This window comes from Myxine glutinosa, chromosome 6 (genome assembly GCF_964187855.1).
Source record: "Myxine glutinosa chromosome 6, kmMyxGlut1.1, whole genome shotgun sequence".
Classification (NCBI taxonomy): domain Eukaryota; kingdom Metazoa; phylum Chordata; class Myxini; order Myxiniformes; family Myxinidae; genus Myxine; species Myxine glutinosa.
Genome location: NC_136266.1, coordinates 77227293 through 77371471, shown reverse-complemented (window position 1 = coordinate 77371471; position 144179 = coordinate 77227293). Strand labels below are relative to the sequence as shown.

The 144179-nt window shown below is 44.2% G+C and overlaps 2 protein-coding genes across 2 annotated transcripts in view; both read left to right on the top strand.

The window, feature by feature from the left end:
• Positions 1–23132: 23132 nt before the first annotated feature.
• LOC137413303 (kinesin heavy chain) lies at positions 23133–111445 on the top strand. The gene is made up of 27 exons (XM_068098695.2): positions 23133–23506; positions 26854–26941; positions 27195–27268; positions 27374–27478; positions 28813–28861; positions 37664–37719; positions 38103–38190; positions 39632–39756; positions 45039–45143; positions 45547–45695; positions 45817–45965; positions 77355–77563; positions 77742–77810; positions 77947–78153; positions 78358–78501; positions 78655–78843; positions 79015–79132; positions 80383–80459; positions 84067–84176; positions 84516–84617; positions 90072–90132; positions 90878–90949; positions 100771–100875; positions 101078–101294; positions 101611–101740; positions 101861–101906; positions 110475–111445. The coding sequence occupies exons 1-27, from the start codon at positions 23381–23383 to the stop codon at positions 110490–110492; spliced, it is 2988 nt and encodes a 995-aa protein (XP_067954796.1). The 5' UTR covers positions 23133–23380; the 3' UTR covers positions 110493–111445.
• A 13165-nt stretch (positions 111446–124610) lies between these two features.
• Positions 124611–144179, top strand: part of LOC137413302 (synaptic vesicle membrane protein VAT-1 homolog) — a 52957-nt gene continuing 33388 nt past the window's right edge. Inside the window, exons 1-2 of the mRNA XM_068098694.2 lie at positions 124611–125341; positions 126128–126332. Of these exons, the coding sequence (XP_067954795.2) occupies positions 124694–125341; positions 126128–126332 (853 nt within the window). The 5' untranslated portion in view covers positions 124611–124693. The remainder of the gene's footprint in view (positions 125342–126127; positions 126333–144179) is intronic.

Below are 144179 nucleotides of genomic sequence, written 5' to 3'. Positions count from 1 at the left end.
CTTTTGGACCCTTCCTTTTCGTGTACCTCTCCACGCAGCTCAGCTCAGCCTTTCCCTCACTTCTCTCCAGCTCATCTGCTTGTCTCCTCCCTTGGACTCATCTCCTGTGGGGGCGTCTCTCATGGGTTATATATAGCCCCACCTTTGAACCTTTGCGAACCTCCCCGATCGCTCTTCCTCCGCCCTCTCAAACCAAACCCCTCGTGCTTGGTTGGTTGTTCGGGGCCAGGCCACTCCTCCCCTCTCTGACGAGGTGGGGACCCGCCTTTCTTCCCCAACCCTGCCTCGTGGCCAATGGTGGTTGAAGAAAACCGCCCAAAATGCAGTTGGCCATTGAAATGAAAAGAAAGGGGATCTACTCTTATTTCACTTGGTGCAATGGAGTATTTAAATTAATGGGAGACACAGCCTTACCCTAAGACACATAATAAGATATAAGCTACTGAACAAGGGTTTTATCGTGTCCTGCAATGTGGTATTTATGGAATAACTACCGAGACGCCCTTTGACCTTCACACTACGGAGGTATTTACAAGGAATCATTACATTTTACAGAGGGTGATATTTATAACAATTTACTATACAATACAACACAATTTAAAAAAACAATCCTCATATCCGCAACACTGCACCCTCCTCCTCTTAGGCACGGCCCGGGCCTACAACTTTAATTTAGTGTGACACGTAGGTGTAGTTCCCTCTACTTTTAACCTGACCCTGAGTGCGACAGTTTTAAAACATAAATAAATGTGTCCCGCTGCTCCATTGCACCCTGCCTAACAGACTCACGCCCACAGTTAACCGAATTGCGGAATTGGTCTTCAAACTATACACTGACGGTGGGGAGCATTATTTACAATTGACGCTATTTTATTTACAAAACTCAACCCAGGACCTGTGATTGTTCTTTCTGGGGGGGAGACAGTCTGCTCTGCATCGACGCACCATGAAAGCACCTATAACGCACCAACACACCCTCAAGCACCAATCGGTGCAGTCACCACAGTTCAACAATGTTCAATAAAAATAAAATCAACAACCCCTAACCGTGCAGGTGGTCTCTTGCTCTTCGGCTCCCTCTGCTGGCTATTATTATTTTCTTCCAGATGTTGTCTTTTTCCTTTGCTGGTGGCCTATTTGCAAAAAAGTAAAATGCACCCAACGTGTCCCTTTTATTTTCTTTATTTATGGCCCACAGGGCCGACTAGTGTGGTTCACCTGTGGGGCATCGGTGCCCTGTGGCCAAGGTCCGCCAGCAAGATTTCGGGCCCTCATGGGCGGTTCCAGCAGAGGGGCCATGGCCCATCCCATGGGGTCCATAAGTGGTGCTCGGCCACTGACGTGGTCCATAATGTGGTGCATCGATGCAGACAGCTGGTTCTGAGAGTTCCGGGCGCACAATGGCCGACTCACGCACGCTCCCCTCGGCGCCCAATGGCGCACAGGTCATGTGGGAGACAAAAGGGGAAAGACAAATGAGCGAGGGGTAAGGTCACAAGGGTACACATCAATAAGGCAATGCAAGGCGAAATGCGTACGGAGAGCGAAATGAGAAAGCTCGTCCCTACCGTACGTCACCCCCCCTGTCACCTACACTACCCTTGCCCTTACCCCATATGTACAACAATCTACACATTTACAAATCCGTCGCTACTGTCACGTCTTCCCCTTATTTCCCTTATACCAAATTCGTCACCACAATCCCTCTAACCAAAATTTGCCATCATCAATTCATCATCAATCCTCATAAGGAGGGAGAGATGGAACATCAAGCACAATGTCACACCCACGTCATGATGCGTCTCACAATCCAAACATCTGCACAATAAAAAATAATCAAACCATGGCATGGTGTGGAGGTACGTCATCTCAGGTGAGTGCATGTAGATGGTGCGAGGAGATTTTCATCCTAACTACTTTCTAAATGACATTAATACACGTTACACTACCCGGGGTCTTTCCCTGCCAATCCATTGGCCATCTTACACTATGGGTTCTAAAAACCAATTCCCATTGACCAAACTGTGGTGCTTCTCAATTTGGGGTCTCACTCCCCCGATTCATCTCCCGGTGCCCTTGCACAATTTCTGGGCTGGGTCGTGTAGCTCTCCCAGCAGGTCTACCCACCTGCACACCTCCACCACTGTAGTTGCCACCCGAGCTTACCTAGCTCCTCACCCTAACCTAACTAACTGGGGAAGGCCCCTCCTGGCTCTGTCACCCCACTCGGTGCCCTCTGGCACTGGGCTACCCGGGTCCGTCCTCCGGATCCTCGGGCCCCATCCACAACTACCGGCTCCCAGAGCCCACCTGCGGCCTCACCTGGCCGACATCCTCACAGTGGTGGAGTGCCCAAACCAACTACACACACTAACAGGCTACACGCCCAGCCATTTCCACAACACTAATGCACCCATCCAAACATCATTCTTCCACCTGCACCACAGATGCCAATATCCAACCACAATTTACCTATACCCTCTACCTAACACTTACACTACCCGCCCCGGGTATCCGTGATGGGGGTCCACTCTTCCCCCATTCACACCTTCGCACCATCCACTCCACTCCACAATTTCCACCATACTCACTCCACGACCATCCATTCCAATACTCCATATATTCCACACTACCATTTATTCCATACACCTGTTGGTGCACACCTGTGCACTCACACCTGGTGCCACCTGCACCCTCCTCCTCTTCCTGGACCAGTTGGTCAACACAACACAAATCACCATCACCATCACCATCACTCAAACACTGCTCCATACACCTGTTCAGTTGCACACCTGTGCAATCACACCTGTTCAATCACACCTGTTCAATCCTCACACACTGCTCAATACACTTGAATACACCTCCAACACTCACACGGCATCATCTGAACTACCTGTTGCCCTGCTAACTTAGTGCTCCCCGTCTTCCCTTTAAACTAAGCACATACCACGTCATTATCATCCACACTAATCTACCTGCGTCCCCACTACAGGTATCATCGTCACTAACTAACCTTAACATTACCTAATGTCATCTTCGCTAGATCCCTACACACGATATATCCTAACCCTCCCGGGCTAGTTTTCACTGCCATCAACCCCATAATCTAGTGCTTCTTTGCCCCCCGCTGTGCGGGATGACAGAGTTGCCATCCCACCACATCGGGGACGTTCCACTACCAATTTTGCACATCAAATTTCAACAAATCAAAAATTTGCCAATCACTACCCATCATCTGCCAATCATTACTGCCAATCCTTTGCCAATCATCAAATTTTGCCTTTTTCTAATTTTGGGTCCAAAACACTAACCTCATCACTCGTCTACTTACTAGATCCTCTCGGTGCGCCAATTCACTTCCACAGCCTGGCTTCGTAAGGCCGAGCAATGAATGCGGGTTGTTTGGTGCCGGCGGCTCGATGCGTCCGACATTCGGTGCAGGGAAGGAGGTTTACCCGGGCCGAGATCCCACGCACCATCTCGGCATGGAGCCATCCCATGGCCCGATCTCGACCTGCCGGAATGCCTCAACAAAAGGGGGTCGCCATGACGACCCTTCCTATCGGGCTGCCCGCTCCGCTTAGTGGAGCACGGATGCGGCCGTTCAAAGCGATGCCCAGCGTGGCTCGCGTACGGCGGTCCTTTCGAACCCGCCGTGGTTCGGATCCCCGCTGGTCCTCGCGGCACGCGAAACCCGGCACGCACCGAGGGCCCGATTCGGCTATAAGTCGCTCTAACCGCTAACCCGGTTACCGTCGATGCCTCACCTGCATGCTTACACCCAGCAGCCCGTTCCTTGCTCATACATCCAGCTGTTCCCATGCTCCTCGTCATTGCACCTTCTCTTCCACACCCAGGTACACTCAGTCCGCTCACAGACTTGGTCACACACCTGACCACCGAACACCTTGGCACACATTCGTCATTCGCACACCTCACCAACACACCTCTTCGCGCCCCCTTCTCGGTCACCTCCTCTGTGACAATCACAGGTGTGCTCTCACTCGCACACCCAACCACGTGCCTCACTACTAATTCCAGCGTGCATTCCCATACACGCTCTAGCATTCCAGGTGTGCTTCCTTCCATTCCAGGTGTACATCCTCTCTCACCTGTCACAACCAACTCACGCTCCGTGTCACTCTCACTACTTTCACCACCACTCTTGACAGCGCACTCACCCTTACTCTCGACAGCGCACTCTTTCCTCATGCACCTGTCCGTTACACACCTTTCTAGCGCACTCGCTTGCGCACAGTCTCCCGTTACACCCTCTGTAACACTCACCACAGGTGTACACTCTTCCGTTACATCCTCTGTAACACTCCTCACTACGCGCTTCCATGTGCGCTCTCGCACACGCGCTACGACCGACTCACTCTCGACAGCACACTCACTCCTCGTTGCGCACTTTTTCCTCACACACCCCAGAGTCGGACATTCTCGCACACCTCCTCTTTCGCACACCGTACCTGTCGCACACTTCGCCAACGGCCTCTCACGAACATCCGGGTCCAAAGCAACCCCCAAGCTGACTGAAGCTCCCCTCACATCATCTACATTTCCACGTATATCGCCACTCACCTTGGCACCTCGTCTCCTCACCTCCTTCACCACCTGCAAACTCTTTATTTGGTTAGTGAGCACACCATTATGAGTTGAGCACCGACCTTGTACATATTCCATCACCTCCTCCTGTATTTCTCTCTTAGTTTCTGTCCGTCCCTTCTTAATTTCACTCACCTCTTCTTCCACTTCCTCTAATTTTTGCTTCACCTCTTTTATTTCCCGGTGCGTCTCCTCAAGTTCGTCCTCTAAGGCTACCTTGACCGTCTCTATGTGCGTCCTCACCTGCCGGTCCTTCGTCTCCATTACCTCTGTCACCTCGTCCAACCTCGTTGTCAGTCCCTCACGTACCATCTGACATTGCCTCTGTGTCGCTATTAAGTCATTTTTTATGTCGTTTTGTGTCACATTTAACCCTCCTAATACCGCAGTGTTCCTCTGAACCTGCTCCGTTAACCCCGTCTGTCCCACCGTCAGCTGTTCCACCTCCTCCGTCAGGTCCTCTATGCCCCCTTGTAACTTTGCCGTCCCATTTCTCACCTCTTTCTCTATACGCTTTTCACCTCGCTTTACCTCCTCGCGTACCCCCGAGACCTCCTCACTTACACCTCATCGTATCTCCTCTTTCATCTCCTCCCTCTCTCTTGTAGATGCCACCCTCATCTGTCCCAATTCATCCCTCTGAGCATCCAATTTACTTTCTAACCCGATTTTCACCTCCTCTATCTGGTTCCCCATCTGTTCGATTTCCCGGGCGGATTGCTCCCCTATTTCCCGCAATTTGTCTTCCATCCTATTTTCTAACCCCATTAACCCATTTTTCACCCCCTTTATCTGATTCTCCTGGGCAGCCATTCTATTTTCCACCCCCGTTAACCCATTCTTTACCTCTTTTATCCCGTTGTCTAACCCCTCAAATTTAGCTTCTAGCCATTCCCCCATTTCTCCCATTTTGCCCCCCATTTCGCCCCCCAATCGCTCACTATCAGCCCTCGCTTCGTCCCTCATTGCCCCCATTTGCTCACTCTGAGCATCCATCCGGTTCCCCATTTGTCCCATTTGGCCCTCCAATCGCTCACTATCAGCCCTCACTTCGTCCCTCATTCGCTCACTATCAGCCCTTGCTTCGTCCCTCATTACCCCCATACTGTTTTTCAAACCTCCAATTTGGTCTCCCATTTTGGCTTCTAGCCTGTCCATAAGGGCCCCCATTTGTAACATAAAAAGGACTGAATCCCCCAGCGGCGCTGCTACGGTCACAGGCGCGGCTAGATTTGGTGCCGCTGTAACCGCGTGCGCAAAGGCGCCATTTTGTGTGCCTGAAACCTCGTGCGCGAGAGCGCCATTTTGTGCACCTGATACCCCCTCAACCACATCCTCCATATACATTTCCCCGAGGTCCTGGATCGATTCCACCCCGTCTATCTCTCCCACCGGCATCCCGTCGCCTTGACCAGCCATGGCGCAATTTCAAAATTCGGGTTTTGCTTTAAAACACAAATTTTCAGCAGCTCGTAATTTTGAGCGCGTTAAGCGCGCTTCGGGCCTCGTATCTCACTCCCCGACACCAATTTGTTACGGTCCGCGGATTAGATGTTATTTTACCGAGCGGAGGTATAACCGCGGCCGAACAGTTGTTCCCCAACTAAACCCGATTCACCCAGACGTTGGCCGTATCGCCCCACCGCTATTCAATCGGGAAAAGACTAAGACGACACGGATGTGAAGAAAAGGAAGACGAAGGCAAAGAAAGGTTTGAAATACGATTACTATTTATTACTATTTACAGGCTCAAAGTAACCAAGGAGAAGGAAAGATACGAAAATAATATACAGAAGCTTTTAGAGACACAGGGAAAATACTAGCTTATACAGACTTAGTTACTACCCAGGACAGAACAAACAAAACAAACTCACGTAGGCAAAATGGGGAACTTGCAGGCAGGAATGGCTGGAAAGGATGAGCAGGTGGGATCACAGGGCACAGCGAGCGGGTCCACTCCGGGCGGGAAGCGGGGAGCCGGTGGCTCCTTGTAAACCGCTTTACAGCGCACACCGTCAGGGCTTCACGCGGCTGGTTGAAACGGGGCTGCACTCCTCTGCTGTATCTCTCGTGTAGCTTGCTTCGTAAAAGCTCCTCGGCTTTCTTTTGGACCCTTCCTTTTCGTGTACCTCTCCACGAAGCTCAGCTCAGCCTTTCTCTCACTTCTCTCCAGCTCATCTGCTTGTCTCCTCCCTTGGACTCATCTCCTGTTATGCGTCTCTCATCTCATCTCAACTCATCTCCTGTTATGCGTTATGCGTCTCTCATGGGTTATATATAGCCCCACCCTTGAACCTTTGCGAACCTCCCCGATCGCTCTTCCTCCGCCCTCTCAAACCAAACCCCTCATGCTTGGTTGGTTGTTCGGGGCCGGGCCACTCCTCCTCTCTCTGACGAGGTTGGGACCCGCCTTTCTTCCCCAACCCTGCCTCGTGGCCAATGGTGGTTGAAGAAAACCGCCCAAAATGCAGTTGGCCATTGAAATGAAATGAAAGGGGATCTACTCTTATTTCACTTGGTGCAATGGAGTATTTAAATTAATGGGAGACACAGCCTTACCCTAAGACACATAATAAGATATAAGCTACTGAACAAGGGTTTTATCGTGTCCTGCAATGTGGTGTTTATGGAATAACTACCGAGACGCCCTTTGACCTTCACACTACGGAGGTATTTACAAGGAATCATTACATTTTACAGAGGGTGATATTTACAACAATTTACTATACAATACATCACAATAAAAAAAAACAATCCTCATATCCGCAACAATATATATACAGTCACGTCAAAAAGTAAGGACACCCCATGTAAAGTTTTGACTTTTTCAACATATTTCAACATACAGCTATTTGATGTTCATTTCAACAATATTGACAGATAAATGTGATATTGAAGTGCGGTGCTATGCGCGCTTACTTGTACAATAAGAAGGAAGCGGACAACGCGGTAAGTTTAAGTTTCTTTATTAAAAGAGTTCACTGTAGCACTGGCGCGCTCCGGGCTGCGCGCCCGGTGTAAATCCCACGGCCTCGCCTACCCCTCGGGCATGGCCGCCGCCCACTTGGTGCGTGGAAAGATGCCCTCATGCCAGTGAGCTTTCGTGTCCGCCACAATATAATATAACAAATATCATGAAAAATTTACATTTTGTAGTCCATTGTATAATTTAAATAAACATAAATGCAAATTTCGCATGTGGAAAAAGTAAATACACCCTGACATTTATCACTACATCAAATACATAAAATTAGAATCAGGTGCACCAGCTCAGGTGCAAATGATGAGAACATCATTAGAGAGGATCTTGGAGGAACCTGTCTTATTTAAACCTCAGACATTTAGTTTGGTTTGCTCTTTGTTGTTGAAGTGTGCGGCGTCACCATGCCTAGATCAAAATAGCTCTCTGAGGCCTTCAGCAAGAAGGTTATAGATGCCTACGAGTCTGAGAAGGGATTTAAAAAGATCTCCAAACAATTTGAAATCAACCATTCTACTGTCCGGAAGACAATCTACAAGTGGAGAAGATTCCAAACAACTGCCAACTTGTTCAAGCCAGGCCGCTCCAGCAAGTTCAGCCTGAGAACAGACCGCAAGATGCTGAAAGAAGTTTCTAAGAACCCCAGAATGTCATCATGGGACCTACAGGTAGCTCTTGCCACTGCTGATGTCAAAGTGCACGGGTCTACCATTAAAAAGAGGCTGCACAAATTTGATCGACACAGGAGGTGTGTCAGGAGGGAAACCTTTGCTGTCCAGAAAGAACATCAGGGCAAGACTAAAGTTTGCCAATGAACACCTTGGCAAAGACCAGCACTTCTGGAACAATGTGCTCTCGACAGATGAGTCAAAGGTAGAGCTATTTGGCCACAGTACCAGAAGACATGTTTGGCGAAAACCAAAGACAGCATTTGACCACAAGAACCTGATACCAACTGTAAAGCATGGTGGTGGAAATATTATGGTTTGGGGCAGCTTTACTTTATATAATATAACAAATACAATGAAACATTTACATTTTGTAGTCCATTGTATAATTTAAATAAACATAAATGCAAATTTCGCATGTGGAAAAAGTAAGTACACCCTTCGCTCGAATAGGTGGTATTGCCCCCTTTGGGAGAAACAACCTCAAGTAGGCGTTTCTTATAACTGTCTACCAGTCTCTGACATCGACTGAGAAATGTTTGCCCACTCCTCCATGCAGAATTCTTTCAGCTGTGCGATGTTTGAGGGGTTTCTTGCATGCACAGCTCGTTTCAAATCCCCCCACAACATCTCGATGGGATTTAGATCCGGGCTTTGACTTGGCCATTCCAGAACCCTCCATTTCTTTCTTTTCAGCCATTCCTTGGTGGATTTACTGGTATGTTTAGGGTCATTGTCATGTTGCAAGGTCCACCTTCGATTGAGCTTCAACTTCTCCGACAGATGGCCTCACATTATCCTCAAGCACCCTCTGGTACAATGAAGAATTCATAGTGGATTATATGATGGTGAGCTGCCCAGGCTTCCTGATCCTCCAGACAGAGGCCTCCAGACATGCTCACGCCCATCAGGACTGTCCACACAGAACCTTGACTCATCACTGAAAGCGACCTCGTTCCACTGTGCCAAGGTCCACCGCTGATGCTGCTGGCACCATCTCTGTCGGTTGCGGTGATGGGCAGCCGTCATCACAGGGCCTCTGTATGGTCTTCTGGCAGTCAGACCATAGTCATGCAGTCGTCTTCGTGCAGTATCATTGGAGATCCGTGGGTTTGCACGCCCCGGAGTTTCTGCTGCAGTGCGGGATGCTGGACCGAATCGATCCCGCAGGTGACTTCGGACCATCTGCCTGTCCTGCCTTGCAGTGGTGACTCTTGGCCTCCCTGATCGAGGTCTGTCATCTGCAGAGTTGTGGAGGGTGTCTCTGTCCACCAGGGCCGATATCGACTGGTGTGAACAGCCAAGGCGACGTGCCACCTCACGGTAGCTCAGTCCGCCTTGCAGCATGCCCAGGGCACGCTGCCGTTGATCCTTTGACAATCGTGGCATGTTGATTATAATATAATCACTGACAGTCAAAACGGCTGTTCAACAGCTGTGCTATGAAGTGACCATTGAAGGTTCAAGTGACCATCCGTGACCGTTTTGTCTGACAGGAAGGACACTATTGTCCACAAATAAGTTCACACATTTACTACACGCAGTGTTATTGTTGATATTTAAAGGTTTCAAAGGTGGTAAGTTTCTTTTGCTTTTCAGTATATATATATATATATATATATATATATATATATATATATATATATATATATATATATATACACATATATATATATATATATATATATATATATATATATTGTTGCAGACGCGGTTTTAGATGTTATATTGACCGAGCGGTGGTGTATTTAACCGCGTCCGAACAGTTACTCCCCGATTAGAACCCGATTCCACCCGACGTTGAACAGATCGCCCCACAGATATTCAATCGGGAAACCTCTAAAGCGACCGAAAGAGAAGGAAAAGAGAAAAAGACAGAGTACGGAGGAAGAACAGATTTATTATACACACACAAGCAAAAAGAAAGAGCGACCAAAATTATTTACAGCAATGGATGGAAGAAGCAGTCACACAGTGCATTGTTAGCTTAAACTATTCAATTTACTTAATCCCAAGACAACGAGCAGGACAGGACGTTCACACTTACACAGGGGATATTGCAGGCAGGTAGGGCTTGAGGTGGATTGCTTGAGAGGGAGGCAAAGTCGGAGGCAGCAGCTCTCAATTCCTCGCGGTTTTGGCGGGAAAACCCTCCGTCGCGTATCCGCCGCTGTAGACGTCACGCGCTGGCTCGGCACACCTGCTCCTCTTCTTGTGGTGGAGCCGTCTCCCTCCTTTCAGCGCGTCTCTCCAAAGCTGGTTTCCTCTCCGAGTACCTCTCCTCTTTGGCTTGGAGCGTTTCGCATCTCACCACTCTTCTTGGTGCCGCCTCTTCGCTCCTCCCAGGTCATCTCCTAAAGCAGTCCCTTACAGTCGCTTTTATCACCTCGGGCGGAATTAAGCCGCCGGATCCGAGGGCACGCCTACCGGGTCGCTCACCGCGGTGCTGATTGGCTGTTAGGGCTGGCTCACTCCTCCCCTCTTATGACGAGGTGGAGACACGCCTTTCTTCTCCGAGATTAGCACATGGGCAATGGCGGCCTGCGGGATTGAAAACAACTCCCACCCTTTTGAAAGGAACTTTGGAGAGCGGAGATGTTTGGGGAAATTGGAAGGGCCTACGCTTATTTTGTTTGATACAATGCAAAGTCAATCTAGTGGGAAACACATATTTAGCCTACATGGAATAAGGAAATACACTATTTAAAAGATATATCGTGACCTGCGTGTAAGTTTCATGGAATTAACTAGGAGGACGGCTGCGACCATTATTTACATTAACAGGGTGTTACCATACTTTTGTAACGTTCACATTGTAACGTTTCCACATTCGTTACACTGCACCCTCCTTTCTTCAGGCCCGTGCTCGGGCCTACTAAACTTTAACTTAGTGTGACACGTAGGTGTAATTCCCTCTACAATTAAGCTGACCCTGAGTGTGACAATCTTAAAACACAAATAAGTATGTCCCCCTATTGCATTGCACCCTGTCTAACAGACTCAAGCCCACAGCTAACCGAATTACGGAATTATTCTCAAACTATACATTTACGGTGGGGAGCATTATTTACAATGACGTGATTTCTTATTTACAACGCAACCCAGGACCTGTGTTTTTTCTTTTTTCTTTTTAGGGAACAAGAAAAAAAGAAATTCCTGTTGGGAGGGAGGAGACAGCACGCATTGCATCGATGCACCAGTACCAATACCACCAAAGCACCCAAAAGCACCAAAAACACCACAAGCACCACAAAGCACCAAAAACACCACTCGGTGCGCAGTCACCATGGTTCTTAATAAACACAACAAAACAACTGGTGGTGGTCTTCACTTTCTCTGCTGGGCCGATGTTCTTCCCGACGTCTTCTGGCTTCATGCGGCCTATTTGGACATAATAAAAAGCACAACTTGTGTTCGTTTTTATTTAGGGCCTCAGGGGCCAACTAAGGGTGGTCCACCTGTTTGGCATAGGTGCCACCTTACCGAGGTCCGCAAGCAAGATTCCCTGGCCACTATGGCCGGTCTCCAACAGAGGTGCCCTGCCCCAGAACCTGGGGTCCATCAAGTGGTACTTGGCCGCAGAACAGCGGTCCATCAAGTGGTACATCAACGCAATGCATGCTGGTTCTGGGAATCTCGGGCGCACAATGGCCACCTCACGCACACTCCCCTCGGCACCGAATGGCGCACAGGTCATGTGGGAGACAAAAGAAAGACAATTGAGCGAGGGGTAAGGTCACAAGGGTACACATCAATAAGGCAATGCAAGGCGAAATGCGTACGGAGGGCGAAGTGAGAAAGCTCGTCCCTACCGTACGTCACCCCCCTGTCACCTACCCTACCCTTGCCCTTACCCCATATGTACAAAAATCTACCCATTTACAAATTCGTCACTACTGTCACGTCTTCCCCATATTTCCCCTATACCAAATTCGTCTCCACAATCCCTCTACTTCAAAATTTGCCATCACCAATTCATCATCAATCCTCATAAGGAGGGAGAGATGGAATTACGCACAATGTCACACCCACGTCATGATGCGTCTCACAATCCAAACATTTGCATCATAAAAATAATCAAAACATGGCATGGTGTGGAGTACCTGTCACCTCAGGTGAGTGGATGCAGATGGTGCGAGGGGATCCTTCATCCTAACTATCCTCTAAATGACTTTAACACACTTTACACTACCCGGGGTCTCTCCCTGCCAATCCATTGGCCAACTTACACTATGGGTTCTAAAAACCAATTCCCATTGACCAAACTGTGGTGCTTCTCAATTTGGGGTCTCACTCCCCCGATTCATCTCCCGGTGCCCTCGCACAATTTCTGGGCTGCGACGTGTAACTCTCCCAGCAGGTCTACCCACCTGCACACCTCCACCACTGTAGTTGCCACCCGAGCTTACCTAGCTCCTCACCCTAACCTATCTAACTGGGGCAGGCCCCTCCTGGCTCTGTCACCCCACTCGGTGCCCTCTGGCACTGGGCTACCCGGGTCCGTCCTCCGGATCCTCGGGCCCCATCCACAACAACTACTACCGGCTCCCAGAGCCCACCTGCGGCCTCACCTGGCCGACATCCTTACAGTGGTGGAGCGCCCAACCAACTACACACACTAACAGGCTACACGCCCAGCCATTTCCACAACACTAATGCACCCATCCAAAGACCATTCTTTCACCCGCACCACAGATGCCAATATCCAACCACAATTTACCTGTACCCTCTACCTAACACTTACTCTACCCGCCCCGGGTATCCATGATGGGGGTCCACTCTTCCCCCATTCACACCTTCGCACCATCCACTCCACTCCACAATTTCCACCATACTCACTCCACGACCATCCATTCCAATACTCCATTTATTCCACACTACCATTTATTCCACACAGCCACATACACCTGTTGTTGCACACCTGTGCCCTCACACCTGGTGCCACCTGCACCCTCCTTTCTTCCTGGACCATTTGGTCATCACCATACACAATCACTCACTCATACACTGCTCCATCCACCTGTTCAGTTGCACACCTGTGCAATCACACCTGTTCAATCACACCTGTTCAATCCTCACACACACGGCATCATCTCAGCTAACTACTCCCCTCTGAAACTTGCGCTTCCCAGTCGTCCCTTTAAACTATTGCGCTCCCACGTCATTATCATCCACACTAATCTACCTGCGTCCCCACTACAGGTATCAGTCACTAACTAATCTTAACGTTACCTAATGTCACCTTCGCTAGATCCCTACAATTATCCAAGCCCTCCCTGGCTCGGTTGTCATAGCCACCCCATAAACTATTGCGCATTTGCCCCCCACTTCTGTGAGGGATGGTGGATTTGCCATCCCACCACATCGGGGGTCTCTCACTATCAATTTTGTTCGTCCAGATTCCAACCAATTCAAAAAATTTTCATTTACTGCCAATTCTACCCACTATTATAAATTTCGTATCAAATCACGATCACTATCACTATCACCCGTCTACTTATTACATCCTCTCGGTGCGCCAATTCACATCTACAGCCCGGCTTCGTACGGCCGAGCAATGAACGCGGGTCGTTTTGTGCCAGCGGCTGGATGCGTCCCGCATTCGGGGCAGGGACGGGGGCTTACCCGAGCCGAGATCCCACGCACCACCTCGGCGTGGAACCATCCAATGTCCCGATCTCGACCTGCTGGCACGTCTCAATAGAAAGTGGTCGCCATGACGACCCTTCCTATCGAGCTGCCCGCTCCGCCTAGTGGAGCCCGGACGCGGCCGTTCCACGCGAGGCCCAGCGTGGATCGCGCACGGCGGTCCTTTCGAACCCGCCGTGGCTCGGATCCCCGCTGGTTCTCGCGGCACGCGAAGCCCGGCACGCACCGAGGGCCCGATTCGGCTATAAGTCGCTCTAACCGCTAAACCGGTTACCGTCGATGCTTCACCTGGATTCTTACAAGCATACGCTACCCCTTTCTTGCTCATACATGCAGCTGTTCCCATTCTCCTCGTACCTTTCCTTACACACCTCGGTACACTCATTCCGCTCACAGCCTTGGTCACACACCTGACCACCGAACACCTTGGCACACATTCGTCGCTCGCACACCTCACCAACACACCTCTTTGCGCCCCTTTCTCGGTCACCTCCTTTGTGACAATCACAGGTGTGCTCTCACCCGCACACCCCACCACGTGCCTCACGACCAATTCCAGCGTGCATTCCCACTCACGCTCTACCATTCCAGGTGTGCATCCTTCCATTCCAGGTGTACATCCTCGCTCACCTGTCACAACCAACTCACGCTCCTTGGCACTCTCACTACTCTCACCACCACTCTTGACAATGCACTCACCCTTACTCTCGACAGCGCACTCTTTCCTCATGCACCTGTCCGTTACACACCTTTCTCGCGCACACTCTTCCACACATTGTCCCGTTACACCCTCTGTAACACTCACCACAGGCATGCATTCTCCCTTACTCTTGACAGCATGCGCTTTCCCCATGCACCCGTCCGTTACACACCTTTCTCGCGCATCCTCTTGCGCACACTTTTTCGTTACTTCCTCTGTAACACTCACCACACCGCGCTTCCATGTACCCCCTCGCACACGCGCTTCGACCAACTCACTCTTGACGGCACACTCACTCCTCGGCGTGCACTTTTTCCTCACACACCCCATGGTCGGACATTCTCGCACACCTCTTTTTTCGCACACCAGACCTGTCGCACACTTCACCAACGGCCTCTCACGAACACCCGGATCCAAACCAATCCCCAAGCCGACTGAAGCTTTCCTCACATCATATACATTGCCACTCACCTCCGTACCTCGTCTCCGCACCTCCTTTGCCACCTGCAAACTCTTTATTTGGTTAGTGAGCATCACATTATGAGTTGAGCACCGACCTTGCACATATTCCATCACCTCCTCCTGGATTTCTCTCTTAGTTTCTGTCCGTCTCTTCTTAATTTCACTCACCTCTTCTTCCACTTCCTCTAATTTTTGTTTAACCTCTTTTATTTCTCGGTGCGTCTCCTCAAGTTCGTCCTCTAAGGCTACCGTGACCGTCTCTATGTGCATCCTCACCTGCCGGTCCTTTGTCTCCATTATCTCTGTCACCTCGTCCACCCTCATTGTCAGTTCCTCACGTACCATCTGACATTGCCTCTGTGTCGCTATCAAGTCATTTTTAATTTCTTTTTGTGTCGCCTTTAACCCTACGAGTACTGCAGTGTTCCTTTGAACCTGCTCCACTAACTTCGTTTGTCCCTCTTTCAGCTGTTCCACCTCCTCCGTCAGATCTTCTATTCCCCCTTGTAACTTAGCCGTATTATTTCTCACCTCTTTCTCCATACGCTTCTCACCTCGCTTTACCTCCTCGCGTAGCCCCGAAACCTCCTCACTTACCCCTCGTCGTATTTCCTCCATCTCTTTTGTAGATGCCACCCTCATCTGTCCCAATTCATCCCTCTGAGCATCCAGTTTGGTTTCTACCCCGATTTTCAACTCCTTTATCTGCTCTCCCATTTGTCCCTGGCAGATTGTTCACCTATTTCCCGCAATTTGTCCTCCATCCTATTTTCTAACCCCATTAACCCATTTTTCACCCCCTCTAACTGATTCTCCTCGGCAGCCATTCTGTTTTCCACCCCCGTTAACCCATTCTTTACCTCTTTTATCCCGTTGTCTAACCCCTCAAATTTTTTGTCTAACTTCTCACCGGTACCCCTCGCTTCGTCCCTCATTACCCCCATTTGCTCACCTAGTCGCTCAATTTGGCTCCCCATACTCATCTGTACAGCTGCCTGTAGCTGCGCAATGAGGGCCTGCATGTCAATCCCTCCCACTTGTGCAGCGGGCGCGGCCGCCATAGCCATGTGTGAGGCGCCATTTTGTGCGTCTGATACCCCCTCAACCGCCTCCTCATTGCTCTCCTCCTCCCTTTCTTTCCCTAAGTCCTGGGTTACCCCTAACCCGTCTATTTCCCCCACCGACATCCAATCGCCTTGATTGTCCATGGCGCGATCTCAAAATTCGGGTTTTATAAAACAAAATAAATTTCGGCAGCTTGTAATTTTGAGCGCGTTAAGCGCGCTTCGGGTCCGATTTCGGGTCCGATCTCCCTCCTCGACACCAATTGTTACTCTAATAGTACAATTGGTGTTCCAAAATTTGGGCCTAACAAATTTAGTCCCAGGTCCGAATCCCACTCCTGACACCAATTGTTGCAGACGCGGTTTTAGATGTTATATTGACCGAGCGGTGGTGTATTTAACCGCGTCCGAACAGTTACTCCCCGATTAGAACCCGATTCCACCCGACGTTGAACAGATCGCCCCACAGATATTCAATCGGGAAACCTCTAAAGCGACCGAAAGAGAAGGAAAAGAGAAAAAGACAGAGTACGGAGGAAGAACAGATTTATTATACACACACAAGCAAAAAGAAAGAGCGACCAAAATTATTTACAGCAATGGATGGAAGAAGCAGTCACACAGTGCATTGTTAGCTTAAACTATTCAATTTACTTAATCCCAAGACAACGAGCAGGACAGGACGTTCACATTTACACAGGGGATATTGCAGGCAGGTAGGGCTTGAGGTGGATTGCTTGAGAGGGAGGCAAAGTCGGAGGCAGCAGCTCTCAATTCCTCGCGGTTTTGGCGGGAAAACCCTCCGTCGCGTATCCGCCGCTGTAGACGTCACGCGCTGGCTCGGCACACCTGCTCCTCTTCTTGTGGTGGAGCCGTCTCCCTCCTTTCAGCGCGTCTCTCCAAAGCTGGTTTCCTCTCCGAGTACCTCTCCTCTTTGGCTTGGAGCGTTTCGCATCTCACCGCTCTTCTTGGTGCCGCCTCTTCGCTCCTCCCAGGTCATCTCCTAAAGCAGTCCCTTACAGTCGCTTTTATCACCTCGGGCGGAATTAAGCCGCCGGATCCGAGGGCACGCCTACCGGGTCGCTCACCGCGGTGCTGATTGGCTGTTAGGGCTGGCTCACTCCTCCCCTCTTATGACGAGGTGGAGACACGCCTTTCTTCTCCGAGATTAGCACATGGGCAATGGCGGCCTGCGGGATTGAAAACAACTCCCACCCTTTTGAAAGGAACTTTGGAGAGCGGAGATGTTTGGGGAAATTGGAAGGGCCTACGCTTATTTTGTTTGATACAATGCAAAGTCAATCTAGTGGGAAACACATATTTAGCCTACATGGAATAAGGAAATACACTATTTAAAAGATATATCGTGACCTGCGTGTAAGTTTCATGGAATTAACTAGGAGGACGGCTGCGACCATTATTTACATTAACAGGGTGTTACCATACTTTTGTAACGTTCACATTGTAACGTTTCCACATTCGTTACAATATATATATATATATATATGTATATGTATGTATGTATGTATATATATATATATATATATATATATATATATATATATATATATATATATATATATATATATATATATATATAAGTTCAAAACACACATAGTCACTAGTGTGCCGCACTGACCGGGTCCTTAGTCGAGGTCCTCAGCATTATCCCGTTTCGGCCCTTCAACCTCGATACGGTCAGCTCAGGTGGGCCAGCAGGGGCACATACGCATCCACATGCAGCAACTGCACCTGGATGCGTACATACCCCCACCCCCAGCCAGTGCGAACAACAACAACACCTCCACATCCAGAATCCACAGCCTCAAACAAGCATGGTGGAACACTCAAACACCCACCTTTATACCCTTCACCACTCACCAACAAAACACACCAGATCATTCATACACACACATACACACCCATACACACACATACACACACATACGTCATACACACACAACACCAACCAACCAAGCACCTACCCTTACATCAAACACCACTCAACACACAAAAACACACTCATGCAAAAATTAATTCATGCACAAACACACACCCTCACCCACTCACTCATATACACAAAATAAGAAATAATAATGGTAACAAAAAAACAACAAAAAAAAAACACAAAAAAAACAGACAACCAACCTACACCGTTCGACGTGCCTCCATAAACTTCCCTCCATATCCAAAATGAGCCTTTCAAGGCAACCTGGGCCACCTTGTCACACATCCTCCTTCTTTCTGTCCCACACACTCCCAGCCTAGCAAGAAATGCAGAAAAGGAATTGCCAATATACCCTCGACACCCCACCTCAAATGGCTGAGACGAAACTCGCCAACCCTTCTCCCGGCACTCTGCCTCCAGCTCACTGTACTTTCCTCTTCCTCTCGTGCACCTCCTCCATGTTCTCTTCCCAAGGTACCAACAACTCCCCTAAAATGACCTGTCTTGTTGCACTTGACCAAATGACAATGTCAGGCTGCAACCTTGTCACACCGATCTCCTCTGGGAATACCAATTGTGGCTTTAGGTCTGCCACCACCTGCCAATCACAAGCATCTGACAGCCCTCTTGCTTTCCACCTCCTCCTCTTTCCACCTCTTACCACTTGGCCCTCTTTGACAAACCACACCTCTCCCCCATCAGTCTCCTTCTCCACTCTTCTCTCTCTCGATCTCAGCACCTCTTGTTGCACCTGTATACACTTACATACATACATACATACATGCATATTGCTACGGTTTTGAGATTGGCACATTGAAGTCATTAAAGGGTAAAGGGTTGCCCCCCATAGTTAGTCACACGAACAACATAAAGGCCCATTTGTAGTATAGTTATGTCTTAGTGACTTAGTATGTGTAAGAATAGGCCATTTCCCCTCTTAGTGCCTGCGTTGTGTAAAGACAGGAAAATAGGCTTTACTTGCCACCGATTTCCCAGCCACCCTAGCCTTGATCCAGTTTGTTAAGCATTGGCTGCCCACTAGTCGAGTAACACGAGGTAGGCCTGAGAAGGAGGGGCATGGGGTCAGGGTGGGGGCGGCGTTGAGATCGGAGCGGCAGAGGCGATGACGGTAAGAGCCACCAGCCAATCAGGGCTCTAGCGGCATGGCGTGAGAGGGCGTGGTGAGGCGCGTCTGGTGAGTTCGAGAAGGTTCGCGGGGCGTGCCTATATAACGCGCTTTGCAAAGCCCTCGAGAGGACTTGAGGGGGTTTGCTCGTTGTGAAAGGACTTACGAGCAGGACTTGAACGGCGGTGGCGAAAGGATTCGGACTCGCAAGATATGCGCGTTGTTTGAGAACTTGCGCAGAGAGAGAGAAGAAGAGGCGTTGAACTGTACCAAGTACGCGGGCGCAGCGAGGCGCGCCGGTAACGCATATTGTGCTTTTCACCCACGCGAGTACCGTATTTTCCGGTGTATCAACCGCACCCCCGATTTTCGACTTTAAAAATAAATAAATAAAAAATCAGATTTTCTAGGGAAAATTTGTTTTTTGTCCAGAAGTTGTTGTTGTCTTTGTCCAACAACCGTTGTTGTCCAGAAGGAACATCAGGGCAAGACAAAAGTTTGCCAATGAACACCTAGGCAAAGACCAGCACTTCTGGAAGCAATGTGCTCTGGACAGTTGAGTCAAAGGTAGAGCTATTTGGCCACAGTACCAGAAGACATGTTTGGCGAAAACCAAAGACAGCATTTGACCACAATAACCTGATACCAACTGTAAAGCATGGTGGTGGAAATATTATGGTTTGGGGCAGCTTTGGTGCATCAGGGCCTGGGCAGCTCACCATCATATAATCCACTATGAATTCTTCATTGTACCAGAGGGTGCTTGAGGATAATGTGAGGCCATCTGTCAGAAAGTTGAGCTCAACCGAAGGTGGACCTTGCAACATGACAATGACCCTAAACATACCAGTAAATCCACCAAGGAATGGCTGAAAAGAAAGAAATGGAGGGTTCTGGAATGGCCAAGTCAAAGCCCGGATCTAAATCCCATTGAGATGTTGTGGGGGGATTTGAAACGAGCTGTGCATGCAAGAAACCCCTCAAACATCGCACAGCTGAAAGAATTCTGCATGGAGGAGTGGGCAAAAATTTCTCCCAGTCGATGTCAGAAACTGGTAGATAGTTATAAGAAATGCCTACTTGAGGTTGTTTCTGCCAAAGGGGGCAATACCACCTATTAGAGCCAAGGGTGTACTTACTTTTTCCACATGTGAAATTTGCATTTATGTTTATTTAAATTATACAATGGACTACAAAATGTAAATGTTTCATGATATTTGTTATATTATATCACCTTTATCAATCAATATTGTTGAAATGAAGATCAAATAGCTGTATGGTGAAATATGTTGAAGAAGTCAAAACTTTACATGGGGTGTACTTACTTTTTCACGTGACTGTATGGGGTGAAAGACTGGGACAAAAAAAGAGAACTAAAGTAATTGCAGCACAATCGACGGACCGCTGAGAGAAAAACAAAGCCTCAAGGTCAGACACGGTAGCCTACTGGGCCTCAAAATACGTGACACGAATTGACCAACGATTTTGTATACATGTATGAAAAATTAACACCGATAATCTTACTAAAGACGCACTATAGGTACACACACCGAAAGATAGATACAGTTTCGACAAAAACACAATTGTGAAAAATTACTTAACTTCGAAAGCGTGAGCGCATGGACAGCTTTGAAAAGACGTGACCTCCAATCTTGCGGATGCGCAAAGCCGAGATCACAAACACACAAATACATTTGTGCAAAGTAATTGTTTGTATTATGATTGGTGTAAATCATGACAACACAGCAACTCAGGTGCAGTCATTAGCCTCAGCTAAAATAAGCCCGTTCCTCAGTGACGACGCGTGAGCCGAGCCAAGCTAGTATATATATATATATGAAAGCTGCATAAAATATTGCTCCAGAAAACAAAGGAATAGACATCTAATTTATTCTTTTGTGTCAATTAAAACCACAGATACACCAATGTTTGTCTTGGTGGCCAACTTTTAGCCCAGGAGCATTAGCCAAAAATGAAGGGGAAGCCTAGAAGAAATTAGTAGAAAGCTGATTTTTTGCACAGAGCTCCAGAATGTCATGTGGATACCCACAGTATAAAGTCCCACGAGTCCCACCTTGTGGCATTTTCAAAATTCAAGATGTCCGCCGGTTAGACGGAAAAACACCGATATCTCATGTACTTCCGATCAATCCATAGAACATCTTTGACGTCATCTGGTTTCAAGCTGGAATCACTCCCACCTACTTCGGCAGCTACCAAATTCCACAGCTACAGAGCATACCATGCTGTTCAGCAGTGGCAGGGGAATGAACTGCTGCCAACTGAGTGGGGGTGGCAGAACAGAGAGGGACTACTTGTTCCAATCGAGACTGATAGGCCTGTCGTCCCTGAGAAAGTGCTGAAAATGATATCTTGTGGATGCAAGGCGGGGTGTGGAAAACGATGCACTTGCTACAAGTCTGGTCTGGAGTGTACCCTCTTGTGTACTGTTTGTAATGGCCATAATTGCAAAAACTCTCGGGACATTGATTTAGAGGGTGATAACAGTGTTTAAGTCAGGAATAAGAAAAGTGACATTCAGTTAACACGGTACTGTCCAAAACACTAGAATCAGGTTGGGATGACTGGGATCAAAGAGTCGGTCTGCTTTTGTGTCGTATTGTAATTAAATGTCAAATCCCCATGTGTTGTTTACCTCTTGCAGGCTTTGTGGTCACAATGTGAAACATTTTGCATTAAATAAAAAAGTAGCAAATTAAACTTATCATGATTTTGATTTTTTTTTGCATTACAGCAGCGGCAATTTTGTCAGCCATCTTGGATTATATCTACATATCATTATGTGAGGTCACTGAAATATATTCTATTAAAATCCTAGTGTGCTAAAACATATATTTAGCCACGAAAAGTACACTTTTATGAGGTTCTAGGCTGAAGTTATCCATATTTATGTATTTTCCATCCAACCGGCGGCCATCTTGAATTTTGAAAATGCCACAAGGTGGGACTCGTGGGACTTTATATTGTGGGCATCCACATGGTATTCTGAAGCTCTGTGCAAAAAATCAGCTTTCTGTTAATTTCTTCTAGGTCCGAACCTAATGCTCCTGGGCTATTGGACGCCATTCTCATTCAGAGAAGAAATTGCAAACATTCCTAATTCTCATATAAAAATGCAAGTGTGCAAATTTTAACATGCCGTGCACACGGGAGGACATAATCGTATGCACTATGTGGTTATGGTGAGTGTATAACATATAACATATAACAAATGGTCTGAATTGAGAAGTCCCCCGGCCGCAGAAAACTGTTTGAACGTGTCTTATATTTCATCAAGCAAACAATAAAGCAAGGGCTCAGACCTCGCCCTGAAGCATCAGAATAAACAGCTGCAGGAGCTTCCTTTCATCGCAACCAATGGTGCATAGTAACAGCTGCAGTCACGCGACACCATTTAATGCCATCGCAATTACGGTCGAGCTTGGCTCAGTGTCCTCGACTTGCAGGTCTGGCTTCCACATAGTACATGGCCTATGTACCGTACGTTAAAGATCCGACGGTGTTCTTCGCGAAGAGTTGGCGAGCTATCTCCGGCACCCTGAACAAATGATAAATTCCTGCTGGGAAGGCAATGGCAAACCACCCAGGAATAACTCTTGCCAAGACAATGCTTCGGCAGCACCCTGTATTACAAAGTGCGTTACATCAGTTTCAGCCGGTAAAGGAGTTCCGGTACTTTTGGCCCACGAAAGGATGACAATTTGTTTTTATTTTGGAAGTTAATAAAAAAATATCGTCCTCTGTATCTTGGTGTATCTAAATGAATGGTAAGTTCGGATGGTCATTTCCAGTTGTGCTTGCATTCCAAGAAGCTCATTCTTAATGTCAGTCGAATAATAATGTGATATTGAGCTGAGGGAGTCATTTAAATACATTTAGCAATGACGTATGGTCGGACCACGCGTCACTTCCGGTGAGCTGCTTCCGTTTTCCTCCCTGTGGAGAGGTTACCAAGGCGGTATTGGGGCGTTACATGTCTAATCTTTGGTCGTCGTTGCCTTTTCACGAGAACGGCTACCGTGTATTGTTAGGAATGCCATTCGACGGACTTTGTGTTTGAAGAGGGGAGTTGAGAAAGAGAGGAGAGACGAGAGACACGGAGTGCTGAGGTTGGAGTGCGAAGTTCGGCCCGGCAACTCGGGCAAGGCCTGGCCATGGCTGACCCTTCAGAGTGTAACATTAAGGTGATGTGCAGATTTCGACCATTCAACGACTCCGAGGTAGTCAGAGGGGACAAGTGTATTCCCAAGTTTCAGGGAGAAGACACTGTGCTCGTGGGGGTAAGTCAGCACCAGCAGCCCGCACCCCTTACTCTTTACACCCCTCCCAAGAAAATGACGCATTTGTACCCTAGGGCCAGAGGTATCTTTAGACTAGTATGGATGCACACCTTGTTGCAATCAAGTACACGGCGTACTATCGAGTGGAGATGAAACTGACTGTAATGTCTCACCACAGTCCACAGTACACCTGTAATGTCTCACCACAGTACACCTGTAATGTCTCACCACAGTACACCTGTAATGTCTCACCACAGTACACCTGTAACGTGTGTCACCACAGTGCACCTGTATTGTTTGTGGCTGCAGTGCACCTGCAATATGTCTCACCACAGTACACCTGTAACGTGTGTCACCACAGTGCACCTGTAATGTTTGTGGCTGCAGTGCACCTGCAATATGTCTCACCACAGTGCACCTGCAATGTCTCACCACAGTACACCTGTAATGTCTCACCACAGTACACCTGTAATGTCTCACCACAGTGCACCTGTAATGTCTCACCACAGTACACCTGTAATGTCTCACCACAGTACACCTGTAATGTCTCACCACAGTACACCTGTAATGTCTCACCACAGTACACCTGTAATGTTTGTGGCTGCAGTGCACCTGCAATGTGTCTCACCACAGTACACCTGTAATGTCTCACCACAGTGCACCTGTAATGTGTCTAACCACAGTGCACCTGTATTGTTTGTGGCTGCAGTGCACCTGCAATGTGTCTCACCACAGTACACCTGTAACGTGTGTCACCACAGTGCACCTGTAATGTTTGTGGCTGCAGTGCACCTGCAATGTGTCTCACCACAGTACACCTGTAATGTCTCACCACAGTGCACCTGTAATGTGTCTCACCACAGTGCACCTGTATTGTTTGTGGCTGCAGTGCACCTGCAATGCATGTCACCACATTCACTTGTCATGTTCAACTTGAAAGCTTATCATCAGATCCCCTCATTGATCTCCTCATTGATCCCCTCATTGATCCCCTCATTCATCCCCTCATTGATTCTCCTCATTGATTCCCCTCATTGATCCCCTCATTGATCCCCTCATTGATCCCCTCATTGATCCCCTCATTGATCCCCTCATTGATTCCCTCATTGATTCCCCTCATTGATTTCTTCATTCATTCCCTCATTGATTCCCTCATTGATTCCCTCATTGATTCCGTCATTGATTCCGTCATTGATTCCCTGCTTGATTCGCTCTGCGATCCCCTGATTGATCCCCTGATTGATCCCCTGGTTGATCCCCTGATTGATCCCCTGATTGATCCCCTGGTTGATCCCCTGATTGATCCCCTCATTGATATCCTCATTGATCCCCTCATTGATCCCCTCATTGATCCCCTCATTGATCCCCTCATTGATCCCCTCATTGATTCCCTCATTGATTCCCCTCATTGATCCCCTCATTGATCCCCTCATTGATTCCCTCATTGATCCCCTCATTGATCCCCTCATTGATCCCCTGATTGATCTTCTCATTGATCCCCTGATTGATCCCCTGATTGATCCCCTGATTGATCCCCTGATTGATCTCCTCATTGATCCCCTCATTGATCCCCTGATTGATCCCCTGATTGATCTCCTCATTGATCCCCTCATTGATCCTCTCATTGATCCCCTCATTGGTCCCCTCATTGATCCCCTCATTGATCCCCTCATTGATCCCCTCATTGATCCCCTCATTGATCCCCTCATTGATCCCCTCATTGATCCCCTCATTGATTCCCTCATTGATTCCCCTCATTGATTCCTCATTGATTCCCTCATTGATTCCCTCATTGATTCCCTGCTTGATTCGCTCTTCGATCCCCTAATTGATCCCCTGATTGATCCCCTGAGTGATCCCATGAGTGATCCCCTGAGTGATCCCCTGATTGATCCCCTGATTGATCCCTTGTTTGATCCCCTGATTGATCCCCTGATTGATCCCCCGATTCATTCCCTGATTCATTCCCCGATTCATTTCCTGATCCCAAAGCTGAAGATGTGAATTGTCCTCTGAGTGATTGCTTTGTTATGCTTTTGTCACGGGTTTGAATCCCAAGTCTTGTTGCTTTGTACATGTCCCAATGCCCCTGTTTTCGTACAGGACATTGATAGAATGTCCAATTTGATATTTAAAAGTTCAAGCACCATCACGAGCTTTAGACACGTTCACGAACCCATTTAAATGCCAGTTGATCGGCAGTGAGCGACGTTGTTGTGTTTTGTCCTCCAGTGAATCGTGCATTGTGAACTTTATCCCGTGAAATTTTGGCCAACTATTTGTTGTAATCTCTTCTGCAAACCTGAATCTGCGCCTGGGTAAAAGTGAATGCGCCGAGTACTAGTTAGTGCGTGTTCACCCCGGGTTGACTCCCAAATTGGTTGCTGAGTTTGGGTTTCATCTCTGGTCGGCTCCACTTGAGATTTGCCATTTTCACTTTTGCCGCACACCATTGATGAGACGACCGCTCTCGGACTCTTCAGCTTGATGTTGATGAGCGATATTTTCGATTTGTTTATATCGGTTTTAGATGATTTTAAATTTTGTGCCAGGCTGCTTTCAGCTTGAACCTTTTTTCTCTCTCTCTCTCTGCTCTCTCTTCTCTCTCTTCTTCTCTCTTCTTCTCTCTTCCTCTCTCTTCCTCTCTCCTCCTCTCTCTTCCTCTCTCCTCCTCTCTCTTCCTCTCTCTTCCTCTCTCTTCCTCTCTCTTCCTCTCTCTTCCTCTCTCTTCCTCTCTCTTCCTCTCTCTTCCTCTCTCTTCCTCTCTCTTCCTCTCTCTTCCTCTCTCTTCCTCTCTCTTCCTCTCTCTCTCTCATCCTTGCCAGTCTTCTGTGCAAACAGTCCGCTCACAGAGATCAAACCCCATGGGTGAACCTTGGAATCACGTGCATAAACACTTGTGTTGTGGCGAAAAAAACCCGGACTCCTCCCTTTGTGAGAGAAGTGTGAGCTATTCGTGTTCTAACAGCAGCGCGAAGGGCGTGTTCCGAGTTAAAATCATTTTTTGTGGTTCGTTCAAACTTCTGTGAGTGTCTCAAAGGAAACAACCAATTTTGACAGTCAAAAAGCAAAGTTTCATGCATTGCTGTGCATTGTGTCCAGTTAAGGGTGTGCAAGCGTAAGAGGTGTGTGTGTGTGTGTGCTCATGATAAACTTTCAATGATTGATTAGATGTGGTATTTTTTCCAAAATAATCATAATGGTGCCATCCTCTTCATATTTTTAGCGATATCATTTAGTTAGTATTTACTCGGACATTCGGCTCTTGTCACTTGGTCGTCTTCTCATGCATGGATTGTTATTTGAGTTGTACTGTCAGAGTTCTGATCCAATTAACCCTTCCACAGGCCAAGCCCTACGCTTTTGACCGGGTGTTTGGACAGAACACAACACAGGAACAAGTGTACAACGCGTGTGCAAGGCAAATTGTGAAAGGTGAGGTGGACATTTGCACGGCTCTCCATTAACTCGTTGCCTACTGTTTGCTGGGTGACCTTCTGGTATCCACCGAATGGCCTTTTGTGTGGAGATCCAGAGTGGCAAACGTGCTCACAAACCGGTCAGGCGGTCGAGCATATGATTGGGCATTTGCACTAAAGGAATGTGGCGCATGGCTCAACGTTCCTCAGATCCAATGCTTTGTCTAACTTGATGTTCCTCAGATCCCCCTTTATTCTTGCTTTTGTAGATGTTTTGGAGGGATACAATGGCACTATTTTTGCGTATGGTCAAACGGCTTCAGGCAAGACCCACACGATGGAGGTAACCTGAAGATTGGGTAATGTGTGTTTGTGTGTTTCTTGTCACTCTGCACCTCCTTTCAATAACGTCCTAGAGCCCAGCTTGTATTTCGTGTGTGTTTTACAGGGAAACCTGCACGATATAGAAATCATGGGGATAATTCCACGAATCGTGCAGGATATCTTCACATATATATATTCTATGAATGAGAATCTGGAATTCCACATAAAGGTCTGTGAGTACCGCTGGGCTGGAATTAGGGTGTGGGAGTTGACATATTTACACACGTGCCACAGGGTTTCCCAATATCAAAGGGAGCTTGCAGTTGAAGCAGGCACAGACAGTTGTCCCTCTTTTATCATCTGTCACTTTCATGGTAGACAGGCTACAGGAACATTCCCAAGAAAACCAAACAATTCTGTTTCCGGTGTCTTTGGACCGATGAACCCTTTTGTGTTCAATGAAATGACCTTTCCAAAGAGATTTTCTTTATGCTTTGTGTGCATCCCTTTTTACTCGGGAAGGATCTCTCTTATAATATTTGTTGAAACTATTCGAACGCGCACATGCCATCTTGAAACGTCGACGCACAGGTGTTTACTCAAAATAGCTCGAAAGTGGCTTATCCACTCGGAATTCCACTTTGCATTTTGCTCGGAGTGAACGCCAGTTGTAAGTTTCTTGACACTCCTCGTTTATGGCTCGGTCACGCTCTAATTATTTTCTGATTCTTGTGCACCATCACTGGTATATTTGGACCAAGAACGTTGTACTCAAACAGGAAGCATTCCTTAGCCCACCCCTTTCCATCAGCAAGCTCCTCGTTGACCAAAGAACAGTCCATCTGTTACTGTCAGCTCTGTGCATGCGTCTCCTCTTTTAAATCGCAAAGCTGGTTGGGTGGCGTGCACCACACTTGTGCTGAGCCTGTCATACAGGCTTTCGCTAGTTTAATTGCTCCTGGCTGTCTGTTTGTCCAAGCTAATTTGCCATCCCTGCAGACGGCTGTGGCATCATCACTCAAAATGCTTCGCACTTGCTCCCAAGTCACGTTGAATTGCCGGCACTATTCTTGGCGTTTTTGTTTTGACATTTCCTTTTTAACGAGTGCAAGGTCGTCTCTACAGTCTACACGTGGTGTATCTGCTTCTCCACACTCACTCAACTCCTCCTCCATCCTTTGCTTTCAGCAGTTGTTTGTTGCTGATCCCAGAGCATTGCATACTCTCAACCTCATCTTGAATTTTTTTTCTTTTACCTCCTTCAATTAAATCGTTATTCTTTATTCTGTACAGTCTTTTTGGGGTGGGGATTTTGAAGCCAGTCAAACTGCTCAATTGCTTGCAATGAGTGTGTAATTAAAAGATGCAAAGCCCGTATGAACGGCATAAAGAAACAAGTGTTAAAACACCGGTCTTTCATGTTTTGTAAGGATTGTACAAGAATGAAGCAAACGCCTATCTGCAGTAAAACAAACGCCACCAGCAACTGGTTCATGTGATATTGCTGATTCTAACCATAAGTTACTTGCTGCAATGATGTTTCTTTCTTGCTTTTATTTGTAGATTTCCTATTTTGAAATCTACTTGGACAAAATTCGGGATCTGTTGGACGGTGTGTATTCCAAAGCCTCCACTCACTGTTTGCTGCACTTTATGTGGCACCCGCTGTTTATGATGATTGGTGTTTTTGCAATTAAAGTTGTTTGCTTGGCATTGTTTTTATGATTTGATTTTGTTGATGCTTGTTAATGTTCTTAATTGGGGAGATTGTTTAAAATGCCAGGGTGTGTTTGCTTTGTGTTGTTTTTGTTTTAGCTTGCTCCCTTGCTGATTTCTTCACGTGCATGCTTGGCGTAGCATTTTATTAGTATCCTCAAATCATTTTATTGGTACTATTTTTATTTTACCCGAACCCACGATATCCCGATTTTCATAAAATTGCACTGAATTAGTACACTTCGTTACATGCACAAGGTTTACACGACAATATTTACATGGTGCTCACTTAATTTGAATACTATAAAAGTTTAATCTTTCAGAGAAATCTAAAGAATATTGATGTGTATCCCTCACTACAATGTATATCCCACACCACTACATTATTTTTTAGCTCACCTGGAACGAAGTTCAGGGGGGGAACTTATGCGATGGCGCGTTGTCCGTCTGTCTGTAAACACTTGCAACTTCTCTGAAACCGCTGAAGGGATTGTGACCAAATTTGGCACAAATTATATTTGTTATGTTGTGACTAAAGTTCGTTCACTGCATTAAAAAATTCGGGGTCTAAGGGGGTTTACCGGGGGTCAAAGTGGATCCGGGTTTGACACCCCAAAATAGGAATTTGCTTTTCCCTCTGAAACTACACACACTATTTCGATGAAACTTGACCACAACCTTCATCACCCGTGATGTACCAAGGTTTGTTCACGGCACGAAAAAAAATTGAAGTCTAAGTTGGTCTACGGGGAGGTCAAAGTGGATCCAGGTTTGACCCCCCAAAATAGGTATTTGCTTTCTTCTCAGAAACTACACACTCTATTTCGATGAAACTGCACCACAACCTTCATCACCTGTGATGTACCAATGTTTGTTCAAGGCATTAGAAAAACTAGCAACGATACCCGCCTTACAGGCGGGGCTTCAATTGGGAGGCCCAAATGAAAAGGCTAAATATCAGAAATTGAAGGCTTCTTTTCATTTAAACGATTTATATAAACATCCTTTAAATCTCGATCGGTGCAGCCGTTTGTGCGGCACCCGGGAATAAAACGTCATGCGGGAGCAAGTATCAGCAGGATGTGGCAGTGTGGGAGTCAACGTTTCTGATCCTCCTTCATGCCGAAGTAGCCCACCACTTCTCCAAGCATTCCGCTCTTCAGATCCGCCATGAGAGATTTAAGCTTGATACTGAAGACGCATGCAGTTAGTACTCCCGATGTCGTATGTACTCTCGATACGTGTTTCCTTCATTGTAAAAACTACCAAATCAATAGTTAAAAGGATTTTGAGCCGATAGGTGTTACAGCCTTGGCAAGATCGATGGAGACAGCGATCTGTTAGCGTATAAATAAAATAAAAAAACACCTTTAGAGGCCATTTTTCCCCGCAAGCGGGGGTTGGCCTTTTTCGGGAACCGTGGTAGTTGTTGTTTTTCGGTCCCCTTTTTGAAGCAATGTTTTACGGCCGGATGCCCTTCCTGACGCCAACCCTTTTTGCCGCCTTTAACGACAACCAGGGAATTACCAGTGAACTGGTACTCAATTAGCCGACCTCGGAAGGATGACAGGCTGAGTCAACCCCCCTGGCGTTAATTCAGCGATCGACCGGGTTTCGAACCCAGGATCCTAGGATTTTTTAACGTATATTTTAACTTTTATCCTAGGATATTTTAGCGTATACACCGCCCAAATAGCTATGTGGAATTCTCTCATGTAGAGATTAAACGTCGTTTCAACTTTGGCCGAGGTCATTATTTACTTTTAATGATGTTTAAATACGAATGATGTTTAATGATGTTTATATTGGTTTTGGGTCGTCCTTTCCGCATATCTCGTGGGATTGTGAGTTGGAGAGACGGCCATGATGGCGGTGACGGGGATGGAATTCTCTCAAGCAGGGATTCAACCCGTGTCCTTATAAAAGGTCTTTGTCCGAGGTCACCGAGTCCGATTGGTGCAGCTGTGCAGCGATCGGTGCAGCCGTTTGTGTGGAACCCAGGAAAACAACGTCACAATGAAAACATCGTCACAATGAACGTTATGCGAACATGAATGTTATGTGGGAGTCCAAACCTGAGAATGCTGAAGATTAAAGCTGAAATTGGGAAAACTAAATAGCCTATTTTACTCCTGGAGATACCAGGATTACCCACCCAAAATAGCGTTGCGATCGGTTCAGCAGTTTTTACGGTACCTTCGAACGGACAGACAGATAGACAGATGGACGGACATTTGGTGAATTATAGTAAGATTGGGGTCTGAAGAGACGGGGATGGGGGAGGAGGAGGGTTGACCCCCAAAATAAGTATTGTTTTGTTTTTTTGTTTAAAGTCTTTGATTATGTTAGTATGAATCTACATGCTGCCTTGTCTTCTAGCAACCATTGAAATTGGTTTAAAATAACCATTAGTCAGTGCAGTATACTGTTTATTCTACCAGGTGAGCTTGTGGAGTATTGCCCCTATGTTTATTTCCTCCATTTAGATTGGCCAGTTTAGTCACGCGGTCTCCACCCGATAGAACAGAATTATTGTCCAGTTCACTCACTTCCTCATTACGCAATTACGCAAATTTTTAAGTGATTCTTCACCATTGAGAGGAAGGGCCAAAAATGATAAATAGCACAATATCTCAAACTGTTATGGACACATTCGGACGATACTTGGTGGACCGGTTGGGTGTGTGACAAGAACAAGCTGATAAGATTTTGGATCAGCTCCGGATGCAGATCCAGGCTATCAGTATGACATAAAAAGTAAACTGTTCATCCTGGTGGAGGTATGCACGGTACCAAGTGCTGTTCTAGTTTTTCTAAGGCTAAGTGATTCTTTTCTCTTAATAAAGCGAAAAACTATATATAGCAGGATAATCCAAAAAGTTGTGGATGGATTTGGACGAAATTTGGTGGACAGGGTGGGTGTGTGATAAGGACAAATTGATTCAAATTTGGTGAATATCCGGATACGTGAATTCAAATTTAAAAAATTTTTTTTTTGATTCTTTCACCGTTGAGAGATTGCGCCAAAAATATATATACCATGATCTTTCAAAAGGTTGTGTACGGATTATGACAAAACTAGGTTTGTTGTACACCGTTCCTTTCCTATGCCATCTACAGGCGCTGCATAACGTCATTGCCGGTCACCGAAGGGGGCTCGGCAATGACGCACGCTGAAAGGGAGTACTCAGTTTTCACTCTGGTTGTTTTCTTTCTTGTTTGTTTGTTTGTTTGTTTGTTTGTCCGGGCGATATCTCAGCCATCCTTCGAGCAAGGAAGCTGAAATTTCGGCACAATAGTGAGCAAGTACTTTGTCAAAAACTGTATTTTTGGTTTTTTGATTAATCAATTAATTGATGAGTTATTTAATTATTAGCGATTAATTAAGAACTTATACATTTCCTTTCTCTTCTGACCATTATCTCAGGCACCTTTTGAGTTAGGAAGCTGATATTTGGACACATGCCAATGACCAAGTGATTTGGCTGTAAAGGCTATTTTTGATTTATCGATTAATCAATTAATCAATTAATTATTTAATTATTCGATTAATGACGATTTGTTTTTTTTTTAACGTACAGATTCCGATGAAATGGTGGTGGTTTATGTGTTCTAATAGCCAATTGATTAATTTTTATTCATTTATGATTATTATTTATTTATTTTCATTATTAAACATTTATTTATTTTCTTTCTCATCTGGGCAGCCTGGTGTTGGCTTAGTGTTTAGGGTGCCGGCTTGGGATCCTAGAGATCCTGGGTTCCAATCCCGGTCGATCGCTGAATTAATGCCAGGGGGGTTGACTCAGCCCGTCATCCTTCCGAGGTCGGCAAATTGAGTACCAGTTCACTGGTAATTCCCTGTGTGTCGCAAGAGGCGACAAACAGGGTTGGTGGCAGGAAGGACATCCGGCCATAAAGCATTGCTTCAAAAAGGGGACCACGGTACCCTAAAAGGCCAACCCCTGCTCTGTGGAGAAAATGGCCTCTAAAGGTGGTTCTTTCTCATCTGGGCAATATCTCAGACACCTTTTGAGCAAGGAAGCTGATATTTGGATATGACGGTGACCAAGTGATTTGGCTGTGAGGGCTATTTTTGGTTTATTGATTCATCAATTAATCGATTAATTATTTAATTATTCGATTAATGACTTGACAAATTCATTTTTTTTAAGTTACAGATTCGGTTGAAATGGTGGTGGTTTCTGTATTATATTAGCCAATTGATTAATTATTTAAAATTTTTATGATTATTATTTGTTTATTTTCATTATTAGTCATTTATTTATTTTCTTTCTCATCTGGGCAATATCTCAGGCACCATTTGAGCAAGGAAGCTGATATTTGGACACGACGGTGACCAAGTGATGCGGCTATAAAGGATATTTTTGATTTATTGATGAATCAATTAATCGATTAATTATTTATTGATTAATAAATAAATTCTTTAATTTTTCCGATGAATGACTTCTTTAATTAAACTAGCAACAGTACCTGCCCTACGGGCGGGGCTTCAATTGGGAGGCCCAAATGAAAAGGTAAAATATCAGAAATTGAAGGCTTTTTAAAATTTTAAACGATTCATATAAAAATCCGGTAACTCATATCACACGCAAATCATCAAAATCTAAACAGTATCTTACTATAATTCACCAAATGTCCCACAGTGATCGATACACTATGATCGTGATGATCGTGATCGTGAATCGTGATCGATAATCGTGTTCACAATCGCTATGTCGTATGTACTCCCGATACGTGTTTCCTTCAGTTGAAATCGGTTGGAATTCTCTTAAGCAGGGATTCAACCCGTGTCCTTATAAAACGTCTTTGTCTGAGGTCACTGAGTTCGATCGGTGCAGCCGTTTGTGCGGCACCCGGGAAAACAACATCGTCACAATGAAAACATCGTCACAATGAACGTTATGCGAACGCGAATGTTATGCGGGAGTCCAAACCTGAGAATGCTGGAGACCAAAGCTGAAATATTCACCAAATGTCCCACAGTGATCGATACACTATGATCGTGATGATCGTAAATCGTGATCGATAATCGTGTTCACAATCGCTATGTCGTATGTACTCCCAATACATGTTTCCTTCAGTTGAAATGGGTTAGAATTATCTCAAGCAGGGATTCAACCCGTGTCCTTATAAAAGGTCTTTGTCTGAGGTCACCGAGTCCGATCGGTGCAGCCGTGCAGCGATCGGTGCAGCCATTTATGCGGCACCCGGGAAAACAACATCGTCACAAATAGAACAATGAACGTTATGCGAACGCGAATGTTATGCGTGAGTCCAAACCTGAGAATGCTGGAGACTAAAGCTGAAATTGGGAAAACTAAATAGCCTATTTTACTCCTGGAGATCCCAGGATTATTCACCCAAAATATCATTGAGATCGGTTTCGCAGTTTCTAAAAGTAAAAGCAGATCTAAAAGTTACATCTTCGGAAGAAGCACTGGTGTTTTAGTTATGCTATTAGCCAGTTGATTGAGAAAATATTTTATGATAATCTTTTATTGATTTTAATTATGCAATTAATCAATTATTGTACACCTCTCCCTCCCAATACATTCTCTATGAGCCGCACTGGAGGATATTTAATTATTTGGCATGAGGGTGGTGTACTTTGAATGTATCTGTACTTGTTTGCTTTCTTGTTTGTTTGTTTGTCCGGGCAATATCTCAGCCATCTAGGAAGCTGAAATTTGGGCACAATAGTGAGAAAGTACTTTGTCAAAAACGGTATTTTTTGTTGTGTGATGAATCAATTAATTGATTAGTTACTTAATTATTATCGATTAATTAAGTACTTATATATTTCCTTTCTCTTCTGGGCATTATCTCAGGCACCTTTTGAGTTTGGAAGCTGATATTTGGACATGCCAATGACCAAGTGATTTAGCTGTAAAGGGTATTTTTGATTTATTGATTAATAAATTAATTATTTAATTTTTTTATTAATGACATTTCATTAAATTTCTAAAAATTACATCTTCGGATGAAGCACTAGTGGTTTCATTATGCTATTAGCCAATTGATTAAGGAAATATTTTATGACAATCTTTTATTGATTTTAATTATGCAATTTATCAATCAATTATTGTGCACCTCTCCCTCCAAATACAGTCTCGATGAGCTGCACGGCGGTATTGCCGGGCGCCAGAGGTGCCCCGGCAATGCCGCGCTGGAGGATATTTAATTATTTGGCATGGGGGCGGTGTACTTTGAATGTATCTGTACTTGTTATTTCATTATTTTATGATTATTATTTATTTATTTTTAAATATGATCTTAAAATGATCTTAAAACGATCATTCATTCATTCATATTCATATTATTTATTTATTTTCACTGTTAATCAATTATTATTTATTTTCTTTCTCATCTGGGCAATATCTCAGGTACCTTTTGAGCTAGGAAGCTGATATTTGAACACGACAGTGACCAAGTGATGTGGCTCTAAAGGATATTTTTGATTTATTGATTAATAAATTAATCGATCAATTATGTATTGATGAATCAATAAATAATAAAAAATTCGATTAATGGCTTATCTAATGAATTTTTCAAGAAGTTACAGCTTTGGATGAAGCACTGGTGGTTTGGGTATGCTATTAGCCAATTGATTAAGAAAATATTTTATGATGGTTATTTATTGATTTTAATTATGCAATTAATCAATCAATTATTGTGCACCTCTCCCACCCAATACAGTCTCTATGAGCTGCATGGCGGTATTGCCGGGTGCCTGAGGGACCCCGGCAATGCCGCGCTGGAGGATATTTAATTATTTGGCATGGGGGTGGTGTACTTTGAATGTATGTGTACTTGTTTTCTTTCTTGTTTGTTTGTCCGGGCAATATCTCAGCCATCCTTTGAGCTAGGAAGCTGAAATTTCGGCACAATAGTGAGCAATTGCTTTGGTAAAAAGGGTATTTTTTGTTTTTTAATTAATTAATTAGTTATTTAATTATTATCGATTAATGAAGTACCTATATATTTCCTTACTCCTCTGGGCATTCTCTGTCACCTTTTGGGCTAGGAAGCTGATATTTGGTGATGACAATGACCAAGTGATTTGGCTGTAAAGGCCCTTTTTGATTTATTGATTAATCAATTAATTGATTCGTTATTTAATTATTATCAATAAATGTAGTACTTGTTTATTTCCTTTCTCATCTGGGCAATATCTCAGGCACATTTTGAGCTAGGAAGCTGATATTTGGACATGACAATGACCAAGTGATTTGGCTGTAAAGGCTAATTTTGATTTATTGATTCATCAATTAATCGATTAATTATTTAATTATTCGATTAATGACAATTAATTAATTATTTTGTAAGTTACCGATTTGGAATAAACGGTGGTGGTTCAGGTATTTTATTAGCCTTATGATTATTATTTATTTATTTTCTTTCTCATCTGGGCAATATCTCAGGCACCTTTTGAGCTAGGAAGCTAATATTTGGACACAATAGTGACCAAGTGATTTGGCTATAAAGGTTATTTTTGATTTATTTATTAGTCAATTAATCGATTAATTAATTATTTATTGATTAATAAATTAATTATTTAATTTTTCCGATTAATGACTTATTTAATTAATTTTCTAAAAGTTACAGTTTCGGATGAAGCACTGGTGGTTTAGGTATGCTATTAGTCGATTGATTAATTGTTTTATTATTTTATGATTATTATTTATTTATTTCCTTTCTAATCTGGGCAATATCTCAGGCACATTTTGAGCTAGGATGCTGATATTCGGACATGCAATGACAAGTATTTTTCCATGCTCTTCAACAAGATGTGATATTTGTATTAAAATAATAAATTAAACTAATCTGACATCTCATTCTGACAGTTATGAGTCATCTAGAGGGCCATTACAGTAGTTAGAGGCTGAAGTGTTTGCCACTTTTTTTTTTGTATACATAATCGAGGCTCGTGAAAGAGCTAACATTTATCACACAAACAAATCAAACAGACACAGAACCAAAGTATATAAAAAGGGGAGTGGTAGACAAGATGGGGAGAGAAGGGGAAGCACATAAACACAACATTTGTGAGAGACATCGGGAATGTGTGGGAGGGAGAGGGCTTGGGGGGAGGCGGCATGGGAAGGGGGGGGGGGGTGGGATGGGAGAAGTATAAACACAAGGACACCAAGGACTTCCAGGAAATAAGTTGGTATTTCAAAAAAGAGGATTTGGGGTGAAATTAGCGGGGGTAGAAAAGATCAAGGTTTTGGATGGGGAAAGATAAGAGATGGTGGTGAACAGCTGTTTTAAAGATCTGGAGGGAGGAGTGAGATTGAAGGGAGTGGGGGAGTTTGTTCCAGAGGTGGGAGAAAAGAGGAATGAAAGAGTGAAGGTGAGCAGAGAGTCTTGATTTTGGCAGTTTAACCATAAGAGGGTTGCAGGCAGATCTTGTGCGACCTTTAGGAATATTTGGGGGACAGAGCCCAGAGAGAGCTGGAGGAGCAAGGCCCGAGAGGAGTCGGTAGAAGACAGAAAGACCCTTGATCTTGGTGGATCACTACACGTTTAACCGATGCTGTGATTTTAAATTTTCTTTGGGTACCAATCCAAAAGCCGACTGTTTACATAATATATCATGGGCTCTGAAGATTTGTTTCTGCAATTAATTTGCATTCCTCAAGTTTAAAATATTGATTGTTTGTATCATTTGCAGTGTCAAAGACAAATCTCTCTGTGCATGAGGATAAAAACAGAGTTCCTTATGTGAAGGTAAGCTAGGCAGTCTCGTCTGTGTGGTTTTGATTTATTGCAATTGTACATGAATCATCCAATTTTGTCATTCAATGTCCCGCAACTCTGAATTCAATTTTGCCATTAATATTCCCAACACCTCCCCCCGCAACGCACACATTAATGTACGGAATGCCATGTTAATTATGGAGCAGGTTTTGCATTCACAGATGCACCATGACTTTCTCATCATTTTCCACTTTTCAGTTGATTACCAGGACACGAGTATTCTGATTTTAAGGGACCTTTGTGGAGGTGTTGACTGATTTTCCTGTGGACACCACCTCCAGCCTATTTATCAGTAGTTTGCACTGGTGACAACTCCTGCAGGTCTTCGCTTATATCTCAGCAATGTGTTACAGGGATGCACCGAACGTTTTGTGTCAAGTCCAGAGGAGGTGATGGATGTTATTGACGAGGGGAAACTAAACCGCCATGTTGCTGTCACAAGTAAGTTATTCTAAAGATGGTGGCAAGTTTAATTTTTTTTAAATTTATTTAATGTTTATTATTTTCCAGAAAGAAGGCCCTGTCTTTGGGCTGACATAATGGGAGGGGGGGGGGCGTGAGGTGTGTACAGAGTTGGGGGGTGGGGGGGAGTATGTGAGGTGGGTACAGATTGGGGCAGGGGGGTGTGTGAGGCCATGTGGAAAAAATATCATTTTTCATGTCAAATTCAGCTTATATATTCAAAAACTGATATATTAAGCTAGATATTTATACGAACACCAACCTTCTCCGCCTTACAATACCCCCACGACCTTCAAACATTGTGCCAGTACCGTGTGTGCTTCTGCCTGTGAATAACACAACACCACAACTCATGGATTTGTTGCCACACAGGCCGAGAGGCCACAAAGTAGGTAGCTCCTTAATTTGAGGTTATTGTTACTTTTTTATTCCGTTTTTTGCATGTTATACCTGACAAATATATTTGCTGTTATATTATTTAGTATCTGATATACTAGAAGTGTTGTGTAGTCGAAGATTGGTTTTCCCTTCTTCAATCATCTCTGTAGTAGTGTCGTATCAACAGTGGGCAGTGGCTATGGTGGCGTCGTGTCCGACTGAAGTGGCGCAGTGCCATGGTGGCATAATTAAAGCATCGTGTTTTTTACATATATACATTTGGAAATTTTCAATAAAATAACATTCAAGTTTTTATGTGTATATTTCAATCTTCCCCATATGCACCAGCAGATCCATGTATAAAATAATTGAGTTCGTTGATCATGAACAATAATATATATACGAGTTCAAAGAGTAAAATTGATTTCAATAAAAATGGGCGAGGGTTTGGTTTAAAACCAAAGGGGGGTGGGGGGGGGGGCTAATGCCAAAAAGGTTTCGCTTGCTTTTGTTTTCGCCGCAATGCCGCGCTGGAGGATATTTAACCGTTTTCACATGGTTCTTCTCATGCAGCTCATAGAGCTCATAGAGAAAAATGTTTCACACTCTCCTCTAAGCCGACTCGCCTGGGTTTTAACCTCGACTAGGTTTCACGGGCAGAGTTATTCATCAATGTGTGTGCTGTCCCTATGATGGACGTTAAACTGTGCATCCCCATCTGCTGACATTAGTTGGTGGATGTTAAAAATCCCATGGTGTCCTTTGTGAAGAATAAGCAAGCTATTGCTGGCACCATGAACAAATTACAAATTCCTGCACTGACCTACAGGGGGCATTGTATCAGCGGCACAGCCACGCTCCCGAGGCAATGATGCAAGCCAGTAGCTTGTGCTGCATACAAATGAAGAAGCTTTGTCTTTTTTTTTTTAGCACTTACACTCTAAGTTAAAGCAGAGTGCATGTCCGTAGTGACAGATTGAGCTCTACTGATTGCTTTCTGCGCAAAAGACTTGGCCTTGAGAGGTGCGCTACGTGTCCGCAGACATGAATGAGCACAGCTCCCGCAGCCACTCCATCTTCCTCATCAACGTGAAGCAGGAGAATGTGGAGACGGAGCAGAAACTGAGTGGAAAATTGTATCTTGTGGATTTGGCCGGCAGTGAGAAGGTGATGCTTGTTCTTTCCCTGCTCGTGTGATAATTGATGTTTCTCTTTGTTTTAAAATCATAAATGATCTTTAACATTCTCAAGTTTTTTTTTTGTTATCATGGGTTGAACCACTGCTCTTCTCATTGCGTGTGCCTGGTAAGGGTCAGCGGTTCAAAACCCAATTTACACTATGCTTATCGATGCGCTTATTACAAAACTTGTAATTTTGATGTCCCTGTGCTCTTCCATTGTCACTTTGAATGTTTTTGTTTTTTTTGTTTTTTTCCCCCTCTTAATTAGATGTGTAGTTATGGGTTCAAAATTACACATCTAATTGAGGGGAAAACCCTATGTATTAAAAACTTAATTAAGCTAACTGCATGTGCCTGAAGCCTTCTGGTCAAAGCCCATTAGCTGGACAGCTGGCCTGACCCAGTAGCAAGGCATGCCAGTAGCAAAGCTGCATGGCTGCAAAGAACGGATGCATGAATTAAATGCTCTGCTTTATGGTTGAAATTCCACTTGTATGAGCTTCGCGCAAATTTGCAAGTACAGTACGGCGGCATTGACGAGCACGGAAATAAATCTGCCAAATGGCTTCTACAAGTGGGGTGTTCCATTAGCAAGCAGCTTTCTTTTGCATGCCAAGTGGCTTGCTTGATTCAAAGATCTCAAGCAAGCACTCCAACGGAACAGAGGGCTCGGCACCACTTAACAACATAGTGGTCTCCATGTAAGCAATATTATAGTACTCAAGCAAATGCTGTCTGGGTCATTGTCAATTTTACTCGATAATCTTCTGACAACTTCCCCAAACTAATTTATTGTATTGACAGCATGAAGAATAGGGAAAGAAAGATAAAGAAATGGGGAGTCAGAAGGAGGAGCCGCATACCAAGGTTGTCTATGGACTATGCATTTTGGGGAAGGGTTTTGCATGTTTGCAGATCTTGAACAATTAGGTTGAAAACAAAAGTAAAAAAATTAAAGTATGAAATGTACGTTTCAATAATATTATGAGTGTAACAGTGGCATGCCTTGAACATTTAATTGGCTGTAGTATCATTTTGAATCCGACTACGGTGGTCATTTTTGCTAACATATTGAAGCACAGCTCTTCATTGTTTGCTTCACTTGCCAAGCGACTTGCAAAGCAGTTTATATGAAACAACTGGCTTGAAAATGGATATCAAGCTGCTTGTTAACGGAGCACACTCCTAGGCAATGGTGACCTCACGAATGTCGATGATGTTGTAGATTTGCCGCCTGAAATGTTCATGGCCTTGGATCGTTCTGCCCTCATTCATTGGACATTCCCCAACCTCGCTAACAATTGGAGCAATCCACATTGGATGGCCGAGTGAGAAATTCTGACACCACACAATGCAAAGACCAACGAGATCAACAACCAAGTTGCCGCATAGTTTCCAGGTGAAAAGTGGCATTGTTCGAGTGCTGATACTGCTACGAATGCTGAAAATGTTGTATCGATTGCAGTCGAGTACCTCAATTCACTCGTTGTGAATTAGGCCTACCTCCTCAATCTTAGGACTACATCCTCACATACTACTTGAAGCTGGCTGCTTGAATGCCCGGAATGCTCATTGTGCTGTTGCATAATCTGGTGCCAAATTATGGTCTTTGTAGTGGCACTGGACTTTTGGTTCAACGAGTAATCAACGGCTGCCTATTCCAAGCAACAATTTCAGGCATAAATAAGATTGTGCTGATCCTGTGCATTGCAATGAAGCCCGCTGATGATACATCTCCATTCCAGTGGCCGCGTCGACAGCTTCCGGTTCGCTTATCCTTCAGTATGACCATCAACAAGCCTCAGGGCCAAACACTACAGTGCGTTGGAATGTATTTGCATGAGCCTGTAGTTACACGTGGTCAGTTCTATGTTGCCACCTCCCACGTCTGTCATCCACACGACATTCGTTTTGCAGGTGCAGATGAATGTGTGAACCAAGCAAAAAACGTGGGTTGCAAAGAAAAGTTGTAAATTACTTCGCATTCTGTTCAAATTGACACAGGTCCCCTTCATGCCCATGCCAATAATATCTAGACACAAAAAGGCTACCAAAAGCTGCAACCAATGGTGCAGTCAAATTTGACCGTTGGCTTAGCGGTTAGGGTGCCGGCTTGGGATCCTAGGATCCTGGGTTCGAATCCCGGTCGATCGCTGAATTAACGCCAGGGGGGTTGACTCAGCCTGTCATCCTTCCGAGGTCGGCAAATTGAGTACCAGCTTGCTGGGATGAATGATCACGGTGTGTACCCCGATTTAGAATAGGTACACTGTATCCCTGCGCATCGAAGAGCGTGACCAAAGGTTGGCGCCAGGAAGGGCATCCGGCCATAAAAACAAAACAAAAACAAAAAACAAAAACAAAACATTGCCTCAAACAGGGAACCATGATTGTCATGGGGCCCGCAAGGCTAACCCCCGCTCTAGCGGGGGGAAATGGCCTTAAAACGATCATTCTATTCATTCTATTTTCATAACCTTCAAAGAAATGCTAAAATGAGCAGTTTGTAATACATCACTGATGGCATACGCATAAATAAATGACTTAACTTGGCAAGCAACGCTGAGTTATTGAGGCTGAATAGTGTGAAAATAAAGAAGGGTCGCCCTTCATCATCAACAAATGATTACTGCAGGCAACAAGTGCAGGAGCACACAAAATGGTGCTAATTCCGCCAATGCAATACAGCCCACTGAGGAGTCCTTCCCATTTGTTTGGCAACTGTCAGTTCCAAATACAGCTCACATTTGGCATGACTATGAATAATGCTGGAGATCAAACTTTGCAAAGAGTTGGAGTGTACCTGCGCGATCCAGCTTTCACGCATGGCTAACTACATTTTGTTGCTACCCGCACAACCCAATGAAATGTCACCAGCACAACGCAGGCGTATATTACGTGTGCAACAACAAAGATGTCGGTGGCAATATTCAACAAAACGAACAACCTTGTATATAAAGAAGTACTTAAAATCTTCTGTTGTAGTAAAATATTTAAACTTTTAAAACTCAACTGGACTATGTCCAGCTGAGTTTTTGTCGACACCCAGTGTCCATCGTCCGTCGTCCGTCTGTCATCTGTCTGTCTCTCTGTCTGTCGTCTGTAAACAATTCGACGTCTATGCTCTAAAAGTCACAAATATTGATTAAATTTGATGAAACCTGTTGTGCAGCATCTTTAAGACATAAACTAGTTTGGGATTGCATTTGGGCGTTGCACGCCCAAAAATGGGCGCGGCAGGGCAGCCATATTGAAAAATCAATTTTTGTCATATATTTTTAGCACATATAAACTATATAGTTTGTGGTTCTATTATGCATATTCTAACCATATTGATATAGACCAGTTGAGTTCAGGTTCCCTGGAACCTCTCTAGTTTGGCAAGTCATGCTGCAACAGGCAGGCTAGTAATTTAATATCCCTACACCTTTTGAAAATGTGTATTGTAATCGGTTCCATCTGTCTGTCTGTCTGTCTGTTCGTCCATCCTACTATCTCCTAAATGGTTGGGCAGAAATTTAACAAACTTGGTAGTCATGATCACCACATGGCAAAAAGGTGTGAGAGCAGTATCAATTTGGTCCCATTCTCTGGGGTGAGGTCAAAGTGTCAAATACTAAAAAATGCAATTACGAGTACATTTGAAAATGCTTTTTAATGAAACTTTCTACATGCAATTAACACTGGAGGACGCATTAAATATGGAATGATTTTTTTTTAGATTTGACCCTAGAGGGTGGGACTTGGGGTCACCGGTGTCAAAACGGGGAAAAGATTGTTTGAACTCATAATTTCATGTTGGATCATTCCTGGTGTAATGTTTTGCCATCTTTCAACTTGCTTTAGGTTTGAAGCATGGGGATTTGTGATGGCGTGCAATCAACTTCGCTCTAGTTATTATATTTATTGTTATTGTTATTATTATTATTATTGTAAAATACAGTGCATTCAGAATGTATTCAGACCCCTTCATTTTTTTCATATTTTGTTATGTTGCAGCCTTTTGCTGAAATCGTTGAAATTGATTTTTTTTCTCATCAATCTACACTCGATACCCCATAATGACAAAGAGAAAACAGGATTTTAGAAAGTTTTGCAAATTTATTTAAAATAAAAAACTGAAATATCACATTGACATAAGTATTCATACCCTTTGCTATGACACTTGAAATTTAGCTCATGTGCCTCCCATTTCTGTTGATAAATAATCTTTGAGATGTTTCTACACCTTGATTGGAGTCCACCTGTGGTAAATTCAATTGATTGGACATGATTTGGAAAGGCACACACCTGTCTATATAAGGTCTTACAGCTGACAATGCATATCAGAGCAAAAACCAAGCCACGAGGTCGAAGGAACTGCCTGCAGAGCTCAGAGACAGGATTGTGTCTTGGCACAGATCTGGGAAAGCCTACAAAAAATCTCTGCTGCATTAAAGGTTCCCAAGAGCACAGAGGCCTCCATAATTCTTAAATGGAAGACGTTTGGAACAACCAGGACTCTTCCTAGAGCTGGCCACCCGGCCAAACTGAGCAATCGGGGTGGAAGGGCCTTGGTAAGAGAGGTGACCAACAACCCGATGGTCACTCTGGCTGAGCTCCAGAGATCCTGTGTGGAGATGGGAGAAACTTCCAGAAGGACAACCATCACTGCAACACTCCACCGATCTGGGCTTTATGGCAGAGTGGCCAGACGGAAGCCTCTCCTCAGCGAAAGACACATGAAAGCCCGCCTGGAGTTTGCAAAAAAGCACCTAAAGGGCTCTCAGACTGAGTAACAAGATTCTGTGGTCTGATGAAATCAAGATTAAACTGTTTGGCTTCCATCTTGCCAAGGTCTGCCTCTAGCATAGAAGGCCTTGATTCCTGGATTTCTGACTTTCTCCACTTTAATGTGTTGTCATCAATGGGACCCTCTTCTCTCCTCTCATAGGTTCAAGTACATAGGAAGAGTCTTACTTGTCGAGTCTGACTGACGCTTTCCTATTTATTTATTTTTGTGCCCTGCCTGTGCATTTCTCTGTCCATCATCATATAATATAGCTATGGTGTTGCACCTTTTTGGTTTGCATGTAATGCTTTGCCTCCAATAAATGGTCCAAGTTTTTAACGTGATAGGCTACGGCATTTGCAAACTTGCTCATCTTCTCTTGCTTATGCATTATTCATTGTTCTCTGAATTTCTTCGTTTTTTTTAAAGCCCATTGACCTTGCCTATATGTCGTACTGTTATAATATTTGATTTCCCTGTGTGGTTATTTACCTCAGGTAAGCAAGACTGGTGCCGAGGGAGCTGTTTTGGATGAGGCTAAGAACATAAATAAATCCCTGTCGGCACTGGGCAATGTGATCTCTGCACTTGCTGAAGGCACGGTAAGATTTTTAGCTGACATGCCTCGGCTTGTACTATGACATCTTTCTCTGCCCCTAGCATCATTGCTCTTGTTGTGCAATGTATTGATTTTCTAGATTCAATGACTGCAAGTGTTTTTGAGTCTGTGTCTGTGTTTAGCTAAATAACGTCACAAGGAAAAATCGAAATGGATGATTCTAGATTCAGGAAATATACAAACCGGACGTTTTGAACAGTGTTGTACTTTGTAAAATTGGGAGTAACACGTCCCTTGCTCACCACTCCCTTCCCCCTGCTTCATCCCTTATCGGAGAGTTTAGATGTGTCAAATGTAAAAAAAAAAAAAAGGTTTCTTTTTTCTCTGTGTGTGTGTGTGTGTGTGTGTGTGTGCATGCGTGCATTCGTGCGTGCATGCGTGCGTAGAAGTCGCATGTGCCCTACAGAGATAGCAAAATGACGCGGATCCTACAGGACTCGCTTGGAGGCAACTGTCGCACCACAATTATTATCTGCTGTTCCCCATCATCCTACAATGAGTCAGAGTCCAAGTCTACACTGCTCTTTGGCCAGCGGTGGGTGTTCTATCCTGTGCTGACTGGAATCTCTGTTCACAGAACTCCAGTGCAGTCGTCCTAAGTATGATGTTCTTGCTTGGTAGGGGCGTTTTGATTCCTCGATGTCTCCAATGTTTAGGGCAAAGACCATTAAGAACACGGTTACTGTAAATCTGGAACTCACGGCTGAGGAGTGGCGCAAGAAATATGAGCGGGAAAAGGAGCGGAACAAGGGCCTTCGTGCACTCATCCAACGTCTGGAGGCAGAACTGGCCCGCTGGCGAAATGGTTGGTGTCATAACTCTTGTTCTCTGAGCTACTAACGTACCTGCTTGTGGTATTTGTTGTATTAATTATCATTAGTAAGTTAGCTCGAGTGGTGAGTAGTGTGAGAATGCTGGTTCTGTGACGACCCCAATTTAACATTGAAGTGAATGGGGAAAAGGAGAAAAACTATTTGACCTCCCTCCCAAAATATCATCCCTATTTCTTCCATTTCTGAAGTAAGCAAATGTTGGTGTTAATTAAACAAATATTAAATTCCAAATCGACCAACTACTCAACAGACACCCCCCCCCCCTCCCCCATCCACTAATTTGTTGCTGCACAAAAACCCACCCACTCCCAATTTCACAAATTCACCAACTCCCTCCATTTCACCGTCAGACACATATTCATCAGTATCAATGGTGTTGCAAATGTAATCACTATACTTGTCATAATCATCAACCAAACTTTCATAACTATCATATGAATGTAGGCTCATAGTATTGTCGTGCGAATCCCTCGGTTAATACCGTAGGATCGCGGATGACCAAACAGGCTTTAACTGGAGGTGACGATCAATGACGGATTCGACTATAAAAGCACGGAATGAAGAGGAAGAAGCAGCAAGATCTTACCTGACGCCCCGACAGCAGCCCTCGATCCTGTCGGGAATGAACTCAAAACGAACACGGGGGTAAAATGTACAAAAATAAACGATTTATTATGGAACCCGATACAAAGAAACGCAACAGTAAAAACTAATTCTAAATTAGGATCCCGCACACCTCACTTCGACAACAGCACAGGGGGATGAATTAAATAAAGAAATCGTCATGCTTTGCGCGTTTGTGGGTGCGAGCTTATCTGTGTCTTTAGTCTGCAGTGTCCATCAGGAATCGTCCAGGCTCCGGTGTTCCCGCGAAGCAGGCCTCTGTCCGCCTCGTTCACGCCCTGCTAGGCCCCGAGCGACCCGCTCAGCGGCACGCCTCGCTCGCCCCTCGTCGGTCGCACTTGAGGTCCCATCTGCTCGTAGCACCACGCCTCGCTCCAAGCACCAAGCACCGCTCCAAACATCAAGCACCGCTCCAAGCACCAAGCACCGCTCCAAGCACCGCTCCAAGCACCAAGACAAGAACACCACGAAGAACGCAGGGAAGACGCCAACGACCACCAGGGAAGAAGAAAGAACAGAACAGGGAAGAACGCAGGGAAGAAGAACGAACAGAACAGGGAAGAACGCAGGGAACAGGCACGAACCCAGAATGCCCGCCAACCAGTCGTTTTGTCCCCCGTGGTCTGACGTCAATTCTCCCGCGTTCCCAATCCTTCCCTCCCTTCTTTTTGGTCTTTCCCGCCTTCTGACGTCACCGGCCCTTCCCCTCAAATCAATGACCTGCTTCTAAGTCGTGGTTTGGCGCCTTCCGCCCTGATTGGCCGAGTGTTCGCTCCTTCCGCACTGATTGGCCGAGGTGTCAACGGTCGGTGGCCAATCAGTGCGCCGCTCCCTTCCCCCAACCAATCACACGTTCCCTGGGCGTGGCTATTGCTTGCCTTGCACGATGCTCGTTACTATGCCAGCTGGTGATGTGGCTGGCTGCGGCCCCATGCGGCCGTGCCCCGATCCAGCTTCCTGCCTGTTCTTCCTGTAAGTCTTTTTGTGGCGGAGGGGAATTAATTAATGTGTGCACTAAGGGATCTATCAACGTGTCTATAGGATGAATTTGCCATAAGGGACACTGGGTTGCTCACAGAGGAAATTTTACCCATAATCCCTGTACTAATTAGCACGACCCGCCCCCTCATGGGGTTGGGGGGGGGGGGGGACACAGATAAAACGTATTCCGACTTTGGGGCTACACACAGAACTTATTACAGGTAGATTCCCTATCACGACAGTCAAGTACCTACCTATGCAGATCTACCTGGCTCTAGATATTCCTCTACCCCCTGACATAACAGTATCCTCCTAAGATACATGTCTAATAGGATAGGTGTTGTTATCTTATCCTTTACTTGATGTTTATCCTCATTTTTATCTATTTCTATTGTAAAAAAAACCTGGTGTTGGCTTAGCGGTTTGGGTGCCGGCTTGGGATCCTAGAATCCTGGGTTCGAATCCCAGTTGATCACTGAATTAACGCCAGGGGGGTTGACTCAGCCTGTCATCCTTCCGAGGTCGGCAAATTGAGTACCAGTTCATTGGTAATTCCCTGTGTGTCACAAGAGGCGACTAACAGGGTTGGCGGCAGGAAGGGCATCCGGCCACAAAACATTACTTCAAAAAGAGAACCAGGGTGCCCACAAAAGGCCAACCCCTGCTCTGTGGGGAAAAATTGCCGCTAAAGGTGGTTCTTCTATTGTAAAAAAACCGGTGTCGGCATACAACACAACACACAACATTCATTTTAAGGCCATTTTCCCTGCTAGAGCGGGGGTTAGCCTTGCGGTCCCCATGACAATCTTCTCCATTTTGCCCTATTTTCTGCATCTCTCCTTGTTAACCCCCTTGCCCGCATTTCTTCTTCCACCATCTTTAGCCAAGTCTTTCTCGGTCTTCCCCGTCTACTTCCTTCTACATTCATTTCCATCACTCTTCTCAACCAGTCACTTTCATCCTTCCTCAACACATGACCAAACCATCTCAACCTGTTCCTCTTCACAGCATCAATCACAGGCTCTTTTCTCATCATCTTTCGCAATTCATCATTTGTCTTCCTCTCTCTCAACAATACTCCGCACATCCGCCGAACCATTCGCATTTCCACCCTTTCCAGCCTTCGTTGCTGCTCTACGTTCATTACCCATGTCTCGCTCCCATAAATCATAACACTTCTCACACATGCAGCATACACCTTTCCCTTCAGCTTCAACGACACTCCCCTCCTCATCAGCACGCACTCAGTTCCCGAAACTTCTTCCATGCACATCTCACTCTAGCAGCCGTTGCCGAGTCTGATCCACCTTCTCCATTAAGCATGTCTCCGAGGTAGCAAAATGTTTTCACACCTTCCAGCTTCACGCCGTCTCCAAGATCCAACTCAACATTTCCTACATCTGCAGCTCCCTCTGTGCACACCTTACATTTGAATGTAGCTGCCACACTGGTTAATGACCCTCTCAGACCACTACATTTTTCATGAACCCACTCAGCACACATTGTATATTGAATGGAGTTCACTCCGACACCCTTCCTGCACACAGCACATGGCCACTTCCCACCTCACCACATGCTTTACCACTTGCCTTCGTGTTTCCGATATTCACCTTCAGACCTTTTGTCTCCATACATTCCTTCCACTTGTTCATCTTTTCCTTCAGTCCATCCATCCTTTCCGCAATCAACACCAGATCGTCTTGCCCGTCGGTTTACTGTGAATTATTTTTTGCAATATAATGTAGACATCAAAATAACCGAACAATTCCCTGGGCCAAATAACCCAAACAAATTATTTCTATACCTATCTTATCACTTACAACTATCTTAGCACTTTTATATATATATATATATATATATATATATATATATATATATATATATATATATATATATATATATATATATATATATATATATATATATATATGTATGTATGTATGTATATGTATGTATGTATGTATATGTATGTATGTATGTATATGTATGTATGTATGTATATGTATGTATGTATATGTATGTATGTATGTATATGTATGTATGTATATGTATGTATGTATGTATGTATATATATGTATGTATATATATATATATATATATATGTATGTATATATATGTATGTATATATATATATATGTATGTATGTATGTATATGTATGTATATATATGTATATATATATATATATATATATATATATATATATATATATATATATATTTTTTTTTTTTTTTTTTTTTTTTTTTTATATATATATGTCATTTATATAAATATATAAATATATTATATGAATATAAATGGGATATGAATATATGCTTGTGTGTTTATGTATGTATATCTCTATATTTGTATATGCACGTGCACCCTAACGGAAGTGACCGTAACGCAAACGGTCACTTCCGTTGAACTTGGGGCTGGTGAGTGAACTTTGGCGTGGCTCTTCCTTCTGTATGCATTTTCTACACACATCACACATCTCACACACATATCACCATACACACTTGACTGATATACATGCCTGCTGTTTTTGTAGACTCAGAAGAAGACCTTTGTTGGTCGAAAGCTTGTCGACAATTAAAGATCGACGTCCTGAAGCTACGTCCGCGTCTTATTTAATCTAACGATTATATATATATATATATATATATATATATATATATATATATATATATATATATATATATATATATATATATATATATACGTATATATATATATATAAGCAAAGATTTGCGGTTGGGAGTAAATTCAGATGACTCCATGGTAAAATCTCCTGCTTTTAATTGAACAAACAATGACTCAACGTTTCGATTAACAACATGTGACAAAAGCCACACGCCTCCGTTAATCTTCCTCAAGAGTGATAAAATCATCTCAACATCCCCTTGTATGCAACAAAGTGGGCGGGGTATATGCAAAGTGGGGTGGGCAAAGCTGGACAGCGAATTGAACCGTACCACACCGCTCTCGTGAACTGAGAACGTTACTGACCAAATTCAAAAATCAACCGCACATTAACGGCTCAAAACAATCCTGTAAGCAATGCTGGATTATAACTCAAGTGTTTAGAAAATCCAGAACAATCATTCCATTTAATTAGAGGTTAAACTTGTAAATAATTAAATTGTAAATGAAATGAAATCTGTAAGTATATTGTTACGGTACGCGGTTAAGGATGTTATATTTGCCGAGCGGAGGCTCCGCGACCTAACAGTTGTTCCCCGACTAAACCCGATTCACCCAAACGTTGGCCGTATCGCGCCACAGATACTCAATGTGGAAAAGACTAAGACGACGAATGCAAAGAGGAAGAAGAAGAAGACGTACAGAAGAGTAACGGGGTTTATTATTATTTACACACACATAAGCAAAAAGAGCAGTCACGGGTATTTACAGCGGACATGAAAACGCAGGTGACACAGTGAAAATTACTAGCTTATACAGACTTAGTTACTACCCAGGACAGCATGAACAAAACAAACTCACGTACGCAAATGGGGAACTTGCAGGCAGGAATGGCTGGAAAGGATGAGCAGGTGGGATCACAGGGCACAGCGAGCAGGTCCACTCCGGGCGGGAAGCGGGGAGCCGGCAGCTCCTTGTAATCCGCTTTACAGCGCACGCCGGCAGCTCCTGGTATTCGGCTTTACAGCACACGCCGGCAGGGTCACTCGCTGCCCCGTCAGGGCTTCACGCGGCTGGTTGAAACGGGGCTGCACTCATCTGCCGTATCTCTTTGCAACTCGTTCGTAAAAGTTCCTCTGCTTTCTCTTGGACCCTTTCTTTGTCGTGTACCTCTCCACGCAGCTCAGCTCGTATTCCCTACCTCTCACTTCTCTCCAGCGCGGGACTGACACGCCCTCTACGCACCTGGACTCATCTGCCGTATCCCTCGTGTAGCTTGTCCCCGCGATTGTCGCACCCTTCTCTCCAACCTTCAGCGCGGGTCTGACTTGCCCCCTTCGGTTTCGGTACCGCCCTCCCCCCCGTGCTCTGTTTCGTGACCTTGTATGGTAATCCCACGGGCTTGTCTCCTTATTTGGGCATCGCGCTGACGGCACGCCCCTCGTGGCGAGCCACGGGCTTGTTTCCTTATTTGGGCATGGGGCTGCACAGCCCCGCCCTTCGTGGCGCGCCCTGGGCTTGCCTCTCCCTGGCGACCCCGCCCCTCCTGTTCAAACAGAGCACGGAGCACATATTCACTATAGCAGCGAATTGAGAGGGCGTGCACCCCACGCTTGTGAACTGCTTTACCCACAGATGGAGAGTTTGGCTGGGAAATGGAATTATTGAAGGGTGAGCTATTCTTAATTGATTCGGTGCAATGGAGTGTCATTCTAATGGAAGACAAGGCCTTACTCTAAAACACATAATAAGATATAAGCTACTGAACAAGGGTTTTATCGTGTCCTGCAATGTGGTGTTTATGGAATTAACTACCGAGACGCCCTTTTTACCTTTACACAACTCTGGAGGCAGGAGGGGCCATATCCAACCAATGTTACACAACAATTTACCACTACAATACACACAATCAAAAAAATACAATCCTCATATCCGCAACACTGCACCCTCCTCCTCTTAGGCACGCCCCGGGCCTATAACTTTATTTAGTGTGACACGTAGGTGTGGTTCCCTCTACTTTTAACCTGACCCTGAGTGTGACAGTTTTAAAACATAAATAAATGTGTCCCGCTGCTCCATTGCACCCTGCCTAACAGACTCACGCCCACAGTTAACCGAATTGCGGAATGGTCTTCAAACTACACACTGACGGTGGGGAGCATTATTTACAATTGACGCTACTTTTATTTACAAAACTAACCCATGACCTGTGATTGTTCTTTCTGGGGGGGAGACAGTCTGCTCTGCATCGACGCACCATGAAAGCACCCAAAACGCACCAACACACCCTCAAGCACCAATCGGTGCAGTCACCACAGTTCAACAATAAAAATAAACCAACAACCCCTAACCCTGCAGGTGGTCTCTTGCTCTTCGGCTCCCTCTGCTGGCTATTATTATTTCTTCCAGTTGTTGTCTTTTTCCTTTGCTGGCGGCCTATTTGCAATAAAATGCACCTAACGTGTCCGTTTTTATTTATTTATGGCCCACAGGGGCCGACTAGTGTGGTTCACCTGTGGGGCATCGATGCCCTGTGGCCAAGGTCCGCCAGCAAGATTTCGGGCCTTCGTGGCCGGTTCCAGCAGAGGGGCCATGCCCCAACCCATGGGGTCCATAAGTGGTGCTCGGCCACAGACGTGTGGTCCATAATGTGGTGCATCGATGCAGACAGCTGGTTCTGGGAGTTCCGGGCGCACAATGGCCGACTCACGCACGCTCCCCTCGGCGCCCAATGGCGCACAGGTCATGTGGGAGACAAAAGGGGGAAGACAGATGAGCGAGGGGTAAGGTCACAAGGGTACACATCAATAAGGCAATGCAAGGTGAAGTGCGTACGGAGAGCGAAATGAGAAAGCTCGTCCCTACCGTACGGCACCCCCCCCTGTCACCTACACTACCCTTGCCCTTACCCCATATGTACAAAATCTACACATTACAAGTTCGTCGCTACTGTCACGTCTTCCCATATTTCCCCTATACCAAATTCGTCTCCACAATCCCTCTAGCCAAAATTTGCCATCACCAAATTCATCATCAATCCTCATAAGGAGGAAGAGATGGAACATCAAGCACAATGTCACACCCACGTCATGATGCGTCTCACATTCCAAACATTTGCATCAAAAAAATAATAAAACAACCTGGCATGGTGTGGAGGTACGTCATCTCAGGTGAGTGGATGCAGATGGTGCGAGGAGACTTTCATCCTAACTACTTTCTAAATGACATTAACACACGTTACACTACCCGGGGTCTTTCCCTGCCAATCCATTGGCCACTTACACTATGGGTTCTAAAAACCAATTCCCATTGACCAAACTGTGGTGCTTCTCAATTTGGGGTCTCACTCCCCCGATTCATCTCCCGGTGCCCTTGCACAATTTCTGGGCTGGGGCGTGTAGCTCTCCCAGCAGGTCTACCCACCTGCACACCTCCACCACTGTAGTTGCCACCCGAGCTTACCGAGCTCCTCACCCTAACCTAACTAACTGGGGAAGGCCCCTCCTGGCTCTGTCACCCCACTCGGTGCCCTCTGGCAGTGGGCTACCCGGGTCCGTCCTCCGGATCCTCGGGCCCCATCCACAACTACTCTACCGGCTCCCAGAGCCCACCTGCGGCCTCACCTGGCCGACATCCTCACAGTGGTGGAGTGCCCAAACCAACTACACACACTAACAGGCTACACGCCCAGCCATTTCCACAACACTAATGCACCCATCCAAACATCATTCTTTCACCCGCACCACAGATGCCAATATCCAACCACAATTTACCTATACCCTCTACCTAACACTTACACTACCCGCCCCGGGTATCCGTGATGGGGGTCCACTCTTCCCCCATTCACACCTTCGCACCATCCACTCCACTCCATATTTTCCACCATACTCACTCCACGACCATCCATTCCAAGACTCCATATACTCCACACTACCATTTATTCCATACACCTGTTGGTGCACACCTGTGCACTCATACCTGGTGCCACCTGCACCCTCCTTCTCCCTGGACCATTTGGTCAACACAATACACATCACTATCACTATCACTCTTACTCATACACTGCTCCATCCACCTGTTCAGTTGCACACCTGTGCCATCACACCTGTTCCTCACACACTTTTCACAATACACTTCTATACACCTCCAACACTCGGCATCATCTCATCTAACTACTCCCCTCTGAAACTTGCGCTTCCCAGTCGCCCCTTTAAACTATTGCGCTCCCTCATCATTATCATCCAAACTACCCTCTCTATGTCCCCAGCTACCGGTGTCATTGTCACTAACTAATCTTAACGTTACCTAATGTCATCTCTAGGGCCCTACACATGATATATCCTAACCCACCCGGGCTAGTTTTCACTGCCATCAACCCCATAAACTAGTGCTCCTTTGCCCCCCGTCTGTGAGGGATGACAGAGTTGCCATCCCACCACATCGGGGACGTTCCACTACCAATTTTGCTCACCAAATTTCAGCCAATCAAAAATTTGCCAATTACTCTACCAATCCTCTGCTAATCATCACTCTGCCAATCCTTTGCCAATCATCAAATTTTGTTTTTCTAATTTCGGGTTCAGAACACTATCCTCATCATCACAGTCTACTTACTAGTGCCTCTCGGTGCGCCAATTCACTTCCAGAGCTCAGCTTCGTAAAGCCGAGCAATGAATGCGGGTTGTTTTGTGCCAGCGGCTGGATACGTCCCGCATTCGGTGCAGGGACGGGGGCTTACCCGGGCCGAGATCCCACGCACCACCTCGGCACGGAGCCATCCAATGTCCCGATCTCGACCTGCCGGAACGCCTCAACAAAAAGGGGTCGCTATGACGACCCTTCCTATCGGGCTGCCCGTTCCGCCTAGCGGAGCACGGAAGCGTCCGTTCCAAGCGAGGCCCAGCGTGGATCACGTACAGCGGTCCTTTCGGACCCGCCGTGGTTCGGATCCCCGCTGGTCCTCGCGGCACGCGAAGCTGCCCGACGCGCACCGAGGGCCCGAGTCGGCTAAATGTCGTTCTAACCGCTAACCCGGTTACCGTCGATGCCTCACCTGCATGCTTACACCCCGCAGCCCGTTCCTTGCTCACACCTCCAGCCGTCTCCCTGCTCTTGGTCATTGCACCTTCTCTTACACACCCAGGTACACTCTTTCTACTCACAGACTTGGTCACACACCTGACCACCTCACACCTTTGCACACACTCGTTGTTCGCACACCTCACCAACACACCTCTTCGCGCCCCCTCCTCGGTCACCTCCTCTGTGACAATCACAGGTGTGCTCTCACTCGCACACCCAACCACGTGCCTCACTACTAACTCAAGTGTGCATTCCCACACACGCTCTACCATTCCAGGTGTGCATCCCTCCATTCCAGGTGTACATCCTCTCTCACCTGTCACAACCAACTCACGCTCCGTGTCACTCTTACTACTCTCACCTCCACTCTTGACAGCGCACTCACCCTTACTCTCGACAGCACACTCTTTCCTCATGCACCTGTCCGTTACACACCTTTCTCGTGCATCCTCTTGCGCACACTCTCCCGTTACTTCCTCCGTAACACTCACCACAGGCGTGCATTCTCCCTTACTTTTGACAGCGCACTCTTTCCCCATGCACCCGTCCGTTACACACCTTTCTCGCGCACACTCTCCCTTTACACCCTCCATAACACTCACCACAGGCGTGCATGCTTCCGTTACATCCTCTGTAACACTCCTCACCACGCGCTTCCATGTGCTCCCTCGCACACGCGCTTCGACCGACTCACTCTCGACAGCACCCTCACTCCTCGGCGCGCACTTTTTCCTCACACACCCCAGAGTCGGACATTCTCGCACACCTCCTCTTTCGCACACCGTACCTGTCGCACACTTCACCAACGGCCTCTCACGGACACCCGGGTCCAAAGCAACCCCGAAGCCGACAAGCTCCCCTCACATCATATACCTTTCCTCGTATATAGCGACTCACCTTGGCACCTCGTCTCCGCACCTCCTTCGCCACCTGCAAACTCTTTATTTGGTTAGTGAGCACACAATTATGAGTTGAGCACCGACCTTGTACATATTCCATCACCTCCTCCTGTATTTCTCTCTTAGTTTCTGTCCGTCTCTTCTTAATTTCACTCACCTCTTCTTCCACTTCCTCTAATTTTTGCTTCACCTCTTTTATTTCCCGGTGCGTCTCCTCAAGTTCGTCCTCTAAGGCTATCTTGACCGTCTCTATGTGCGTCCTCACCTCTCGGTCCTTCGTCTCCATTACCTCTGTCACCTCGTCCAACCTCGTTGTCAGTCCCTCACGTACCATCTGACATTGCCTCTGTGTCGCTATTAAGTCGTCCTTGATGTCTCTTTGTGTCGCTTTCAACCCTCCTAGTACCGCAGTGTTCCTTTCCACTTGGTCCACTAGTTCCTTTTGTCCCACTGTCAGCTGTTCTACTCCCCTCGTCAGACCCTCTATTCCCCCTTGTAACCTCGCCGTATTATTCCTCACTTCTTTCTCCATACGCTTTTCACCTCGCTTTACCTCCTCGCGTACCCCCGAGACCTCCTCACTTACACCTCGTCGTATCTCCTCCTTCATCTCCTCCCTCTCTTTTGTAGATGCCACCCTCATCTGTCCCAATTCATCCCTCTGAGCATCCAGTTTGGTTTCTACCCCGATTTTCACCTCCTCTATCTGCTCTCCCATTTGTTTAATTTCTCGGGCGGATTGCTCCCCTATTTCCCACAATTTGCCTTCCATCCTATTTTCTAACCCCATTAACCCATTTTTCACCCCCTCTGTCTGATTCTCCTGGGCAGCCATTCTATTTTCCACCCCTGTTAACCCATGTTTCACCCCTTCTATCCCATTGTCTAACCCCTCAAATTTCTTGTCTTATCCCTTAAAATTATTGTCTAACCCCTCACCGGTACCCCTCGCTTCGTCCCTCATTACCCCCAATTGCTCATTCTGAGCCCTCGCTTCGTTCCTCATTACCCCCAATTGCTCACTGTTAGCCCTCCTTTCGTTCGTTATTGCTTCCATTTTTGCCATCATTTGAATCATAAAGACTCGCATGTACTCTGGCATCTCTGGCTCGGCTGCCGCGACCACGTGCGCAGCGCAATTTGGTGCTGCTACGGTCACGGGCGCGGCAAAATTTGGTGCCGCTACAACCACGTGCGCGATAGCGCCATTTTGTGCGCCTGATACCCCCTCAACTACATCCTCCATATACATTTCCCTGAGGTCCTGGGTCGATTCCACCCCGTCTATCTCTCCCACCGGCATCCCGTCGCCTTGACCAGCCATGGCGCGATTTCAAAATTCGTTTTGCTTTAAAACAACACAAATTTCCAGCAGCTCCAAATTTTGACCAAATTTTTTCCTAGATGTTTTAAAAAAAATTTGGTTCGGGCCTCGAATCCCACTCCTGACACCAATTGTTACGGTACGCGGTTAAGGATGTTATATTTGCCGAGCGGAGGCTCCGCGACCGAACAGTTGTTCCCCGACTAAACCCGATTCACCCAAACGTTGGCCGTATCGCGCCACAGATACTCAATGTGGAAAAGACTAAGACGACGAATGCAAAGAGGAAGAAGAAGAAGACGTACAGAAGAGTAACGGGGTTTATTATTATTTACACACACATAATCAAAAAGAGCAGTCACGGGTATTTACAGCGGACATGAAAACGCAGGTGACACTGAAAATTACTAGCTTATACAGACTTCGTTACTACCCAGGACAGCACGAACAAAACAAACTCACGTACGCAAATGGGGAACTTGCAGGCAGGAATGGCTGGAAAGGATGAGCAGGTGGGATCACAGGGCACAGCGAGCAGGTCCACTCCGGGCGGGAAGCGGGGAGCCGGCAGCTCCTTGTAATCCGCTTTACAGCGCACGCCGGCAGCTCCTGGTATTCGGCTTTACAGCGCACGCCGGCAGGGTCACTCGTTGCCCCGTCAGGGCTTCACGCGGCTGGTTGAAACGGGGCTGCACTCATCTGCCGTATCTCTTTGCAACTCGTTCGTAAAAGTTCCTCTGCTTTCTCTTGGACCCTTTCTTTGTCGTGTACCTCTCCACGCAGCTCAGCTCGTATTCCCTTCCTCACACTTCTCTCCAGCGCGGGACTGACACGCCCTCTACGCACCTGGACTCATCTGCCGTATCCCTCGTGTAGCTTGTCCCCGCGATCGTCGCACCCTTCTCTCCAACCTTCAGCGTGGGTCTGACACGCCCCCTTCGGTTTCGGTACTGCCCTCCCCCCCCCCGTGCTCTGTTTCGTGACCTTGTATGGTAATCCCATGGGCTTGTCTCCTTATTTGGGCATCGCGCCGACGGCACGCCCCTCGTGGCGAGCCACGGGCTTGTTTCCTTATTTGGGCATGGGGCTGCACAGCCCCGCCCTTCGTGGCGCGCCCTGGGCTTGCCTCTCCCTGGCGACTCCGCCCCTCCTGTTCAAACAGAGCACGGAGCACATATTCACTATAGCAGCGAATTGAGAGGGCGTGCACCCCGCGCTTGTGAACTGCTTTACCCACAGATGGAGAGTTTGGCTGGGAAATGGAATTATTGAAGGGGAGCTATTCTTAATTGATTCGGTGCAATGGAGTGTCATTCTAATGGAAGACAAGGCCTTACTCTAAAACACATAATAAGATATAAGCTACTGAACAAGGGTTTTATCGTGTCCTGCAATGTGGTGTTTATGGAATTAACTACCGAGACGCCCTTTTTACCTTTACACAACTCTGGAGGCAGGAGGGGCCATATCCAACCAATGTTACACAACAATTTACCACTACAATACACACAATCAAAAAAATACAATCCTCATATCCGCAACAATATTAAAGCAAAAATTTTTAAGATAAAATAAAATTGCCATAATATCAAGATCATCACATGTGGCCCTATGCGATGGAGGGTGTGGGGGTGATAGGGGGGATAGAAGGGGAGGGAAACCGGCAGAGAGAGGGGGTACTGGGGGGGGGGGGGGTTTGGGAAAGGGGTGGTTTGGGAGAGGGGTGTTTGGGGGGGGGGCAGGGGGACAAATTGTCTGAATAAAAACCTTGTGTGACATATTATGTGGACTCGTTCAAAGTATGGAATGCCTGCTTCGTTTACACAAGCGTGGATCAAACACTACCGTTAAGTCAACCACCTCTTGTGTGATCGAGGTAACAGTTTCTTCCGTGTGCCAAGCCTCCAAAACACGTCTTCTGTTTCTGTTAGGTGTAGAACCCAAAATATTAACCCTATCCCATAAAGGTGTGTGGCCTTCCTTAAGGCCGTGTTTGGCAATAGCAGATCTGCTGGGATAATTACATTCAAATGCTTTTTGGTGTTCAGCAATACTTTGACCTAAGGTCCTTCCGGTTTCACCCACATATTCAGCTCCACAACCACAAGGCATTACGTATACCACCCCTGACCTATCCTTCTTCGGAAGCTTGTCCTTGACCCTCATAAGAGCTTGGCGAACGGTAAAAACCGGTGTGAAAATAACCCTCACTCCTGCCGATTTCAAAATTCTGCCGACCCTCTGTGAAACCCCCGGTACAAAAGGCAGAACACACAAACCCTTTGGTTGTTCTCTCGGTCTCAGCCTGTTGTGTTGGGAAGCCCTTATCGTTTTCCTGTTGGCTAACAAGCTATCAGGATAACCATTTGCCCTCAACACATTTTGAAGATGGTCCACCTCACTCATCTTGTCTTCAAAGGTAGATGGTAACTAACGTGCTCTTTTTGAGAGGGTGTGCACCACTGATATTTTGTGTTCCATTGGATGGCAATAATTGAAATCAAGGTAGCGATCAGTGTGTGTTGGTTTTCTGTACACCGTTACCTTTAAGGCTCCTTTGGGATCCCTTGTTACGAATGTATCCAGGAAGGGAAGGGCTCCATTTTTCTCCTCTTCAATGGTGAAATTAATGGAGGAAAAAGTTTTATTTATGGCCTCATGTATGATGCCCACTTCATCAGAGTGACAGATGACAAATGTGTCATCCACGTACCGGAACCAAACACGTGGTTGCACTAACAGGGCTGGAATGGTGCGTTCCTCCAAATCCTCCATCACCATGTTAGCAATCACAGCCGATACCGGGGAACCCATAGCGGTGCCATAAACCTGCTTGTAATATACCTCATTAAATACAAAGTAGGTGGAAGAGAGGCAAGTAGAAAGCATGTCACACACGTCCATCAGGCTTAAAGCTCCCGCAGTCTCTTTCCATCGATCATCTTCAACACCGGTTTGCCACCTCAATCGCCAGGGCTATGGGCACGTTGGTAAATAAAGACACAACATCAAACGAAACCATGGTCTCATGTGCTTCGATGGTGAGCTGTTTCATTCTTTCAGCAAATGCTGTGCTATTGTGCACGGTTCACTCTGTTGTCCCCACCAAATGCTTCAAAATGCTAGCCGAAAATCTGGATAAAGCATAATGTGGACCATTAATACAGGAAACGATTAACCGTAGCAGAAATCCCTCTTTGTGCACTTTCGGTAGCCCGTAGGCCCTGGGAGCCAGTCCCTTCCTGCTGCACAGCCGTTTGTACGCCTTGTACGTTTGTACGTTTGTACGTTTGTACAGCCGTTTGTAAGCGTGTGGCAGCTGATAGTCTTCCAGTCGCTTTTAATCTGGCAAGCATTGAGTTTAACCTTCGTTCCTCCTTAGTTTAATTGGCAAAGGAAATGATGGACCTCTTGCCATCACTCCCCGATTTGTTTCTAAAGACACCATTGTATCCCGGGTGGAATCTGCTATGATGGAACTTGATAACACCACCAACAACGAAATCAGATCACGTGTGGCTGCTGTTTTACTTCGCCCTCCGCAATTTTCACTCAACAATTTCAATTTGGACCCGAAAGAACAATAAGCTTTACGAGAGTTACGCAACATGGATGATGTGGTGTTCTTACCAGCAGACAAAGGACGGGCAACGGTGCTCATGGATCGTTTTGTACACACGAACAAAATGCAGGATATGTTGGCGGATCAAAGTACTTATGAACGGTTAACCGCAGATCCAACTAAGAAGGAGGAACGAAGGTTAAACTCAATGCTTGCCAGATTAAAAGCGACTGGTAGACTATCAGCTGCGGCGTACAAACGTCTGTACAGCAGTAAGGGCGTGGCTCCCAGGGCCTACGGGCTACCGAAAGTGCACAAAGAGGGATTTACGCTACGGTTAATTGTTTCCTGTATTAATGGTCCGTCATATGCTCTATCCAAGTTTTTGGCAAACATTTTGAAGCATTTGGTGGGGACAACAGAGCGAACCGTGCACAATAGCACAGCATTTGCTGAAAGGCTGAAGCAGCTCACCATCGAAGCACACGAGACCATGGTTTCGTTTGATGTTGTGTCTTTATTTACCAACGTGCCCATAGCCCTGGCGATTGAGGTGGCAAACCGGCGTTTGATGGAAGATGATCGATGGAAAGAGACTGCGGGAGCTTTAAGCCCGATGGACGTCTGTGACATGCTTTCTACCTGCCTCTCTTCCACCTACTTTGTATTTAATGAGGTATATTACAAGCAGGTTTATGGCACCGCTATGGGTTCCCCGGTATCGGCTGTGATTGCCAACATGGTGATGGAGGATTTGGAGGAACGCACCATTCCAGCCCTGTTAGTGCAACCACGTGTTTGGTTCCGGTACGTGGATGACACATTTGTCATCTGTCACTCTGATGAGGTGGGCATCATACATGAGACCATAAATAGAACTTTTTCCTCAATTAATTTCACCATTGAAGAGGAGAAAAATGGAGGCCTTCCCTTCCTGGATACACTCGTAGCAAGGGATCCCAAAGGAGCCTTAAAGGTAACGGTGTACAGAAAACCAACACACACTGATCGCTACCTTGATTTCAATTCTTGCCATCCAATGGAACACAAAAGATCGGTGGTGCACACCCTCTCAAAAAGAGCGCGTGAGTTACCATCTACCTTTGAAGACAAGATGAGTGAGGTGGACCATCTTCAAAATGTGTTGAGGGCAAATGGTTATCCTGATAGCTTGTTCCCCAACAGGAAAACAATAAGGGCTTCCCCCACACAACAGGCTGAGACTGAGAGAACAACCAAAGGGTTTGTGTGTTCTGCCTTTTGTACCGGGGGTTTCACAAAGGGTCGGCAGAATTTTGAAATCGGCAGGAGTGAGGGTTAGTTTCACACCGGTTTTCACCCTTTGCCAAGCTCTTATAAGGGTCAAGGACAAGCTTCCGAAGAAGGATGGGTCAGGGGTGGTATACGTAGTGCACTGTGCTTGTGGAGCTGAATATGTGGGTGAAACCGGGAGGACCTTAGGTCAACGTATTGCTGAACACCAAAAAGCATTTGAATGTAATTATCCCAGCAGATCTGCTATTGCCAAACACGGCCTTAAGGAAGGCCACACACCTTTATGGGATAGGGTTAATATTTTGGGTTCCACACCTAACAGAAACAGAAGACGTGTTTTGGAGACTTGGCACATGGAAGAAACTGTTACCTCGATCACACAAGAGGTGGTTGACTTACCGGTAGCGTTTGATCCACTCTTGTGTAAACGAAGCAGGCATTCCATACTTTGAACAAAGAGTCCACAAAATATGTCACACAAGGTTTTTATTCGGTCAATTTGTCCCCCTGCCCCCCCACCCCCAAACACCCCTCTCCCAAAGCACCCCTCTCCCAAACCCTCCCCCCCCTCTGCTCCTCCCCCCCCCCCTCCGGTTTACCCCCACCCTTCTGAACGCCCTATTACCCTCCCCCCCCCCCTCCCCGCTTCCCCCTTTATCGCATAGGGCCACATGTGATGATCTTGATATTATGGCAATTTTATTTTATTTTATCTTTAAAATTTTTGCTTTAATATACTTGCAGTTTTAATTTCATTTACAATTTAATTATTTACAAGTTTAACTTCTAATTAAATGTAATGATTGTTCTGGATTTTCTAAACACTTGAGTTATAATCCAGCATTGCTTACAGGATTGTTTTGAGCCATTAATGTGCGGTTGATTTTTGAATTTGGTCAGTAACGTTCGGTGTGATACGGTTTAATTGGCTATCCAGGGGGGGAGGGGAGGAGGCGACTTACACATTTTCCCCTGCACTCAACTACACGTGCCACAATGGAAGTAGTTTACTAACCCCTGCTGCAGACTGAGGGAATTATTAGCCAAAGCACAAAATAAAATATATTTACACCACCTCCTCCACTTCCCCCCCACACTACCCCCAGGCTGCTCCCTAAGGGAGCGGGTGTTTCTAGTTACTGAAATATTCAGTGGAATGACAGCAAACAAACAAGGTTTCATTCTTATTGTTGTGGTTTATTCCAATGTCGCTTGTTACATAAAACATTTGTATTGAAGGTCCTGGAAACTCCTGAAAATGTGGTCTTCAATGGCTGTGCGAACTCTGCCTGTTTGAGGAAATAGCAGGGGGAAATTGAGAGTCAGAGGGAAATTGTGTGAGGCAGGGGGAAATTGAGAGGTGGAGGCCCTATTCTGTAAAAGAGATTATATCTGGTTTGTCAGCAGTGGCCGAGATTGAGAGATCTGTCAGATTGGAGCGAATGCCCCAGATATTTGAGATCCACACATAACAGTGATGGAGATAGGAGGAGGTTTTGGGTAGGGTGCAGGATGGGTGGTGTTACATATTTATGTGAATGTATGTGAATTACCATTCAGGTCTTTGCTTATCCGTGTGTAGTAGATTAAGGGTTGTTGTGGTTGGAGGGTCAGGAGCCCTTCTGAAAAAGTGGCCGGAAACGGAAGTGACCGGAAACGGAAGAGAAAAAGACACGAGGAAGAAAAGCGACGGTTATTCTTTTTCCTCGCCCGCTCCGACGAAAGGTGGGATCGACCTTGCGCTGCGTGGAAAAGCGGCGTTCCGAAGCCCGTCTGGCGAGAGGAGTTACCGGGACGTGTACCTGCCCGGTGGAGACGTCAAGTTGACGTGGGGCCGTGCATCGACCCCGCGTCTGGCACCGTTCGCGGCACCGTCTAAACAGACGCGTGCGGGTCGCACGTTGGGGCCTAACGCGCCTTGCAAGCGGCGTGGGGCTTTTGGCTTGCTCTACCGTACCCGCTTCGCGTGGCCACGGGGGGCTGCAGCCACGGTGCCTGGTACGATACCTGCCCGGTGGAAAAACGTCCACCCGGGGTTCGTTCAACCGCCCGAGTGCGGCGACGCCGACCAGTATCTTGGTCAGGAGGGGCCCAGAGACATTGTGAGGGACAGAGACCAAAAGGGGGTCGTGTGTACCGAAGTGAACACACATATATAAGATGGCCATCTTAATCATATAGGGGATTGATTGTGGATTGGGAATTGTTGATGGTTGTTTGCTATTGATTGCTCGGGGAAAATCTCCGTGGTTGTATCATTGAAATTGTATGGTGTCATTACCATTGAAATATATCCTTGAACATCAGTTTTCTCTTGGGTGGAATTCATATGGATTGCGTGGCGAAAGCGCATATATAATACAACTTTCTGGCGAAGTTCCTCTCACGGTCCGGGGGTCACCGAGACCAGGTATTCACCGAGGGGACCACGTAACAGTGGGAAGATGAAGGAAGGGGGCAGGAGGCTCAGAGAGGGCGTTATTGGGGGGAACAATCACAGAGTTTTCTCCACGCATGGCTGGCGGACTTCCTCTCTAGTCGTAGTCAACGTGTGGCCCTGAATGGGTTTCTCTCATCTCCTCTTCCTGTTCAGGCTGGAGTTCCCCAAGGCAGTGTTCTGGGCCCTGTGCTTTTTCTGGTCTTCATCAATGATCTCTCCGACTCTCTTGAAAATCCTCTCTATCTCTTTGCTGATGACTCTACTCTCTGTTGCTCCATTCTTCATCCCTCAGATCGGCAGTCTGCAGCCTCCTCACTCTCTTCAGACCTGGACAAAATAACAGACTGGGCAAACAAGTGCAACATGTCTTTCAATCCTGACAAATCTCACACTCTTACGATGTCTCTCCGAAAAGACCGACTGGACAACCCTCCCATCTACTTTCTGAATAATCCTCTCCAAGAAGTTCTGTCACTCAAACTTTTGGGTCTCACTATCTGCCATGATCTTTCCTGGGAAAACCACATTTCAAATCTGGCCTCCAAAGCCAGTCGCCAACTGGGCATCCTCCGTCGTGTGAAGTCCTTCCTTGGCACACCTGAGCTCCTCACCACGTACAAGGCTTTCATCCACAGCTCAATGGAATACTGCTCTCCCCTCTGGGCTGGTGCTCCTGCCTCACACCTAGCTCGTCTTCACGCTGTTGAAAGCAAAGCATTCAGAATCATTGGAATCTCCCGCGATGAAGCTAACTCCAAGGGCCTCTCACTCACTCACCGCAGGCAGGTTGGTGGTCTTTCCGTCTTCTACCGACTCCTCTCTGGCCTTGCCCCCCCAGCTCTCTCTGGGCTCTGTCCCGCAAATATTCCTACAGGTCGCACAAGATCTGCCTGCAACCCTCTTATGGTTAAACTGCCAAAATCAAGACTCTCTGCTCACCTTCACTCCTTCATTCCTCTTTTCTCCCGCCTCTGGAACAAACTCCCTCACTCTCTTCAATCCCACTCCACGCTCCAGGTCTTTAAAACAGCTGTTCACCACCATCTCTTATCTTCCCCCATCCAAAACCTTGATCTTTTCTATCCCTGATAATTTCACCCCAATTCCACTTTTTGAAATACCAACTTCTGTCCTGGAAGTCCTTGGTGTCCTTGTGTTTTATACTTCTCCCACCCCCCCCCCCCCCCTTCCCATGCCTCCTCCCCCCAAGCCCTCTCCCTCCCACACATCTCCCTGCTCTTAAATGTTGTGTGCTCTCAAGTGTCTGTGTGCTTCCCATTCTCTTGTCTTCCGCTCACTTTTTTTATATATTTTGTTTGTCTGGTTGATTTGTTTGTGAAGTAAATGTCAGCTCTTTCACGAGCCTCGATTCAGCATACCAAAAAGAAAGAAAAAAAAGAGCACCCTTTCTGACAGAGGAGTAGCTCCGAGGGGGTGGAACAAGGGGAAGCCGAATGGGGTCGGCGGAGGGAGAGGGGGAGACTAAGAGGGAGCGGGACTATGGGGAAACCGAGTAGGGGTGGGACGAGGCAAAATCCGGGAGGAAGTTTGGAGTGAGGGGGAGGTGGGACAAGGGAGGGTGGGACAGGGGGGAAGCTTTGTGAGGATGGCGTTGTTGTTTTGTATGCAGCATGTGGCAGCTGATTGCATCATCTTTCTGGAAGCGCAGCTATACCGCTGATGCAGTGCCCTTGTTTACCAGTAAAGTGGTACTCATTTTGCCAACCTCAGAAGGATGACAGGCTGAACCAACCCACCCGGTGTTATTTCAATGGCACAATAGGGTCTCAAACTCAAGACCCTTAGGTCGTAAGCCAGCCATCTTAACTGTAAAGCCAACACCAGGCTTAGATGATGGGATGAGGGGGAAGCTTTCAGGGGCTGGGGTGAGGGGGAAGCTTTGAGAGGGTCGGGTGAGGGGAAGCTTGGAGAGGGTGTGGAGAGGAGGGACCCAGAAAAAGAGGACATGAGGTAGAGGGATGCTGAAGAAGGGACAATAGCAAGGCAGAGACACTAAGGAGTAAGGGACGTCTTGTGAGAGGAAGGATTCTGTTAAACAGATGATGTCCTGTTTGTCAGGAGCAGCCTGGATTGAGAGATTTGTCAAGTTGGATGTTTAAGGTTCACAGTCCACACAGTGAGGAACAGGGGAGGAGGAGCTGCTGGTTGGGTACAGGAATGTAGAAAGGAACAACGAGAAGGTGGGTGGGTGTGGTGGGGGAGGGAAGCTGGGATGGTGCATGGTTAGGGCGAAGCTGGGAGGTTGCGGGGCTGGGGCAAAGCTGGGAGGTTGCGTGACTGGGGTGAAGCAGGGAGAGTGTTGTGGGCTGGGGGAGGGGTGTGAGGCTGGGGTGAAGCTGTGAGGTTGCAGGGCAGGGGCAAAGCCAGGAGGGGGAGGGGCAGGGTGAAATTGAGAGGTGGAGGATGGGGGAGTTGCTTTGAGTGAGGGGTAAGGGGGATCCGAGAGGGGGCAGGACAAGGTGGAAGCTGAGAGGTGGTGGGGTGAGGGGGAGGCTGAAACAGGCTAGGAAGAGGGAGAAGCAGATTGGAGGGTTGGGTACTGACATGGAGGGGTTTGACACCATGAATGGACATGAAGGGGCCCTGGTTTCTACATTTCCATCTGCATGAGTGAAACTCATTCTGTATAGCACGGAACTCCGTATTTTTGTATCGACCCATATGGAGGTTTCCATATTTTTGTCAGAAAAGCATGCTGCGACTTTGGCGAAATATAGGTGCTATTCCGATATGCCGATTCGTTTTTTAACCCATATCCAGATGAGGTACATCATGACCACGATTGTGAGACAATTGTTAATTCCACCTGTCTCTTTTTAGAGAACATTACCAATTTTAATCTCTCCTGTAGATTTGCCGTTCAATTTCTCCCACTGAAATAGTGCTAAATCGGCAATAACTGGTCGTCACACCAAACGTGTTCTTACAGAATAACAGTTTGTTATAAGAAAACACAAAACACAAAAACGAAAAATCCCGGTGAAAAAGATAGACGGACATGAAAACGGGCAGATAAATAAATAAAGTACACTCGCAATCCGATAACGAGTCAAGTATACGTCAAGTAAATAAACGAGCAGTGTAATTTATTAACAATTTCTTAATGTTTAATTAACACTGATAATATTAGCAACAATAATAAGAGTAGTATCATTTGGCAATAATAATAACAAACGCATAATCCCACCCCCTACCTCCCTGCCCTGCCCTGGATCAAGCACATCTGGGCTTGGTGAAAGGTAAGGTATTGCTCAATCAATACAGCAGGCAGGCAGGTATGCTACAAGGCTGTGAGGACGATGAAAACACTAGGGTATCAAAAGTCCTGGAAAGGTATGTGGCATTCAGTATTCATTAATTTTACTAGCAGAGTACTTACCCTATGGGCAACCTTGTTCTAAGCATGCAACACATTCTTCGGACACACCTTTATTTGCAGAGGTGGATCCAGGGGGAGGTTCACTGGGTGCACGTGAACCCCCCCCCCCCCCCCTCCTTCATCCGCCCTACCTTTTTTACCCTCCGCAATCTGGAATGGACAGGTTGTTTTCACCACTGTCAGTTTGTTTGCGTGCAGGATATCTCAAAAAGTTATTGACGGATTTAGATGAAATCTGGTTGGCAGGTTGAGTGTGTGATGTGGATGAATTGATTTGAATTTCGTGAAAATCCCGATCCGGATAGAGCATTATAAATTTTACTTCCCCATTGAGAGATATGGCAACAACGATATAGTGCACGATATTTCTAAATGTTTTGGATGGATTTAGCCGAAACTTGGTGAGCAGGTTTAATGTGCGACAAGGAAGAATTAATTCGATTTTGTTGAAGATCCGGATCAGGATCCAGATACGATAATAATTTAATTTTATAATCGATTCCTCACCATTGAGTGATAGGGCTAAAAACTATATATATATATATATATATATATATATATATATATATATACACACACTAGCTTGGTTTGGCTCGCTACGTTCGCTTCACTACACGTTGCTACAGAGGCACAAATTTATTTGTATTGTTTGTGATATTACATTTTTATAAGCAATTTAGGTTGAATTTTTTTTTTTAAAGAACCCCTCAGCACATACATACGGGAGGGGTAGGTGCAGACTGGAAGTTTGGGACGATTACACCTCACCACCACGTAATTACAAACACCTCACCACCCCGTAATTCAAAGCACCTCACCACCACGTAATTAAAAACACCTCACCACCACGTAATTAAAAACACCTCACCACCACGCAATTAAAAACACCTCATCACCACATCATTCAAAACTCCTCACCACCACGAAATTCAAAACACCTCACCACCACGAAATTCAAAACACCTCACCACCACGTTGTGATTCAAAACACCTCACCCCCACGTTGTGATTCAAAACACCTCACCACCACGTTATTAAAAAACACTTCACAACCATTTGAAACAAAAGTTTGAGGGAGTAGTTCAGTGACAACACAGACACTGCCCAGATATGTAGATATCTATCTATAATTCCAGTAATCTCTGTGTGTTTGTTTGTACGTTTGTTTGTCTGTGACCGCTGTTTCTCGACAACCACGGGTCCGATATACTTTAAACTTGCCAGGTATATTGCTGGGGACCCGAGGATGTGCCTTTTCAAGGTTTCATATTAATCGGACAATTACTTACCGAGCTATGTCCAAAAAACGATTCAACCAATCAGAGAGCAGCGAGCTATCGCGTGTGCCGAACGTGGCGGACACACTCTGCCTCGGATGGCACATTTGAGAGCGTATTCATTTATTTCACGTTTGCAAACTATGTTGGCGCTATGTTGGCGTTAAACTATGTTTTAAAACTAATAAAAACCCCGGGGGGATTGTCACTGTACTCGCAAGCCGTTCGCCGTTCGCTTTGGCGTTGCGAATGGACCAAAACATTTCATGTACCAAACCATTTCATGTAAAGCGGTCGCCGTTCGCTTTGGCGTTGCGAATGGACCAAAACATTTCATGAACCAAACCATTTCATGTAAATAGAGGGGGGGATATAATTTTAGATATAGATATAGTACGGGCATGCCCTAGTATAAATAGATGACTGTACCTGAGTTGCTGTGTTGTCATGGTTTACACCAATCATAATACAAACAATTCTTTTTCACAAATGTATTTGTAATATACATGATGTTATATTTTAGAAACAATTGAAGTTGAAGATTTAAGTTTAATTTTCAAAAAAAAAAAATATATATATATATATATTGTTGCGGTTTTAGAACCCACACTTTCTTGTAAAAATGACATTATTAAATGATTAAAGGTAGCACCCCTAGTTAGGCCACAAGCAACACGTAGGCCACCATAGGACTTCAGTTATTTCATTAGTATGTGTTTTAGATAAGGCCGTGTTTCCAATAGTTGAATCTGCGTTGTGTCAATTAAATAATGAGTAGGCCCCATTCCGTCCATTTTGCGACCTCCCTCTCCAAGCGACGCCATTACGCGCCCCTACAGTCGGTGCCTCATGGCTCTCCCCATTTACTTTGCGCCTTTATTAGCAGCGTTCGCTGCCTTAGCGCTCGCCCCAGCCGCCATAAGCCACAAGGTTAGGCCCGAGAAAGGAGGCGGAGTGCCAAGAAGAAGGTGTGGCCACGTCATCCAGCCGTCAAAGGCGTGGCCGGTAAGCCCTCACCAGCCAACCAGGGCTGAAGGAACATCGCTGGCAGGCGTGGCAGTTTGGCTCGCGGAGCGTTTTGCTGGTCGATATATATAAGCGCGAACGCAAAGCCCTTTCAGAGGACTTATTCAGCGGCGCTCTTGAGAAAAGACTTGTTGGAGGCGTGCTCGTTACAAGGACTGGTTGTGGAGGTGCACGCGTTGTAAAAGGACCGTGAGAGAGCTCGCCTACACAGGACTCTTAAAGGACTCGCGTGCACACGGCGCTGATCAAAGGGCTTGAAGAAGAGATATATGGCATGCTGTTAATAAAGCCAATTAATGGGGATATTTGCAGGGGATTATTTATAAGGGAACATTTACTAAAATTTACAAAGTGAATGTTCTAAAAACCGTAACAAATATATATATTTTTGCGGATCCGGAGTACGGCGCTCCCCTTACCAAGGGGGGGGTTAATCCCCTTGTCTTTTACACTGGCCGCCTCCGAACCTGGAAACTATGATGTCACTTCCGGTCGATAGTAGCCAGGGTCATTAGTCAATGAAGTCCCAAATACCTGCGTACTAAGACCGGCCGTAAGCGAGGAGATAATTTCCACCCGAGCCGCAGCGTTAATAGATGCGCCGAGCGAAGCGAGCTGCGACTCGGGCCGTTAACAAAAAGACTACACCCGATTCCGAGCGTTGGCCAAATCGTGCCACGTATATTCAATTGGGGACAGGATGAAAGCGATCGGATGAGAAGAAACCAAAGGGGTAAAGAAAGAACAAATATGGTTTATTAATTACACTAAAAGAGGAAACGAAAGGCAAGAATATACAAGAAGAGGAAATAAAAGGACATAGGGCAAGCTTAGACACTCTTCATTAACATGCCCAGGACATAGTCAGGTTCACTATGTTTTTTCGTTCAAAATCATGGTAGATTAGCAAACCTATACATTTTTGGAAACGTTATTACATGGAAAATCTGAAAATCAATGTTTACATTTGCCAATTCCGACCAATTCGATTCGACCAATCGACCAATTCCATTCGACCAATTCGACCAATCGCTTCGTTCGACCAATTCGATCGATTCGATTCGATTTGATTCATCGAATTCGATTCGATCGACCATTCGACCAATTTGATTTGCCAATCAATTTGACCGACCTTTGCTTGTGTGGAACGGACTGTGAAAACGATGCGGACTATATTGTCGGATACGACACACAGGACAGTGATGACGAACTCTAAATGGCATATTCTGTAATCGTGTATGTTTGATGCCATTGACTGCCTGTGTATATTTTGTCATTGACTGCCTGTGTAGATGTGAAGTTATACTGACTGCATGTGTATATATGATTTTGCTGACTGCCTGTGTATGTTTGGTGATTTGAATTATTGTGACACATTTTGATGTTATTAACTGCCTGTACAAAATGATAACATGTATTTGATAATGCAACTTATCGCGAATATAAAGACAGTATTTTGCAATTCAAACCTTTGATTTGTGTCTTACCATTCCCCATAGCACTAATTTGATACTTTCATTGGATTCCTTGTCCCTGAAAATATAGGTTTAGTATATTTTTAAAAGTTTTTAGGGTAATTAGAGGCAGAAATAGAACAAAATATGTATTTTACAGTGGCCATTTTGAAAATCCAAAATGGCCGCCATACAGGTATCTCTCCAAATGTAAACATTGATTTTTAGTTTCCTTATGCTATAACCTTTCCAAAAATGTATAGGTTTGCTAATCTACCATGATTTTGAACGAAATATAATTTATTGACATAGTGAACCTGACTAACAGAACAAACACACTTACACGGAAGGATGGGATGGCAGGTATGGTAGGAGGCGAAGGGTCCAGGTAGCTGGTAGGCGTCAAGGTTTGGGCAGGTGGTTCAGCGTTGAGGTCCGGCTCCAGGGTCACGCTCCAATCCACGCGTTGGGTTCGAGGTGAAACCCGGCAAGCAGCGCGGCCAATATTGTCGCGGTAGCGGACCGACCCTCTCTCTCTCTCTTCGACTTGCCTCTGGTGGCTCGACCCTGTCACTCTCCTTCGGTCCGACTTCCAACTCCCAACCAACTGTCAAAGTAGTCCCACGCGGCCGCTTATATTGGCCGGTCGCGTATTAAGCCGCCTGGTTTTTGGAAACGGCTATCGGTGAGTTTGCCTCGGCCCTGATTGGTGGCGAGCGCTCACTGGTCCGCCCCTTGATGGTGCGTTGAGGGGCCATGCCTTCGTTCCTGGCGCATGGGTAACTCCTCCCCCTTCTTCTCCAACTCTGCCACGTGGCTTATGGCGTCTTTAGACGGGCGCTGCGGCTGGCAGAGACGCGCCATATAATTTGGAGAGGGTAAAGCCGCCAAATGAATAGGATGGGAATTTGAGAAGGGGGCTAGGTTATTTGATTAATGCAACGCAGAGTCAAACTATTTGGAACAGATCCTTACCTGAAACACACACTAATGAAATAACTAAAGAAGATCCTATTGTGTCCTACGTGTTGCTCGTGGCCTATCTAGGGTGCTCTCGTTTAACATTAGAAAATTGGGATATTTACAGGGGATTATTTATAAGGGATTATTACAAATATTTACAACGTGGAGGGTTCTCAAAACCGCAACAATATATATATATATCTACTGTACTCTATATAACCCACAAATGTTGGGTTAATGACATGGCCCTTTCTGCCGCTACCGTGGCATTTTTTGTCTCGGCCCTGATTGCGGACACATATATATATATATATATATATATATATATATATATATACACACATGGTATATATATATATATATGCGGTCTCGGTCATGGTATATATATATATACACACACACACACACACACACACACACGCACACACATATATATTGTTGCGGATCTCAAACGTCGGCCTTCCCCTTACGAAGGGGGGATGAATCCCCTTGTCTTTTATCTAGCCGACGCGATCCGGGGCTATCACGTTCCTTCTGGTCAGCGCTGAATATGGTGGTAGGTCGAATTCGTCCCATTATCTAATTACCAGCGCCTCCCAGGAAGCAAGGAAATAACCCCGCCCGAACCACGGTTTTAGTGGACACGCCGAGCGAGAGCGAGCCGCGATTCGGGCCCTTAACAGGTACTAAACCCGATTTGAGCGGTTGTGATCGTGCCACGCTTACCCAATTGAGAAATCACTAGAACGGTCGAATTAAGAGGAAACAGGAATAACAAGGAATTTATTACACTTTGTACAATGGAGAGGAAGAAGCAATGTACAGTGAAGAAGAAGAAGCAGATACACAGAGCAGTCTTATACGGTCTTAACCTATCCCTGGACACAGGTCCGTTCACCCTCATACTCAGACTCACACGGGGGTTGTAGATGGTCGGCTTGAGGGTCCAAAGATGGCGTCCACAGCTCGCTCCGGTCCCCGACTCGTACCACGAAGAAGATGGTAGACGGCAGGCAAGCTCCGCGTGTCGTTGGCGTGGATCGGACAATTATATCGGGGGGCTGGGGGGATCGGTAGGCTGGGCTAGAGGTTACTTCGTGGCTGACGGCCACGTACGTAATAGAAATTCCGGCGCTTTATATGCGCTCCCAGCAAGCCCAAAGCCAAATCCTCGACGAGTTCTTGCAATCAAAGTCCCCCCCAGCGAGTCCTTCCACCAATGCCAAACGTGACAATCCTTTCACAAAGCGCATATACTCTCCAGTCCTGGACAGTCCTTTTCCACGAGAGTCCTCTGCAATGAGTGCCGCTGCGTCAGTCCTCTTCATGCGAGCGAGCTCAGTCCTCATAAACCGCATCAGTCCTTATCACGTGAGTCCTTCAGAGGGCTTTGCGCGTGCGTTTATATAGCGCCGCCCAGCGAACCCTCTCGAATGTGCCAGACACGTTCTCACCACGCCCCTTAAGCCATGCCCACTGAGCCCTGGTTGGTTTGTTGGCTCTTACCAGCTCCGACCTTGATGTCTGCTTGACGTGGCCACTGGCCACACCCCCGACCTCGTGCTCCGCCCCTTTTCCAGGCCTTACCTTGTGGCATTTGGCTGGTTTGAGCATCCTAATGCGAGGGGCAATGGGGCGCAGACTGGATGGGCGCAATGGGGAATGGGGTGCAGACTGGATGGTGCGCAATGAGGTCGATTGGAGGGTGGGCTGCAAAATGAACGGGGCCTACTCTTATTTATTTCTTTTACACAATGCAGGTATCGCTATTGGAAATGGCCTTATCTCACATATATTACGAAATAACTAACGTTCTAAGGTGACTTACGTGTTGCATGTGGACTAACTATGGGGGCAAAACCTTTAACATTTATTAATCAAATATGTACACTTCTCAGAACCACAATATATATACAGTGGAACCTTGACTTACGAGTTTAATCCGTTCCGTGACCGAGCTCGTAAGTCAAATTGCTCGTATCTCAAATCAAATTTCCCCATTGAAATGCATTGAAATGCTATTAATCCGTTCCAGCCCGCCAAAAACCACACCAATTTTTTTTTAAATATTCAGTATATATAAAAATATCTCGCGCTTTATATTTCACCTGTATGCAGCATACAAGTTGGCAGGATGGCCTGGACTGGAGGTACGCACACTTGACTCTAAAGTCTAAACTGTCCAGCCTGGGTTTGAATCCCGACCCAGCTATAACCTGTCATGGGTGAATCACAGGCAGGGTGATTCATCAATGGGTGTACCGCTAAACTGGGCGCCCCGTTTGCGTCCCATTAGTTGTTGGATGTTAAGGATCTCACCGTGTTTTCCACAAAGAGAAGGCGAGCTATCGCCGGCACTCTGAACAAGTTGACGGCAGAGATACTGTACTTGCACGGCATGATAACCACGTGTCGCACGATCTCTTGTCATGGTCCACAAGATTATCACAGAGAGGTGCAGCTTCCAGCGTTTCGAGATCTGATCCAGGCCTATCCAACGAGACCGGTCCCAGCGTTCTAGGCCCGGTGGTTGTCTCAGACGGACCCGACAACGGCAGTGTTCGTTTTAACTCGATTCGATTCGAGCGCCGACGTGCCGGCGAACAAAACCGGTCATATCTTTTGAACGCGTGGCTCGATTTTTACAAAATAAACTTTTTCTTGAAGGTCTGAACCGTGCGCTCAAAACGATACCGAGTTTGACCCTGAGAGAGCCGTTTTGCGCCGGCAAAGGCGCCTTGTGTGACGTGAGGACCACGTCGTGCTGCATAGATTATCATAAATTATCATATCATTATCGGCGGCGTTATATATCATTAGCGCTATACGACAGAGATACTGTACGTGCACGGCAAGATAACCACGTGACCGGAGCCCACCTGGCGGCGTAAACTCAAAATAACCGAAATGCGAAATCTAAAATGCAGCGCTATACTACGACAGAGATACTGTACGTGCACGGCAAGATAACCACGTGACCGGGTGGCGAAAGCTCGTAACTCGGATCTCGGCTCGCATCTCAAAGCAATAAACTGCCAGAGTGACGGCTCGTATCTCGAAAAACTCGTAAGTTGGGGCACTCGTAAGTCGAGGTTCCACTGTATATATATATATATATATATATATATATATATATATATATATATATATATATATAAAAAACACGTTATCTTAAAAACGCATGATACTGTATCTCAAAAAGTTGTGGACGTTTTATAATGCGTTTGTTGATCGGTATCGTAATTTTTTTGTATTTAGATCGTTGTTGTAAAGATCCGTCGCAAAGATATCAAAACCTTCAGTTAGTGACAGGCCCCAGGCCTTTTCTTCGAGTACCGCATCTCAATTTTCCTGAAATTTCCTGTGGAGAAAGTATGTTGATTGTTGGATATCATCAACTTCTCCAGAAAGTATAGGTAGCTGGCAGCTCCCTCAATCGCTTCTGAAAATAAAAAAAGAATAGCACGGGTTACGTACATGAAGCAAAAACATGCGATGGGTTATAATTGAAAACACGTCACTGCACAAGAAATCATGGGGACAGGAATACTGCACTGCAAAGGGTGGGAATTTGTAATACCCTCTCCCACCTGGAGGTGGCGCTACATGATACACATTTACATAGAGAATTGGCGTCCACCTCGCCTTCCCCACAAGACCACAGGGAAATATTAAAACACCCCTCATGAGGTCATGCTAATTGGGGTCATGCTGATCCTAAGTAGCAAGTCTAGATGTAATGGGGCCAGGACTCTAGGAGGAGTAGCATGACAAACACACAAACAAAAACACCAGTCTGTGAATTCTAGAAAGGATGATAACAAAATGCTGTACTCGATGACAATAATCTTCCCAGTAATGCATGTTCAGGTGAAATTTAAAAAAAATCCCCCAAATATCACTTTTTTATTTGCATAGTTTTTTAATTACAATTATGACAAGATCATCCCCAAAATGCATATTTTTACATCAATTAATCAATCAAATCATCAATCAATTTTTCAAAATTTTATAGGGGAGCATGATGTAAAGATGAACTGATTAGCTTTTGGGGTCAAGAGGTCAAAAATCAGAGGTCATGTTAAGTATAAATTCTGTTACTGTTCTAACTTGTGAACCTGTGATGGAATTTTGACCAAACTTGGTGTTTCAATCATAATATATATTTTGACCAAAATATGTATTATGATGAAAAGATGAACCGATTAGGTTTCTGCATCAAAGGTCAAACATCATGTCAGGTAATAAATTGTTAGTTGAGAACAGCTGAAGGAATTTAAATCAAACTTGGAATAAGTATGTACAATTATGTAATGTGGGCGGAGGCACATCGGTCGACGTCACGATGTCGAAGAGTGGCGTTGTAGTTGTTTGTATGATATTGTGTTGACTTTCTCCACATTGTTCACCTGAGTAATGCCCCCTCTCTAGGTGACACTGTGCCCGTAGAGGATCAATTTGATCCCAAGGATCGCCACAGCCTGGAGGTTCCGAGCGATGGTCCAAACACTAGCTTAGTGTCTGCACCGTCTATGGGATCTCTAAGTAGCATCTTGGATCCTGTGCCAAGCCTTTCTGGAGAAGAGCGACAGAATTATGAGGAAATGTTGACAAAGCTCTACAAGCAGCTTGATGATAAGGTACTCATCGTGTGGCTTTGATGTTTACACTGAGCGTGACCACCTATTTGGATATGGCCTTGGATTTAACATGATATAAACCGTAATTGAGCAGTTTGCTCTTTTGGGCAATGTTTTATCCTGCATCTGAATCACCTGTTCATGAATGACTTTGCACTTGCTCTCAATTCTCTGCCAGGATGATGAAATTAATCAGCAGAGCCAGCTTGGTGAGAAACTCAAACAGCAACTCCTGGACCAGGAGGAGGTATGTGTTGTTTACAGGACTTGGAGTAAAATGGGTTTCGGTGAGGTTGGGAAGAAGCTTTGAGAACATGGCGGCACATGAACTGTTGGATTTCTTCAGCCAAATAGACTTCCATCTCCCCTGTAACCTTCCCTAGCTTTTGGTTTCATCACAGCGAGACAATGGGTTCTCCCAAGAGGAGTTAGTTCGTCTGCAGGTTGAGAATGAAGCTGCTAAAGAAGAGGTGAAAGAAGTTTTGCAGGCCTTGGAGGAGTTGGCAGTGAATTATGACCAGAAGTTGCAAGAGGCTGAAGATCGTGGGAAGCAGAATGGATTACTCTGTGAGGAGCTGCAAGAGAAAGAAGTGAGAGAGAGAGAGAGAGAGAGAGACCATTTTGTGTTTAAATAATAAAAACAATGAAGGAGTGAGGCTATTAGTGTTTGCTTGCACGTTATTTTTTTCATTACTCTTTCTTTCTCAGTTTAACTCGTGGAATACAATTTTTGTCTTTAATAGCTTGCTCTCTCATCTCTTTTTTTTTCTTCTGCTATCTCTCCCTTGAGGCAGATTCGCCTAAAAACTCGTGAGTCTGAGGTGCAACGGCTGCAAGACGTACAAGGGATGAATCGTCGTCGATTGGTGGAGATGCTTTCATCTCTGCTTAAAGACTTGGGTGAAATAGGAACAACCATTGGTACAAACGACCTCAAGGTGATGGCACACAGTTTAAATGTGTAATTTAGCTATTTCTCTCCTGGTTGTAGTGTGCAGTGTCAGGCGTTTCATCATCGTGTGGTTTCCCAGTTACCCACGCTTCAATGACCCAGTTACCCATGCGCTGACCCACACTCTTCATTTCCCCAGCCGTTGGAGACAAGCGGAGTGCCTGAGGAGGAGTTCACGCTGACACGACTCTATGTGAGCAAGCTGAAGTCAGAGGTGAAGTCCCTGGTAAAACGGGGGAAACAGCTTGAGAGTCAGCATGTGGAGAATACCATTAAGATGGAGGAGAATGAGAAAGAACTTGCAAACAACAGCTTGCTACTCTCACAGGTGACATCTTTCATTGGACATTAACCTTGATTGTCACTGTGCATCTTGCAGTGCTCTCCCTCTCCCAGGAGCTCAGGACCTAAAGCTTCATCCACAACTCTGACAAGTTTATCTTTGCCCTTCCTTTTGTCACTTGTTACCTTGCACTGCCAAACCTCTATGGGACCCCAGCACGAGGCAAAGATCCGGTCAATGATAGAGACTGTTCAAGCAGCAGAGCAGAAGAGAAGGCAGCTAGAGGAGAGCAATGACACTGTACAGGAGGAACTTGCGAGGCTCAAGGCGCAAGGTAAGGTCGAATGAGTCCCGTGTGATGAAAGTGTTGCTTTCTGATGAATCAGAGGTGAGAAATCGCTGTTTCCTTTTTTTCTGTATACATAGTCAAGGCTCGTGGAAGAGCTAGAACACAGAACGGATCAGGACATAACATAACAAAATGAACAGCCGAAGGAGAAGGCGGAAATGCCAACAACAGGACTGAGGGAGAAAATAGACTGAAACGGCCAAACAAGTGTTGTGGGTAACGATGAGGGGTATGGGAGAATGTAAAGGGTGGACAAGATGTATACAGGAGGAAATTTTTGGGAGCGGATTGGGTGGTTTAATGGGTGTAGAAAATATAGTTTTCATCGAGCAATGATGAGATGGTGATGAACAGCTGTCTTGCAGACCTGGAGGGAACAATGAGATTGAAGACAGTGTGGGAAATTGGTTCCACAGGTGGAAAAAAGAGGAACAAATGAGTGGTGTGGTGAAGTGGTTCTGGATTTTGGCAGTTTCACTAGTAAGGAGTTGCTGGTAGACTACGTGCATCCTGCCGATACCTGAGGAGGCCAAAGTATGGAGTGGGCAGAGGGTATTCGACTAGAAAGGGGGTGGAAGAAGACGGAGAGACCACCGACCTGTCGGTGATGGCGAAGTGATAGGCCTATAGAATCAGCTTCATTCCAATGATCTTTATGACCTTGGTGTCCATGGTGTCAAGCTGAGGAAGGTGTGGGGTAGGGGCACTAGCCCAGAGGGGAGAGTAGTATTCCATCAAGCTGCGGATGAAAGCCTTATCGTTGAATAGGAGTTCACCCAGTCGGCAACTGGCTTTGATGGCCATCTTTGAAATGTGGCTTGCCAACTTTGAGAGCTGAGAGTGAGGCCAAGAGTTTGAGTGACTGAACCTCTTCAAGATGGTTGTTGAGAAAGTCGATGGGAGGGTTGCGGTATGGTCCTTTCGGAGAGAGAGAGAGAGCGAGTGAGTGTGTGGGATTTCTCAGGATTGAAAGACATATTCCAAGTGTTTGAACAGTTTGTGATTTTAGGGTACACTTTGCTGACAAACACCCCAGTGCCTTTTCTTACTGCTTGTTGGTTCCAATCCTATTTTGCTAACCTCAAACCCCCACCTTCACAATTTGTTCTTTATCGCTGACTACTTCCCCACTCTTAACAATATCTTATCGTTTCTTAACATTCAACCCTTCACTCTCGTTCTGATGTACCATTCTAGACTGACACACTATCCCCTTGCCCCGATAATATCTCCAGAAAACGTGCACGAGATCTCGTTTAAGGACATGGAGAAGGAACAATTGGACAAGCTTGAGGATGCGAGTGCAATACAGGTGTGGATCCTCTTATACTTGCACGTGCTGTGAAAGAAGTGCTTGCATTGGATGGAATGAGCTTTTGGGTTTAAATTAATTTCTGCTCAGGATTGCCCTTCAAGGACGATATTTCCAAAAAAAAAAAAAATTTGTTTTCTTGCCATTGTCATCCAATGGGAGGGTGTGTCAGTCCTTGAAACCAATCGGGTGTAACTGACTCTCTCAGTGTCACAGGCATATTCCATTTGGTGGATTTATGGGGTTTTCTTCTGTTACTGCTAAAACAATATATTTTTAAAGTGTATTTCTATTTCCATACTTTTACAATCCCTTGCCGATTCCATTTTGATATTAACCAGTGCTGTTTCAGGCTGGGTAAAAAGTTGTTAACGTTTTAATGACAACACTTACTTGCGGCTTAAGTTGATTTTTGCATTTCATTTCCCTTTTCAGCATGTGGATGACAATGGTAGCCTGTAGGGCAATGCCGTTTGGAACAGTGTTTGTTTGTCCATATGTCCTCACAAACGTACACCAATCAGAGCTGAGGATCTGGTCGCATGACGGGGATGCGTTTAGTAACAGTTGCATATTTTACTAAAAGGAAATATAATAACCTGTGGAACGTTTTGGGGTCCCAGCAGGTGTCGTAAAGTAGGTAGGAGGTTTCAGAAATTCCTTAATACAATTATGATCTTGAAATGCGATCGACACCGACCTTGCTCCCGAATCCGGAAGTGAACAGATTATAATGGTTCGCTGGTTTGATAATATCTTGATACAATCGTGATTTAACATTATATCTTGATATATGAATACCGTAATATTAATTTGTGATTGGAATGATGAATGATGCTATTTGGAATGTAAATATTGAGAACGTGCTGTCAATGTCTGACGCTCGAATGAAGGTGGCACAGGAATGTGGAATTTATTGGTTTATCATTTGCCATTCACCGTTTTTTTTACCGTAGTCATTCACGAACTGGCTGTCCATGTCTGAATTCAAAAAAATTAATACTTATATTATTTACTAATTGTTATCCACACCCAGGTTATACTATCCTCTTCAAATGAAATGTCAAACAAGCTAGGCCACGCCGCTGTTAGACTTTCGGTCTTGTGTTTTTTAACCTTCCGTCTTCAATCCATACTGGTGTGTCTCATTCTCTTGTGGAAGAAAAGTCATTTAAACTCTCACTGTTAAAATTTTTAAATTTGCATTATGCAGTGAGATGAATTTCTGTTTACAGTGCATTCAGAAAGTATTCAGACCCCTTCACTTTTTTCACATTTTGTTATGTTGCAGCCTTATACTGAAATCGTTTAAATTCATTTTTCCCGAATCAATCTACACTCAATACCCCATAATGACAAAGAGAAAACAGGCTTTTAGAAAGTTTTAGAAATTTATTAAAAAGAAAAAACTGAAATATCACATTGACATAAGTATTCATACCCTTTGCTATGACACTTGAAATTTAGCTCAGGTGCCTCCAATTTCTCTTGATCATCTTTGAGATGTTTCTACACCTTGATTGGAGTCCACCTGTGATAAATTCAATTGATTGGACATGATTTGGAAAGGCACACACCTGTCTATATAAGGTCTCACAGCTGACAATGCATATCAGAGCAAAAACCAAGCCATGAGGTCCAAGGAACTGCCTGCAGAGCTCAGAGACAGGATTGTGTCGAGGCACAGATCTGGGGAAGCCTACAAAAAAATATTCTGCTGCATTGAAGGTTCCCTCTAAACGAAAATGGCCTCTAAACGGTGGTTTTATTGAAGGTTCCCAAGAGCACAGTGGCCTCCATAATTCTTAAATGGAAGAAGTTTGGAACAACCAGGACTCTTCCTAGAGCTGGCCGCCCGGCCAAACTGAGCAATCGGGGGAGCCAAGCAGTTCAATTTTGGTTTCACCAGACCACAGAATCTTGTTTCTCACAGTCTGAGAGTCCTTTAGGTGCTTTTTTGCAAACTCCAAGCTGGCTTTCATGTGTCTTTCACTGAGGAGAGGCTTCCGTCTGGCCACTCTGCCATGAAGACCAAATCGGTGGAGTGTTGCAGTGATGGTTGTCCTTCTGGAAGTTTCTCCCTTCTCCACATAGGATCACTGGAGCTCAGCCAGAGTGACCATCAGGTTCTTTGTCCCCTCTCTTACCAAGGCTCTTCTCCCCCGATTGCTCAGTTTGGCTGGGCGGCCAGCTCTAGGAAGAGTCCTGTTTGTTCTAAACTTCTTCCATTTAAGAATTATGGAGGCCACTGTGCTCTTGGGAACCTTCAATGCAGCAGAAATTTTTTGTAAGCTTCCCCAGATCTGTGCCTCGACACAATCCTGTCTCTGAGCTCTTCAGGCAGTTCCTTCGACCTCATGGCTTGGTCTTTGCTCTGATATGCATTGTCAGCTGTGAGACCTTATATAGACAGGTGTGTGCCTTTCCAAATCATGTCCAATCAATTGAATTTACCATAGGTGGACTCCAATCAAGGTGTAGAAACATCTCAAAGATGATCAAGAGAAATGGGAGGCACCTGAGCTAAATTTCAAGTGTGATAGCAAAGGGTCTGAATACGTATGCCATGTGATATTTCAGTTTTTTCTTTTTAATAAATTTGCAAAACTTTCTAAAATCCTGTTTTCTCTTTGTCATTATGGGGTATTGAGTGAAGTTTGATGAGGGAAAAAATGAATTTAAACGATTTCAGCATAAGGCTGCAACATAACAAATTGTGAAAAAAGTGAAGGGGTCTGAATACTTTCTGTATGTCACCACTGTATGTCACTGTATGTCACCACTCTATAAAAACAGCTGCCTTTCAAAAACAGTCGGCCATTGTGTACTGGTACCATGGTCGAATTATATATTCCTGTCATGATATATTGGTGAAAGTGTTGTGGTGAGGCAACGACGCTGTATTAGCAACCGAGCCACATCTTCCCCCAAAATGATGCAACCAGCAGTCGAGTGCTACATATGCATAAATGAATGAATTACTGAGAACAATGGACAGTGGTTTGTAGAGATTCTGCTCTCGGGTGAGCAAAATGGTTGACAAATAATCTGTACACGAAACAGATACTTTAAAAAAACCACCTTTAGAGGCCATTTTTCCCCGCAAAGCGGGGGTTGGCCTTTTTCGGGAACCGTGGTTGTTGTTGTTTTTCGGTCCCCTATTTGAAGCAATGTTTTACGGCCGGATGCCCTTCCTGACGCCAACCCTTTTTGCCGCCTTTAACGACAAACAGGGAATTACCGGTGAACTGGTACTCAATTAGCCGACCTCGGAAGGATGACAGGCTGAGTCAACCCCCCTGGCGTTAATTCAGCGATCGACCGGGATTCGAACCCAGGATCCTTGGATCCTAAGCCGGCACCCTAGCCGCTAGCCCAACACCAGGGAAACAGATACTTAGCCGAGAAAGAAAAACGAATCGTTCTTGCTGATCTACACGAGTCATGTCATTCGATCTCATGGGAGATTTTATCAATGCAAATGTTAATTTCAATACCCAGGATTTGCATTTATTACATTTTAAAATATTTAATTTTATCATCCAGCCAATGTACAGGAAACACCCTTTTGGTTGCACCATACAACTATGACCCTTGTGACTTGCAGAAAGCACTGCAGGATGAAATGCAACGCCATCGAGAATCACACCAGCAACAGCTCTCTCAACTCCGCAACGAGATCGATGAGAAGCAACGCACCATCGAGGACCTCAGAGAGTCAGTACCCGCCAAGCAAAACACCTCTACATACTCAAACCTGTGGTCAAGCTGTGGTCGTGCTCGGCACTTGGCACTTTGCTAATGCTAATGTGTTGCTTGTTACTTTGAGGAAATCCTTGTCATGTCCCAACTCTAGTTAATGATTTATTATTATGAATGCCTTTCATCTCGGACTTTTGTTTCCTTTTCACTTAACTTCTCTACTTATTTGGCTCCGTTTATTCTCCAACCCGTCTTATTATATGAGCAACATTAGTATTGACCTGTATTGTGATTTTCATATCAATCGTTTGCTTGAGTGTGTGCATACACACGTTTTAATGCCGTGTGTTACAGTGCACAGCAGAGGTTGTTGCTCGAGCAGGAGCAACTGCGAGCGGAGTTCAAGCGACTCAAGTGCGAGGAGCAAGAGAAGAGCAAACGGCTTCAGGACCTCACGTATGTGTGATAACATCACCGTCCTCCTGTTCCCCATCGCCAACAGTCGGTTTGTCGACCTACCCCTTTGTGACCGGTTCTTCCATGAGCCTCGACCTCTCTATGAAATATTACAAATAATGTTTTATAGGCTAATGAGTCAAAGTTATTGTACAGTCACGTGAAAAAGTAAGTACACCCCATGTAAAGTTTTGACTTTTTCAACATATTTCAACATACAGCTATTTGATCATCATTTCAAAAATATTGATAGATAAAGGTGATAGAATATAACAAATATCATGAAACATTTACATTTTGTAGTCCATTGTATAATTTAAATAAACATAAATGCAAATTTCGCATGTGGAAAAAGTAAGTACACCCTGACATTTATCACTGCTTCAAATACCTAAAATTTGAATCAGGTGCACCAGCTCAGGTGCAAATGATTAGAACATCGTTAGAGAGGATCTTGGTGGAACCTGTCTTATTTAAACCTCAGACATTTAGTTTGGTTTGCTCTTTGTTGTTGAAGTGTGCGGCGTCACCATGCCTACATCAAAAGAGCTCTCTGAGGCCTTCAGAAAGAAGGTTATAGATGCCTACGAGTCTGGGAAGGGATTTAAAAAGATCTCCAAACAATTTGAAATCAATCATTCGACTGTCCGGAAGATCATCTACAAGTGGAGACGATTCCAAACAACTGCCAACTTGTTCAGGCCACGCCGCCCCAGCAAGTTCAGCCCGAGAGCAGACCGCCAGATGCTGAAATAAGTTTCTCAGAACCCGAGAATGTCATCACGGGACCTAAAGGTAGCTCTTGCCACTGTTGATGTCAAAGTGCACGAGTCTACAATTAGAACGAGGCTGCACAAATTTAATCTGCATGGGAGGTGTGCCAGGAGGAAACCTTTGCTGTCCAGAAAGAACATCAGGGCAAGACTAAAGTTTGCCAATGAACACCGAGGCAAAGACCAGCACTTCTGGAACAATGTGCTCTGGACAGATGAGTCAAAGGTCGAGCTATTTGGCCACAATACCAGAAGACGTTTGGCAAAACCCAAAGACAGCATTTGACACAAGAACCTGATACAAACTGTAAAGCATGGTGGTGGAAATATTATGGTTAGGGGCAGCTTTGCTGCATCAGGGCCTGGGCAGCTCACCATCATAGAATCCACTATGAATTCTTCATTGTACCAGAGGGTGCTTGAGGATAATGTGAGGCCATCTGTCGGAAAGTTGAAGCTCAACCGAAGGTGGACCTTGCAACATGACAATGACCCTAAACATACCAGTAAATCCACCAAGGAATGGCTGAAAAGAAAGAAATGGAGGGTTCTGGAATGGCCAAGTCAAAGCCCGGATCTAAATCCCATCGAGATGTTGTGGGGGGATTTGAAACGAGCTGTGCATGCAAGAAACCCCTCAAACATCGCACAGCTGAAAGAATTCTGCATGGAGGAGTGGGCAAAAATTTCTCCCAGTCGATGTCAGAGTCTGGTAGACAGTTATAAGAAACGCCTACTTGAGGTGTTTCTGCCAAAAGGGGCAATACCACCTATTAGAGCCAAGGGTGTACTTACTTTTTCCACATGCGAAATTTGCATTTATGTTTATTTAAATTATAAAATTTGCATTTCAGCCTGGTGTTGGGCTAGCGGCTAGGGTGCCAGCTTAGGATCCAAGGATCCTGGGTTCGAATCCCGGTCAATCGCTGAATTAACGCCGGGGGGGTTGACTCAGCCTGTCATCCTTCCGAGGTCGGCAAATTGAGTACCAGTTCACTGGTAATTCCCTGTGTGTCGTAAAAAGGCGACAACCAGGGTTGGTGGCAGGAAGGGCATCCGGCTGTAAAACATTGCTTCAAAAAGGGGACCAAAAAACAACAACAACCACGGTCCCCGAAAAAGGCCAAGCCCCGCTTTGCGGGGAAAAATGGCTTCTAAACGGTGGTTTATTTAAATTATACAATGGACTACAAAATGTAAATGTTTCATGATATTTGTTATGTTATATCACCTTTATCTGTCAATATTGTTGAAATGAAGATCAAATAGCTGTATGTTGAAATATGTTGAAAAAGTCAAAACTTTACATGGGGTGTACTTACTTTTTCACGTGACTGTACCATTGTTGATCTGCTTCAAAATGAGGCATTTCAGACTCCTCACTTAGAGATATGTAAAACGTTATCTTTGTATGACGTTTAATTTCTGATTTGTAATAACAATATAGAAATTTAGAATATTACTTACTTTATGATTGTCTTTGATGTTGTTAGAAATAACTTGATTGGTTGTTTTGTAGTGTTCACTTTGAATGTCAGTTCAAAATTTCGACTTTCTACTCCATTTGCATTGCTGACATGTGGAAGTTAAAACATTTTAGAATATCGCTTCATTAATTTTTTTGCTGTTATTATTATGATTATTTATATTATAGAGCAAGAACCTTTTGGTTTGGAGCAGTCTGTCTGTCTGTCTACCCCCTTAGTTTTGGGGAGTATAATTACCCAGCCATAACATAATTACCCAGCCCAACTTTCTGTGGAACCTTTTGGAGTCCCAGCTGGTGTCCAAAGTTGGGTGGGAGGTTTCATTATTTTTTCGATAGAATTCTGATTTTGAGTTTCCATTCTTACGAAGTGACATGTATCCGCCCTTGCTCGCCGGCACATTCATCTGTGTTGGTTATCACCTGAGAACGGTATTTATATTTATTTACCGCATAAGTGTTTGTAACATTGTATTTTGTTATATTAATGTTATAGTAATAATAAATTTGTGATTATAGTTTTAAATTTAGTATAATAATTTGTGAATTATAGTATTAATTTGTGATTGGAATGATGCTGTTTGGAATGAAAATATGGAGAGATTGAGTTTAAGAGGAGAATGAGGAAATGACGTGAGTGTTTCCACTTGTGACATTCACGGATTTGGCATTTGTAGTTTTGCCATTGACCGCATATAGAAACATTACCCACATTTATTACTTCATGGTTTGGCATTCACCCTTTTTTACCCAAGTCATTCACGAACACGCTGTCCATGCCTGATGTTTGACTGAAGGTGGCACAGGAATGTTTTATTTATTGGCTCATGGTTTGGCATTCACTGTTTCCGCATTGTCTGCTTGCGTTTTGACTCCCACCCGTGCGTAGCACAGGTACCTCTCTAGTTATTTATATAAAAGGTCAAGGCTCATGGAAGAACTAGAACATAGAACACATCAATATGCAACAGAACAAAAGGAACAGTAGAAAGAAGGGGGGACACCAACAACAAGGTGAAGGATAACATAGAGGGGAACTTGGAGAAATAAGGGGTGTGGGGAGGAATGAGGGGTAAGGGAGGATGCATGGGATGGACAAGATGGATACAGAAGTAAACATAGGAGGGAAAAACTGGAAATTTGGAAGGAGGTGGGGGGATGCATTTGAAAATAGGGAGTGGGTGTTGGAGGTTAACAAGGATAAAAAAATAATCATGCTTTTGTGTGGGAGTATCTGAGATGGTAGTGAACAACTGTCTTGAAGACCTGAAGGGAAGAATGAGATTGAAGAGGATGTGGAAGTTGGTTCCACAATTGAGTTGGAGGGAGGTGGGGTGGTTATAAATGACAGATTGGGGGTGAGTAGTAATTCTGAATTTTTGGAGCTTCACCAGAAGAGGGTGGATGATACACCACATGCATCCTGCAAAAACCTTAGGGGGACGGAGGGAGGGCATCACAGAAAAAGCAGGAGGGTACAAGACCAGAAAGAAGGCCATATAAGATAGAGAGACCACCAACCTGTCTGCAGTGGGAAAGTGATAGGCCCATAGACTCTGTGTCAATGTGGGAGCTTCCAATAATCCTTGGTTTCCACGGCGTAAAGCGGGGCAAGGTTTGAGGCAGTCTGGCCAAGTTGGGATGAGTGGTTAAAAATTGGTCCACGTTGTCTGAGAAAGATGTAGATGGAGTTGTCACTGTTTGAAGGACGCTACAACACACAGATAAGCAAGAGGTGGAAGCGGAGAGTAAATCGCAGCCAAAGGTACTCCTGAGGGTTGGGAGGTGTAAGATCAGTATAAGAACAGTGAGAAATTGAGTTCTTAATGTAAAGTGCAACTCCACCGCCTGGGCGGCATTCAGGCCGAACAAGTCAGAGGAGACAATAGCCAGGGAGAGACAAGGCACTAAGGAGTCAGGGGTGTCCTGTGGGAGGAAGGATTATGTTAAGCAGATGATGTCATGTTTATCAGTGGTTTTTCTGTCAGGTTAGAGTGGAGACCTCGGATATTTGAGGTTCACACAGTTAGGGACAGGTGAGGAGGCATTGGGATTGTGCAGGCAGGTGGGAAGAGGTGGATGGAGATTTATAGGGGGGGGAGGGGGGAGGGTGAGGTGAAAGCTTTGAGAGGGTGGGGTAAGGATGAATGCAGAAAGAGAGGACATGAAGTAGAGAGATGCTGAGGATGGGGACATGTAGATGAGGTGGATTGGAAGGTCACGAGCTTGTGGGAGATGTGTGGGATGGTACTCACACCATTAAAGGACATGAAGGGGATTTTATTGTCTTGAGCAGATAACCTCTGCAAACTGGACTTCTCAAGTTTCCCAGATTGTATAGATAGAGATAACGATCATGGGATGGGTGGAAATAATTGTTGTTGAAAGCACGGAGAAAGGTTGGGCTGTAGTGCGGTAGGAGGGTTGATGGACCAAGCGCTTCACTGATGGACGACTTTGGAAAATAATCTTTGTGAAGAAGGAGAAGAAGAAGAGGCATTGATCATGGTGAAGAAGAGGAAGATGTGGGGTACTCCTTGCAGATAAGTAAGGAAAGTGAAGCATTTTAAAGGCTTTGAAAGGAAGGAAGAAGTATTTACATTGAATGATGATTCCATTTGAAGATACTGAGAAAGGTCAGAGATAAGGAATGATGTACAGGAAGGGAGTCCAGATAGAAGGAAATTGTGGCAGAATTGCATCGTTTTGGAGTGAAAAATAAAGTTTTTTTGTCTTTGTTGTTGTTTTTTTTGAACCGAAGAGGGGAAATTTTGTGGAGGTAGAAAGTATGATATTTGGGAAGGAAGAAGCTGAAGGAGAAACGTAATGTCAAATGAGACAGATTTTTTTTCATGGTGGCTATCTGAGGAGTAGCCTTGAACAACACGAAAACGAATTCAACAATGCAGCACAACAAGGCACGATGTAACACGGAATTTAAACAAAAACACAAACAGTAACACAGGGACAAAAATACAACAGACGGATTGTGATGGATCCAGTTCAGAAAACTTAGTTCTGATATGGTGGAAGTGGCAGCTGCAGGTTAAACCACACGTAAACAATTAATTTTTAGTCAAATTCATCTTAGAAGCCGTTTCTTAACCAGAGTTTACTGCATTTCCCCTTAACCTCTCAATCATGCTTTGACCTTCACCTTTTGCTTCTGCCTCCACTTTCCTTAATACCTTTCAGGGTGATGCATGACCGCCGGGAACAGGCGCGACAAGACCTCAAAGGCCTTGAGGAGACGGTGGTAAGTTGGGGGTAAACAGGAGTGCTCGCAAAATGGTGAATTGTTCTATCTTTCTGAAACGAGTATCTGTATGAATGTTTTTATTTTTTATTTTTACACAAGTCAAAATGACTGATATGTGTTGAGGATTTAAATTTTTGAAATATTTTTTATTTATTAACTGACATAAAGGCTCATGAAGGAGCTGAATGGCAGAAGTGACGTTAACATAGTGATGGAGAAGGGAAGCTGGCATACAAGGGAGCTAGGACGTAGGAATAGCAAAGGAACGGACACTCAGGAAATGGAACCGAGTGGATTGAGTAGATGATGGACAACTTGTAAAGCAAACCGGAATTGCTGATGAGCGGTAAATATGGAAAAGTGTGGGTGGTGAGGAGAGGAAAGGAGAAGAGAGTCAGTGATAATAGAAACGTTAGTGAATAGGAATAAGGGATGACGTGAGATTGTGATGGGTCCCCATTTCAAAATAATGGAGACAAGAGCATGATTGAACAGACTCAGGCAGGCGATACGATAGTCCACAGAAGAGGAGGATTCCTGAAGAGGATTCAGGAGCAAGATTGCGCTCATTGTAATATGTGCCGCGAATATGTGAACCCTTGCTTAATCAACTGATCGGCGTTAGGTCACATTCAATGAGCTTACAAAGTTTTTTTTGTTTGTTTGTTTGTTTGTTACAGACATTATGCTACTTGTAAATCGACATGGAATTTGTAACATGCGTGCTTGTCTCTCTTTTCAGGCTAAGGAACTTCAGACCCTTCATAATCTGCGCAAGCTTTTTGTCCAGGACCTTGCTACTCGTGTCAAACGGGTCAGTTTTTCTGTCTCTCTATCCCACCATTCTGTGTTTGTACCTTTAGGAGTTGGCCAAATAAGACCTCAAAGAAAAGTGTTGGGGTTCTTTTGGATGGGGAGGAGTGGGGTGTTGTTGTGATTTTTGTCATGATGTTTTTCTTGATCTTGTTTTATTCTAATGTTTTCTTTGCTATTTTTTGTTTCTTAACGGTATCATGCTAAAATACGCAATTTAGTGTCTTTGTCTGTCTATCACAATCTCAACCAAAATTCCCAAGTGACTAAGGGTCACACGCCGGAGGTTGTGGCGACTTAATTTGACACCCTCCACAAGGGGGGTTTTCCACTTTGGACGAACTCTGTGTTAAGGTGTATGAATAGCTTATCTTGGCATTTTGTGAGGCACGTCTACCAGTAGTAAAAATTATTATAACCACAAGCTGTTCAGACAATTCAGTCCAATGTGTTTTAAACAGTCGTTATACTGTTGTTTAACACTACACTGAAATAAATTTGGAGGAAACCCTATGTCTTTGAGGCATTCTATGCTTATCACGTTGCCACAGACTAACTGACCTTAGCTGTCTCGACTTGTTTGGCCTCTAGCTACGCCACAATGATCGCTAATAGGGTGCTTAAATAAGTGCATCTCTGCTAATAAGGGTGCTTAAATGAGTCACATGATTGATGTATCCCATTGTCTGTCTCATGTTTATATCGATCAAATTATATGTTGACTGTGTATGGATTTTTTATAATTTATATATTAGGCCCTCATATGTGATTTCTCCCAGGCATGGTTCCATGGGAGATGTGCGATATTGCCCCCAACACCTTAACCGACCATTCCTAATGGTCGCACACATTGTATAATACCCGCCTGACGGAAATCTAAAGTAGATTTGACATATACATGTATGTTAACACATGGATGGCATATAGGCTAAGAGTCACTGGTCCGCACACCTCCTGGAAGTAAAACTTATAACCACAAATTAATAAATTCCTTGCTATGATAATGGTATAATAATAATAACTAGAACTGCCACTTTAAAACTGCTGGCAGTGATGACCGGTTTACTCGCACCCACTTTTGATACAACCCCACTTTTGATACAACCCCACTTTCATTGGACATGCTTTGACACAACCCCCTTGGATACAACCCCGACACACACACACACACACACACACACACACACACACACACACACACACACACACCCCTACCCCCACACACAAACACCCCCACACCCCTCCCCCCACACGCACACACATATCCCCACACACACATCCCCACACACACATCCCCACACACACACATCCCCACACACACATCCCCGCACACACATCCCCACACCCACACACCCACACATACACACCCACACACACACACCCACACCCACACACACATCCTCCCCTTCACACACACACACACACAAACATCCCCCCCCCCCCCCCTCCACACTCACATCACCCCCTACACACACACACACACGCACACACACACACATCCCCACCCCCTGCCCCCCCCGCCCCCCCCCCACACACACACATAGCCACACACACGCACATTCACACACACACACACACACCCTACTCCCCCCCCCCCCCCCCCACATGCACACACACGCACATACACACACACACACACACACACACACACACACATACACACACACACATCCCCACACTTTACAACAACCCCCCGCTTTCACTTTCTTTTTTTTTCTCCATCAATTTATCATGAGATGATGCTCACAAAATTTCATCCTGATCGGATGAAGTTTTGTACTTGTCGAATTATGACGTCATAATGGAGGCACATATGACATAATTCACAAGGCTTATTCTCCATGGATAGTTCTTTGCAATGAGATATGTCTCAATCTTTTCTACTCAGTGCTTTTGGAGATAAAAAAAAAAAAAACACCTTTAGAGGCCATTTTTCCCCACAAGCAGGGGTTGGCCTTTTGCTTTTGGAGATAGATGTAAAAAATTTCGGTTTTCCCAAGATGGCGGCCGTACCATGTGACTTGTGACTTCATAATTACCCTCAAAAGATTCTTCATGCCCAGGCGCACCTATGCTGAAAATTTCATGTCAATCCGTGAAATGATTGCAGAAAAAGCAATTTTTAAAAGAAAATAAACCTGAAATTGCAGAGCCAGAATTATTTATTTCGTCTGAGAAGCCAATGCGAGGTTTCTTCTTCCTCAGCTTCTCACAACTCTGTGTCAAATGCGATGGAGTTAAAAAAGTCAGAATTTGACCAAATCTGTTTTATTCGTTTGTTAATATACCTCAGCTATTGATTGACAAATCTTAAATTAGAATTTTATTTGAGGTTAAAATGACCGCGAGAGATCGTGTCCAACGATGCCTTCAGTCTGTACATGTGATAAATAATTAAATCCGCACACTCGAAGCCACTTCTTCTTCACGCAATAACAACTTCTAGCTTCCAGACCGTACATCCAATCATCTTGAAATTTTTCCCACTTGTTACTCTTCATGACTTCTACTGTAGTATGAAGTTTCATGTCGATCAATAAAGCGATTCAAGAGATATCCATTTTTTAAATATTTTCGTTTCATTAATGATATCTGCCAAACCACCTGACTTATCACGTGGCCTAAGAAACGCCTACTTGAGGTTGTTTCTGCCAAAGGGGGTAATACCACCTATTAGAGCCAAGGGTGTACTTACTTTTTCCACACGCGAAATTTGCATTTATGTTTATTTAAATTATACAATGGACTACAAAATGTAAATGTTTCATGATATTTGTTATATGATATCACCTTTATCTATATAATAATAGCGTAAGGACTCGACTTTGTTATCCCTTTTACGCCGCACCCAGTGACCCGATGCCCACGGCACTAATGGATTTACGATCTACGAACCGCGCTGTTTGTTTATCAGGTACAGCCATACTCAAAAAAATCTGAATTAGCCGACGTTGGGGCCCAAAAGCATCCGATTAACTGCCGATATGACGCCATCTTATTGGCGTCTGCTGGGTGAAGGCGAAGCAAGCCGTCCACTGATTGGACAGTCAAAGGCGACAGCAAGCCGTCCACTGAGTGGACAATCCTGAGCATGCATTTGTGCCGGTGTCGTCGATCACGGTGTACGCTAACCTCATCAGATGGGTTTACCATAATTTCTTCCAACCGCGGTCTTTGTTTATCACGTACAGCCATACTCGAAAAATCTGAATTAGTCGACTTTGGGGCCCAAAAGCATCCGATTAACTGCCGATACGACGCCATCATATTGGCGTCTGCTGGGTGAAGGCGAAGCAAGCCGTCCGCTGATTGGACAGGCGAAGGCGAAAGCAAGCCGTCCACTGAGTGGACAATCCAGAGCATGCATTTGTGCCGGTGTCGTCGATCGCGGTGTACGCTAACCTCATCAGGTGGGTTTACCATAATTTCTTCCAACCGCGCTCTTTGTGTATCACGTACAGCCATACTCTAAAAATCTGAATTAGTCGACTTTGGGGCCCAAAAGCATCCGATTAACTGCCGATAATATGCGTCAAGTTGAACAGGCGCAAGCAAGAGAGGCCGCTGAACGTGGTACCCCTCCAACAAGCGTCACCATGTACATGAAGCTGGGTGGTGACCAGCGCCGCTACAACGAGCCCCGTCATGCCGAAGTGGCTGTTATTGTCGTCGGTGACAATGGTGCTCCACCTCCCAACAGAGACATTGTTGTGTACCCACGTGGTGATGCTCCTCGCAATATTTCTTACATGTCTTCTAATATGGACCCCATGGTGTATCCTCTTTTATTTCCGCGAGAAGACCTTGGCTGGACTAACAGGTGCCCACCAGGGACAACGAGCTCTTTTTTCCCCGTATCAGACTTGCCCCATCTGATGCCAGTTTACCCTTCGTTCTACAGCGAACTCAGTTTCCTGTTCGCCTAGCATATTCAATGACCATAAATAAAGCCCAGGGCCAAACATTCCGTAAACTGTGTATATATTTGCCTGCTCCTGTCTTCTCCCACGGCCAGTTATATGTGGCATGTTCAAGAGCACGGTCGTTCAAAGATGTGTATATCAAGGTTGATAATATGAGTACGCAAGGAGTCGACAGAGGCTTGACTATTACCCCAAACATTGTTTATCCAGAAGTTTTAAAATAATTTCAACCTCCGATACTGCGTTCATTGTATTATATTCCTACTGCTCTGCCTTGACATTGACGCTTACCAATACGCCAGTATGGGGCTAATTCCAGTCGATTTACTAATCCGTTCATTTTTTTTTAAAGTATATGGTTCTACTGCTGTTCCTTTCCATTGACACATACCACTGCGCCAGTGTGGCCAGAGTGGTGCTATGCCGATTCCTATTACGAATCCATTCATTTTTCAAAAGTATATCGTAGCGTTGTCATTTAAGTAGATTGCAATAAATACGTTGTTCATATACGCACTCTTCATTCTCATCTTTCTTCCTAACTCTTACTTGGACAAGCAAATCCCCTATGCCATTCATAATGGTACACACTATCCATACACCACATCCTCCCTTCCGTGGATGTTCCACGGGTTTCGGCTAGTCTTTCAATATTGTTGAAATGAAGATCAAATAGCTGTATGTTGAAATATGTTGAAAAAGTCAAAACTTTACATGGGGTGTACTTACTTTTTCACGTGACTGTAGCTCCTTTATGTGGATGGGTCACAGTTCATTGACCCTATGCACTCGAGCACGACCATAGATGGCACAAGTAAATACCTCTAGTTCATCAATTAGGTCTGATACCACATTCCACATTTCTCCCAACCTGGACAGTGCAGCTGGGGTTTTCTTAAGAGTTTTCATAGGCTTGATCTTCCTTAGTCCCTTGAAGGCGCTGGTTGTGTCACATCAAGTGTATGGGTGAAGACATGAGTGCTGTGCAGTGCTGCTGTGTGTAGTCCTCTGCGAGTTCAGTTATGTTGATATCAGTCTTTGCTTATTTCCCGTGCCAGTATCAAAGAGAATGACAAAATTTTCCAACATGAGGGCGTAGTGCAGCAGGATGAAAACACATTGCTGTCAAGGCTTTTGATCTGGATGTACTTGTATCCCTTGTCTTTTCCCATACATGCAGTATAGAACTACTCTGGAGTCTGTTTCCTCTTGAGTTGAACGCAGAGTTTCAATTTCCATCTTCTTCGTGGTCGCCCCATATTCAGACGTCAAGTCGATCAGGACGACTTTTCTTCCCAGGAGGATGCTGTCATACGACTGGTGACTCCATACTTTACAGAGGAGATTGATGAATTGCGTCTTGTTCTCATGTCAAGAACAGCTTTCAGTCGGGGGGCTTCTTTGTGCCAAACAGCCAAACCCTTGACGATGAGTTTCTCACTGCAGCCTCTTAATTTACTTTCCTTTAATTTGAGGGAATTGGGAGTATACAAATTCGCGTCGAACACACCGCCAGTTGTCTTTGATACCATTTCAAAAATCTTGCGGTAAATCAGACTTAAATTCGCTGGTATCTCCTTCATTTAGTGACAGTAGACATTCCTATCATGGACCACAAATGTGGCCTCCATTGGTGGTACTTGAGCATTTTCACACTCTGTTCAGATACTGGAAACACTGTGATTTGTCTATCGTTACCAGAAGTGCATCAGCTGTCACAATACTATATGTCCATGGGTACGTCATCAGTTCCTTCATGTCCAACTGCAAGCTTTGGCTTTGGGACTTCACAAATAATTGTAAGGCAATATTGCTCCGCTACAACAGTAAACAGCAGCATAAGCAACGAGGCAGTGATGTGTTGAGTGTCAGGGAGGAATTAACACCTCTGTTGTTCTGATGTAGTTTTGCTCACTACTGTACTTGATCTAGCTTTGTCTTATGCTCCTAATCGATTTATATATGAACGAAGGAAAGAAAAATGGGAAAATTAGCCAACTCGACTTGTACTCCACATTGACTTGTAGGCCGAAAAAAAAAAAAAAAAAAAAAGAGTAGAGAATGTAGTCATTTCAGCAGCATTATCATCATCTTGCGGTTGTGTGGCTGAGATATCTTGTCGATTCGTAGTAGTAGCAGCTGGTCGGAATTCCTAACTGCACGGTGTTTTTAAATGTGACACCAACACTATAATTGCTAGATGGCCGTTGGCTCTCCATAGCTCACTCACCCTTTGATAGGTCTTATTTTTAGTCCTGCGGGGTTTTTAGCCACCCTCTTCACCAGGACAAGCCTGAGGGGGAGAGAAGGGTGTGGGGGGGGGAGATCTAGTAGCAGATCTCCAAATCTCCAGACCTGACCACCTGACACATAGTTATTTCATTAAATAAGCAACTTGACCCCTCTTCAGTGGAATGAGTGCAGGAGTTCTTTCAGGTCCCCAAAACCAGGGCAGGCTTTTTATTTTTTCCATTTCCTCTTTTTACGACGTAGCCCATAGGGCAAAGCCATCTAGAACAGTGTTTGCATGTATGTATGTATGTATCCTCAAACGTACACCAATGAGAGCTGAGGATCTGGTCACATGACAGGGTGATGTGATTACGTCTGATGTCGGTACGGTGGCTGACTTCTCACACTGCCATTTTGATTCCAATTTCGTTCAGGCCAAACATATCGTCGAACCTATCATATATCAATCACCATGCTCCACCTTGACATTTTTTATTCAGTGTGAAACACAAACAAACCGATTGTTATAATGACCATCAAATATCGAAAGCATAGGTGTTATGGGTCTTCCAACGACACAGTACTTATATGCCTTAGGCTTCATGCCTTCACGGCTCACATTCAGGCCGCTTCGGAAAAATTAGCCCATGTTTCTTAATACAATAGTGTTGTTTTCATCATAAAAAATAATAATAATAATAATAGCGTTAATACTAATGATATAGTAAATATAATCATAGCACTGCAATACCTTTGTCATTATTGCGAAGTTCCTAGATTGAAGCGGTGTATGGTTTGCTCATTGTTGACTCGAAATATAGAATAAACTAATATCGGGATTAGCGGTATCCTGCGTGTGTCATGTTGAAAAGAGTCCTAAAGTTTTACAGTTTTGTTTTTACTTTATTTTAATTTATCTTTAAATTTAGCAAACGAGGGAGTTCCAATGCTTCAATATGGATTAATAATGACTGTCCAGAAACCTTGAGCTCTCTGTATTGCATGACTCGGTGCTGGGGTTCTGACTCGGTGCTGGGGTTCTGCCTCTGGGGCCTACGTGGTTCTGCAGTGACCAACACTCTGGTATCGGTGCCGGGTGCACCCTCCCTCCCATGCCAGCATGGACTGCGTGCCCCTGTTCGTGGATGTGGCGATTTATGTGATGTTCGGGTTCATGACCTTTCAGGCCGCTCTTGCAGTGGCCGGGAGGTTTCTGGCGGTGGGTTTCATCGGCTGGGTTTTGAGCAAGGCTCGTGATGGAAGAATGCCTGAAAACTTGCGAGTCGTCAGTGGTGCCATATTCTTGGCTCTGCATTTTGCCTTCATGCCCCTGCTGTCCTTGGGCTGCTGGCTAGATGGGAACTGCCCTGGATTCGACAGATTCGGCTCCTGGCTGCACACCTGGCTCTGTGTTGCCCACCTGGCTCTGTGTTGCCCAACAGGCTCTGTGTTGCCCACCTGGCTCTGTGTTGCCCACCTGGCTCTGTGTTGCCCACCTGGCTCTGTGTTGCCCACCTGGCTCTGTGTTGCCCACGTGGCTCTGTGTTGCCCACGTGGCTCTGGGTTGCCCACGTGGCTCTGTGTTGCCCACCTGGCTCTGTGTTGCCCACCTGGCTCTGTGTTGCCCACCTGGCTCTGTGTTGCCCACCTGGCTCTGTGTTGCCCACCTGGCTCTGTGTTGCCCACCTGGCTCTGTGTTGCCCTCCTGGGCCTGTGTTGCCCACCTGGCTCTGTGTTGCCCACCTGGCTCTGTGTTGCCCACCTGGCTCTGTTGCCCACCTGGCTTTGTGTTGCCCACCTGGCTCTGTGTTGCCCACCTGGCTCTGTTGCCCACCTGGCTCTGTTGCCCACCTGGCTCTGTTGCCCACCTGGCTCTGTGTTGCCCACCTGGCTCTGTGTTGCCCACCTGGCTCTGTGTTGCCCACCTGGCTCTGTGTTGCCCACCTGGCTCTGTGTTGCACACCTGGCTCTCCGTTGCGCACCTGGCTGTCCGTTGCGCACCTGGCTGTCCGTTGCGCACCTGGCTGTCCGTTGCGCACCTGGCTGTCCGTTGCGCACATGGCTCTCCGTTGCGCTCCTGGCTCTCCGTTGCGCACCCGGCTCTCCGTTGCGCACCCGGCTCTCCGTTGCGCACACGGCTCTCCGTTGCGCACCCGGCCCTCCGTTGTGCACCCGGCTCCCCGTTGCACACCCGGCTCTCCGTTGCACACCTAGCTCTGTGTTGCACACCTAGCTCTGTGTTGCACACCTGGCACTCCGCTGCACACCTGGCTCTCCGTTGCACACCTGGCTCTCCGTTGCACACCAAGCTCTGTGTTGCACACCTGACTCTCCATTGCGCACCTGGCTCTGCGTTGCACACCTAGCTCTGTGTTGCTTGCTTCTCCTTGGTTTTGTCGGCGACGTTTTGATTCTGCCTTGGCATCACAGAGGCACTCCCACTATTGCACTCCCTTCCTGCCACGGCTGCCCTCCCTCTGCTCATGACTTGATCTGCTCACCATTGTGCCTTCCACTGTGCTCGTTCCTGCAACCCTCTGCCCGCTGATTGGTCTGCATGTGGACCTTGGTGTTCTCTGCTGCATGTGCATGGGATGTCCCTGGGTTTTCTGCGCAAATGCTGTGGATATCGCCGGAGTTGTGGGATGGAGGTTGGGGAGATGGTCAATGTCGCAGCCTCCATGGCTTCTTTGGTCTGGTTAAACTTCATGGGGAGGCTTTATACAGCGTAATTTATTTATTTTTTCTCGCTACACTTCATGGTGTCTTTGTTGTGCACCATTCTGGGTCTACACTACAATTGATTGTGTTGGTCTATTTCATTGTTTTGATATTTTAAATTGCAATACTTTATATTACCTTTCATATTTTCCTTCTGGCCTTTTTGTGTTGAAATAACTTCAAACTGGTTAATGCATTTTATAACTTGCATCTTGCTGCATCTTGTATTATTATTGTAACTTATTATTGTAATCAAAATGCAGTATTTGTAAATTTACTGTAATTCAGCCTATGGGCTGCGAAAGTCTTTTTGGAATAAACTGATTATATTATTATTAATATTAATATTATTATTATTATTATTATTATTATTATTATTATTATAATACAGCAGTATTGTTTTCGTAATAATAATTATAGTGTTAATACTAATAATATAGTTAATATAATCGTAACATTGCAATCCCTTTGTCGTTATTGCAAAGTTTCTAGATTGAAGCGGTGTATGTTTGGTTCATCGTTTACTCGAACAATATAGAATACCAGTGTCTCAATGCAAAAATAATTTAATACTTACATTATTTGCTAACTGGCATCCCCACCCAGGTCATCTTATCCTCTTCAACTAAAGTATCAAACAAGCCTGGCTACTCCAATGTTACACTTCCGGTCTTGTTATTTGAAGATAGAATCATGCAACAAAACATTTTTTGTCATTATTTATTTATTTGTGAGCCATTTTATGCAACAGTCCTGAGCTCACACTCAAAATATACAGTACATTATTTGTAAACATTAATTTATTTGTGTCTTTATGGTGCATGCATTTGTATTTTTAGTATTGGTATTTGTATTTTTATGCTGCATGCACGTGTGTTTTGGTAATGATGGTACTAATCCTATTTGCGTTTTTTTTTTGTCCATCACTTACTGTGAAATTATACAGAGTGCAGAGGCAGACACGGATGACTTTGGTGGAAGTGCTTCCCAAAAGCAGCGGATAACTTTCCTGGAAAACAATCTGGACCAACTAACAGCCGTTCACAAACAGGTTGATGGAAAAACTTCCTGATTTTGCCAACGGTTTAGTTGGAAAGGCTGCGTTAACCCATCAACTAGGAACTTTATCTTGGTGTCATGTTATTGTCAATATAGTTCATTTTAAATTCATTCATATTAACCTCTTAAACCCTTTTGACTCACTTAACTTACCATGTGATCCACATCTCCTGTCCGTCCTCCATTGCTCACAGTTGGTGCGTGATAACGCCGACCTGCGCTGCGAGCTGCCCAAGCTGGAGAAGCGTCTGCGTGCCACTGCGGAGCGTGTCAAGGCTTTGGAAGGGGCACTTAAAGAGGCAAAGGAAAGCAACCTAAGAGATCGACGCCGCTACCAGCAGGATGTAGACCGAATAAAGGAAGCCGTCCGCGCAAGAAACATAGCACGACGTGGGAGCTCTGCGCAAATTGGTACACACCAAAAAAGACAAAACAAACACTATTATCATCATCATCATCGTTTTACGGCCATTTCCATGCTTGCATGTGCAAGCCGTGATTCACCTGTAATGGCTGCTATGCCAAGAGGCATATTATTACCTGCATATTATTCAAAGAATGAGGATATTACGAGTTGATAGCCACAGTGACATTGGATATGGGATTTGTACTTCTCCCTCGTCTGCTTGGCTTGTTCAGTTCAGTTAATCTAACAGGTAGCTCAAAATGTATTAACGAAGGAAACGTTTCCCTTTATAAGTTTTTTTTTCTTGCTTGTTACCTGCAGTGAGGCCCATTCGGGCTGGACACGTACCGACCAACTCCCCTGCCAATTTGGGAATTCGTGGTGGTGGCGGCCCCGTGCCGAACCAGCCTGTTGGAATCCGTGGTGGTGGCCATTCCCACCCAGACACTAAGTGAGTTTGAGCTCTGTGCATGGAATACGTTTTGAGGGGAGTGTGTGGTGTATGAAGTAAGATTTTCTGCTCTCTATATCTCTATATGCTTGATTTTCCTTCTCCACTCTCACTTTGCAGTCGGAGGCCGAACCAGAACGATGTTGGGAATATCAATGGCGATGTGGTGAGCATTTATTAACTGCTGTCTCCTTGATAGTTTGATGCTGTTTAACCTGTTTGTAACCAATTTTCAGAAAGAAAAAAAAATCATTGTAACAGTCAAGGATTGTGGAATTAACTGAACAGTGCACAGGTAACTTATTTACAGTATCGCCGAAGGATTGCATGATCAATGAAATATGACATTTGTACATGATGCAGTCGAACATGAGATGCTTGAGAGTAACACTCTGTGTCCCTTCTCACAAACATTAGTTCATGTCAGACTTTGGCCAAATAGCCAATCTCCAATTGGTACATGTAAATGCGGTATGCAATGATTTATAATTATTGTCGCGTAACCGTGGTTAACACCACAGTTACGGATGACCGATTTGCGAGACTTTAACTCCCGAGGCGAACACTCAATGGCGGACTCAAGTTCAACACCAACGCGCGGAATGGCGGGACGCAGCGAAGGCTCCGCAACCTTATCTATTAAAATCAAACACCCAGGAAAACTGCGTTCAGATATTATGTACAAAAAGTAATATAAGGGTTTATTAGGAAAAGTAAAGCCAGTGAAAAAGCCCGCCGGTAAATCTAATAACTCTAATAAACCTAAATCGGGACGTCCCCACACGACTGACAGCAAACACAAACGAGGGAGATTAATCACGAAAATAACACGTCCCGTCGTTCAAAATATACGCGGAGATCGGGCTTATCTGTCTTTGTCGTCTTGTATTGTTGGTGTCCAGCACCGCTCCTTCCGGCCCGATCGCACACCACGAGGCCCCTCGCTCCAAGCACCACGCGTCCGACGCAGGCCAGCGGCTCCACTTGACCAGGGACAGGAAGGACTCCTTTCAACTCCACTCGACTCGACGACGCGGGAGTGCTGGCAGCCAAGTGCCAACGAACTGCTCAGTGCCAACTGGGTGTGCTCTCGTGTGTCTCCTGCGACTCCCTACAACCCGAACTGCACTCGAACTGCGACTGGAATGGCGTGTCCTCTCCAACTCTCCACCACCGCTCAACTCTCTGGTGCCTGCCTGCGTCTGCCAGTGCCTGCCACGAACTCAACTCAACTCCTGAAATGGCGTCCGACCGTCGCCTATATTGGTGGCCGATGACGTCACATTGCGCACTCCTCAGCCAATCAAAGCCTCCCGCGACTCCTGACATCTCCCCCGTTACGCGACCCTGCGGTCCTGGCATAACACGTGCCGGCCAGGTTTGTAGGCCTTTGGAGGTGTACACGGTGGCGGCCAATTGTGGTGGTGTTTTTGACCTGGTTTCCTGTCAATTTAATACGAAGTCCTTGTCAGGGAAAGGGGATTATTTAATGTTGCGCTAAGGACCTAACTAATGTTTATGTGGTTTGCAGTGCCATAATGGACAAAGGTTTGACTACTAGGTGAGACTCACAGGGGCGTTACCTTTAATCCCTCACTATTTAACACTCGAATCTCCAGGTAGATCCACACTCATACATCTTACCCCGACAACCGCCTGAACATCAATAACTTATTACATGTAGAGTCCCTGTCACGACAGCCGAATACCTACCTATTCAGATCTACCTAGCTCTAGATGTTGCATTACCAAATTCATAACACAGCCCCCCCCCTGGAACCGTAGCTCCTGCAAGGTTCACCGCAGGGCTACCATTCCAGCCTTAACACTTACTGTCACACACTTAATTAACCTATGAAATAAATCAGGAAGGGCTGTGGGAAGTGAGTCGGACTACCTACCTACACTTCCTTAACATGCTGAACCCCTTAACCATCATGCAAGTATGTACATCTTCTTCGTTGTTCCTGTGGAGGGAGGAAACAACAACACACAACACTAACTTAACCACAAAACTTAACCATCTTTCCAAAACTCAAAACTCTAACCTTTGTACATACCCCGGTCTACAGACCGCGTCCCCCGGTGGATGCCACAAGACACAACCTTACCTGCGGGGCCATCCCCAATGCATCCCCCTAAATTTTTCCACGGCCCTGTCCAGATGTTACAGGTGAGTGACACGGCTCGGTGGATTTCGCCCACATTCATGCTACACAGACCCCTTAACCACTCATTCTCATTCCATAGGTCATCAAGGCATTTCAAAAATCAATAAGGTTCTTCTTCAATACACCCCCCTGCAGGACCATGGCATTGATGTCATTCACGTGTGTGTGCATTCCTCAACTAGGCAGCGGGGAGGTACCGCACAAAAAGATGGTGGGGGCGCATCAGGCTGTGGTGCCCGCAGTCCCAAAAACAAGTCAACCGACTTACAAGTTCATTGCCCCCCCCCCCCCCCTTTACCTCTTGGCCCCATGACAGCCCAACAGCCCCTTTCCGCCGTTACCTCGCCGGTGAGGGTCTCCACACACACCAGGCTCCTTTGCCTCCTGCTTTCGCGCAGCAACACGGGTCACCGGGGGACTTCCTCACCCCGCGGCGCCCAACCAGACCCTCCACCGACGAGCTCCAATTTCCAGTTACCACCGGCTGCCAGGGGTAATTGCCGCAGAGGGGGGCCCGCAGGCATCGCTCCTCAGAGCTTGCTCTGTACCTGCGGACACACACACCTTCCCCACCCACAAGACCCCAAAACACACTTCCTCCCCCGCTGCCATTCAATTCTCCACACAACTCAGCACAATTCATAGATGGTGTAAAAGGTGTTACAAGGCTTGCCATGGCCTGCCAATGTGAAATCCCATTCACAGTTCGAATCATTGAATCCTTACACATTTCCATTAGCACATTTCCAAAAAGCACAATTTATCGCCCCTCATTATCTCCAATAATCATCACTCACTCTCCAGGTTCCACTCTCACGACCACATCAAAACACCTAACCACAATACAAAAACATACGCCACCCACAAGACACTGTGGCTCCCATTCCATCCCCTCACCGGCCATGTCATCACTCTCACCCGCCTCCCAACTCCAAATTACATGTCCCCAATTTCCCAAAGCAAATCCTGAAGCCTGGGACAGTACTCCTCAAAACACTCACCTCAAGTGCAGGTAGTTGCAGGTTGGTCAGGTTCAAGAGTGTCATCCACCCTTCAATTCCCAAAATTTCACATTGGGCCTACCAAATCCTTCCAAATTTCTCTTTTGTCCCCACTACACTGGCAGGTATGTGGATCCGCATCCAACGGTGATCATCACTACACAACTACCTATGGCCACGACAGCTCTGCACCTCTACCGTGCAAGGGTCACCGGGACAAGGTGAGCAGTCAAAACGCCAACATGGCCCATGAGTGTCCATAAGGGTGCGACCCACCATCCATCCTTCGGCCCCCCTGCGAGGAACACAGCTGCAGCAGCCCCAGCTGGCCAATGTGGTGAGCACTTGCTGCCACAACACCCACTACCGCACACACAACCTCGGCCCTGGGGGGCACGGTCGCAGTGCGTGGCATCCCTACAGCCACGTCCCCTGCACCTCCCCATCATCCCCCAGTCCGACTACAGAACTGCAGCCCCCCGGTGCTCACCCACACTTGACCACACCAAGGTCCAGTCAACAGCCATGCTCCACCAGGAGACCCACCCAGAAGACATGGTCCACACACCTCGGACACGCACAGCACCACGTTGACCCTCAGGCTACACAACTACATCCCCATCATCCCGCGTCCCAAATATCAGCACAGTTGCCCCCGCAACCAGTTGAAAGCTGTGTCTTGCTACCCTATTAATTTTATCACAGCCTCCAACACTTTGGTCTACACACCTGGATCAATAATGGCGTCACTGTACAGTGTCCACCATGGCATTTCAAAATCCACCCTTAAATTTCCATCTAACCCACAGATTACCCATGCCAAACATTTGTCACATTTTACTAACCTCACCAAAGAAGGATGCTTTGCCATACACATGCCAGCCGAGCATGGCCCATATGCTCGGCTCGTTACACATCTCCCGATTCACATCCCCATGGCTCTCTTCCCAACCCGAGAGTCCATAAATCACAACGGAGCATCTGTGGAAGGTCACTCACACCATCACGTTCCACAGATGCCCCAATGGTTGTCCGGCAGGCTATCTCCATCCCTGTCCATTCGGTTTGACCCGCGTCCATAGACCAACCACCATGCCAGGTCACCACATGCTGGTTGTCCCAGAGTCCCTGGAGGAGAGTGCCAGGCCGCATGCCCGGGTGGTCACCACATCAGTCCCAAGTTGGCCGTCCGCAGTGCCACCACCAAAGCGCGACCCACAACACCTCCCCCTAGTGGTCCTCAATAAATGCCAACCCAGGCTTGAGAAACCACCTCGGACCCCTCTGGAGGTCTTAACCCCCACCAGGGTCCGGTGACCCTGCCGGCCCGAGCCACCAGCTCGGACGGCGCCCCGACAGACAAGGGACGCCACACTCCACCAGACCCCCCGTGGGACCCAGGTCGTACCTCGACACCCAAGGCTGGACCCCACGTCCAAATCTCGCCATCACAGCCCCCCAGCTGGCCGGCATACCCAAATTTTGAAAGGGGCAACTTTTGCCCGAGGCCATCACCCATGACCTCTCCATGTCCAAATCCCGCAGCCCGGGGACCAATCCCCACCATGGCTGCTCCAAATCAATTTCCCATTGTAATTTTATTTTACATTTTATTTTACAAATTTTCATTCCCATTGCCAACCCGCAGCTGCAGGGAACAACCTCTACCACCGGTTGTTCTGCCCCTCCCTGCAGTTGATCCAAATTCCCTACAGGGACCAAATCTCCAGAAGCTCTATCTCCCGATCCTCCAAGATCCAAATCCAGCCCGGAGCCAACACACTCCCCCAACTGGTTGTCCAATTTTGGAGCCTCTGTTTCCAAATAGCAGTGTACAGTGAGCGTCCCCTCGGTCATTCCAACCACCTCCTCGGACCAACTCACCTCTTCCCCCAGACTCCTTTGGGCCTGAACAAGCTCTACCTCCATGGGACTGTCACAGGTCTCCAGCCGCTGGATCAACTCATCCTCATCATTAGAAATCATTCCTGGCCCCGCCAGGCTTTGATCAATATCCCCAATAAATACCCGGTCCGGCTCTATCGCATGGACCCCCAAAAACTCTACCCCCTCTTGCTCCGCACCACCGCCCTGGTGCTGCACAATTCCAAATTCATCCCCCGGTTGGGGTGTTGTGACATCCACACGGTCCCGATAAACAACCAGGCCAGAATGTGGGAAACATTCCCCATTACAACTCTCACATTCCAAATTTCCTTCCCCGCTCACCTGTGGACACTCCACGTTTACCTGCAGGCATTCCCCATCTACCTGTACACATTCCCCATCCACCTGTGGACATTCCCCATCCACCTCTGCACCTGCAGTCTCCCTATTTACTTCAATTGCCATTCCCTGTGCAATTCCCATTTTATTTGCCAGCCCATTCATTTTAATACTCAATCGATCACTCATTTCCTTTATTCCTTCCCTCCATTCCTTACTCATTTTATTTTCCAGCCCGTCAATTTTTCGAAGCAATTGACCCAACATCTGGTCGGTTGTCGGGGCCGTTCCTACTGCTCCCGACTCCCCGGTGGGGGAGGGGGATAAGTTGGTGCTCGGGACGAGGGAGGTTCCAAGGCTCACCTCTGCATCTAATTCCCCTATTTCCGGCTCACTCCCGACGCTGACGGAGGCCTCGCTGCGTACTTCCATCTCATCAATTTCCGACATCCGCTTTCCGGAAGATTGTTTCCCGCGCGCGTATTTATTTTAATAATTCCTGAAACAATTTAAATTTGACGAAGACGCGATATCGCGCTCCGTTGGCCCGATTGATTATTAAATTTCTCCGCCTCGACTATAAAAATTTTGCGTTCGAACGTCGGGCGCAATGTACGCCCGACCGTGTCGATGTCTCCCCGCGGACAAAAAAATTTGTCCGACCGTGTCGATGTCTCGCCGCGGACAAAAAATTTGTCCGACGGGTTCAAATCCCACTCCTGACACCACTTGTCGCGTAACCGTGGTTAACACCACAGTTACGGATGACCGATTTGCGAGACTTTAACTCCCGAGGCGAACACTCAATGGCGGACTCAAGTTCAACACCAACGCGCGGAATGGCGGGACGCAGCGAAGGCTCCGCAACCTTATCTATTAAAATCAAACACCCAGGAAAACTGCGTTCAGATATTATGTACAAAAAGTAATATAAGGGTTTATTAGGAAAAGTAAAGCCAGTGAAAAAGCCCGCCGGTAAATCTAATAACTCTAATAAACCTAAATCGGGACGTCCCCACACGACTGACAGCAAACACAAACGAGGGAGATTAATCACGAAAATAACACGTCCCGTCGTTCAAAATATACGCGGAGATCGGGCTTATCTGTCTTTGTCGTCTTGTATTGTTGGTGTCCAGCACCGCTCCTTCCGGCCCGATCGCACACCACGAGGCCCCTCGCTCCAAGCACCACGCGTCCGACGCAGGCCAGCGGCTCCACTTGACCAGGGACAGGAAGGACTCCTTTCAACTCCACTCGACTCGACGACGCGGGAGTGCTGGCAGCCAAGTGCCAACGAACTGCTCAGTGCCAACTGGGTGTGCTCTCGTGTGTCTCCTGCGACTCCCTACAACCCGAACTGCACTCGAACTGCGACTGGAATGGCGTGTCCTCTCCAACTCTCCACCACCGCTCAACTCTCTGGTGCCTGCCTGCGTCTGCCAGTGCCTGCCACGAACTCAACTCAACTCCTGAAATGGCGTCCGACCGTCGCCTATATTGGTGGCCGATGACGTCACATTGCGCACTCCTCAGCCAATCAAAGCCTCCCGCGACTCCTGACATCTCCCCCGTTACGCGACCCTGCGGTCCTGGCATAACACGTGCCGGCCAGGTTTGTAGGCCTTTGGAGGTGTACACGGTGGCGGCCAATTGTGGTGGTGTTTTTGACCTGGTTTCCTGTCAATTTAATACGAAGTCCTTGTCAGGGAAAGGGGATTATTTAATGTTGCGCTAAGGACCTAACTAATGTTTATGTGGTTTGCAGTGCCATAATGGACAAAGGTTTGACTACTAGGTGAGACTCACAGGGGCGTTACCTTTAATCCCTCACTATTTAACACTCGAATCTCCAGGTAGATCCACACTCATACATCTTACCCCGACAACCGCCTGAACATCAATAACTTATTACATGTAGAGTCCCTGTCACGACAGCCGAATACCTACCTATTCAGATCTACCTAGCTCTAGATGTTGCATTACCAAATTCATAACATTATTATTTGGTGTTTATTTATTATGTTTATTTATCCTTTTGATGTTATGACCCTGGTGTTGGGCTAGCGGTTAGGGTGCCGGCTTAGGATCCTAGGATCCTGGGTTCGAATCCCGGTCGATCGCTGAATTAACGCCAGGGGGGTTGACTCAGCCTGTCATCCTTCCGAGGTCGGCTAATTGAGTACCAGTTCACTGGTAATTCCCTGTTTGTCGTTAAAGGCGGCAAAAAGGGTTGGCGTCAGGAAGGGCATCCGGCCGTAAAACATTGCTTCAAAAAGGGGACCAAAAAACAACAACAACCACGGTTCCCGAAAAAGGCCAACCCCCGCTTTGCGGGGGGAAATGGTCTCTAAAGGTGGTTATTTGTTTTATATATATCCTTTTGATGTTATGATGATATCAGCAGGGGCCTACTTATTGGTGGTCTTTTATGTCAGATTTACTTGGCTGGAGGGGGGGGGGGGGTGGGGGGGGGGTGAGTTTCTCTTAACTCAGAGTGGATATTTCGCTTAACTTGTGGGTGCTTTCAATTTTTTTTAATTAACCTCATTTCAGGCATGATGGGCTGAATGGCCTCCTGCATCTAATTTCCTTGTGCATCCTTGTGTAACCTGATTTAAGTATCTCTCCACCACCCATCCCTTGTTGATCTTTCCAATATAAATATAGTTTTTAGTGTTGTTTGTTGTTTTGTAATTGGTAGTGATGTGCTGAAGTTGAGGTTTTCATGTTTACTGTTGGTGTATACAATAATTATCTCAAGTCAATGCTTAAACAATCAAGTGTTTGCAGTTTTGTTACCTCCATCACCAAAGGTGGATGGAGGTTATGTTTTCACCCCTGTCTGTCCATTTGTCTGTCAGTTTGTGAACAAAATATCTCAAAAAGTTGTGAATGGATTTGGACGAAATTTGGCAGAGAGGTAGCATATGTAACAAGGATGAAATGATTAGATGTTGGTGAAGATCCAGATTCGGATCCGGATACTATAATTTTTTAAGAGATTCTTCACCATTGGGAGATAGGGCCAAAAACGATACATAGCAGGATATCTCAAAAAGTTATAGATGGATTTGGACTAAACTTCGTGGATAGGTTGTGTGTGTGACAAGGAAGAATCGATTCAATTTTGGTGAAGATCCGGATCCGGATCCAACTAGTAGAATTTTTAAAGTGATTCTTCATCATTGAGTGATATGGCCAACCAGATGGAGGTATGCTCTCTACGGAGTGCCATTCTAATTAATATTGTGACTTCCAATTTATAACCAGGATTTTAAAGAGAACTGTTCTCATGACTGTCTATATTTTGCACTCTGCCCCTTCCCCTTGTAGAATGAGAAGCATCGCTGAACAAAGTGGACTTTCCTCCATGTTGTCAAACCTGCGGGCTAATGTAGGTGCCGCAACAAATGGGACGTTAGAAAAGTGTTTCTTACCAGCTTGTATCCTGCACTTGTTTCATCGGGTCTGCTTTGTATGTGCGTGTGCCTACGCTCCACCCCCGATACCCCTCAACAAGACATATTTTGCTGTTCGGCCCATAAACCGATGCCATACATTGGAGTCTACGGGAAAACAATAAGACACCACTTTTGTAATCCCTCTTGCTTCATCAGCACTAAACCAAACTGAAAAGCGGTTCAGGAACGTTTACCCATATTTGAGACAATCCTATGCAATGTATAGCAAGAAGAGAACCCCGTTTTGTTTGGGACAAAAAAATTAAAAAAACTAATATTTAGTTGTTCTTGCGATTTCCAGTCCAACAACAATTTGCAAATCATGTAATTACTCCAGCCTATTATGAATAGTTTTGGCCTGGCACAGAGCTAGGTTCTTCACTTACCCCAACCGACCTTAGCTCGATCCAGGGTGAGGTTAGCCCATAAAATCATTCTGTCAACTCACGGTAGTTTGTTAGTTACACCGCTTGTCATCTGACTCAAGTTTTACCATGTTAACGTATTTATTATTAACCTGAAAGGGCTTGTGATAAGATAAACAGTAGGTTTTGCACATCTTTCGGCACTGGCCAAAAATGACTCAAAAATTCAACACATCTGTTTGTACTTCTTTTCCCTTGATCATTCTTTATGAATTTTTTTGGCAATTGTTCAATTGTTTGTTTGTTTATTTTAAAGAATGGTGGTGGGAAAGTTTTTTTTTTTTTTCTCTCCGAAGGTTTTACCCATTATGTAGATACTACATTTTGCAAGCTCAGCTCTGGCAAGCGATGTTATTTGGGAAAGCTTTATACAGTACTCGTGTGCTTATTTTCTCCAATAAACAGTTTTTCTTCTTTCCATCAGTTTTGCTATTGTGGTAAAAAAAGCAACAACCTTGTTCCCATGATTTGTGTTTGCTGTACTAGTTCTGTTGTTGAGGGGCTGGCAGGATATCTCATAGATGGCACACTTGCATTTGATGTGGTTAGTCTTGGTTAGATTCCCAAACGAAATCAAAACTGATGGGTGCTCCATCAAAAGGGCAATTTGTTGGATGGGATATTCAGTTGGGGACATGTCTACCTAGCATTAGCTGGTGGACGTTAAATATCCCAAGCTGCCTTTCAAAAATTGTGGGTCATTGTGTGATGGTACTGCAGTCAAATTCAAACATATTGGCATGAACTCCATCACCCTCCAGGTTTGGTTCTCATACATGACAACATTTCTTACTTTTGGATGAACCTGTTATGGTCATGGAATTATGTTATTAAAGGTTTTAAATTTTTATTTTTCCAATACATGACTTTCAAAATGACATAATCACTGAATGACAAAATGACGTAAATGAAAAAAAAATGATGCCCCAGAATCCTCAGTGCACCTGCACATAAACCCCTAAAAATGGTGACGTTTGGGTCACCATAATGTACTGTATATTTTGAGTGTGAGATCAGGACTGTTGCATAAAATGGCTCACAAAGCTTCTAAAAGAAGCTGAAAATACTTGGAAACATACCTGAGAGAATGGGCTGTGCACAACCTGCACAACAAAAGAGTTGGAGAACTTTCTCAGCTCGCTTAACGGTCAGCGCGAGTTAGCCTGTACTGCAAACTCTCGACCATGTGGGCCGGTGAAAGGCCTGAGTGGACGGGCATGTTCTACAGAAACCTCTAACGGATCGCTACCAGTGAATGGAATTTGAAACTCGTGGGGGTGCTTCCTGTGAACATGGTGTGGTGATATGAATCCACAAAACTCCCTCCAAATAGTGAGCTTTATTGAAATCAAAACTTCCACGTCATCTACAAAGAGATTAAGCAATTATTAGTAAATGGCCTTATAAAAACCCTATAAAAAGCAAGCCGTATAAAGGAGCGACAGTTATGCTTACCAGCTCGGATCGTCACAGAATACAGGCAGTCCCTCGCACGCATACCCAACCTCATAAAGTATTGCTTATCTCAACCACCAGGGAGGAACTGCAGCAGATCACAACCATTATTTCATTACACATGGCAGGCTTGGTGATTTATTTAATGGACGTCTCTGCAATTGTAAAGATGATGCTGTACGTCATTACCAAGTAACCGTAACCAACTCTTCAGCAAAGGACATCTTCGCGACGTGAAAATACACAAAGCTTGTGCCAGCTATATTTACGTGGGAGCTGCACGTATCGGGTAGACTTCCCTGCGGAAGGCACCATATCTGGTTTGGGTGCTTCTGATCACCGATGGGAGGGATGTATCTGGGGCTTGTGAATGTACAGTGTAAGTTTTAAATGGTGACATTTACTATTAATCATCTTGGGGAAGAGGTGGGAGCCATGAGAGCTATTATAAATTGTTTGGTCTCGGTCCACAAGATAAATCATGAGTTTTGCTAATATTGCTGAAAGGAGAAGTGTGTGTGTGTATTTTACACACACACACACACACACAGATATATATACAGTATATACAGACTTAACATTTAATATGGAATTTTTTTTTTTTCTTGACTTGGGTTTACTTTCTGAACTCGGTATATCAATCTGGTGAGTTTCTTTTACGCTTCGGTGATTTCTTTGTTAAAAGAACCATGTCACTGATTGTCTGTTGCAGCAAGAAGTCAATAACAGGATTATATCACAGGTGGCGTGACAAAATGTACGGACAGGTACATTTGATGATTGGCTTCACAATCGGGTATATAAGAGTTGTTGCGTTCTGTATTAGTGGAAAACAACTGCTGCACGTCTACAAAAGTTATTGCCGCTTCCCCTGGAGATGGTCCGTCAACTCGACAATGCTGTTTGTCATTTAGTGGTGGCTTTACGAAATTCCAGCATGAAACAGCGTGCTATTGCTCGGCAGTATGGCATCACTCAAGGTCAGGTGTCAAAGATCCTGAAACGAAATGCTCAGAGGGGTGTCCCTACTCTGATACCGAGGCCAGGACGTCCCCGCAGAACCACAAGGAGGGATGATCGCCAGCTGCACCGGTTAATCCGCAATGGCCGTACCTAGTCAGCTAATCGGCTTCGGGCTCAGTGGCAGCAACTGACAAATGTGCCTGTATCCAGAAGGCTAGTCAACCAACGACTGGTTCAAGCAGGCTGTCGTGCCAGGCATCCCCCTGAGAAAGCCACGTCTGACCAGACAACACCGCCAGCGCCGATTGCAGTGGGCCAGAGAGCACCGTCAATGGCAGCCAGGACACTGGAATCACGTGATCTTCAGTGACGAGTCTAGATTTCTGGTCTATCGTCAAGATAGGTGACGTCCGAGTGCGCAGACAAGTGCATGAAGCCTACAACAAAGATTGTATAGTGCCAAGAGTCCAAGCTGGAGGTGGTGGGGTGACCGTTTCGGCTGCTTTTCATGCAGGGGGCAAAACTGACCTGGTTGTTCTGAATGGAAACCTGAACCAGTTCAAGCACAGGGCCATCCTGGAAGAAACATTGCTTCCATTTGTTCGTGCAGCCTTTCGAGGAAACTTTGTCTTCCAAGATGACAATGCACGGCCTCATCGTGCTCGCATGATCCAACACTTTCTTGCTGACCGTGGTGTAGAGCATTTGGAGTGGCCTGCCATGTCCCCAGATATGAATCCGATAGAGAACTTGTGGGCAGAATTAACGCGTCAAATCGACAACTTGGACCAGCAAGCCTGCCTCTGTGTGTGAATTGCAGCAGGCTATTGTAACTGCATGGCAAGCGATTCCTGTCCAAACCTTGGCAAATCTCGTGAACAGCATGCCTCAACGTGTACGTGCTCTCCTGAATGCTTGTGGGGGTTACACGAAGTACTGAATTGTAATTTTACTGTCCGTAATCCCAGTCGTAATTTAACTTTTGTTTTTGTTAAAAAAAAATTGGCTAATGTGCAAAATAAAGAGAAACTTCTGGAAAACGCACAGAAGTTTAACACAGTACTGTCCATGAATTGAGTTCGATATCAGTTTACATCACTTTCAAGGATCAATTTATTTGCTTCGAAATGTCAAATGTGGTTTTTGTTTCTTTTAAAGGTCACATTAACAAAATCTAGAATAATTTCAACATAATTCCAATGAACTTTTGGTTCTAAGAGATCTTGAAAAGTAAGTTCACCCCCACAAAAAAAATATTCCATATTAAATGCCAAGTCTGTGTATATATGTATATATATATATCTATATGTATATATATATATGTATATATATGTATATATGTATATATATATATATATGTATATATGTGTATGTATATATATATATATATATATATATATATATATATATATATATATATATATATATATATATATATATATACTGTATATATATATATATATATATACACACACATACTCAACCCTCGGCTATCGCGAACTCGGCTATCGCGTTTCTTTGCTATAGCGGCTACCTAAAAAACTGCACAATACACGACTATCGTGCCCCAAATACACGCTATAGCGCACCGAAAATGGTGGAAAGGGTGCTACGTCATCACCGAGCGTGTGGAAAGAGAAATCAAGGGAAATCAAGAAGAGGAAGAACCTAAACTTACGCTCAGAAATTCAAAACGAAGTGTTGGAAGACAAAGCGAAGTGTTGGAAAGAAATTTGGGATAAATGAGTCAACAGTGCGAGGTATTTATCAAAACCGTGATTATCGTAGAAACGTAGATAAGATTTAACATTCAACAGTGAAGCAAGGTGCTCCTTTATTAATACGGCACTGGCAGGTTACGAGGAGCAGTATCATGCCCTCGTCAACTCCCTCCGCCAAGGCCAGATCACCGAATTCTTACGGCCAGATTCGGCGTCAGGACAAGTCTAATCGGGGGACATTAGGGTAACTGCAAGGGGGGGGGCACAAACTGCCGTTCGAGACCTCAATCTATGATGTAAATGCTTGATAATAAGAGTTTGCCGTCAACAACCAACACACCAACCCAGTTCCAATTTAAAAACATGCTGCAAAGTCTCTCTCTTTCACACACACACACACACACAAAATATAGCCGGCGTGCAAATTTGGCGCCAAAGGCTTGGCCTGCGGGTGGGTGTGGTGGGGTGGCACAATAACTAATTTGGGTGGGCATGGCCTGCGGGTGGGTGTGGTGGGGGGGCACAATAACTCATTTGGGTGGGCATGGCCTGCGGGTGGGTGTGGTAGGGGGGCACAATAACTAATTTGGGTGGGCATGGCCTGTGGGTGGGTGTGGTGGGGGGGCACAATAACTCATTTGGTGGGCATGGCCCACGAATGCCCCCCCCCCCATGACGCCGACCCTGCCCCCCCCCCCCCCCATGACACTGACCCTGCTTACGGCGTCGCAACGAGGCACAGCCCTCTGTCTTTGACGAGCCCTCTGACATTGAGCGCTTCTCTGGTGCTTCAGCTGACGCAATCCTGGACGAGTTAGAGGCACGTAGGGGTGGTCAATAAGACTCCACCCAAGCCTCGGAACCTACCCAACCACCTAAGCCCCTCATCGTTCCCAAAAAGGTAAATAAAATGGTAAAAAAGTACTTTTTTGCCATTTTATTTTTATTTACATATTGTGATTCTTGTTTTAATGTTTCTTTATATGTTAATGTTTCTTTATATGGTAGAAACACTTGGTAAAAAAGTGGCAAAAATAGGTTAAATATGTGGTCAACTTGGGGGTCCTGGCACCAATCTATATAATAATAACGTAAGGACTCGACTTTGTTATTCCTTTTACGCCGCACCCAGTGACCCGATGCCCACGGCACTAATGGATTTACGATCTACGAACCACGCTCTTTGTTTATCACGTAAAGCCATACTCGAAAAATCTGAATTAGCCGACGTTGGGGCCCAAAAGCATCCGATTAACTGCCGATACGACGCCATCGTATTGGCGTCTGCTGGGCGAAGGTGAAGCAAGCCGTCCGCTGATTGGACAGGCGAAAGCAAGCCGTCCACTGAGTGGACAATCCCAGAGTGGTGCTATGCCGATTCCTATTACGAATCCATTCATTTTTCAAAAGTATATCGTAGCGTTGTCATTTAAGTAGATTGCAATAAATACGTTGTTCATATACGCACTCTTCATTCTCATCTTTCTTCCTAACTCTTACTCGGACAAGCAAATCCCCTATGCCATCCATAATGGTACACTCTATCCATACACCACATCCTCCCTTCCGTGGATGTTCCACGGGTTTCGGCTAGTTAGAATTATTACCATACGTTCTTCAGTTCGGTTATCGCGATTTCGGCTAACGCGCACCGATAGCGGCACCAAATAGACGTGATAGCCGAGGGTTGAGTGCCCACTTCTGTCTACTCATCCTAACTCATCCCACTAATATACAGTTATCGCGACTTCAGCTATCGCGTTTCTCTGCTATCGCGGCTACCTAAAAAACGGCACAAACACACGACGATCGCGCCCCAAATACGGGCTATAGTGCACCGGAAATGGTGGGAAAAAATTCAAACAGTCCGGGTGCGACGTCATCACCGAGCGTGGGGTGATTCACGTACTGATTGGTTAGGACGTCAGGGGCGCTGTGATTGGCCGCCCGGCACCATTCAAGTGCGCGTCGCCTCAGAGTGAAGTAATAGCAGTGTCCAAACTTTTTTGTGATATAACAATGGCCGATATACCCCGACCCCGTCCTCCCACCATTGCCCAGTGTAATGCGGCGACACCTGCAAGGGAAATCAAGAAGGGGAAGAACTCAACTTACGCTCAGAAATTCGAAATTGTGCAGTTGATAGACAATTGTGAAACAAAGTGAAGTGTTGGAAAGAAATTTGGGATAAATGAGTCAACAGTGCGAGGTATTTACCAAAACCGTGACCATATCAAGGCCCATATGAATCTTGCATCATCAGAAGCAGGTGCCCAAGCTATGCGAAGCCCGAAGCCGTAATCAATTGCTCCTCAAGACAGAACAATTACGAACAATTACGAAAGAACAATTACGAGGACGATATCTGGAGAGGCAAGCAAAGCGGAACTTGGCGATTGATACTCGTGAAATTATGGACACTGCCAAGGACATTTATGCTGCTGTGGCTCGTAAGATGGGTGTGCAACAACCTCCAGTCTTTCTTGCATCCAAAGGGTGGGTAGATAAGTTCATGTCCCGTCATATTAAAGTGAAAAGTGTAAAGATATCTGGCGAGGCGGCAAGTAGGGACAAGTCTGCAGCCCGTGAGTACCCTGAATCTCTAAAAAATATTATCGATGAAGGCCAGTACACTCCCGATCAAATTTTTAATATGGACGAAACCAATTTCTATTGGAAAACAATGCCTCGGCGAACATTTATCACGACCAAGTCAGCCAAAGTTCGTGGAAGGAAGGCCATAAAGGAGCGTTTCACCCTGCTGTTCGCTATGAATGCGTCAGGAACGTGCCGCCTTAAACCCACAGTTGTGCATCGAGCTAAAAGACCCGGGGCCTACAAAAGATGCAACATGAACAAATTAAATGTGCACTGGTTGACATCAAAGAAGGGGTATATGTCGGCCAAACTTTCCCAGGACTGGCTCAAGGAGGCATTCATTCCCGGGGTTGAGGATTTTTGCAAGTCCCAAAACATAAGGTTTAACATTCTCCTGCTCCTCGACAATGCCCCTGGACATTCGCCACTTCCAAGGGCCGAGAATCCCAATGTGAAGGTCGAGTTTTTGCCACCAAACACGACTTCCTTGATCCAGCCCCTCGATCAGGAGGTCATATCAGTTGTGATGGCGTCCCATTCCACACGGCAATTTCGGAAGATGCGGCAGGCAACTAAAGACACCGCCTTTATCCAGCAATTGCTAGATAGTGAGGATGAGGATGAGGACATGGTTCAATGGAATACTGAGGCAGAACAAAAAGTGATTCGGTATTGGAAAAACTACAATGTGAAACAGGCTATCGACTTAATGGTAGACTGCTGGAACAATGTTACCCCTGCCACTATCAATCATGCCTGGCGTAACATTTTGGAAGGTCTCCCTGAGGACCGCCAGGTGGCTGTGCCAAGTAATCCCTGGAGCTGGTTTTCCTGAGACTACTGGTGAGGACATCCGAGAAATGATACAGCCTGCTGCAGTTACTGTCGACGAAATGATTGAGGAAGATGATGTGGCACAAGAAGAGGACAGTTCAGGAGAGGATGAGGAAGGTGTATTTGTGAGGCGTGAGGGGTTATCCATGGCCGACATCAAGAAGATGATAGAATTGGGTTGCCAGCTACGCCACCACCTTGAACAAGATTTAACAATCAACATGGCGAATGTGTTGGTTTCGATCATGTGTTAGTTTGGTCAAATGTGTTGGTTTGGCGCTTGTGTTAGTTTGGCGGGTGTGTTAGTTTGGCGAATGTGTTGGTTTGGCGCTTGTGTTAGTTTGGCGAATGTGTTGGTTTGGCGCTTGTGTTAGTTTGGTGGGTGTGTTGGTTTGGCGAATGTGTTGGTTTGGAGAATGTGTTTGTTTGGCACATGTGTTAGTTTGGCGAATGTGTTGGTTTGGCACATGTTTTAGTTTGGCGCATGTGTTGGTTTGGCAAATGTGTTGGTTTGGCGCATGTGCTAGTTTGGCGCATGTTTTAGTTTGGCGCATGTGTTAGTTTGGCGAATGTGTTGGTTTGGCACGTGCGTTAGTTTGGCGCATGTGTTAGTTTCGCGCATGTGTTAGTTTGGTAAATGTGTTTGTTTGGCGCATGTGATAGTTTGGCAGATGTGTTGGTTTGGCGCATGTGTTAGTTTGGCGCATGTGTTAGTTTGGCCAATGTGTTGGTTTGGCGAGTGTGTTGGTTTGGTGCGTGTGTTGGTTTGGCGAATGTGTTAGTTTGGCAAATGTGTTGGTTTGGCGCATGTGTTAGTTTGGCGAATGTGTTGGTTTGGCGCATTTGTTAGTTTGGCGAATGTGTTGGTTTGGCGCATGTGTTAGTTTGGCCAATGTGTTGGTTTGGCGAATGTGTTGGTTTGGCGCATGTGTTGGTTTGGCGAATGTGTTGGTTTGGCGAATGTGTTGGTTTGGCGAATGTGTTGGTTTGGCGAATGTGTTGGTTTGGCGAATGTGTTGGTTTGGCGAATGTGTTGGTTTTGCGCATGTGTTGGTTTTGCGCATGTGTTGGTTTGGCGAATGTGTTGGTTTGGCGCATGTGTTGGTTTGGAAAATGTGTTGGTTTGGCGCACGTGTTCGTTTGGCGAATGTGTTGGTTTGGCACGTGTTGGTTTGGTGAATGTGATGGTTTGGCACATGTGTTGGTTTGGCGAATGTGTTGGTTTGGCGAATGTGTTGGTTTGGCGAATGTGTTGGTTTGGCGCATGTGTTAGTTTGGCGCATGTGTTAGTTTGGCGCATGTGTTAGTTTGGCAAATGTGTTGGTTTGGCGCATATGATGGTTTGGTGCAAGTGTTGGTTTGGCGAATGTGTTGGTTTGGCACATGTGTTAGTTTGGTGAATGTGATGGTTTGGCGAATGTGTTGGTTTGGCGCATGTGTTAGTTTGGTGCATGTGTTGGTTTGGCACATGTGTTAGTTTGGTGAATGTGATGGTTTGGCGAATGTGTTGGTTTGGCGAATGTGTTGGTTTGGCGCATGTGTTAGTTTGGTGCATGTGTTGGTTTGGCACATATGTTAGTTTGGCCAATGTGTTGGTTTGGCGAATGTGTTGGTTTGGCGCATGTGTTAGTTTGGCGAATGTGTTGGTTTGGCACGTGTTAATTTGGCTCATGAAGCGTTTGCCCTGTGCTCATGAAGCAAAAAGCGGGGTTAAACTATCAGTTTGCCCTGTGCACATGAAGCGAAAAACGGGGTTAAACGATCATTTTACCCTGCGGTCATAAAGTGAAAAGTTGGGTTAAACGACCAGTTTACCCTGCGCTGATGAAGCGAAAAGTGAGGTTAAACGATCAGTTTACCCTGCACTCATGAAGCGAAAGCGGGGTTAAACGATCAGTTTACCCTGCGCTCATGAATTGAAAAGTGGGGTTAATTGATCAGTTTACCCTGCGATCATGAAGCGAAAAGTGGGGTTAAACGATCAGTTTACCCTGCGCTCATGACGTGAAAAGTTGGGATAAACGATCAGTTTACCCTGCGCTCATGAAGCGAAAAGCGGGATTAAATGATCAGTTTACCCTGCGCTCACGAAGCGAAAAGTGGGGTTAAACGATCAGTTTACCCTGCGCTCATGAAGCGAAAAGCGGGGTTAAACGATCAGTTTACCCTGCGCTCATGAAGTGAAAAGTGGGGATAAACGATCAGTTTATCCTGCGCTCATGAAGCGAAAAGCGGGGTTAAATGATAAGTTTGCCCGGCGCTCACGAAGCGAAATTGGGGTTAAACTATCAATTTATCCTGCGCTCATGAAGGGAAAAGTGGGGTTAAACTATCAGTTTACCCTGCGCTCATGAAGCAAAAAGCGGGGTTGAACTATCAGTTTACCCTGCGCTTATGAAGCAAAAAGCAGGGTTAAACTGTCAGTTTACCCTGAGCTTATGAAGCGAAAAGCGTGGTTAAACTGTCAGTTTGCCCTGCGCTCATGAAGCGAAAACCGGGGTTAAACTGTCAGTTTACCCTGTGCTCATGAAGCGAAAAGTGGGGTTAAACTATCAGTTTACCCTGCGCTCATGCAGTGAAAGAGGCGTTAAACTATCAGTTTACCATGCACTCATGAAGCGAAAAGTGGGGTTAAACTATCAGTTTACCCTGCGCTCATGAAGCGAAAAGCAGGGTTAAACTGTCAGTTTACCCTGTGCTCATGAAGCGAAAAGCGGGGTTAAACTATCAGTTTACCCTGCGCTTATGAAGCGAAAAGCGGGGATAAACTGTCAGTTTACCCTGCGCTAATGAAGCGAAAAGCGGGGTTAAACTATCAGTTTACCCTGCGCTAATGAAGTGAAAAGCGGGGTTAAACTGCCACTTCACCCTGCGCTCATGAAGCGAAAAGCGGGGTTAAACGATCAGTTTACCCTGCGCTTATGAAGCGAAAAGCAGGGTGAAACTGTCAGTTTACCCTGCGCTCAGAAGCGAAATTGGGGTTAAACTATCAGTTTACCCGGCGCTCATGAAGGGAAAAGTAGGGTTAAACTATCAGTTTACCCTGCGCTTATGAAACAAAAACCGGGGTTAAACCGACAGTTTACCCTGCGCTCATGAAGCGAAAAGCGGGGTTATACAATCAGTTTACCCTGCGCTCATGAAGCGAAAAACAGGGTGAAACTGTCAGTTTACCCTGCGTTCATGAAGCTGAAAGCAGGGTTGAACTATTATTTTACCCTGCGCTCATGAAGCGAAAAGCGGGGTTAAACTGTCAGTTTAACCTGCACTCATGAAGCGAAAAGCGGGGTTAAACGATCAGATTATCCTGCGCTCATGAAGCGAAAAGCGGGGTTAAACAATCGGGTTACCCTGCGCTCATGAAGCAAAAAGCAGGGTTAATCGATCAGTTTACCCTGCGCTCAAGAAGCGAAAAGCGGGGTTAATCAATGGCATTTATTGCATTTATGCATTTATTGCATTTATTTCTGCATTTATTTGTGTTGCATATATTTTCTATCATGTGGCCAATATGGTGACATATGATTGGCACAAATTTGGTGAGCATCAATATCCTATTGGACACCAAGGCCTCTAAGATGTCAAGACTGGGTTTGAATCTCAGCCCAGCTATAAACTGCCCTCTCGGGCTTTCACAGGCTGGGTATGTGCCATCATTATACTGGGTATGTGCCATCATTATACTGGGTATGTGCCATCATTATACTGGGTATGTGCCATCATTATACTGGGTGTCCAGTCTGCTGGCATTAGTTGGTGGACGTTAAAGATCCCACGGTGTCCTTAGCGAAGAGTCGGCGAGCTACCCCCGACACCCTGAGCAAATTCCTGCCCTCACTTTAGTCGAGCGTCAGGCCAGGATTTTTGTGTCTTTTGATTAAAGGGGGAGGGGGAGTAGAGGTCCACTGCCATTTTAGTCGTGGCCATGCCTATCAATGTCTATTCCCTTTAAATCACTAATTTATCATCGATGACTTTGTGCTCTTATTGCCCGTTTATCCTTCATGCAAAGACCAAACCACAGCAGTTTCTCACCCCCGGAGAATGCTTTCTGCTAACGCAGGTTCTTCTTTCTTCCCGGACTTATTTTGCTTCCCATGTATGTGCAGCTAATTCATGTACAGCATTATCTTTACCCGAGTTCCACGTCATTCTGCTGTGTTGTTGGATATAACAGAAGTTTGTCTTCGTTAACTCCCACCCCAATCCCTCCTCCACCCAAATTCCCAGTTTTCCCTCCTTCGAGGTTCCTTCCATCCATCTTGTCTGTTTCCACCTTGTTCATGCCATGTGCTCTCTCCTGCCCCCATTCCTCCCCACACCTATTGTTTGTCCAAGTCTCCCTCTATCTTGGCCTTCAACTCTCATGTTGGTGTTTCCCATCTCTCTGTGCTGTTCATAGTTGCGTCCTGTTATGTCATGATACGTTTAGTGTACTCGCTCTTACACGAGCCTCGACTATGTATACAATTAAACAAACAAAAAAATACCTTTTGGGGGGCAAACCCTTCTACCCCGTGTACCTCCTCAGACCCCAAATGTTCCAATGCCTTGAACAAACATTGGTACATCACGGATGGTGAAGGTTTTCGTGAAGTTTCATCAAAATTGTGTGTGTAGGTTCTGAGAAAAAAGTAAATACCTATTTTGGGGGGCATGCCCCTTCCCCTCCCCATAGACCACCTCAGATCCCCATTTTTTAAATGCCAGGGACAGACGCAGGAGCAAACTTTGGTACATCACGGGAGATGAAGGTTGTGGTGAAGTTTCATCAAAATAGTGTGTGTAGTTTCAGAGAAGAAAGCAAATATCTATTTTGGGGGGTCAAACCTGGATCCACCTTGATCCCGGTAAACCCCCTTAAACCCCGATTTTTTTTAATTCCGTGAAAGAACTTTCGTCACAGCATAACAAATATAATTTGTGCCAAATTTGGTCACAATCCCATCAGCGGTTTCGGAGAAGAAGATTCAAGTGTGTACGTATGGACAGACAGACAGACAGACAGACGGAATGACTGACGGACTACGGACTGACTGACGGACGACGCGCCATCGCATAAGCTCCCCTGAACTTCGTTCCAGGTGAGCGAAAAAAAGGATGTACTGTGTGTGCCATAGTTGTGATGTACAGAATGACCACCTTCCCCCTCTCCGCACCCCCGTCCAACCTCTTTCCTTTTTTTGTGTTTGTGCCTCGGGAATTTGTGACAAATCTTACTATTATGCACAAAGCTATAAAGTGCTGATCTTAAAATGACATAATATTCTAAGTACTGCATGGTTTGTGCTGGTTCAGCAACTCACCTGCTTGAATCGGAATTTGTTTTACAAGTCCTGCACCAAGCCTTGTCAAGTTTTCCTCCAATCATCGTGAAACTCTTTGGTACTTTTTGATGAAAATAATTATGTCCAGGTAGGTGGTCAACCAAACAAAAAGAACACCAACAATATGACTTAGAGGAAATGGTAGAGTGAAAATACATTTGAGAGCTACGAGATTTGATCAAGTTTTTGCTCTGTATATATGTAATTGATTTTTTTTTTAATGGACCATAAAACATCAACTGTAATTTATCCTGGTGGCAACCTTGATTGGCTGTGAGGTGTCACGTGATTTTTAGAAGCAATCATTGCCCCGAGAAGTGGCTGCCTCAACAGAAACTATGAAATTCGGGTATAATTTGATGCTGAATGGGTTTTCATATAAAGTTGCAAGATCAGAGCTCGCAAATAATTTGTTAAATCTGAAGTTAGATTCCCATTTCATGTTTCCACACCAAGTTACTGTTATTTTTTAAGTTTTAGTTTGTTCTTCAAAAAAAAATGTCCCAGGTGTTCTGCTGTACAAGCTGGATGTATGTTGATCCACACTACCAAAGATAGTGCATACGCAAGCAACCGATTGTGCACAAACTTCGTTTTATGTCACGAGTTAGTAGTCAATTATGCAGTCAGTAGAGGTGGAGCCCAAAGTAGGAAATTTATTCCTGTAGAAGTGAATGCAGTTGGTGGGTTTCAAAGAAACTTAAAAGGAAGTCCTTAAATAACTTCTTCCATTTGGTTCGAGCACCTCTTCTTTTACAAGAGATAAGTATGTCAACTGTTGCTGAAGCAGTCCCTGCAGGAGAGGTGCCCTCTTCAGAACCACCCGCTGAAGCAGTCCCTGCAGGAGAGGTGCCCTCTTCAGAACCACCCGCTGAAGCAGTCCCTGCAGGAGAGGTGCCCTCTTCAGAACCACCCGCTGAAGCAGCCCCTGCAGGAGAGGTGCCCTCTTCAGAACCACCCGCTGAAGCAGCCCCTGCAGGAGAGGTGCCCTCTTCAGAACCACCCGCTGAAGCAGCCCCTGCAGGAGAGGTGCCCTCTTCAGAACCACCCGCTGAGACTCCCACAGAAGATGCAGGCGGTGGAGATGCTAAGATAGTGGAGGGAGTAGTGGAAGTTGCGAAGAATGTGGTCGAAAAAATGGAAGATGTTATCGAAAATGTCACAGAATTGAAGCTGTTGATGGGGGAAGCCGAGGGACCCCAAGTCGTTATGCTTTACTGTGGTTTGTTCTTCCTGCCTAACAAACTGCACCTGGTGAAGTGTGATCCAGCTGACCTGGGTGCCATGGAAGTCCAAGTAAAGGTGTCGGCCGGTGGCGTCACAGGACTGGAGAAGCAAGGCTGCCGGAAAGCTGTGGCAGGTCAGACCGCTGCTGGAGTTGTAGCTGATGTGGGATCCGATGTGATCGACAGGAAGGTATGCTTGGACAAAGACACAACATTTCGGTTAATTTATCAATCGTTTGAATAGATAAACCATTGCAATGAACTCCTGAAAAACTTTTACTTTTACGTGTTAAACTTTTGCGTGTTAAACTTTTACGAGTTAAACTTTTACGTGTTAAACTTTTACGAGTTAAACTTTTACGTGTTAAACTTTTACGTGTTAAACTTTTACGTGTTAAACTTTTACGAGTTAAACTTTTACGTGTTAAACTTTTACGTGTTAAACTTTTACGAGTTAAACTTTTACGTGTTAAACTTTTACGAGTTAAACTTCTACGTGTTAAACTTTTACGTGTTAAACTTTTACGTGTTAAACTTTTACGTGTTAAACTTTTACGTGTTAAACTTTTACGAGTTAAACTTTTACGTGTTAAACTTTTACGAGTTAAACTTTTACGTGTTAAACTTTTACGTGTTAAACTTTTACGTGTTAAACTTTTACGTGTTAAACTTCTACGTGTTAAACTTTTACGTGTTAAACTTTTACGTGTTAAACTTTTACGTGTGCTGTACATCGCACAGAAAAGGTAAGAAAATGAAAAAATGCCACATTTATGCAGCAAGTATAACGAAGTAAGTAAGTCTGAGGTTTAATATCAGGGACAGTCACGATATGTACATCTCCATAATCACTTGTCCATATGGATTGTCCTGAACTTGTACAGTACATGTCAAATTTAATCAAGCTCTATTTCATCGTCTTGTTCTTTTGAACGCCATTTTTATTTCTGCCTTCCCCGATTCCATTGTGATGCAGAAGGGGGACGAGGTGATGGTTTACAGCCAAGGTGCATGGCAGGAGATGCTCAATGTTCCGGTGAGCCACACATACCTAAAGCCCAGCACCTTGAGCCTGCAAGAAGCGGCGATCCTGCCCGTGAACTACGCCACTGCCTACCTAGCTCTGCATGACCTCGGGGGCCTGAAGAAGGATGACACGGTCTTCATACTGTCGGGCGCCAGTACGCTACCTCATAGTTCATTATATATTCACACCTGGTCCTGTGTTTTTGCCAGCGTGGCAACTTGGGCTTTCAATATTCTCTCACATTTACAATGTTTGGAATTATTATTTTTACTAAAACCACGGCAAACAATTTTTAATCTCCGCATCTCATCACAAAGAAGATAATTTTAATGTGATACAGCCTTGAATCTTATTTGCTGAACCGAAGCACATTTTTCAATCAAGATAATAACCAAGACTCTCAAGGAAGAGGTTTATGCAGTATCGTGGCCTTCTCAAATTGGGCATAGCCTGTCTGTCCAACCTTTTTTTATATACAATAAGTCGAGGCTCGTGTAAGAGCTAACACTTTTTTTTTTCTTTTTTTTTGTATACAAGTTCGAGGCTCGTGAAAGAGCTAACATTAATCACACAAAAAGGCAACCGACACATAAACACAAAATAAGGGGAGCGGAACACAAGATGGGGAGGGAGGGGGAAGGACACAAACACAACATTTGAGAGCAAGGACATCGAGAGAAATGTGGGAGGGGTAGGGCTTGGGGCGAAGTGGGAAAGGTATAAAACACATCAACACTGCAAGGACTTCCAGGAAAGAAGTTGGAATTTCAAAAAAAGTGTATCTGGGGTGAATTAGTGGGGGTAGAAAAGATCAAGGTTTTGGATGGGGGAAGATAAGAGATGGTGGTGAACAGCTGTTTTAAAGACCTGGAGGGAGGAGTGGGATTGAAGGGAGTGGGGGAGTTTGTTCCAGAGGCGGGAGAAAAGGGGAATGAAAGAGTGAAGGTGAGCAAAGAGCCTAGATTTTGGCAGTTTAACCATAAGAGGATTGCTGGCGATCTTGTGTGACCTGTAGGAATATAAGGGGGACAGAGCACAGAGAGAGCTGGGGGAGCACGGCCGGAGAGGAGTCGGTAGAAGACAGAAAGACCACCAACCTGCCTGTGGTTAGTGAGTGAAAGGCCCTCGGAGTTAGCTTCATCGCAGGAGATTCCAATGATTCTGAAAGCTTTGGTTTCAACAGCGTGAAGCCGAGCTAGGTGTGAGGCAGGAGCACCGGCCCAGAGGGGGGGGAACAGTATTCCATTGAGCTGCGGATGAAAGCCTTGTATGTGGTGAGGAGCTCAGGTGTGCCAAGGAAGGACCTCGCATGACGGAGGATGCCCAGTCGGCGACTGGCTTTGGAGGCCAGCTTGGAAATGTGGTTATCCCAAGAAAGATCATGGCAGATAGTGACCCCAAAAGCTTGAGCGACAGAACTTCTTGGAGAGGATTGTTGAGAAAATAGATGGGAGGGTTTTCCAGTCGGTCTTTTCAGAGAGACATAGTAAGAGTGTGGGATTTGTCAGGATTGAAAGACATGTTCCACTTGTTTGACCAGTCTGTGATTTTGTCCAGGTCTGCAGAGAGTGAGGAGGCTGCAGACTGCCGATCTGAGGGATGAGGAATGCAGCGGCAGATAGTGGAGTCATCTGCAAAGTGATAGAGAAGATTTTCCAGAGAGTCGGAGAGATCATTGATCAAGACCAGAAATAGCACAGGGCCCAGAACACTACCTTGGGGAACTCCAGCCAGAACAGGTAGGGGAGATGAGAGAAATCCATTCAGGGCCACACGTTGCCTACGACCAGAGAGGACGTCCGCAAGCCATGAGTGGAGATTTCCATGGATACCATAGGAGGAGAGTTTGGTGAGCAGAGCTGGGTGCCAGACCGTATCAAAGGCACGTGATATGTCAAGGGAGAAAGCTCTGATTTCCTGTTTGGCATTGAGGACCTCCATCCATTGTTGAGACAGCAGAAGCAGCATGTCCAGAGTAGAATGGCCTGGTCTGAATCCAAATTGATGATCAGAGATCAAGCCCTTGGAGAAGAGGAAGGATTTGATATCCGAAGCAATGATGGATTCCATGACTTTGCTGATAATTGGAAGCAGGCTGATTGGTCTGTAGTTGCAAGGTTCTGTTTTTGCACTTTTTTTGTGTAAAGCGGTAATGTTTGCTGATTTCCAAGATGCTGGCAGATGACCTTGAGCAAAACAGAGGGTGAAAGAACAGAGAGAGGGGGTAAGACAGAGCGGGAGAGCAGGATTATAGGACCCGTGGGCTGATGCCGTCTGGTCCAGTTGCAGAATCAGAGTCGAGGTTTGACAAAAACATCTCCGCCTTGTCAGGAGAGAAGGACACAGAGTCCAGGAGCAGTTTGTTTCGACTGGGTAAGGTGGGAACAGAAAGAGACGGGTTTGGGACACAAGATTTTGAGGCAAACACAGAGTTGAGGCATTCGGCTTTGTCACGTGCGGTGTCAACTGTGTCGCCATTTGAGGTAAGGGAGGGAATGGAGGGGGAACAAACACCAGAAACGGATTTGACCAGATGCCACCAGGATTTGGAGGAAGGAGACAGGTTTGAGAGTTCAATCTTGAGTGTGGAGAGATAGTGCTTCCTGGCACTCCTGAGGGTAGACACACACTTGTTCCGAGCTTGGTGGAAGGAACTGAGATTGCCTTCAGTTGGATTTGCCTTCCAAGAGGCAAAGGCAAGTTGTTTCAGGGCAACTGCCTCACCACAAGATTCAGTGTACCATGGATGGGAGGAAGGGTAAGACAACTGAAGACAAGATGGGATAAATCTGTGCATGAGAGAGAGCAGTTTGCTTTGAAAGAATTTCCAGGAAGAATTGATGTCAGAGGCAGTAGGGATGGGAGACCAGTCCAGATGATTGATAGCTGCTTGCAGACCATGCCAGTCAGCCTGAGTGAAATGCCAGACTCGTTGGCGCTGAGGAGGCTTTCTGAGAATGGCCAGAGAGATGTCCACTTTAACAAGCACATGATCAGAAGAACCGATTGGAGCAGAAGAAGAGCAGCAGACATTTGCAGGGAAGTTTATCATAACCAAGTCTAGAAGAGAAGATACTCCATTGACTGAGATCCAGGTTGGGAAATTCACAGATTGTGTCAGTCCCAATGAGTCGCATAAGTCCTTTGCTGAGGTGCCATGGCTGGTGAGAGAGTAACCCACACCCAGACAGCTGGCATGATGACAGTTGAAGTCACCACATATGAAGAAGAGAGAGTTTGGATGTATTGATAGAAGTTGGTCCATGTTGTCAGACAGCGAAATGTAAATGGAGTCATCACTGTTTGGAGGACGGTACAGAACACATCTGAACAAAAGGTGGGAGCGGAGAGGAAGCCGTAGCCAGAGGTACTCCTGGGGGTGGGGTGGAGAGAGGGCAGTGCAAGAAGAGTGAGGAAGAGAGTTTTTGATACCCCACCACCAGGACGAGGCTCAGGTCTATCATACTGGAGGAGGGAGTAACCAGGAAGAGATATTAAGGAATCAGAGGCATCTTGAAGGAGGAAAGTTTCTGTTAAGCAGATCAAGTCTGGATTGTCAGAAGCAACCTGAATGGAGAGATCAAGCAGGTTTGAGCGAAGGCCCCAGATGTTTGAGGTCCATACCGTTAATGAGGAGAGAGGGGGAGTATCGGGTGCAGGACAGGGGAGTGGAGGGGTAGGGTCAAATTAAGGATGAGAGGGGGATGTAGGGAGAGCAGTTGATAGTGTGTCAGAAATTACAGAAGAGTTACAAGAGAGGGAAGGATGAGGAGGACGAAAGGTTTGATGGTGATGGGATGAGGCACAGTGAGGGGTTGTTTATGGAGGAGCAGAGGAAAGTAGAAGGTTGGGGGAGGTGGAGGTATGAGATGGAAGGGAGAAGAAGTGGGGAGGAGGCAGCTTTGAGGACGAGGTGGGAGGGGGGAGAATTTGGGAGGGATGTTTGGGGGGGAGATTAGAAGGGGAGGGGTTGGGGGGGAGTTTGGAATGGGAGGAGCAAGGGGGGAGTTTAGGAGGGGAGGGGCAAGGGGGGAGTTTAGGAGGGGAGGGGCAAGGGGGGAGATTTTGAGGGGAGGGGCAAGGGGGGAGATTTGGATGGGAGGAGCAAGGGGGGAGTTTGGAAAGTGGATGATTAATGAAAGACGAACATTTATAACAATTTGGGTTTATTGTGATTTTCAAGTTAGCGATTCGTTTAAGAACGATGGAGGAGGGGTGGAATGAATGAATTTAGAGCATGTAGTGATTTAGAATTATAAGAGATTGAAATTTTTTTGAAATGGAATGAGTTGGAGAGGAAATTTAAAAAAGCCTTTTAAATAGGAAGAAAAACAGCGTGTTGTAATATACCACTGAATAAAACACTGCAGGGGAAAGTTTAAGCATATTTAAACAGAACCATGAAGAACAATCTAATATTCACAAAATACCAACGGGGAGAGGGCCTAGAGGGACAATCACGAGTCACGTGAACAGGGCAAAAGGTGGAAGGCCAAGTTGGGGGAGGTGGAGGTATGAGATGGAAGGGAGACGAAGTGGGGAGGAGGCAGCTTTGAGGAGCATGTGGGAGGGGGGAGAATTTGGGAGGGATGATTGGGGGGGGAGATTAGAAGGGGAAGGGTTGGGGGTGTTTTGAATGGGAGGAGCAAGGGGGGAGTTTAGGAGTGGAGGGGAAAGGGGGGAGTTTCGGAGGGGAGGGGCAAGGGGGGAGTTTAGGAGGGGAGGGGCAGGGGGGGGAGATTTGGAGGGGAGGGGCAAGGGGGAGATTTGGAGGGGAGGGGCAAAGGGTGAGTTTAGAAAGTGGATGATTAATGAAAGACGAACATTTAGACCATATAATGAAAGGAGCGGGAGACAAGAGGGAGAGAGAGAGGGAAGCACAACAACAGTGGAGAACAGGGACATCGAGGGATCTGTGGAAGGGAAAGGGTTGCGGTGCAGTACACGAGATAAATAAGATGCACACTACAAGGACTTTCCTGAAAGAAAACAGGGAATTTTAAGGAGGTGGATCTGGGGTGAAATTAGTGGGGGTAAAAAAGATCAAGGTTTTGGATGGGGGAACATAAGAGATGGTGGTGAAAAGCTGTTTTAAAGACCTGGAGGGAGGAGTGGGATTGAAGAGAGTGAGGGAGTTTGTTCCAGAGGTGGGATAAAAGAGGAATGAAGGAGTGAAGGTGAGCAGAGAGTCTTGATTTTGGCAGTTTCACAAGAAGAGGGTTGCTGCCATATCTTGTGCGTCCTGTAGGAATATTTGAGGGACAAAGCACAGACAGAGCTTGGGGAGCAAGGCCAGAGAGGAGTCGGTAGAAGACAGAAAGACCACCAACCTACCTGCAAAGAGAGAGTGAAAGGCCCTGAGTCAGCTTCCTTTTACCCACTTTGTTCTATAAAACATGTTTTTTGTCATGTAGGTTGGGCAGTGGATGTTATATCCCACAAATGTACTGTTTGCATTCAAGTTCACCTTGCCATGTCTGTCTTTAACCATGAGGTATAAAGAAAGTTCAGGTTAGGGCGTTAAGATGATATCTCTGAGTTTCATATGTCTTGGTATATTCTTACAATGTCTGCAGGCGTTCTTATATAGAATGTTGTATGCAACCCCAAATTATATTCTCTGCACATCAGGCTTCCTAGTATAGGCCTACCTTTAATCTCATCTGTTTTCTCCAATCCACTTACTGATAACACAGCAAAGCCAATGGGGCATCAATCCTTGGTGGTTTTGTGCTTTGAAAAAATGAAATTTTCCTCTCTGTGGAACTTCCTTCCTGAGACTGTTCAATCTCAATCTTCATTCCAAAACCTCAAGCAGGCTAATGACCTGAGATGTCATGAGAATCCCCAATACTTCCTGTGATCCTTTCTCCCTTAACGTCCACCCTCCCACACCCCTCCCTCCCCCCATTAGCCCCACCTAACCCAACCCTCTTGCAAGCTACTGTGTTTCCTGCCCTCCTGTTTCTCCTCTTGTCTTGTTCATTCATTCCCTTGCTTGTTGTGCCCACCTGTTGCCCCACAGGTGGACGCAAGCAAACAAGCGTTGCCTTTTTACCCTCCGTCTCTTGACTCTTCTCTAATCCTCGATTCTGTAGAGAAAATAATATTTCCAGCATCTGCACATCCTCTGATCATTACCTGTGTTTAATTGCTTTTAATAAGTGTTCTCATACTGTCCCGGGAATCAACCTCTGAGGTTTAAATGATCAACTAACGCGTTTTATTGTCATCCTGTGATGACACTCAGTGTGGTGGATCTTTATTTTCAGGAATCGCTTGTTAAACGGCACATTGAAATGAATGATCGAATCGCTTGTTGAAGGAAACACTGAATCGGATTATCTGATCCCTTGTTGAAGGACACAAACACGATTTAAGGCCGTGAAAGGGAAAGTAAATCTAAATTTCAAAAATTCAACATTATCTATAGTAATAACTAATAAGAGAGAATGTATGTCAGTCATTCAGTCAGTTAGTGCGTGTGCCTCCTCCATAACTCCAAAACCATCAAACCTAGTGCCCTGAAACTTTGCATGCTTACTAAGGGAATTCAAAGGGAGTGCATCAATGAAAATTGGGTGTTTGGGTTAATTTAAACACGCCTTTTGAAGATACTTAACCAGCTAATTAAATTAAAACAAAAACAGGCTTTATCCTTGGTCAGCCTGCTAAACCCTCGCAAGGGGCTTCAGCTTTGTTTGGGCCTGCTCAAAAACGCCTTGCCTCAGAATAAGCCGCAACAGTTTCTGTACGATTAAGTACTCAAAATATTTATTTTTTTTCACTTTTTTCACTCACATCATCAAATGCCTGATCGCCATCCTTACAAATCACTGTATACATCGCTTTTGTCGGTGCTTTTCTTTTCAAATTAGGAGCTTTGTGCAATTTTATGCATGATATGATGTGATTTACCACAATGACCTCTCATGGACTAATTAAAGTATATCGACGAAATCTGTGTTCTGATTTGAGGATCAGAGCTGGTGGACTAAATAACCTGCAAAATCTGTGACATGTGAAAAAAATCAAAACTAGAACGGGCACTCGGTAGAGCGCATACCTTCGCCGCAGCTACTGTTCTGTACTTGGCATGGGAGTGTAGGGAACAGAACAGTGTAGGGACAATCGCGGTTCGCGGGAGATTGCGTTATAGTGATGACGTCCTGGATGGACATCTTCTTCTTCAGTCGCGCATAACTTTGAGTGAAATACGATCGAGTTAAAAATAGTCAGAATTTGAGCAAATCTGTTTCATTCGTTTGTTAATATGCCTCATCTATTGTCAAATCTGCAATTATAATTTTTTTTGAGGTTGAAATGATCGCGGGAGATCGCGTTATAGTGATGACGTCCTGGATGGACATCTTCTTCTTCAGTCGCTCATAACTTTGAGTGAAATACGATCGAGTTAAAAATAGTCAGAATTTGAGCAAATCTGTTTCCCAAAATCTAATCAAATGTGTCCCGTATAATAACCAATCATCCCACCAAATTTCATGCAATTCGGTTGAATACTTTTTGAGTTATGCGATTAACATACACACACACAGACATACAAATAAATACACAGCGATCAAAACATAACCTTCCGCTTTTGCGAAGGTAAAAATTGACATTCTTATAACTAAGTGTATGTAAGCAAGGCTGTCATTCCTCATTCTGCACTGTCATCTTAAATCATACCTCCATAGCATAGGGTGTCATTCAACTGGGACCTGTGATACTTATGATTTATATTTGAAGTCTTTAAATAAAGAAGTTATTTTGACAGTGTTTTGCATGCATAATGTATACTGTATGCTGTCAAGGTGTCCAGGGGGGTGTTCAGTTACCAAGCAGTTAGCTCGTACTTGCCAAGTCAGCCATTCCTTATCAACCGGTTTGAATTGAGTGCTTTCCACTTGGCGAATGCTCTACAAGAAACTTGGTAAATGAACACACCCATATTCATTATCTGGTGACGAGAATAAACATTTATACCATGACTTATTTAGCCATATTGATGAATTAGTCACCCAGGGGGAAGATTTTGATACGACACGTAACGATGAAATGCAGGTTGGTAGGAATCGAAAGTGGGTTTTGTTTAAATTTTTTATTTTTCCCAAACGTGGTTTAAAACGCTTAATTCGGTCAGTGACAAGGAGGAGATGGGAGGATGTAGGGGATGGGTGGGATGAGAGAAGAGGTGAGAGGGGGAGGGGAAGAGGTTGGGTGGAAGTCTGGAGGAAGGTGGGGTGGGAGGAGGCAGGGGAACGGTGGGATGAGAGAGTGGACGGGGTGGAGTAGGAATCCAGACGGAGGAGGGATTGGAGGCGGGAGGAGAAGGGGTGTGGTAGGAGGCTGGAGGGAGCGGAAGGAGAGTCTCTTTTTAAATTAACATCAGCTAAACGATCACAGACAGTAGTTCTCATTTTGTTTTGTTTTATTAACATTAGTTTAACGATCAGATATAGTAGTTCTTATTTTTTTTTATATTAACATCAGTTTAACGATCAGATATAGTAGTTCTTATTTTGTTTTTTTATTACCCATCAGATATAGTAGTTCTCATTTTGTTTTTTATTAACATCAGTTAAACGATCAGATATAATAGTTCTCATTTTGTTTTTTTATTAACATCAGTTATAGATCAGATATAGTAGTTCTCATTTTGTTTTTTTAATTAACCAATCAGATATAGTAGATCTCATTTTGTTTTTTATTAATATCAGTTAAATGATCAGATATAGTAGATCTCATTTTGTTTTTATTAACATCAGTTAAACGATCAGATATAGTAGTTCTCATTTTGTTTTTTATTAATATCAGTTAAATGATCAGATATAGTAGATCTCATTTTGTTTTTATTAACATCAGTTAAACGATCAGATATAGTAGTTCTCATTTTGTTTTTTTATTAACATCAGTTAAACGATCAGATATAGTAGTTCTCATTTTGTTTTTTATTAACATCAGTTAAACGATCAGATATAGTAGATCTCATTTTGTTTTTTATTAACATCAGTTATATACACAAAGAATTAAGTTAAGCACCCCTACACAACGAATTAAGGTAAGCACCCCCTAATATATATTCTTTGTGTATATGTATACATTGGCATATATTCTAAGGTATGTGAGATCAAATAATGATTGGTATGACATTAGCAATTATCCATTGATGAAATTGAGTGATCAAAGTGAAAAAAAGTGATTGGTTGAGTCAGTGATCCGATCACGTGGGTCCTACACACGTTATTGACGCAAAGATCGCTAGAGGTCTTCTCAGAACAATGACTGTACGTTAGAAAACATAAACGTCATCCACACTGTCCGTGATGGACCTATAGCTCCATACTTAAATTGAGGTGAAAATATGCCTAAAATTCCCAAAAAATTTCACCTTAAATTATTCAGAATAAAATATTGAAAACGGCATGATTGTTATGTTTTTATGTGACCATAATATCACTTCTCCAGAAAATATAGCAATATCATGGGTATATTACACTGTTTTGACGACAACAAACTTGTAATGTGCGAGGTTGTAAAAAAACGGGGGGGGTGCTTAACTTAATTCTTTGTGTATAGATCAGATATAGTAGTTCTCATTTTGTTTTTTAAATTAAACATCAGATATAGTAGATCTCATTTTGTTTTTATTAACATCAGTTAAACGATCAGATATAATAGTTCTCATTTTGTTTTTAATTAACATCAGTTAAACGATCAGATATAGTAGTTCTCATTTTGTTTTTTATTAACATCAGTTAAACGATCAGATATAGTCGTTCTCATTTTGTTTTTTTATTAACATCAGTTAAATGATCAGATATAATAGTTCTCATTTTGTTTTTTTATTAACATCAGTTATAGATCAGATATAGTAGTTCTCATTTTGTTTTTTTAATCAACCATCAGATATAGTAGTTCTCATTTTGTTTTTTATTAACATCAGTTAAATGATCAGATATAGTAATTCTCATTTTTTTTTTATTAACATCAGTTAAATGATCAGATATAATAGTTCTCATTTTGTTTTTTTATTAATATCAGTTAAACGATCAGATATAGTAGTTCTCATGTTGTTTTTGTATTAGCATCAGTTAAATAATCAGATATAGTAGTTCTCATTTTGTTTTTTTAATTAACCATCAGATATAGTAGTTCTCATTTATTAATTTTTTTAATATCAGTTAAATGATCAGATATAGTAGACTCATTTTGTTTTTTATTACCATCAGTTAAACTATCAGATATAGTAGTTCTCATTTTGTTTTTTATTAACATCAGTTATAGATCAGATATAGTAGTTCTCATTTTGTTTTTTTAATTAACCATCAGATATAGTAGATCTCATTTTGTTTTTATTAATATCAGTTAAATGATCAGATATAGTAGATCTCATTTTGTTTTTTATTAACATCAGTTAAACGATCAGATATAGTAGTTCTCATTTTGTTTTTTATTAACATCAGTTATAGATCAGATATAGTAGTTCTCATTTTGTTTTTTTAATTAACCATCAGATATAGTAGTTCTCATTTTGTTTTTTATTAACATCAGTTAAACGATCAGATATAATAGTTCTCATTTTGTTTTTTTTATTAATATCAGTTAAATAATCAGACATAGTAGTTCTCATTTTGTTTTTTATTAACATCAGTTAAATAATCAGATATAGTAATTCTCATTTTGTTTTTATTAACATCAGTTAAACGATCAGATATAGTAGTTCTCATGTTGTTTTTGTATTAACATCAGTTAAATAATCAGATATAGTAGTTCTCATTTTGTTTTTTATTAACATCAGTTAAATGATCAGATATAATAGTTCTCATTTTGTTTTTTTATTAATATCAGTTAAACGATCAGATATAGTAGTTCTCATGTTGTTTTTGTATTAGCATCAGTTAAATAATCAGATATAGTAGTTCTCATTTTGTTTTTTAAATTAACCATCAGATATAGTAGTTCTCATTTTGTTTTTTTTTAAATATCAGTTAAATGATCAGATATAGTAGACTCATTTTGTTTTTTATTAACATCAGTTAAACTATCAGATATAGTAGTTCTCATTTTGTTTTTTATTAACATCAGTTATAGATCAGATATAGTAGTTCTCATTTTGTTTTTTTAAATAACCATCAGATATAGTAGATCTCATTTTGTTTTTATTAATATCAGTTAAATGATCAGATATAGTAGATCTCATTTTGTTTTTTATTAACATCAGTTAAACGATCAGATATAGTAGTTCTCATTTTGTTTTTTATTAACATCAGTTATAGATCAGATATAGTAGTTCTCATTTTGTTTTTTTAATTAACCATCAGATATAGTAGTTCTCATTTTGTTTTTTATTAACATCAGTTAAACGATCAGATATAATAGTTCTCATTTTGTTTTTTTATTAACATCAGTTATAGATCAGATATAGTAGTTCTCATTTTGTTTTTTTAAATTAACCATCAGATAAAGTAGTTCTCATTTTGTTTTTTATTAACATCAGTTAAACGATCAGATATAGTAGTTCTCATGTTGTTTTTGTATTAACATCAGTTAAATAATCAGATATAGTAGTTCTTATTTTGTTTTTTATTAACATCAGTTAAATGATCAGATATAATAGTTCTCATTTTGTTTTTTTATTAATATCAGTGAAATGATCAGATATAGTAGTTCTCATTTTGTTTTTTATTAACATCAGTTAAACGATCAGATATAGTAGTTCTCATTTTGTTTTTTATTAACATCAGTTATAGATCAGATATAGTAGTTCTCATTTTGTTTTTTAAATTAACCATCAGATATAGTAGATCTCATTTTGTTTTTATTAATATCAGTTAAATGATCAGATATAGTAGATCTCATTTTTTTTTTATTAACATCAGTTAAACGATCAGATATAGTAGTTCTCATTTTGTTTTTTATTAACATCAGTTATAGATCAGATATAGTACTCATTTTGTTTTTAAATTAACCATCAGATATAGTAGTTCTCATTTTGTTTTTTATTAACATCAGTTAAACGATCAGATATAGTAGTTCTCATTTTGTTTTTTATTAACATCAGTTAAACGATCAGATATAGTAGTCTCATTTTGTTTTTTTTATTAACATCAGTTATAGATTAGACATAGTAGTTCTCATTTTGTTTTTTAAATTAACCATCAGATATAGTAGTTCTCATTTTGTTTTTTATTAACATCAGTTAAACGATCAGATATAATAGTTCTCATTTTGTTTTTTTATTAATATCAGTTAAATAATCAGATATAGTAGTTCTCATTTTGTTTTTTATTAACATCAGTTAAATAATCAGATATAGTAGTTCTCATTTTGTTTTTTATTAACATCAGTTAAACGATCAGATATAGTAGTTCTCATGTTGTTTTTGTATCAACATCAGTTAAATAATCAGATATAGTAGTTCTCATTTTGTTTTTTATTAACATCAGTTAAACCATCAGATATAGTAGTTCTCATTTTGTTTTTTAAATTAATATCAGTGAAATGATCAGATATAGTAGTTCTCATTTTGTTTTTTATTAACATCAGTTAAACGATCAGATATAGTAGTTCTCATTTTGTTTTTTATTAACATCAGTTATAGATCAGATATAGTAGTTCTCATTTTGTTTTTTTAATTAACCATCAGATATAGTAGTTCTCATTTTGTTTTTTATTAACATCAGTTAAACCATCAGATATAGTAGTTCTCATTTTGTTTTTTTAATTAATATCAGTTAAATGATCAGATATAGTAGTTCTCATTTTGTTTTTTATTAACATCAGTTAAATGATCAGATATAGTAGTTCTCATGTTGTTTTTGTATTAGCATCAGTTAAATAATCAGATATAGTAGTTCTCATTTTGTTTTTCATTAACAACAGTTATAGATCAGATATAGTCGTTCTCATTTTGTTTTTTTAATTAACCATCAGATATAGTAGTTCTCATTTTGTTTTTTTATTAATATCAGTTAAATGATCAGATATAATAGATCTCATTTTGTTTTTTATTTACATCAGTTGAACGATCAGATATAGTAGTTCTCATTTTGTTTTTTATTAACATCAGTTAAACGATCAGATATAGTAGTTCTCATTTTGTTTTTTATTAACATCAGTTATAGATCAGATATAGTAGATCTCTTCTTTTTTTTAAATTAACCATCAGATATAGTAGATCTAATTTTGTTTTTATTAACATCAGTTAAACGATCAGATATAATAGTTCTCATTTTGTTTTTAATTAACATCAGTTAAACGACCAGATATAGTAGTTCTCATTTTGTTTTTTATTAACATCAGTTAAGCGATCAGATATAGTAGTTCTCATTTTGTTTTTTATTAACATCAGTTAAACGATCAGATATAATAGTTCTCATTTTGTTTTTTTATTAACATCAGTTATTGATCAGATATAGTCGTTCTCATTTTGTTTTTTTAATTAAGCATCATATATAGTAGTTCTCATTTTGTTTGTCCTGGCAGTGTCCATATATTTTATACCTCTCCCACCCCCCCCCCCCTTCCCATGCCCCCCTGCAAAGCCCTCTACCTCTCACAGATCTCTCGATGTCTCCATGCCTCTCGGTCCCTGCTCTCAAATGTTGTGTTTGTGTCCTTCCCCCTCTCTCCCCATCTTGTCTACCGCTCCCGATGTTATATGTTTCATGTGTCGGTTTGTCTTTCTGTGTGATTAATGTTCGCTCTTTCACGAGCCTCGATCTTGTATACAAAAAAAAAAAAAAAAGTTAAACGATCAGATATAATAGTTCTCATTTTGTTTTTTTTATTAATATCAGTTAAATAATCAGATATAGTAGTTCTCATTTTGTTTTTTATTAACATCAGTTAAACGATCAGATATAGTAGTTCTCATGTTGTTTTTGTATTAACATCAGTTAAATAATCAGATATAGTAGTTCTCATTTTGTTTTTTATTAACATCAGTTAAATGATCAGATATAATAGTTCTCATTTTGTTTTTTTATTAATATCAGTTAAATGATCAGATATGGTAGTTCTCATTTTGTTTTTTATTAACATCAGTTAAATTATCAGATATAGTAATTCTCATTTTGTTTTTTTATTAACATCAGTTAAACGATCAGATATAATCGTTCTCATTTCGTTTTTTATTAACAACAGTTATAGATCAGATATAGTAGTTCTCATTTTGTTTTTTAAATTAACCATCAGATATAGTAGAGCTAATTTTGTTTTTTTATTAATATCAGTTAAATGATCAGATATAGTAGATCTCATTTTATTTTTTATTAACATCAGTTAAACGATCAGATATAGTAGTTCTCATCTTGTTTTTTATTAACATCAGTTAAACGATCAGATATAATAGTTCTCATTTTTTTAAAAATTAATATCAGTTAAATAATCAGATATAGTAGTTCTCATCTTGTTTTTTTATTAACATCAGTTAAACGATCAGATATAATAGTTCTCATTTTGTTTTTTATTAATATCAGATAAATGATCAGATATAGTAGTTCTCATTTTGTTTTTTTATTAACATCAGTTAAACGATCAGATATAGTAGTTCTCATCTTGTTTTTTTATTAACATCAGTTAAACGATCAGATATAATAGTTCTCATTTTGTTTTATATTAATATCAGTTAAATGATCAGATATAGTAGTTCTCATTTTGTTTTTTATTAACCATCAGATATGGTTGTTCTCATTTTGTTTTTTATTAATATCAGTTAAATGTTCAGATATCGTTGTTCTCATTTTGTTTTTTATTACTATCAGTTAAATGATCAGATATAGTAGTTCTCATTTTGTTTTTTATTAACATCAGTTAAACGATCAGATATAGTAGTTCTCATGTTGTTTTTGTATTAGCATCAGTTAAATAATCAGATATAGTAGTTCTCATTTTGTTTTTTTAATTAACCATCAGATATAGTAGTTCTCATTTTGTTTTTTTATTAATATCAGTTAAATGATCAGATATAGTAGTTCTCATTTTGTTTTTTATTAACATCAGTTAAACGATCAGATATAGTAGTTCTCATTTTGTTTTTTATTAACATCAGTTATAGATTAGATATAGTAGTTCTCATTTTGTTTTTTTAATTCACCATCAGATATAGTAGATCTCATTTTGTTTTTATTAATATCAGTTAAATGATCAGATATAGTAGATCTCATTTTGTTTTTTATTAACATCAGTTAAACGATCAGATATAGTAGTTCTCATTTTGTTTTTTATTAACATCAGTTATAGATCAGATGTAGTAGTTCTCATTTTGTTTTTTAAATTAACCATCAGATATAGTAGTTCTCATTTTGTTTTTTATTAACATCAGTTAAACGATCAGATATAGTAGTTCTCATTTTGTTTTTTATTAACAACAGTCAAACGATCAGATATAATAATCTCATTTTGTTTTTTTATTAACATCAGTTATAGATCAGACATAGTAGTTCTCATTTTGTTTTTTTAATTAACCATCAGATATAGTAGTTCTCATTTTGTTTTTTATTAACATCAGTTAAATGATCAGATATAATAGTTCTCATTTTGTTTTTTTAATTAATATCAGTTAAATGATCAGATATAGTAGTTCTCATTTTGTTTTTTATTAACATCAGTTAAATGATCAGATATAGTAGTTCTGATGTTGTTTTTGTATTAGCATCAGCTAAATAATCAGATATAGTAGTTCTCATTTTGTTTTTCATTAACAACAGTTATAGATCAGACATAGTAGTTCTCATTTTGTTTTTTAAATTAACCATCAGATATAGTAGTTCTCATTTTGTTTTTTTATTAATATCAGTTAAATGATCAGATATAGTAGATCTCATTTTGTTTTTTATTAACATCAGTTAAACGATCAGATATAGTAGTTCTCATTTTGTTTTTTATTAACATCAGTTATAGATCAGATATAGTAGATCTCATTTTGTTTTTTTAATTAACCATCAGATATAGTAGATCTAATTTTGTTTTTATTAACATCAATTAAACGAATAGATATAATAGTTCTCATTTTGTTTTTAATTAACATCAGTTAAACGATCAGATATAGTAGTTCTCATTTTGTTTTTTATTAACATCAGTTAAGCGATCAGATATAGTAGTTCTCATTTTGTTTTTTATTAACATCAGTTAAACGATCAGATATAATAGTTCTAATTTTATTTATTTATTAACATCAGTTATTGATCAGATATAGTCGTTCTCATTTTGTTTTTTTAATTAACCATCATATATAGTAGTTCTCATTTTGTTTGTCCTGGCAATGTCCATATATTTTATACCTCTCCCACCCCCCCCACCCTTCCCATGCCCCCCTCCAAAGCCCTCTACCTCTCATAGATCTCTCGATGTCTCCACGTCTCTCGGTCCCTGCTCTCAAATGTTGTGTTTGTGTCCTTCTCCCTCTCTCCCCATCTTGTCTACCGCTCCCGATGTTATATGTTTTATGTGTCTGTTTGTCTTTCTGTGTGATTAATGTTCGCTCTTTCACGAGCCTCGATCTTGTATACAAACAAAAAAAAAAAAGTTAAACGATCAGATATAATAGTGCTCATTTTGTTTTTTTATTAATATCAGTTAAATAATCAGATATGGTAGTTCTCATTTTGTTTTTTATTAACATCAGTTAAACGATCAGATATAGTAGTTCTCATGTTGTTTTTGTATTAACATCAGTTAAATAATCAGATATAGTAGTTCTCATTTTATTTTTTATTAACATCAGTTAAATGATCAGATATAATAGTTCTCATTTCGTTTTTTATTAACAACAGTTATAGATCAGATATAGTAGTTCTCATTTTGTTTTTTTAATTAACCATCAGATATAGTAGATCTAATTTTGTTTTTTTATTAATATCAGCTAAATGATCAGATATGGTAGTTCTCATTTTGTTTTTTATTAACATCAGTTAAATTATCAGATATAGTAATTCTCATTTTGTTTTTTTATTAACATCAGTTAAACGATCAGATATAATAGTTCTCATTTCGTTTTTTATTAACAACAGTTATAGATCAGATATAATAGTTCTCATTTCGTTTTTTATTAACAACAGTTATAGATCAGATATAGTAGTTCTCATTTTGTTTTTTTAATTAACCATCAGATATAGTAGATCTAATTTTGTTTTTTTATTAATGTCAGTTAAATGATCAGATATAGTAGATCTCATTTTATTTTTTATTAACATCAGTTAAACGATCAGATATAGTAGTTCTCATCTTGTTTTTTATTAACATCAGTTAAACGATCAGATATAATAGTTCTCATTTTGTTTTTTATTAATATCAGATAAATGATCAGATATAGTAGTTCTCATTTTGTTTTTTTATTAACATCAGTTAAACGATCAGATATAGTAGTTCTCATCTTGTTTTTTATTAACATCAGTTAAACGATCAGATATAATAGTTCTCATTTTGTTTTATATTAATATCAGTTAAATGATCAGATATAGTAGTTCTCATTTTGTTTTTTATTAATATCAGTTAAATGATCAGATATCGTTGTTCTCATTTTGTTTTTTATTAATATCAGTTGTAGATCAGATATAGTAGTTCTCATTTTGTTTTTTGAATTAACTATTAATTAATTACTCCATACAGGTTGCTTCTGACAATCCAGACTTGATCTGCTTAACAGAGACTTTCCTCCTTCAAGATGTCTCTGATTCCTCAATATCTCTTCCTGGTTACTCCCTCTTCCGGTATGATAGACCTGAGCCTCGTCCTGGAGGCGGGGTTGCTATCTTTATCAAAAACTCTCTTCCTCACTCGCCCTGCACTGCACTCTCTCCACCTCACCCCCAGGAATACCTCTGGCTACGGCTTCCCCTTCGCTCCCACCTCTTGTTCATATGTGTGTTGTACCGTCCACCAAACAGTGATGACTCCATCTACATCTCGCTGTCTGATGATATGGACCAACTTCTATCCACTCATCCCAACTCTCTCTTCCTCATATGTGGTGACTTCAACTCTCATCATGCCACCT

Bases quoted from the DNA above. Each gene is read 5' to 3' on its own strand.
- LOC137413303 (XM_068098695.2), top strand. From the start codon at position 23,381: ATGGCTGACCCTTCAGAGTGTAACATTAAGGTGATGTGCAGATTTCGA. The intron at 78,154-78,357 runs GTGAGAGAGAGA...CCCTTGAGGCAG, and splicing joins AGGAGCTGCAAGAGAAAGAA to ATTCGCCTAAAAACTCGTGA. The intron at 78,844-79,014 runs GTGACATCTTTC...ATGGGACCCCAG, and splicing joins ACAGCTTGCTACTCTCACAG to CACGAGGCAAAGATCCGGTC.